The sequence below is a fragment of the Quercus robur genome, chromosome 1 (assembly GCF_932294415.1).
Source record: "Quercus robur chromosome 1, dhQueRobu3.1, whole genome shotgun sequence".
Lineage (NCBI taxonomy): Eukaryota > Viridiplantae > Streptophyta > Magnoliopsida > Fagales > Fagaceae > Quercus > Quercus robur.
This window is the reverse complement of record NC_065534.1, coordinates 24,950,497-25,086,493: the sequence shown is the minus strand read 5'-3', so window position 1 is coordinate 25,086,493 and position 135,997 is coordinate 24,950,497. Positions and strand designations below refer to the sequence as shown.

At 34.4% G+C, this 135,997-nt stretch overlaps 9 protein-coding genes, 2 long non-coding RNA genes and 1 other non-coding gene across 20 annotated transcripts; 6 read left to right on the top strand and 6 right to left on the bottom strand.

Moving 5' to 3' along the window:
* Window positions 1-1,656: 1,656 nt before the first annotated feature.
* On the bottom strand, window positions 1,657-4,111 carry LOC126727047 (uncharacterized). The gene is made up of 3 exons (XR_007656128.1): window positions 3,904-4,111; window positions 2,904-2,970; window positions 1,657-1,980 (listed from the first exon to the last, which is right to left on the bottom strand). It is a non-coding gene; the product is annotated as an uncharacterized LOC126727047 (long non-coding RNA).
* An 11,890-nt stretch (window positions 4,112-16,001) lies between these two features.
* LOC126727039 (non-specific lipid-transfer protein 1-like) lies at window positions 16,002-16,763 on the top strand. Its single transcript, XM_050432500.1, has 2 exons — window positions 16,002-16,451; window positions 16,547-16,763. Exons 1-2 carry the CDS (start codon window positions 16,003-16,005, stop codon window positions 16,554-16,556), a joined length of 459 nt encoding a protein of 152 aa, XP_050288457.1. The 5' UTR covers window position 16,002; the 3' UTR covers window positions 16,557-16,763.
* Window positions 16,764-18,736: 1,973 nt separating this feature from the next.
* On the bottom strand, window positions 18,737-23,663 carry LOC126727030 (transcription factor RF2b-like). Its single transcript, XM_050432491.1, has 4 exons — window positions 22,787-23,663; window positions 20,419-20,551; window positions 19,655-19,739; window positions 18,737-19,489 (listed from the first exon to the last, which is right to left on the bottom strand). Exons 1-4 carry the CDS (start codon window positions 23,398-23,400, stop codon window positions 19,125-19,127), a joined length of 1,197 nt encoding a protein of 398 aa, XP_050288448.1. The 5' UTR covers window positions 23,401-23,663; the 3' UTR covers window positions 18,737-19,124.
* A 27,912-nt stretch (window positions 23,664-51,575) lies between these two features.
* On the top strand, window positions 51,576-51,947 carry LOC126691544 (taxoid 7-beta-hydroxylase-like). Its single transcript, XM_050386590.1, has one exon. The coding sequence runs from the start codon at window positions 51,576-51,578 to the stop codon at window positions 51,945-51,947; it is 372 nt and encodes a 123-aa protein (XP_050242547.1).
* A 13,064-nt stretch (window positions 51,948-65,011) lies between these two features.
* Window positions 65,012-72,824, bottom strand: LOC126727011 (B3 domain-containing transcription repressor VAL1). Of its 3 annotated transcripts, none has more exons than XM_050432462.1 (14): window positions 72,629-72,823; window positions 72,436-72,497; window positions 72,076-72,205; window positions 70,945-71,026; window positions 70,708-70,809; window positions 69,592-70,196; window positions 69,337-69,433; window positions 69,026-69,200; window positions 68,023-68,099; window positions 67,478-67,900; window positions 67,290-67,339; window positions 66,511-66,624; window positions 66,337-66,404; window positions 65,012-65,931 (listed from the first exon to the last, which is right to left on the bottom strand). In XM_050432462.1, exons 2-14 carry the CDS (start codon window positions 72,473-72,475, stop codon window positions 65,159-65,161), a joined length of 2,736 nt encoding a protein of 911 aa, XP_050288419.1. In that variant the 5' UTR covers window positions 72,476-72,497; window positions 72,629-72,823; the 3' UTR covers window positions 65,012-65,158. The 3 variants fall into 3 exon arrangements, with proteins under 3 accessions (XP_050288419.1, XP_050288428.1, XP_050288436.1); XM_050432471.1 differs by having other exon boundaries at window positions 65,012-65,910; window positions 72,629-72,820; XM_050432479.1 differs by lacking the exon at window positions 72,436-72,497 and having other exon boundaries at window positions 72,629-72,824.
* A 2,864-nt stretch (window positions 72,825-75,688) lies between these two features.
* On the top strand, window positions 75,689-76,623 carry LOC126713872 (uncharacterized). The gene is made up of 3 exons (XR_007651470.1): window positions 75,689-75,713; window positions 75,818-75,938; window positions 76,057-76,623. It is a non-coding gene; the product is annotated as an uncharacterized LOC126713872 (long non-coding RNA).
* A 6,341-nt stretch (window positions 76,624-82,964) lies between these two features.
* LOC126726992 (uncharacterized) lies at window positions 82,965-87,582 on the top strand. 3 transcript variants are annotated; one of them, XM_050432452.1, is made up of 6 exons: window positions 82,965-83,103; window positions 83,784-84,740; window positions 85,638-85,700; window positions 85,794-86,002; window positions 86,483-86,582; window positions 87,221-87,582. In XM_050432452.1, the coding sequence occupies exons 2-5, from the start codon at window positions 83,948-83,950 to the stop codon at window positions 86,555-86,557; spliced, it is 1,140 nt and encodes a 379-aa protein (XP_050288409.1). In that variant the 5' UTR covers window positions 82,965-83,103; window positions 83,784-83,947; the 3' UTR covers window positions 86,558-86,582; window positions 87,221-87,582. The 3 variants fall into 3 exon arrangements, with proteins under 3 accessions (XP_050288409.1, XP_050288404.1, XP_050288396.1); XM_050432447.1 differs by having other exon boundaries at window positions 87,156-87,582; XM_050432439.1 differs by having other exon boundaries at window positions 87,150-87,582.
* An 8,761-nt stretch (window positions 87,583-96,343) lies between these two features.
* Window positions 96,344-99,231, top strand: LOC126726975 (two-component response regulator ARR17-like). 2 transcript variants are annotated; one of them, XM_050432420.1, is made up of 5 exons: window positions 96,345-96,620; window positions 97,852-97,928; window positions 98,417-98,494; window positions 98,702-98,772; window positions 98,891-99,231. In XM_050432420.1, the coding sequence occupies exons 1-5, from the start codon at window positions 96,482-96,484 to the stop codon at window positions 99,015-99,017; spliced, it is 492 nt and encodes a 163-aa protein (XP_050288377.1). In that variant the 5' UTR covers window positions 96,345-96,481; the 3' UTR covers window positions 99,018-99,231. The 2 variants fall into 2 exon arrangements, with proteins under 2 accessions (XP_050288385.1, XP_050288377.1); XM_050432428.1 differs by lacking the exon at window positions 98,417-98,494 and having other exon boundaries at window positions 96,344-96,620.
* Window positions 99,232-99,269: 38 nt separating this feature from the next.
* On the bottom strand, window positions 99,270-108,489 carry LOC126726955 (uncharacterized). Of its 4 annotated transcripts, none has more exons than XM_050432393.1 (20): window positions 108,314-108,489; window positions 108,155-108,232; window positions 107,939-108,044; window positions 107,704-107,726; window positions 107,107-107,288; window positions 106,333-106,449; window positions 106,168-106,210; window positions 105,763-105,851; window positions 103,904-103,999; window positions 103,708-103,762; window positions 102,661-102,757; window positions 102,254-102,467; window positions 101,896-102,061; window positions 101,769-101,806; window positions 101,154-101,226; window positions 100,976-101,080; window positions 100,850-100,875; window positions 99,799-100,729; window positions 99,657-99,706; window positions 99,270-99,516 (listed from the first exon to the last, which is right to left on the bottom strand). In XM_050432393.1, exons 3-20 carry the CDS (start codon window positions 107,978-107,980, stop codon window positions 99,347-99,349), a joined length of 2,517 nt encoding a protein of 838 aa, XP_050288350.1. In that variant the 5' UTR covers window positions 107,981-108,044; window positions 108,155-108,232; window positions 108,314-108,489; the 3' UTR covers window positions 99,270-99,346. The 4 variants fall into 4 exon arrangements, with proteins under 4 accessions (XP_050288350.1, XP_050288359.1, XP_050288341.1 ...); XM_050432402.1 differs by having other exon boundaries at window positions 107,939-108,011; XM_050432384.1 differs by having other exon boundaries at window positions 107,939-108,004.
* On the bottom strand, window positions 108,005-116,577 carry LOC126691393 (uncharacterized). The gene is made up of 6 exons (XM_050386466.1): window positions 115,000-116,577; window positions 113,358-114,890; window positions 109,804-109,865; window positions 108,314-108,406; window positions 108,155-108,232; window positions 108,005-108,044 (listed from the first exon to the last, which is right to left on the bottom strand). Exons 1-6 carry the CDS (start codon window positions 116,575-116,577, stop codon window positions 108,005-108,007), a joined length of 3,384 nt encoding a protein of 1,127 aa, XP_050242423.1.
* On the top strand, window positions 111,390-111,498 carry LOC126692816 (small nucleolar RNA snoR100). The gene has a single exon (XR_007645098.1). It is a non-coding gene; the product is annotated as a small nucleolar RNA snoR100 (small nucleolar RNA).
* Window positions 116,578-119,208: 2,631 nt separating the features above from the next.
* LOC126726948 (trans-cinnamate 4-monooxygenase) lies at window positions 119,209-124,712 on the bottom strand. Its single transcript, XM_050432372.1, has 3 exons — window positions 123,809-124,712; window positions 122,441-122,574; window positions 119,209-119,965 (listed from the first exon to the last, which is right to left on the bottom strand). Exons 1-3 carry the CDS (start codon window positions 124,591-124,593, stop codon window positions 119,367-119,369), a joined length of 1,518 nt encoding a protein of 505 aa, XP_050288329.1. The 5' UTR covers window positions 124,594-124,712; the 3' UTR covers window positions 119,209-119,366.
* Window positions 124,713-135,997: the final 11,285 nt, after the last annotated feature.

Sequence of the window (135,997 nt, the reverse complement as noted above, 5' to 3'; positions counted from 1 at the left end):
GCCAGGTATCAAAATGCCTTGTTTTACATGTTTAGGAACAAGATATAGGGTTGGTGAACTTTGAAGTATTGTTGTCTAATGTGTTACCTACTTGTTTTTTGGCTGTTGTAGGTGGTGTGGCAGCCGTATGAAGCTGATTTAGATGACCTTCCGACGTGGTGCGTTGCAGGGAGGGCAGTGTGGACGGCTACGGTGCCGTTTGTATGTTTCCACCTAGTAGAGAAACATACACCAGATCATATCGTTCGTCAATTTGGGATGATCCAAGAAATTCGCCGTGCTGCTAACACTGATACAATGCTTCACCAAATTGATTTGAGGGGGAAGGTCAGTGTCAATTAGACGCGGAGACATGCTGGGTATAACATCGAGTGGGGTAATCGCCTTCAACGGCGTTGTGAAGCAGTGCTTGGTGATATGCCTCCACAGCATGAGTACTTCGACTGGTTCCATAAGATAACTCGGAGGTTCATCGATCCCTACGGCGCGAAATTGATTCTAATGGTAAAAACTTTATTTCAGCAAGTCATATATTGTAGTTGTTGTGGATTGCTGTTGGATGTTAAATTATAAATGCTGTGATGGATTTGGAAATTTGTTGTTTTTACTTTAGATCATAAATTAGAGGATGCTTACATCAATTTAATCCTAGAATGAGTTTTTTAAGAAACTTAAGATACCTTGAGTATAGTTTGTTCAAAATTGGTAGGTAGAGATTCTAAGAGTACATTGAAGGGAAGCATTTCATCAACTGATTTGTTCTGGATAAATATTTTAGAATGCCCACTTTATGTGTAAGCTTGATCATTTATACAAATACATAGTTTGTGGCTATTGGATATTGTAAGATAGAGAATCATTTTATTTTGATTTATAGCACTTAGAAGTTGGACAGAATAAAAGATTACTTCAAATTCAGCACTATACTCCAACTATATGAAACAAGTTGACTTCCAAACACAATTGTAATTTCACATTTTTCATTTGTTGATTTGATATTGCATTACTAATATGATTGTTTTTCCATGTGTAGATTAAAGGATACATCCGTTTGTTGAGGCGTCACCCAGTGGGCACGTAGGACTATAAGGACATTACTGATGTCCTGAAGGCAGTTCAGGATATTGGTCATGTACAACCTCCTATCCCTGAGCCCCCGAATGAGGAGGCAGCTACTCTTGCGGCATCGACTATTGAGAGGCCAAGCACGAGCATAGCTCCTGCCGGACGTGGCTCTTGTTTGCCTATTGCTACCCCTCGGGTTGTCCCTACCCCTAATCCCTCTCCATCCACCCCACATCCATCCCTTAGCCCCACCATCCCTTCACCCACCCCACATCCATCTCTTAGCCCACCATCCCTCCATCCACCCCACATCCATGTCCTAGGTCTGACATCCATCCACCCACCTCACAGTCATTTCTTGAGCTATCACCCATTCCAACTATTGAGTGGGGTCGGCAAGGAAAAACACTAGAAATGGACATGCGTTGTCACGGCCCAAACCTGTACTTTAGAGTTTAGAGCATGACCGACATGTTAATATCAAGTTTACCTCAATATTAACACGAACCAACCCTAACTAAAGGTACTTATCAAGAATTGTTTCTTGAATTCCTGCTTAATTTCTTGCATAAAAGCCATTATATACAAAAATGATGGCAACCCTGAAATTTCATTTCCTTCGAACTTGGAAAAATACCACCTGGCTGAAACTTAAGGTATTCATGTAAATATTACATAGCTAAAAGTTTAGCAAAACTCTTATTACAAACCTAACCCCAAAGACATACAACTGGGGTTCAGAACAACTAAGGTACCAAATTACATCTGTGCTCAAAGGATCAAGTACATCTTGATTCCTTCTATACAACAAAAGAGCTAACTGCTATACAACAAAACTCTACATTCTAACAACGAGAAAACACAGAATCCTTGCCACCTCTAATACTCTCGTTGCTTCCAGGAAGAACCTGTTCACTGAAATATAATATGGTGAGCTGTGAAGCCCAATAAGGTTTTAAAGCTCCATGGGCCTTTAATAAAAATGCATGTAAATCAAATAGTTTATGGATATGCCAAATTTGATAATATAGCCTTCATACTGTTCATATTGTTCTTAAAAATAACTTAAGAACTTTCAGATGAGAATACTTCATTTTTCTTTCATATAATAAATAAAATGACATAATAAGGAACTTGAATATAATTCAGTAATCTTATATTTGAACAGACTATCAAATACTTTATCATAACTTCTCATCAGATTTATAACACATTCAATATACCTTTCTTATCATCTTACTTTTCTTATAATTTCCAAATAGCTTTATACCTCATTTATAATACATATTAGTTAATCCAATTGTAAGTCTGTCACTACTTTGGGAGGCTTCCCGCACAGAGTGCCAAGCATCCAACATTCCCCACAATGCCAGGTAATTCCGGAATCATATCATAATACATACTTTCAACCATGGGAGTAGGTTGACATCCTCCACAAGTTGGCTGTTACCAACAAGGGCGGGTACAACAGAGTCAGTCCCGCTTTTAATGGCCAATCAGAATTTCCATGGAAATGCCAGTACTATAACCCCTACTAGCTGAGTTCAGATTATAACAATGGAATAACCCGGACATTATATTTTTCTAATAGCTATGCTTTTACATAATTATTTCATAATAGTAGCATATCCACTTCATTCTGAAATATTATGTTCGTGATATAGGTACTAGCATTAATATGCTAAAATTATCATATATATAAGATTGAACAACTCACGAACATATATTTTACTTAAATCATGCTTATATGTAATATCTCTAATCAACAAGTTTTAATGCATAATAGTTTTTGAGATAATTTTTATACTTATTAAAAGCACACGTCACAAGTCCCTTACTTGATAACAGAAGGCGCGAGAGATTGTACATGAGGAGCTCAAGTGTTCGTGTTCTCGTTCTCGCCACCTAAACGAAAAAAAAAAATTTATTACTGACAAACTCTTCCTAATATATAAACTTATACCTCAATCACAACCTAACTCTCAAACTCAAGAAAATCTTAATTCCCATCACATAAAGTTCCCCAAAACATATGATACAATCATCAAACACATTTTGCAGCCAAACCATAGAGAAACCAATCCATAAAATTTATATATGCTTCAAACATACCAAAGGATAAGTGTATTAAATTATAGCTCAAAACATACACCCTAACTTGAGAATTAAATCCACAAAGTCGGGTGTAGCATATGTTGTTCACTGCTCATTCCAGCAGCATATGCTCCATTTTTAAAATACAAATGGGCTGTCCAAACACCTCCAATTGTCATGAAATTTTACAGAACTACTCCCCTGTATGTCCAGTATAAACCATAAAAATTTTGGAGTCAAATAACTAACCCATGATTTATTAAAAATCACAAAAGACAGTATACTCAAATCTGTCCTGACAGAATTTCTTGCAACTTACAAATTAAACCATTATTTTTATGTTCATCCAAATGCTGTGAGACCACTTCTATAACAACCATGTGTATCTTAGAATTCATAAAAACTACTCCTAGCATCCTAATTCACAGAATATGATTTAATACATATTTTCTTGTTGTAAACATAAAATCTGTCACAGAGACAGCTTCAGTACATATTCTTACAAAATCATCAACAAATAACAATAGGTCTTAATTTCATTTGGATATTTTTATACTTATAGTATACCAATTAAAATACCCTAATAAGCATTCAATAGACCACAATATCATCAATATTTCAAGTAACTAAAACAGAATCACAAGTTTAGCTTCTAAAATCAGAATAGAGGATAAAGAAGTAGAATCACACAAAACAATTATACTATTAACATACCCAAAATCAAATGAGGTTTAATTTACTTACCCACACACTTTGAAGATGAAATCTTAGTGTTAGGCTCTTAATTGCTTCTTAAAGAGAGTTGTCTATGATTTTGGTGAGAGGGTGAAAGAGAGGTGCTGCCAGGTAGAGCAAAGGAAGAAGAAAAGAAAAAGTAAAGGAAGATGAGCGAGTGTTTTCTGGTGCAGCAAAGAAGATAAGGGAATTTGACTTTAGGGGTGGGGTATGTGGGATGCTAGGGAAGAAAATATCCCACCCACTTTTCAACTTTTTTTTTTTCTTTGCATTCACACTTTTTTTTTTCTTTGCATTCACACTTTTCTACAAAGAATAATATTATTTTACACACACACATATATATATCCTTACCTTTATAAAGTTATACCCATCACATTAAAAGGGCATAAATGTTCTATAATATCACAATATCAAAGGTTCATGCACTTAAAAGTAATTAAAATAACGACATGCATATAAACCCATAAAGTTAATTATGAAATTAGGTTGGGGTGTTACATGCGTGCTATTTATAACAAATATAGGACAAATTGATACTTCTAGTAGTCCAAGATGAACTAGCCATCTATTTATAAAATTTGGTAAATTTATAGTAGCTGACTCCTTTTTTTTTTATAAAATTTTGTAAACTTAATTATTTTGCAACAAAAGACATAAAAGTTTAGTGAGGTGAGCTTGCTGGAGTGTAACATTTTTCCAAGGTTTGAAAGCAATGCCATTAGATAAATGCTTTCAACTTGTGTATACTTTTATTAATGATATGTCTATTACACATCCCTCCTTATGTTCTGATCTCATGTGTTGGGGCCTCAGTGTTTCTTTATGTACAATATGTGCCGTTATTTGTAATTGTTATTCTAGTTTCTAAGCTTGTGTGATCTATCAAGTAATAAATGCATGTCCCAATTGTCTAGGTAGTTTGGTTGGTTTTATTTTTAATAAATTGTATTTTAAATCCTATGATTTAAGGTTGTTTGGTTTCAAAATAAATCTTACAATTTTAAAATCTTTCACTTCTATTTAATTCTAGAAGTTTCAAATTAAACATTGAAGTTTAAGATAGATAGGTACATGTTAAATTTCATAGTTTTGTTAGTTTCAAATAGAGTTCTGAAATTGGGAAAAAAAAAAAAAATCCAATGGAACTTGAGTATTAGACACTCGATTTCCATTAGTACTCAAGTTCACTAGCAACGAGTACGCTAGGCCAAGAGTTTAAAATTATTTACAGCCAACTACCACTAGAAAAATTCCCAGTGGAAATTGAGTCTCAAACACTCGATTTACATTACAGTGGCTTACTCGTAAATAATCCAGTATAAATCGAGCCTTTGAAACTCGACTTATATTGACAGTTATTTACCATCATGCCACCCAAATAGAAATCGAGTTTAAGAGACTCAATTTCCACTAGGAATTTTTTTTTCTTCCCCCCAACTGCAGTAGTAATCCAGATTCACAACACATAGCACTGGGAATTTTATTTTTTCTTCTCCCACCTGCAACAGTAAACCAGTAGTAAAAAACTAGATACGAGCATAATATATATATATATATATATATATATATATATATATATATATTTGATACCAGTCAAAGGGAGAGTGCATCAGATGAAAAAAACTAGATTAAACCAGTTACTGTTCACAAATATTATAGTTGCACTCTTAGCTACGAACCAGATAGATTTAACCACTACATGAGGCACACAAAAAACATAAAAAAAAACAGACTATGAAGGATAAGAAAATTCAGATCAGCCACCCTGGTGATATCTAGCTAATCAATTGCAATAAAAAGATGCACAATGCAACTAATGTAACGAGTACAATGGATAGAGAATAGTTCAATTACAACAACTCAACAATAAACAAAATAACAACTGAGTCAATACAATATAGTCTACATATTCACCTAGCACTTGTCCATACCGAAGATAACCACAACTCCCACGTACAATGCCATTCCAAAATCGAGTCTCCACTCGCCTGATAAACATTAAAATATGGTCGTTAGTTCCCAAATGTGAAGAACAAAAAGCAAATGAAATTCTGAGCATATTATATAAAAACAGCGACAACACTTGCCTAGTTTGTAGTACTACCGCTTGTCGAAGCCCCATGGGAATTGGGACATTTTCTGTGGTTATGCCCCTCTTCATGACACACTCTGCATCACTGCCTTGGTTGAATCTCCCTCAAGTCCGAATCTTCTCTCCGGCTTCCCCGTTCTCGCCGTACCCCATCCATTTCATTCCTTATTCTTGACTTCACAGGACGACCTTTGGCCCACAACAGATCTGGGTCAGGCACCCATCGTGGTCCGCGAACGTCCCTCCACAATGACTCTGACTTTGGCACGACAAATTGATGTGCATGTGTATGAATGGTGTTGTCCAAACTGTAACATGGGTCAATATAGCTGGTCACATCGAGGTGCAGATGCTGAAGAACTTTAATTGCATGTGAACAAGGGATCTTAATGTTTTGCCTCTTTCCACAACCACATGTTCTAGCAACTACATGCACTTCATGACTGTGGTTTCCCCCTCCACCTCTATGGTCATTGTATGGGGTAACCACTTGATATACACTAGTTTCATGATTAAATGCCCTCAGAGTGTGTCCTAAAGTTCTTTGCAAATTTTTTGTATAGATCCCCGTTGCATAATCACTTCACACCTTACCTCAAGAGAGATCAAAAGTAATTTCTTTATATCGATCATGGAAATATGCAACAAATTTGCACTAAGTGAACTCAACCATTGTAGCAATGGGCAAACCACGGGCACCTTTAAGTACCCCATTAAAGCACTCAGAGATATTGGTTGTCATTGCCCTGTAACATCTTCCATCATCATGTGATTGGGTCCATTTGTCCAGATCCTCACTCATTAGATATGTGTATGGCATATAGCGATCAAGATAGTTTACCCTCCTCAGTGCATTAATCTCAACATCCTTATTGGTTTGCATTATGGACTCAAATTTAGCTTCATGAGTCGCATATCTAGCTTTCAAGGCCAATGCCTTTAGAGTCGGTTCATTAAAGTGTGTGTTGAAGTTGCTAGCAACATGTCGAAGGCAATATCGGTGAAATACTCGTAAGCTTCTATCATCACCTCTAGGCCACTCTGCAATGGTGCATTTGATACCTTTATGTTGGTCAGAAATAATGCAAATGCCCTCTTGAGGTATCACATGCCCTATCGAAATTCTGAGACACTCTAAAACCACCCCCAACTAGGCCCTGACTCCTTGTCCAAAACAGCAAAGGTGAGAGACAAAATCTTTTGGTTAGTATCGATTGCCATTGTAATCATCAACACCTCTCGCTATTTACCATACAAATGAGTCCCATCAATACTGATTATTGGCTTGCAATATCTGAATGCAGCAATGCATGAAGCGAATGCCCAAAATACATAGCGCAGTAATGTAGTACCAGGTACGCTCCTAGGTATGGTGTAATAGTTGTACTGAGTACCTGAATCCTGATCTAAGTATGCCAACAACAACTTTCGTAACCTTTGGTAAGACTCCTACCAATCCTCAAATATCTTAGCAATTGTCTTTTGTTTTGCGTCCCATACCTTATAGTAAGAAAGCTCATGATTATACTTAGTATGTATGATCTCCTAGAGCTGATCAATACGAGCAGTGTGATCCTGTCGCAATTTTCCCACAATTTCTGATGCAACAAAATTAGAATCCATCATTTTATCGTTTCTTCGTAGGCCAAAGGGTATACAATTGTGTGGACCCACATAAGACGTAACCATCCATAAACCATTAAATTTAGCCTTCATGAATGCCCTAACGTACCACCTACAGTTGGTGTTAATGCATGCGGTGCACAATTTGGATTTGGTCGACCTCCGAATTGTAAAATTTCTATTCTCCTTTGTGGCGTATATTATCAATGCACGCTTCACCGCCTCTTTATTTGCAAAAGTCAACCATTTACTAAAATACATCCCATCTTCCCAAGTAAAAACAAATGGTATTTGAAGACGTGAAGGATCAACCATATTTTCCTAAGTGTTTGCATAGAATGACTCGGCAGGAGGTGTGTAGGCAGTGGTCGTATGTGTATCATGCTGGACGCCAATATCATTGTCCGCATCACCTTCATCATGGTACTCCATATTTTCCTCTGCAAAATTGGGAACAAGTTCATGGTCATCCACATTCCTGTCAAAGTCGCCTCACTCAATCCTCTCTTCATACTCATCCATATCATCAAGATTTTCACCATCATTCGCAACATGATCTTCGTCTTCGTCTTCCTCCCTTAAATGTGTCTCTTAAGGTTGGAATGTTTCACCAGTATTGGCAACATGATCTTGAGATGGGAGTGTATAATCTTCCATTGTATAGCCTCCCATTGTAGTGCATCCATCATCTAGGGTTGTAAATTGTAAAGATGTAGTTGTTTTTTGCACCTCCTCGGCATCAACTTCTGCAAGCGGCTCCGAACTTACGTACAACTCAGCAGCATTTACTTTAGGCATTTTATGGATCCTATTAAACATGATCTTTACATGTTTGTCTTCTTTGATCGCCATATACCCTAATTTATCCGTTCATAAAGGACTTCTTGTGGGTAACGATAAATAATCTTTATGTCATAACAAGTAGGGTTCAAATTCAATTCTTCCATTATTTTCATCTTCAAATCATATAACGTCTTCAACTTACGACGTATCATCATGTAATAGCATTCGATACCCGGCCCTTTAAATGGGAATCCGTCAATCTCATCAAGATTGAGAAGCGGTCCACCGTAGAATACATTTATATCAATATTTTTCAGAGATTGTGAACCTATTAGAGTCAAGTGTAATATGTTAGTAACATATTTTATCTCTTTCATTTAATATCAATTACAAAACCATTTTATCTACTCAAAGTACAAAAATTACAACTTCTTACATCATATGCATCTACAAACACACCCCACATTTGCATATACTCACCCCACATCACATACAAACACACTCAATCATTATCATTTTGTACTCAAACAAATAAAAAAACTAAAGACAAAACTCACCCCCATTACAAAATTTCAACTCATTCTAACAAAAAAAAATTAAACCAAACAACAAAAATAGTCATGATAAAATCCCTAACAATACAAATATATATCTACAATATTTTTTACTTTTTATAAAAGCCTAGCAAATATATACACTAACTTGTTACATCATATGCATATACTCACCCTATCACATACAAACACACTCAATCATTATCATTTGTTTCTAAAAAAAAACCATTAATCATACTCAAACCAAAAAAAAAAAAAACTAAACACATAACTCACCACATTACAAACCTTCAAATCATTCTATCAAAAATATAAAGAACAATATCAAACCAAACAAAAAAAAAAGTCATGATATACGTACCCATAAAAAAACCTAACAATACATATATATGTAACTAACAACTAGAGAGAGTGAGAAACCTTACCTGACATGAGGATGTGAAAATATGGAGGGTGAGTTTGATTTGAAGTTTTGTAATGGGGGTGAGTTTTGTATGAGAGTGAGAGAGAGAGAGTGAGAGAGGAAGAGAGAGCTGCTGGGTTTTTTGGAGGAAAAAACAGAGAGACCCCAGACCCACATTATGAGGACTAAGGTCAGTAGTTGCCCTAACCACATGGAAGCTTGTGGACCAAAGATTAAAATCGAGTCTCTAAGACTCGATTACTCTTTTTAAAAACCAAGTCTCTAAGGCTCGATATCCAGCTGGAATCCACGTGGGATGTAGGTATGAACATAAATCGAGCATTTAAGGGTGAGATAGAAATCGAGTCTCTAAGACTCGATTCCAGGTAGACATCACGTGGAAAAGGGCCAACTCAGACCTGATTAGAACATGAAAACCGACCCTCAAAGACTCGATTTATAAGCCCTAAATCAAGCCTTTTAGACTCGAGATGTTAGTATGAAATATAGTTTGAAAACAGTGCCTACTAATTATATTATTTGGCAAACAGTGTTAATTCCCAATTTTGGCTCAATTATCAATGTGATTTGGATGTTTTGGTAAATGTATATGGCAGCTTGTGAATACTGTGGACACACTGCTGCATTGGTTGTGTTTTTCCATTGGTCTTGAATTGGGCTTGTTATGATATTTATGTGAAATTGGATGGTTTAACAAAAATTAAGCATGGTTGTATATACTGATTGTGTTAGAGATTATGATGTGTTGGTTGATAGCGTGTTTAATTGCTAAACTCAATTCCAAAAGTGATGTCCGTACAGAAGGAATCTTTCACATTGCAGATATACATTGGGTCAATAATCCAGATAGCACTCTCCACACACACATGGACACCTCTTGGGTATCTTGTTACCATGCTCTCACAATGACAAAATCCCTTAATAAAGGAATCTTATCTAAAATAGTACCAACTGATCTAGAAATCTATAGACAGTAGTGGCCACATGAAGATCATTGGGAAATGCTCAATCCTCTTATGGATATGATGACCTTTACTACCATAACCATGATCTAGATGTCGATGCTGACATTGATGAAGAATGGTTCCAAGGAAGTTCCCAGAAACGTCTTCAAGCATGTCACCTTATCTTCATCTGCCAGAGATGAAGATAATCAAGGAACCGGGCCCCCTACTCACTTTGACATTTGTCAACTAGGCCCCCTACTCTCTTAAACATTTGTCAACAAGGAACCAGACCCCTACCGTCCTCTGTAATGGCCATTGTAATCTGAATGTAAATTATTTCTGTGTTCCTTGTGGAGGTTGCATTGTTAAGGAAATTGCGACGTAGACGATTGCTTAGGGGACCTAATGTTAATCATACAGCTAAAAGAGAGCATTACATAAATAGTATTCAACATGAAGTGAGAGACATTGTGTAAGTCAAATTGGGATGAAGCCTATAGCTTTCCACTAGTTATGTGACATCCTCACTAAAGGGGACCACATACGGTCAACTGTTCACATGTCCGTTAGGGAGCAAGTGCTAATTTTCTTTCACATAATTGGTTATATAATATGAGGTTTTGCGTAATTGGTAGTTGGTTCCATAGATCGACTAAGACTGTTCATAGATATTTCAGGGTCGTCCTTAAGGCGATCCTGAAATTATATAGAGTTCTAATAAGACTGCCTAGCGAAGATACACCCCTAGAGATAAGGGATAGCAGAAGGTTATGTCTATATTTTAAGGTAAATATTGCGACTTTGTGTATTTTTGTAAATGTTGAAGATTTTGTGTATTTTTTAAATCATTATATCTGTCAAAAATTAGGATTGTGTTGGAGCAATAGATGGTACACATGTTCGTGCATTTGTGCCACCTAAAATACAAGGAAGGTTTCGTGGTCTCAAAAACTAGAACCACTCAAAATGTGTTGGCTGTCATTAGTTTTGACTTGAAGTTCACTTATGTATTCGTTGGATGGGAAGGCAGTGCACATGATTCGCGTGTGTTAAATGATGCATTCGCTAGGCCAAGGAGATTTTCAATTCCCGAAGGTATTATAGGATTACTTTACCTTTTGGGTTTATTAGTTTTAATAAATTTTGTTCGTTTTACTAAAGAATAGTAGTGATTTCATTCTATTTTTCAATATATGTAGGTAAATATTATCTTGGTGATGCGGGGTATGGTAATAAATGGAATTTTGTCACCTTATCGGAGTGTTCGATATCACTTGAAAGAGTTTAGTGATCGTCCTCCTGAGAATGAACATGAATTGTTCAACCTCCGTCATTCATCCTTGGAACTACCATTGAGCAAGGGTTTGGAGTGTTGAAGAAACGTTTTCGAGTATTGGATGGAGTACCATTTTGGTCTTTTGAAACCCAAGTGGAAGTAGTGTTAGCATGATGTGTGATTCATAATCACATTATAGGAGTTGATCCTACTGACTATATTATGGAAGCTACAATAAACCTAGTAGAGTCTAGCGGTGGAGAACTAGAAACACGTTCATGTCGAGACTCCACTAAAGAAAGTAAAGTGTGGAATATTAAGAGAGATGAGATATGCCAAGCCATGTGGTCTGATTATACCAGGATTGGAAAGTAGTACTTTAAATATGTGTGATTCAAACTTCTATAGTTGTAATATATAATGTATTTTTCTATGATTGATGACACTGAGAATTATAACTATCTGTTGTGTAAGGACAATGTATTTACTATAGACTTGTGGTGATGTAAGGATAATTATTTTCAGTATTACATTGTTATTTCTAATAGTTGTTTCGTTTTTTGAGCACATTTGTAGGTTCATTGAAGTTAATGCGTTTTTTCCTCAAATAAGCATGGTTGTATGTGTGTTTGATTTGTTATTCATATGCACAGTAATTATTAAATGTTACTCTCACTATATCTGCTCAGTTTGGGGTAGAGTGCTACTTTTCATTTGGGGAGAACTGGCTGCGTACGTTGAGGACTATGTGGAGCACCATCCAAACTCTTTAAAAAAATAGTGGATTTGGATGGGACGACAACCTCAAGATGATCACATGCGACGCCAAGACTTATCAGGAGGAAGTTATGGTATGGCTTCCAACAATATTTTGTTAATATAGTCTTGTTTCGATGCTCTGCAATGTATATTGAGTTATGTTAGTAAATATTGATTATATAAGTGAATATGGCATCTATATGAGTCAATTTTGATTATTGAAGTGAATATTAAATTTTCTTTTCTCCCTTACAGGCGCATTATAAGCATGTTGAGTTTTTGAACAAGAGGATAGAGATGTACGATAAGTTGGCCCTTATAGTGGGTAAGGATATGGCCACAGGCAACTTTGCTAAGTCATACGTTGATCTTGACACCCAGTAAGAGAATGGTAATGACAATGGGAATGTGGCCGACAATGGCAAGGAGGGTGTGGTGGATAAGGGGGACAAGGGGAAGAATGTGGTAGAATCATCCATTACCGAGTCCACGACTTCAAAGTCCCGTAAGAGAGGCCATGCACCTCCTAGTGATGATAGTGTTCTCACTAATGTCTGATCAACTTAAGGAAATTGTTATGGCCTTGAAAGAAATCAATCGAGGGCCTGTCAATTACACCAGTCTTTACTCTGAGGTGATAGCCATGGCGTCGGATGGGTATAGTGAAGATATGCTCGCAACTGCCTTTGACCATCTATGTGAAAATAAGAAGGCAGCTAGGGGATTTCTAGCCAAGAATGCTAAGTTAAGGAAGCTTTGGATGGATAGTTATTTGTTTACTCAGTTCTAACAACTCTGTTTGGTGTTGATTGTGATGGTAGTTTTTGTTGTTGGTAATATGCTGTAATATTAGTATTCACCTCTAATTATACCATATATGTGACAATATTGTATTATCTGTAAACATCAGCTAGTATAAGCAGGCTATATATGTATTTCTAACCTTGGACATACGATGATAGTACGTATATTTTGTGGACTGTTATGCTCCAAGGGATAACAGTTACGTACCTTGACTGTAGGATGTAGTATTTTGTGTGCTTAGGATGATACAATTACCCAAGTTATTTATGTTCAGTGTAAGCATGTAGGGCACATGTGTATTGTTCAGATACCACGTGTAGGTATCATTTTTATAGACCATAGAGGCTCACCTCCAATGGTGAATGCTACATTATGTGCTTATTGATATGAATATTATGAAAGTAATTATCGGATGCGCTTTGTTCTTGTTAAAGTGGACGAGTACAATATTTGTGTAGATTGTTACAGGAATGTAGGTTTTTATTTGCTGTTCATTTCATATTTTCCAAAAAATTTTGAACAAACCAAACATGGGAAAATGAATACAATAAAACTACCCCCTACAGCAGTCAAACACTGGAAATCATTTTCTGTCTTGTTTTCCATGGCACAACCAAACACATTGAATTTTCCTTATTGGAAAATATTTTCCCCTGAATCCATTTTACACTCGGAAATGAATTTATATAGAGCCAAACGCAGCCTTAATGTAATGATTAATTTCACGGCTACTATTATGGTTAATATTAGAATTATTTTAATCCATTGTTTGCATGTAACTTCATCTTTGTATGTAATTTCAAGGGGCTTGACCAAGGCGATGCAAAACCTCCTCCCCCACAAACCAAACATTATACGAGATAGCAGAAGCGTAAAAAATAATGGTATCAAACCTGTCGCTTTCAATCACGGTCATTGTGAACCTATTAGAGTCAAGTGTAATATATTAGTGACAAATTTATAACTCTCAATTAACATCAATAAAGAGTTAGATTTTTAATCTTCTTATGTGGCATAGAACCAAACTCACACGTAGCATAATTGCCGACTTATATGTATCATAATTTCCAATATTACACATGCTTATGCCAAATTATAATTATAATTATAATTATTTATTCTCTTGTTGATGAAGAAATCACTGTCTTGGTCTCGATATTATTATTGTTAGTCAATGCCTGGACTACAGACATCTCAATTTTGTTCTCAACACCACAGTATCTTAAGACCACATTTTAATTTTGACATTTAGATTAATTCGATATTATTTTTATGGTATAAATAGTTTCTCTTACTTAGACAGAGAAGATAAAGACAGCAAATAAGAAAGTATATAATATTTGCTGCAAGAGAGTTGAGAATTAGACTTTAGGAAGAAAAGTATCACTACAAAAAACGTGGTTATAGCTCCTAAAAACGTGGCTGTAGGTCCATTTGGTCTATATATAGCCACATTTTCAAACGTGGCCTATGCATCGTGACTATAGGTCCAAAAATCTATAGACCTTATTTTAGCTGTGGTTGTAACGGCTATAGGAGACCTACAGCCATGTTTCAAAAACATGGTTATAGATTTTTTTTTTTTTTTTTTTTTTTTAAAATTGGTTATAGCCACGTTTATAAAATGTGGCTATAGTTTTTTTTTTTTTTCTTCTTCTTCTTCTAGGCAAATCACAGTGCATATTGAAAATCCAAAGCCATGCAAACATAATATGAAAACCCACTTAAATACCAAAGCCATGCAATCAAATACCATCTAAAACCTGCTCGATCATTATTGTTTTTTTCATATTAAAAATACTATATAAACCTGCTGAAAAATACCACAATAACTAACATAAGCTTGTGATAGAACAAATAGACCTATTGATCATCAATATTCCACAATAACTAATGCCCAAACTAACACGTTAACCATAGATTCAAATATATATGTATATACCAATACATAACATATGTCTAAAGTATCATCTTGAATTTAACAAAACACTTGTCTACCTACACACAAAAAACAACCACCCAAACTATGACAATATTATAAACAAAGTACAATACTTCCAAAATAATGTGGCTGTTCAAAACAACTATACAATAGTCCATGAAGGTCCAAGATTTTTTCAGAAAATAATTGGCTTTGCATGGCATGTACTGCCAAATGCAGCTTGAGCAGCATAAATACGACTAGTCGGATTTGAAATTTTGAACCCTTTTTAGTTGGACTCGGTCAATTAATGTTAGTCTACAAGACTACAACCATAATGATTAATGACAAATATAAATGTTAGCAACATTGAAATAGAGCAATGCTACCATAGTACCAGCTGTAAGCTAAGAGCAGTGCTAATGCATTGGCTAGGAGTGACTTATTTTAAACAAAGTTTGGCTACAAATTTGATTGGCCATAAACACAATCTAAAAGATAGTTTTAAACTGGTTTGGAACTAAGTTTTGTTTTTTTTAAAATGAAATAAGATTATAAGAATCAGGATAGGAACAAAGGCCCAAGTCAAATTACCTTTTCAGGCATATATACTTTCATTCAAAGGGCCCATTTCTCATAAATCAAAGTCCCCCGCAAATCAAGGCTGCTTAATGATAGTTCATTCCTGCTACTCTTTGAATCTTCAGGACGTTGATTGCCTTGGCATCATCCACTTATAGTATAGATAATCAACTCACGGAACTGCTCCTTTTCCAACTAACTTTTCCTAACATTGGCTTCTTACCAAGAACATTCCTGATAAAGGAAATATCTTGTCTCAGCCATTGGACAAAACGATAGCAGACGAAGCCTCCAAGGTCCCACCCCCATTGTTGCCACTCTCTATATAAGGCCGAGAGCCATGTTGAATGTGCATCCAGACCCAAAAGTTGAACCCAGCAAGAAATTAGGACCATTGTTTGTGTGTGAGAGAGAGAGGCTAAACATTATTACCATGGCAAAGCTAGCAGTTTCTACTAAGTCCTTCACAACGGTACTACTACTAGCCTGCATGTTGGTATTTTCTGCTCATGTTGATGCAAGCATAACATGCGCTGAGGTGACAACCTTACTGACTCCATGTATCAGCTATGCCATTTTTGGTGGGACAGTCCCACAAGCTTGTTGTGAGGGAATTAAAGCTGTCCATGCTGGTTCCACTACCGTAGAAGATCACAGAGCCACATGCAGTTGCATCATGGATGGTATTTCAAGGATCCCAGGAATCAACTACGACTTAGTTGGAACACTACCTGAGACTTGTGGCACTACTTGTACCTACAAAATCACACCCACCACCGACTGTTCAAAGTAAATTTCTTATGCCCATCTTTCACTCTTTTTTCATCTAGTATGAGTATACTTGATTTAACATAAATTGATTTTATGAATTTTATGATTTGCAGGGTGGACTAATTCTATTGGATGCACTTCTATAAGGATGAAAATAAAGCTCCATGAAAGCTAGTGTCCACGTGTTTGAAGCACAATGCTATTGTGTTATTATTTATTAAGAAATCATGTCATATTGACATATTGATATTGTATACGGATTGCAGAGTTTAATACAACCAATTGAACTTACAAAAAGTATCAATATATGTAACTTATTTCTACGTTGCATTCTTTGTGTTACTTTGTGCTCCATGAGAATTAAGTTTTTTGGAATAACAATGCCCATGTCAACATGATTGAATCTCTGGAAATCTTTGTTAGAAGTGTGCACGCAAGAGAGCGAAGATTTGTTATCCAAAAGAGAGACAAAGAATCATTTTCAACCAATAAAATAATTGGCTGGCTTAAGGCTGCGTTTGGTAGCTCCGTTGTGGAAATCCATTCGGGTAGAGTGTATATTAAATATTAATAATACTTATGACTGCTCAATTTGTGTGGCAGGAAAATATTTTCCAAAAAACTTCTTTTTTTTTTATTATTTTCTAGTCAATAGAAACTTTTTTTGTGATCATGAAAAATAAGCCCAATCTATAAATTCCACACCACAGATGTTATTCAACTCATTTTGAAGGTTACAACCACAGGAAAATAAGTCAATTTTCCAGTTTTAAACAAATGTATATTTTTTTTCCAAAAAAATGAGTCATTTTTTCAAGAAAATATTTTATGTTAAAACAAGCAGATCGAGCAGAGAGCAGACATGTGCATTTTTAAAAAAAAATAATTGCATTTGATTATGCTAAAACTTTACTAAAAATTGATTATGTACGATTTTGTATAATTGCGTTGGGTTATGTAATTGAAGAATGCATTTTTATTATTAAATAATAATTTATTAATGAAATATTATATAATAAATATTTTTCTTTAAAAAAATAATTAATAAAATATAACCTTACCACCATGCACCCTTGGCGTAATGGTCACTCTACAAGTATAAGTGTTTATGGGGTGTGGGGGGCGAAAAATATTTTTTCGTGAGAGGTAAGGGCTGGGGTTTAAGTTTCCAAAAGCAGGAACGGAATTAGAACTTGAAGTTTAGGGGCCGGCTCTGACCGTTGGTTTTGCTGCTTCTTAGTTGCTGAGGTTTTTTTTTTTTTTTTTTTGATGCATGCTTTTTTTGCTAGGTAAAGACACAATTATTTTGTTTAAAAATTTTTAAAGGGCTGTTTGTTTGTTTTTTTTTTTTTTTTGAGTAAAATTGATTAATTATGCTTAATTATTTTTAATTTTACTATTGGTAATTTTTGTTATTGCGCTAATTTTTTTGAACTTGTATATTTTGTTTTAAATTTTAGATCTATAAATTTTTTAATGGCCTTTAAATGAGGAAAATGTTAGAACTACAAATAATCCTTTTCCTCAACCAAATAAAAAATAAAAAAAATAAAAAATAATAAAAAAAAGAAAAGACAATTGTCTCTATGAATTATATTATCTCCTCCGACAAATAAGAGATAACGAATAAATGATAGTAAAGCGGGCTTGTTCAACATAGGTGTTCCATTCTATGTTTTACTAAATACAGCCTGCCACACGCATTATTTCTTCTAAAATAAGTTTAATAACCAAAATTTAAGAGGTAAAAAATAAAATACATGACATACTACAGTTAGTAGGGTATAAACTATAAAGTGAGAAACTCAATGTGATAGAGGATTTTGTTTGTTAATTGTTCCCTTAATTGCAAGGAAGATATGCTCACTAAGATTAAAACGAATGTGAGAATAAATGTCGGATTTAAAGAGTCGATACAGAGAGAAACTTAGATCCTTGGCACAGTGTGCAAGGTGCTCCAAACATAAATTTTTTTTGATAGGTAGATAGTGGGGTATATCGAGATGTGAGGTTTGAACCGTAGGCATGAGACACCACAAAAAAATGCAACTATTACTAAGTTATCAAAGTCTAGGTCCAAATATAGTCTTGGCACCCACAAAAAATCGACTAACAGCCTGTAGAAGATCGAATTTATACTTATCAAAAAAAAGAAGATCGAATTTATAAATATCTATTTGGAAAAAGAACCACGCACCATGACTTCATAAAAATATTAATTGAAAGCATTACTAGAGAAAGCAGGGGAAAAACAGAGTATAAATTGAGAAAGAGCCAATTGTTGGAGACAATGCATGGAAGGGTGAAAAAAAAAACGATTAATCACAAAGTTTACATATACCAATTTAAACAAGATACAAAGGAGAAAGATACCATCATGGTAACATCCCATCCACCAATGGCAATGACCTTTCATTCCCATATGTTCTAGTACCCCAGCAAAACAAATCCCAGAGTGTATAAATGACTGATGAACATTGCAACGAACCTGAGGGTGATACCCCTTTTTGAGGAACAACCCGAAGAATAAACAATTAAGTATCATATAAATCCTTGACACAAATGAAATAAATAATAGAATAAATAGAGTACCTTCTCTAAATGACTAGATGTCAAAAGTCTATAAACAATCTACCAGAAGAGAGTGCCATAAACAAGTCAGCGGGTCAGCAGTTTAGCAGCCGATTTGTGTCAAAATGTGGAGCTACTTTCACTTGCAGAAAGTGTAGGGCCTTCAGACTTCACAAGAGATGATCCTTGGCTACTAATATCAAGCCCCTGCAATCGGCGAAGATGGTCGTTCTGCATCATTTCTGAGAGTGCATGAGAATTTGATTGATGCATTTGGTGAGTTGACATGCTAGATTGGGAATGACTGAATGGCAACTGCATGTTCTGGTGGCCAGCAGGTCCCTGTTGTTGCGGATGTGGGAAAAATGTTGATGGTGCAAATTGCATCTGGTGCATTCCCATGCTAAATGACTCAGAAGGGCTCATCATTTCTCCAGTTGCCATCTTGAGCCTCTCAACTTCCTTCTTCAGTGCTTCATTCAGAGCTATGATGTCACCGACAAATTTCATACAAAATTCTTAGAACCAAAAAAGACAAAAGAGAAGAAACAGGCACTGGAATAAACACATTTAATGATGATATCTAAAAGAAAGTATTAAACATTTTCTCAAGGATCAAAATGCAAAAAACAAGCAGGTACCACACTTACCGTCACGCAACTGAGCTTGTTGCTCCATGGCTTGTAATCGAAGCTTAAGCTCTGTGTTTTCAGTACTCAAACCAGTTGTGTCTCTCTATATAAGAAGAAAAGAAGTGAATAAGTAATAATCCTTGCCTAGGCAACACTAAGTATGCATGTGCTTGTGTCTGTAAATTAGAAAAAGAACTCTGAAAGAAACAACTAAAGGTATAACATTATATAGAAATAGCAGTGGAAAATTAATAAATGAAATAATGTAAGGAAAGACCAACATTTTTTTTCCTTTGGCTAAAAACTGACAATTTCTGAAGTAATCAAAGAATCTTTTTTTAGGAAGGAAGTAAATACAATAAGAATACACCAAAAAGTTTCATCCGATAAGTTATTAGTGTTGTCACCTGAAGGAAGCATGCTGCCTATCTTACTTTCAAACATGTTTCAAGTGAGGACATTTAGGTAGATTCAAAGCAAACATGAAAAACATAACTAATCATTATGCAGCAGCAGAAACAGACCTTTCTCTTGGGTAAGCGTGCATACTTTTTTTTTTTTCCAAGTAAAAGTGGAAGTTCTTTTACACTAGCTACAACCCCTTTTTAACATGCAAAAATATGCATGTCAGGCAATGAAACCAATCAGGTTCTGTTATACCACACATGACCACTAAAAATTGGTTTATACATCCACCCAATGTGTTTTGAACATACAACCTCACTCTCTACCGATTCTTGTGGGAGGAAGTGTCCTTTGAACTAGAAACTGCCAAGACTAACCTGGAATAGTGTAAGTTGGGCAGAAAGAGTGGTAGCTTCTGTCTGAAGAGTCTGAACCTTACGCTCAAGTTCTTGTATATAGCGTGCCTTCCTCTCTTTCGAGCGGGCAGCAGACTGGCGATTTGCCAATATCCTATATATAACAACTCAATCGTCAGCACAAGCTCCTAAAATGCCTCGAATATAGATAAAATAAAATGAATGTAACAAGTACAGACATATGTATCCTAGTATGTGTATGTGTACTTTGTTTAGGAGGGGAGTGTTTCAATTACACTATCCACAGTTCAGGTCAAGTTTGATTTTTCAACTTGAGGTTTAAAAATATGCACTTTATACACCTTAAATCACAACCTTTAATAATGTTTTCAGACTCAGATCATTAAAGTTCTCATGTGCACATCACGTGAATTCTAAATAGAGAGTAGAAACAAAGATGAAGACGTTATAAGACTTGATGGTCAAGAGATACCAAATAGCAAGTGCTTTTTATATCCTAGATTAATAGCTCATAAGGATGAAGAGAAAGAAGAAGAGATAAATCATAAGAAAATAATAGAGTGGAAAAAGTGGAAAAACACATCAGAAGTATTGTGTAATCATAGAATACCTTTTAGGTTTAACAGAAAATTTTACAAGAATGTTATAAGACCATTTGTGCTCAATGGTATTGAATGTTATCTTATTAAGAAGCAACATGTTCATGAAATGAGTGTAAGTGAAATGAGAATGTTAAGATGAATGAGTGGAAACAAGTAAAGATAGGATTTGGAATACAGAAATTTGCTTAAATATGAAGGAGCCACATTGATGAAAAGACGAGAGAAAATCGCTTGAGATGGTTTGTTCATGTGTAAAGGAGAGCAATTAATGGACCAGTGACAAAAAAAGAGTTGATTCACGACAAAGGAACAAAAAAGGCTAGAATAAGAGTAAGACCTAAAATAACATTCGTAGAAGTAAAGAGGACATGCCAACTAGGAAGGAGACAAAATATGATTTTTGATAGGACAGATTGGCGGAAAAGAAAACATATGGCCAACACTATTGTTGTTGTGTGTGTACATCATGTGCCTCAAAAAGAAAGCCTAGCAAACACTATAGCAACCTCATTATAATTGAATACATTTAACTCATGAACCAAAAATAAATATAATTATACCTAAGGTGGATAAGCGCAACTTTTATTTATCTATTTCTTTTTTTGTGACAAGTGAGTGCAACTTTTAAATTAAAGGTTAGTAATTCAAACTCAATCAAAACCACAAGTTGGTAAACTGTAATTTCCCATTCCTTCCCCACATATGCACACAACATAGAAAAGATACAACAGTAAGACAACTAGAATCCAGATGATACAAGCCAATTTGAATGCGTTTCCATATTCTTAATTTGCACAAGTTTGCATATACACACAAGAAGCTACATTCATATTCAAAACACAACACTAATGCACTAAACTTCCCAAAAGCAAATTTTTTTTGACAACCTCTAAAAAGAAGCCTGTGCTAGAACCTTGACCAACCAACTAGAAAATCTCCCCCCACCCCATCCCCTCTTTTGGTATAAGTAAACTAGAACATCTATGTGGCCAAAAGCCTTGTAACTCAACTGGCACCTCCTGATGTTTTCAACTGAGGTGTCTAGGCCAAAAATCCTCTCTCCCCCCAACTATAGAATTATCAAAAACTAGGACATCTATGTGTTACAGAAAGTGGAGTCTAATGGAGAAATCTAAACACTTCAGAAAATAAGAGTAAACTCCATGCTTACCACCTGTAAAACCTCTATCATTCATGTCAATCACTATCCCCTGTAGTAATGTACCAGTTAATGTCACTTTTTTTTTTAATTAGAAAAAATGGCTAATCTTAAGAAAGACAGTTCGCAAACACAATTTGATGAATTAATCACCATATCAAATAGCAGACAGATTTTATAAAAGAGACACTTTAAAACAGAGAAGAAAACATCGACCAAGCAGCAAAAAATCAGATGTAAATTATAAAATTACCAGCAGAGGAAAAAAAATTTATGAAGTAAATTTCAAATGATCATATCCAAAATGTGAGAACCTTCAAACCCAAGAGTTAAAATTACAAACCAATGGATCTACGAAACATAATTTATTTTAAAAACATTAAGTGTGTTCGTAAATATTAAGGTTTGGAAAGCAACAAGCAAAAAAAAAAAAAAAACCCTGGTGTTTGAGCATAAAATCAAAAGCAAATATCTGTTGCAACGACATTTAACTGTAGCTTAGAAAGAGAGAGATCTGACTTAACAAACGCAATCATAGAAATGCAGAGATCTTAAAATTGCACCACGTTTCATACCCAAAAAAAAACCAAAAAACAGAAAGCAAGACCTTTTGGCACGCTTGGGATCAATGCTCCAAAGCTCAGCAAGCTTATCAGGAGGCATGGCTTTCTTGGCATCCATAATCTCGCCAAACACACCTGTAGACGACGTCGTAGTGGAGGACCCATCAACGGAACTGCTATGCCTGTGCCTACCTCTGCCGCCACCGCCACCGCCGCCGCCATCACCACCACTCTTCTCTCCATTTCCATTACCGTTTCCTTCAACGCCACTCTGATCCGCGCCACCGAGTTTATCAACATCAATGTAGGTAGAGAAAAGGTCATCCTCGGATCCGATCTCGTCCAAACTAGCAGTGGATGACCCACCACCCCCGCCGCCGCCGCCGCCGCTGCCACCTCCGCCGTTAAAAGCATCAGACGGCGATAGATCCATCATCATATCATCGGACAGCCGGAAGCTGACCTCGGAGTGAGCCCTCCTGTGGTGTCCCCCACCTTTCATAAACGACGTCGTGGTGTTCGTGATTGCTGGTAATGGCTGAGATTTCTTGGGAGGCTGTGGCGGATGAGAGTGAGACGCATTGTTCGAATTGAGTTGATGATGATTGTTGTGGGAATTAGGGTTTGAAGGTGGTGGATCTTGCATTTGCGTGGACATCGATGATGTTTTTCTTTGTTGTCTTTGTGTTTTCGATTTTTTTCTTTGGTTGTGTTCTTCTTCTTTCTCTCTGTGTCTGTGTTTGTGTGTTTATTGTTGTTGTCTAAAACATGTGTAGTTTGTCTGAGACAACAAGCATTGTCTTTCTTTCCTTTCCTCTCCTTTTCTTTTCTTTTCTTCTCTCCTCTCGTTTCAACGAAGAGAGAAGAGAGGAGAGAAGAGAGAAAAGGTCTTGATCATCCAAAAAAAAAAAAAAAAACTGTTATTTGACTCTCCCTTCAATTCTTTTTATCCTATTTTAAAATCGTTTCCCCCTTCTTTTATTATTCTATTTTATTTCTAATTATTATTACTAATTAAGTTTCCTTCTTTTGTGGAGCAACAAAACTAAAATTAATATGTAAAAAGATAAACGACGTAGTTTTTCTCGCTGATTCTTTGTCAAAATGAAAATCCACCGACTCTTTGGCTCTTTATTTTTTTGACTATTTTGTGAGCAAGGGACTTGCATATCACTAATCACTAATAATAAATAGTAACTCCTAGAAAGGGAAATTCCAACTTGAATTGTCTTTGCCTTGTATTAGTCATATCATGCATTTTGTTATTCTATCTTCTAGAATATTTAGAATTTTATGAGATGCACTTCACTTAGAATATTTAGAAATTTAAGAGATGTGCTTCTCCTTTTTTATCTGCTACGCGTTTTATTTCCTTGACCCTTTTCTAAAAAGATAAAATTTGACTATAAACTTTATTATAGACAATGTCTACAATTTCACTCGATATTTTTTTATTGGATATGAATCTTGACAAATCCACCATTAGATAACATTTTCATCTTATATTCATCATACTTGCAAAATTAAAAAAAAAAAATCAAATATTAATAGTTATGTCATCAGTTAAATGTTTAAGTTTCAAGTTTTTGTAGTCTAAAATTATGCAAAAATAAAAATAAAAAAAGCTTATGGATTGAATAGTAAATTGTAAGGACACGATTTATAACGACCCATGAACGACGTTGGGCTCGTATGTAAAGGGCCCGAACAATATGATTTGTAAAGAGTGGGTTTGGAAAGGCCTGCCCTTGGGCACTGGACATCGGTTTGGTCCTGGTTTCATGAGAGCTCATACAAAGACAGGTTTTGACTGTATAGCTAAGCCTTACATCGATGTAGTTCGAAAGGTCTGACTCCTCGGAATTAGTCCGAGGAGCATTATATTCTCACCATTCTTCCTCCTTTTTCTCCTCCTTTTTCGGGGCCTCCCCCTTTTCTTTTTAGCTCTCTTTTCCCTTTTATACTAGTATTCACTTCCCCTTCTTCATCTACGTGTCAGTTTCTCCTTATTTGGGGTAATTACTCGTCCTGTCAATCCATACGTCAGAGTGGTCGGGAAAAGCTGCATAGCATGGTATGGAGTATGGGCTTGTCAGGCGCTAGGCTCCACATTATGGTGTTGGCAGCTTTCTCGTTTGTACTGCTCTTGTACTGAGTTTGTCCTTTTCTTCAGACGTTTTGTGAGGTGTTGAGCGTGAGATCGTCCTCGGCCACATTCTTGGGCCATTAAGGGGCTTTCGTCATACGTCCTCGGCAGTAGGCTCCTCGGCTTGGGCTTTGGGCCCTTAATGTGAAGTGGGCTGGGATTTCAAATTTCAGGCCTCACACAAATAATAGGATAAAATACTATTTTGATTCTAAACTTTACAAAAAATTTGTTTTTATCCCTAAATTTTAAGAAGTTTATTTTTTATTTCTAAACTATTGAAAAGTTTGTCTTTCATTCCTAAACTACTGAACATGTTTAATTTTTTTCCTTAAACTTTAAAAAAAAAAAAATTAATCTCTATACTATTGAAAAAAGTTCTTTTTTCATCCCTATTTTTGTCCCTAAAATATTGAAAAAACTATTTACAAAGTTTAAAGATGAAAAAAAAAAAAAAAAATTTAAAGTTTAAGGATGAAAAACAAACTTTTGGTAAAGTTTAAGGACCAAAATAGTATTTTACCATAATAATATTTGATTGACATAAAATTTGATATATATATTAAGAATATAAAAATATGCAATCCAATAATTAAATTTTCAAAATATGTAATCATGTTAATGTTTTTAATGGGAGTTATACCCAAACTGTCTTTTTTAGAATATAAATTTTCTTTTATTCAATTTTTATTGTTTCATTTTATGTTTCACTAACAATAGAATAGTATGTCATATATCAATTTTTCTTCCAAAAAAAAAAAAGAGTGGGATTAAGGACTACTATTTTTAATCCTTTTTTGTGCATCACATCCCGGATTGTGATTTGAGTATATATTCTTCAGTAACATGTGATGACATTATAGAATGTAAAGTGATTTAGGCTGATTTCAAATAGTCCTAATTTAATTAGTTTGATAAAGAAGTTGATTTGGATGTGGTAGCAGTATCTGCACGAGTTTTCACTGTTTAGAATACCACTAAGGTACTAGCCACTGGTCCTTTTAGAGAACCAATCCAGTTGGAGGGGACAACAGTTGAATCATGCGTGTTGATGTTTATTTTAAGGAATCCCAATATTAAATAAACGTAGTTGTCAAATTCTGTAATGAACTTTACAGGTTCTCCAAATGATTATGTTGCAATTTACACTTTCACTAGAATAGAATCACACTACAACGTATAAAAGCTACTTTTGTGCGCAACAAAGAGAGCTTAAAGATCCCAATTACTTTCATGGTTTATATATATATATATATATATATATTAGGAAATTTCTTTATTCAATTTATGAAATCTTTTCAAGCATTCATATCGATTCATTCTTTTAGAGCATTCATATTGGTTCATGCACAAATTTATATCTATTTTAATATAACAACCTATTTTTTCTATTTTACATAATTACTTTTCAAAAACACTCATTAAATTATTCATTCTACATTCTATTTTATTTAAATAATTATTTTTTATTCTTCGTTTATTATTATCTTCATAAAGAGAGAGAGAGAAAAAAAAAATTTGACAAGACAAAATGTGAGAGAAAAAATAATTAAAATAATAATATATAAAACTACATGTAGTAAACTATGTATATTTTCATGATTACGGTAATAACTTTACGAATTTGTACATTTTTAAATTAATTAATGTGGATGATTTTATAATTTAAAAATTGTAAATTTGACATATTTGTTTACCGTAAACATTGATACAAGTACAAATGCTATTAGTACCAGTACTGGTGGGTTGGTAATGGGTGCACCAGACAAGGGTCCAAACATATTAATGCATAAATGTGTCTTAGTACCGATTTTGACAACACTATTGGATTTGACATTGCATATTAGACTTGACAATTGGTTTCTCAAAAAAAAAAAAAAAAAAGACTTGACAATTGGCAACTTCATTGTAGCAGATGCCCACCCCTCCAACCCTATTGAGCGTTCAATAAATGTGTGGAAGTGATTATAAATTTGGAACCTAATTGCCTTGTTAACCTCAAAATCCACTCACTATGGTCACAGTCAAGAGTCTGAACCAGCTGAGCTGCTGGTTAGTAATGCACATCCAACGTGGGAATGTGCTGTGTCTCATTCCTACAGTCCTACTATTCTCGGTTCTTCAAGTGTCTCATTCCTAATATATTCATACTATTCTCAGTTCCCACTTCTTAAGGATAATGACCCGTATTAAGCGTATTTGATGACAGGAATGAAGTCAAGATATTGATTGAGGGGTCAAAGTATTAGAAGAAAAAAATCACGAAATACACGCAGAAGTATGTGTATAGTGTGCAAAAATGCATTAATTATAAATTTTCTAGTTCTCAATTTATAAATTATATGTGTGAAATGAAATTTTGCAATTAGGTAGAGATACTGCAAATTTTACCACAAAAAAATTACAAACTTAAGGGTCACTTTATGTTTTTATATTTTGTTTTGTTTTTGAAAAGGTTAAAAAATGGCTTGTTGTTTTTATCAAAAATAACATGACTTCTTGTTAGATTTGTAGTTGTCATTTGGGCTATTTAAGTTAATGTTTGACTTTATTTTTTTGTTATTTGGGCTATTTTATGGTTCAAGGGGCCAAGAGTTATGTTTGGGGGGCCAGGTTTAATTTGGTAAGGCTCAAATTCTAAATAAACCTTAAATATATTACATTATTATTATTATTTTAAACCTTATGAGGGCCATGGTCCTTTGGGCTAGTACTCGGGGTCGTCTTTGGTTGATTAGGGCATAACTAAAATAAGGCATTATTTGGTTTGAGGTTTTTTTTTTTTTTTTTTTTTTTTTTTTGGGAGGGTGGGGGGAGGACAGAAAAGAGGAGGGGAAAATAAGGGAGATTTTGAATAGTGATCTTGTTTAGTTAAAGGTGTGGAAAATAGTTAGGAAGGAAAACAAAACACCATTTTGGGATGTTTTGTTTTCTCCCTACATTGAGAAGAAAATGGAGGAGAAAGAGGGGCTTAGATGAGAATTTTCTCATTTCCCCCTCTTCTCCCTCCACGTTAATTTTTTTCCCCTCTTTATGTTTCAATGTTAATGTTTTGTTTTGTTTTTTCCTTTCTAAACATTTAGGTTTTTTTTTTTTTTCCTTATAATAAACTTTTTATTTTTTATGTGATAAGGGTATAATAAATTTGGGGTCGTCCTTGGCTGATTAAGACATAACTAAACTAGGGCATTGTTTGGTTTGAGTGATTTTGGGGGGATAGAAAAAGAGGAGAGGAAAATAATGGGGATTTTGAATAGTGCTCTTATTTAGTTAGGGTGTGGAAAATAGGGAGGAAGGAAAACAAAACACCCTAGATCCACCATGTTGGGATGTTTTGTTTTCTCCCTAAATTGAGAAGAAAATGGAGGAGAAAGAGGGGCTTGGATGAGAATTTACTCATTTTCCCCTCTTCTCCCTCCACGTTAATTTCCATTTTTTTTCCCTTTATGTTTCAATGTTAATGTTTTGTTTTGGTTTTTCCTTTCTAAACATTAGGTTTTTTTTTTTTTTTCTTATAATAAACTTTTTATTTTTTATGTAATAAGGGTATAAGAGTAAATTTATACAAACACCATTTTCTATCCTTTTTTTGCTTCTTAACCAAACAAATAAGTTTTACATATCTACATCTAAGAAAGGAGTGTCATCTGCATGAATTTGTACTTGTTCAAGAAGCTTTGCTGCTTTCTCCCTTTTTGGACAATTTTTTGCAAAATGGCCTAGTCTTCTGCACACAAAACAAACTTTTGAAGTCTTTTCTTTATATTGCTTCCTTTTGAGAAACTTCCATTTTTTCTTCCTAAAAAATTTCTTCCTTGGTCCTGCATGGTGTCTCCTTTTCAAAGGATATTTCCTGAAATGATCTCTTCTTTTTGTTGGACAGTCACAATTTTTCTCATAACACTTTATCTGCATATCTTTCCTTTTGCAACTATCTTTGAGTCTACTATGAACTTTGTCAATTTCTGAAGAAAAAAAATTTCTCTGGTTACAGAGCTTTTCTAGAGCAATGAGCACATGCTGGTAGATTTCTCCCAAAAAGGCTTGTTGCAGGGTTATTTTTTGGAGGTTCATCATGCGGAGAGTTTCATCTCTCAATGGTTCTAGGAGGGAGTTAAGGAACGTATGCTTGGAATTGACATCATCCATGCCATTGAAAGAGTAGAATCATCTTGACATTCTATCAAAATGCTTTTCCAGATCTTTTCTTTTAAATGAGCAACACTTCATAGCCAATAATTCTTCTCGTGCTACTTTTGTATGGTGGGTTGGTGAGCCAAGGAATTCATTATGAAGAATTGTGAAAAAGTCTTCCAATGTTTTGGATTGGACTACCTGTCTCTGCTGAAATTCTCCTAAATTAATCCACCATTCTCTTATTCTTCCTATAAGTCTCGCAACAAACTTGGCAATGACATGAGCAACAGAAGAATTTGGGGCTTGGAGTTCAGCTGTGCACCATGAATACATGTTAAAAATTTCATCATACCACTTGGAAGGAGGAGCATTATCAATAGTAAACAAATGTTTTGAATCTGTGGTTGATGGGTGGGTTAGACGTGTTTATTTAACAGGGACAAAAGGTGGTGGAGGAAAAAGCGGTGGCGGTGGAGGTGGAGGTGGAGGTGGTTTAGGATGGAGGACATCATCTTCTTCTACAGTTGGTTGATCATCCGTCATAAATACTTCTTCTAGACCGAGATTAGATAGGTCTAACTCAGTGATATCAATTACTAGAAGCACAAAAGGTTCTCTTGGATTTTCAAGGGTAAGGTTTTTCAAGAATGATGAAATTGGGTTTTGGGGGTCAGGATCCACAGCCAACATATTCATGTTTGGAGGTTTTGAAGAAGCACCAATGGTTGGATCTGGAGGTTGATATAATGGTTTCTTGTCCTTTTTCTTAGAAGAAGGTTCATTATGTGGCCTAGCTTGAGGTTCTAGTTTAAGTGGAGCTGGACATGTTATGGCTGGGAAAACTCCACGGCTTGAAAGGGTTATAATCAGTATGTGACATGGCTAATGGTTGGAGATTTTGTCCAGGAGAGGTTGATGAAAATGGAGAGGCTAAGCGTATGGACAAGTTTTTATATAATGATTGTCGAGGTTGGTAAGGAGTATAGACAAGCATCGGGGAAGGTTGGGTAACTTCTTTTTGTGATCCTTCTATGGATTGAAGTTGTGCTAGCAATTGTTTTCTTTATGCCCTATAAAAGGGAAAGAAACAGACATATCTTTAATTGTGGAAACAATTGTTGCAAGCTCTTATTCAACCATCTTGATTTTTTTTTCTTCAGATCATCGATAATGTCCAAGTCCAACCTCCAAAGTCCAAAGGCAAGATGTCATGCATTTGTAAGTGGACCTATTGTATCATATACACGAGCTTGGAATTTAAGGCTAATTTAAAATTTAAAGATTTTTTTTTTTTTGATACCATATTTTATGTTATATATGGTAGTACCCAAAAAAAAAAAAAATTAAACATATTTCAACATGCAGATGAAAATACTTTATAAACTAATTGATACATACACAAAAGATTAGTATGGGAATTAGCTCTTTTAAGAACCCCAAAGTTAGTTCTCTAGCGCCCTCGGCCTCCTGGATTACTGAAAATAAACTTTGGTGCAATAGTCTCTAATAACTTAATAATGCTTTTGTTCATCAAAAAAAAAAAAAAAAACCTTAATAATGCTTTTCGCTAAGTGCTGCAATCACAAAGCTGAAATTTTCTTTTTATGGCCTCATTCTCACTTCACTAATCCGAGTGATTCATTATGGGCGGAAGCTAAGGCGACTCTTTCTTTCTATTGCCTACTCTCTTTGATTATGCACAAAATCGGCAGTGAGTCGATTGTCTACACGAGTAACAATTGGAGGTACCTAAAAACCAAAAGGTGAAGAATCTATAGAGAGCACTAGTGGGGTGTCAGCCAAAGACCCTCTGAAGGTTAAGTCAGTGACAAAAAAATCGCCAATAACTCAAAAGTATGAGAGTTAGGAAATTTCACATACCTTGAAGAAGAGGAGGCTTCATGCTTATATAGTAGTATAGGGCTGACCAAGATCTCATGAACGTAGGATTTTCCCTTGTAGGGAAGATATTGAGTTAATGTTCCAAGATCTTTGGGCTTAATTTCCCATATTTGGAGAATTCGAATATGTAGAAGGATCTTTGGGTGTGGCATGCAAATTCTATCTATATGAGGGTGCAAGAGTGGAGGACACGCAAACGGAATGGAACTAAATATAAGGAGTCGTCAATATGGAGACGCTCGTCGGCACCACAGGGCGACTGACTAGTCATATCTACTATCTCATGTCCCTTGAGGCATGAGTGACATGATGATCCCTCGGGAGACCAACAATGCTTATGAGCTTGACAACTCAAACGGAGCCTAACTAGACAAACAAGGCGACATACTTCTTTGGTGACTAGAGGCTAAAGACTCTTTAGTGGCCGAAGACCCTTTAAAGGCCGAAGATTCTAGGGTGTTAGTTGAATTTTTAGGAGTTGAAAATATTCCTTTATCACTCTTAATCTTCCACATTGACCTGTTACTTCTATTATTGAAAATATTTGAAACAAACTATCTTCTACTTTTTTCTTCTTCTTTTTTGGGGGGGGGGGGGGGGGGGGGGCGTGGGTGGGGGTATGGTTTATCAAAGAAGCAAACTCTTTGACTCATGATATTGCCCAATGGACCATTGTATCTTTGTTATGGGGATTGATCTCCATCTCCTTGGTTCCATTTTCTTTGTTCAAGAGTCAGGATAGGGATGGACATGCCCCCTCTTACTCAGGTTTTTGTCTTCGCTTTTTGTTAACAGAAGAGACGTATACAAAAAGTTTCTATCGAAATCAAAGAGTCGTTTTCCAAATGGTATACAGCTTTTACCTCTCTCTCATAAATTATTATAACGGTACTAGGTAGATATAAAAATAAAAATACAAAAACTAAAATATCCTCAAAATTTTTTTTTTTTTGAGAATCAAATAAAAACTAACAGGTAATGCTACTACAGTCACAAACTATTTTATAATATTTTTACAAATTGTTATTATGACTAACTTCTTAATAGTTCTCATTTGAGTCCACCAATAACATTACTTTTTTTTTTCAATAATCACTCATCACATCAACAGTTCGTAAAAGATTTTGTAAAAAAATTTGTATCTCAAGCATTTTCCAAAACTAAATAGAGTAATTAATGCTACGACCACAAACTAGTTTACAACATTTTTACAAACTATTAATGTGGCAAATTTTTATTAATTCTAATATGAGTCCACCATTAATATCACATTTTTGCTTACTAATAATTATTTCAAAAATGCTAAAATCACATCAACAGTTTGTAAAAATGTTGTAATATAGTTTGTGTATGTAACATTACTCAACTAAATATCCTCAATTAAAGATGTAGCATACATTTTTTGAGAGAACTAAAATAATCAAGGGTAAATCATAAGTTTGGTCTCTAATATTTACACTATATTTCAATTTGGTCTCTAACCTTTCAAATGTGTCATTTTAGTCCTTAACATTTTGATATTGTGTCAAAATAGCCCATACCGTTAAGTGGTGGATGAAAAGAATTGACATAGCTAACTGATATTAAAATATTAATTTTAATACCATCTAGAATTCCATGTAAGATGCCAAGTGGCCTAAATTATAAAAATAAAAATTAAAACAAAACAAAACTCAAAACATTTGAGATCTAAAATCCAACTTAGGCATGGAAGTCCAGGTTAACTTAATCAATCCCTCCCAAATTAGACGGTGTCATAGCAATTAAGAAAATAATCAAAATCCCCCAATCCAAAGACCCAATGTTGAATTTTGGTCTATCTTAACAACATTGAAGAAATGTGATAGGCCAAGAATGTATTGACCCCTTATGATAAATTAACCAATTGATTTAGTCAAGTTAATTAATTAATTCAATTAACATGTAAAATATGTGGTAGCACAAACAAATTACCAATTAACTAAAGTGCAGCGGAAATTAAATTGACACGGTAATTTGTTTACGAATAGAGAAAACCTACACCGCAAAAACCTCACCGAGTGATTTTAAGGTCACCACTCCCGAGAACCCACTATTATCAAAACAAGCGGTTATAAGTAAAGGAATCCCAGTACCTTATACCAACCTACAGTTGAACCCTTACCCCACTACCCAATTGGACTTATTCTGTAGTAACAATCTCTCATTTTCAATGCACGGCTCCCAGTACATGATTAACCAATAAATGCGTGGATCCTAGTACGCGACTTAATCACCAACTTAAGAAAGATGTTGGCTACAAAGTTCTTCAGTTTATCACACGATGAAGATCGCGAAGCTCCTTGGTCACAAAACCCTAAGATGTATAAACACAACAGCTTCTTTAAGAGAAAGATGAACTAGGGCAAATTCTGTCTCCGGTTACAATTTGCATGAACACAACTTTGCTTCACACTCGCGCAACCTTTTACGGCCCTTAAAATAATCCTTATATATGTTTAGGGTTGTGAGAAAAGAAAGCTTAAACACATACACATTGATTGGAGTGAAATTAGCTTTGAAAAATTAAACTGAATTTCATAAACCTCAATAGATAGGGTATCTATCGAGCTAGCTATTGAGTTTCGGGTTTTAGCAGTTTTTTAAATCTCGATAGATGCTAGCTGTCGAGTTTTAAAAACCAACACTTTCTCACTTGTTTCTTGGACATATTTGCATGGCTTTAACACTTGAACTTGAAACCTTGTTCCTTGAAGTATTAAACACATCCTAGATCTACTCAATTACAAGTAAAGTGCGTTTTGTCAAAGAATTAGCCAATTCTAAATTTGATATATGTTCCTAACATCAAATCACATATATCCTAACAAAATGGACTTGCCTCAATATTGAGTTTGTGGAAAAGAAACTAAAAAGATTGCTAGGGAATGAGAGATTGTTGAAGAAATCCTTGGTCTTTACCATCAAGAACGTGAATTTTGTCATTAAACTCACTTCACTTGCTTTGATTTCCTCTTTTCTCTTACAAACTTCTTTTTGGCCAACCTAATATTTTCTATAACTAAAATGCTTTAGACAACAGGGAACCAAACCCCACCGAACACAAAATCAGTATAATTCTTTGTGTAACCAAACCACAGACAAAGAGCTCAAATAATAGCAACGACAAGGACTCTCACGCAGTCATGATGCCACACCTTTTGGCATCGACCTTAACGAACCCCCTCTTTCTTCTCCCTACGATACCCACCTCTTTCCCTCATCGCTGAGCAATGAATGTTGACGCTAAGCGACGCTTCTCGATATCAAATAAGTAGTTCTTTCTTTTGGCTAACTCTCCTCTTTATTCTCCACTTAGGGCCTGTTTGGATCGAGGGGGGAAGGAGGGGGAGTGGAAGGAAGTAGAGTAGACTAAAAATAAGTTAATTTTGTACTAAATTTACTTTACTCTACTCTACTCTCCCTCAATCCAAATGGACCATTAGTCAGCTCTAAGGATTATAGATCCAAATGTTTTTAGTTTGGCTAAGTTTTTTTTTTTTCTTTTTTTTTTTTCATATTTAAAGGCCACATGGCATCTAGATAGCATCAAAATTAATATTTTAATCATTGTTAGCCACATCAACCTTTTCTATCCATCACTTAACGATAGGGATAATTTTGACACAATATCAAAATGTTAGAGATTAAATTGACACATTTAAAAGGATAGAGATCAAATTGACACATTTAAAAGGATAGAGATCAAATTGACATATGGTAAAAAGGTCAGGGACCAAACTTGTAATTTACCCAATAATCAAATATCAAATATAAATTGAAGCTTTTAATATATATATATATATATATATATATATATATATACAGCCAAATTATATGAAAAAAAAAAAAAAAAAAAAAAACCTGATCACTGTAGATTCTTAGGACCCTCTTTGGGAATTGAAGTTTTAGTAACATAATCTAAAGGTGCATTACTTTCTATTTTTTCAACATCTTTTCTTTTAAAGATTGTATCGATGGTTCTTTATAAATGCCTTATTTAAAATTTTTAAATTACAATAAGGATCGATTAGTAATAAAACCATATTAGTTCTTGATGATGTAATTTGATCAATAGCTTGAACAATTCCATTAACACCTACAAAATCGAAACAAACAACAACGGAGATTTGCTAAGGTATGTTGGCAGGGAAGACTTTGATGCTTATAAGTTCATAGATGATGTATTAGAGAGGATTTTTGAATTGTAGAATTAGGGATGTTGTTCATATCTATTATAGGGATAAGGGCCCAGAATCATATATTGGGCCTTGGGTTCTGTCCGAGGACGTTGAATGGTTCGAGGAGGAACAAATTAGAAGTTCCAATTTAAAGTCTTATGAGTAAGGAACAAATGGAAGGCAGTCCGAGGAGGAACTCCTCCTCAGATATGATGAAAGTAGCTCAAGTATGTACTCCAGCAATTAGAGTGACCCTCTAAGAAACTCCAATAATAGGGACGTGCCTCATGAACATACGAGAATGAAGGAAACCCAAAAATATCTATGAGAAAGCTGCTACTACCACATTAAATGCACTGAATCTACTTTTAGGCCGCATTTATGTGGAGAAGACCTCTGAACATTGCTGCTTTGGCTACCGCAACTCACAGAAAGCCAAAGAGGGTATCCAATGGGACAGGTACTCAAGTAAGGACTCAGATGATCAATAAGTGTAGGATCAAGATGGTCCAAAAGAAAAAATAGAGAGAGAACACTGTAACAATCTAAATTATCTTTATATCCAATTGTGATCAATTTATACAAGTGTGACCTCCTCAGACTGAAAGTCCATTGATATCAGAACCTCTTATCTGTGTTTAATTGTCATTTAATTCAGTTCTAGTTGTTATCCAACTCATTAGGGCCTAATTCTTTGACCCACTCTCTACAAATTTATTGTACTGGGCTCATTGGGCTAAGATCCCATACATCTTGGATTTGAGCCGTAAATTGTGTCCTTACATCTATTATAATGAACTAGCTTGTAACCCCATGCATATATATAGATATACTTAATATATATATATATATATATATATATATATATATTAAGTATATTCATATATTAAGATGCATAGTATAATTCATATATATATAATTTAAATACTATTGATATATAGTCATTCTTATATTTTGTTAACTCTTTAAAAAATCAAGTAAGAATATTATTGAGTAGAAAATGTAAATTGTCCATATTTTTTTTAATTATGAATTCTTAATTTTTGATATTGTGAAGCTTTTTTTTTTCTTTTTTTTACAATTCATTAATTCTAGACTTTTTGGTTTTTGTACTCAATAACTTATTTTGATGAATATTTAAGATGTGATCTCACAATTGGCTCCAAAATTAAGAAACAAAACTCTTTAAAAATAAATAATTTAGGACACATGGCACAAAATTGGACTTCAATTGTAGAATCTAATTGGATTTTCTCTAAATTTTACCTATATATAGATATATAGATACATCCCCATATTTATGTTGCCTTTTGGGATTAGATTAAAAAAAATAAAAAAGGATATCAATAACATTATTCTGTGCAATCTATTTCCTCTAATTTTGGGAATTATCCCTCAAATAGTCAAATGTCAAAATTGGCATTGTTGATCACATAATTCAGATCTTCTTGATTTCCTAGAGTACTCCGCTAGTAGATTTCTTTAAATCCTAATCACTTTTTTATGATTTAAGGGTCTTGATTTTATCATGTCATGTCAGCATTCCACTCACAATACTTTTAATTGTTTTGTTTGCAACATTATTTTTTTATTTTAAGAGTTGCAATATTCTACTAACAATATTCTTAAAATAATAAAATAATGTTACAAACAAAACAATTAAAAGTATTGTTAGGAGAATGCTGACATGACAAAATCTAGACACTTAAATTATAAAAGAGTGGTTAGGATTAATTTAAAGAAATCTATTGGTGGAGTACCTTAGGAAATCTAGAGGATCTAAATTCTTGATTCCAACATTGGTAGGTGAGTATGAATGCATGGGAGAGGTTTAGGTCCAATGTTCAGTAACACTGAACCTGTTGAGATGGTGACATATGTCCATTTTTAAACATGTGTCATAATTCAACTAGGTCAGTACACTAGAAGTACTGGACCTAATCTGGACCCTGAATGCGTCCCTGTAAAAGAGAATGTTTAACTTAATTAGTTGGACTGCCATTGGCCTCAGTAGCCTATTGGCACCCAGGTACCCTTGTGTCCTGATGCTCGGGGGTTCTAGCTCCCGCAATCACCTAGCAAAAAAAAAAAAAAAAAAAAAACTTAATTAGTTGGACTATAAATGGGCTAAAAAGAACCCAAGCTAATTTACCACATCACTAGGCTAGGCTGCCACATTAGCAACCTCAAGTTGGACTGATTTGAGGTGACAAGTTATCATTCTCCTCATCAGTTCCTATAAATATTAGTTAGATCTAATAAAAATCATTAATATATATATATATGAATTTAGATAAGTATATTGAAGTAATAACATTAGAGAATTAAGAATCATACTATTTTGCCTTAAATAGTTAAAATGTGTAAGAGCGTTCATATCAGTCTCACCAATTTAATATTTCAACAAAAATTTATCTAAACTCAACCAAAACAAATGTGCATAAGCCTCACTAAATTAACTAAAATTTTTAAAGATGATAGTCTCATCTTTACATGTAGTGAGCCTCTATTCTCGTTACATTAAATTTCAACGTTGATAAAGTATTGAGACTGATGTATATGTATAAAAATAATAGATAACTAAACTAGCAAAGGTAGAGTTTTTTTAAATTAGTTTAGCTAAATATTTGAGGAGACTGAGACATATGAACTGGTCACACTCACATTGAAACACCAAATCACTAAGATTTACGATAGATCCGACTGTTTAATACTGAACTTAGCTTAACAAAGTGATGGGACAATATCAAGAACCCACTGCATTATGTTTGGACATTTCAGTTTAGTGGAATATCTAACTCACTATCACGACATCATTGGCCGGAGTAAAGGTTAAAATGATGTATATCATAACAACTCAATAAGCCAATTACTTAACTTGAAACTTGAAAGAAAGAACAAATAGATAAATGAATAAAACAATTTTTTTTTTCTTGAACTTTCCTACGGTAAAAGATCCTATATATATCGAAGCCGACTTAGACGTAATGATCAGTCTAGAAATAATTAAGGTGAGGTAAGAAAAGTAATCAAAATTTCTGTGTGTTGATGCCCATTTTTGCAAATCCATATCCAAAAGCCCACCAAGAAGACCAAAGAGCAAGAGAAGTCCAAAGAAAGAAATGCAAGGGAAAGCAATCTATAGCAAAACGCAAATCTGCCGCAGAATACAGATCTGCCGCATAATACAGTTCCCTGGCAGAATGGCTTCGGCAGATGAAGGTAAATTGAGCCCAAGACCCTTTTGATCCAGTCAACATTATTTGGCCCACAAAGGCCCAAATCCTTTTGTATAAAAGATAGGCGTGACAACTAAAATGAAAAAGCAGGATGAAAAGAAACAAGGAACAGCAAGAAGTGTCAGCAGCAGGAATTGCGTGAAGGAAGAGTCAAACTAAAGGAAATGACAAAACATAGCAGGAAATGCGTGAAGAAATAAGACAGCCACGCAGCAGAACAAAACAAAGCTAATCTGCTACGGCAGAAACGGCGTGGGAGACAAACATAGAAGGGCCGAAGCACCACTAACCTGTACCCAACCAATACAAGGGAAGTGGGCCCACGGTCAAAGGCATTCAAAGGGTGTGGTTTGGTGGTGGGGGGGAAAAGAGGTCTATATTTGGTTTCCTGCCGTGACTTCTTTTGGGAATATATCTTGCTGGGATGGTATCTTACCCAAAAGAAGTAATAAATGGTTGGGACCATTTGATGCATGCCATAGAGCTAGGTAGTGAGATAGCCCAATCCTTATTGGTTAGTCACCTAGAGGTAGAGGTATACAGCAAGAACAAACAAAAATGGAATTTTGTCGTGAAATAAGTAGTGATGCAGCAGATATGCACTGAACAATGGCAGTGGTATGGGCAACCAATGGGTGGGTGGGTAATCTTGAAGGGATGCCCACAACAAACCAAAAACAATTGGTGAAGCCCTAGGGGTAAAAGGAAGAAATCCCATTGAATCAGTTCGCTATAAAAAGGGAGGTAACCATGGCAGAAAAAGGGGGGCCGAATGGAGGAGGAAAAAATAGGGGAAGAGAGAAAAACACTGAAAGAGGGAGACCCAATGGAGGGAAGCACTTAAGGGGGAAAACCCATGGTAAGAGAGTAGTAAGCACCCATAGAGAGATACCCAGGAAAAGGAAAGACCAAAAAGGGGGAACAACCCACGGCAGGATAGTAATAAGAAACTAAGAGTAAAGAAAGAACGGAGAGAAAGAAAGAAAGTGGTAAAACAAAGAGAGAAAATACGGTAGGAATAGAGGCATGCATCAATAGACCATCTTTTCCCTCCCTCTTAGCAAAAACACTCTTTGATGTCCCCAAAAGTAATAGCTAGTAGTCATTTAGGCCTATTCTCCAAAATGCACAAGTTTGATGGCAAAAGCCTATGACAAGGTTGTTCAAGTTGGGGTTTGGGTTCTTTCTTGGTTTTACTTATCCTATAGAAAGATTCAATACTTGATTTTGATTGCAAATATATTTGATTTCTCTCGTTATAAATTATATCTGCCGTATTTAGTCATTCTGCCATAGCACTTTTTTATCACATTTGCTGCATTAGTTGTCCTGCTGTGGTATCTTTACTTTTTGTACTAGTTATTCTGCTGTAACACCTTTTCACTATATTTACCGTGTTAGCTATTATACTAGCTAAAACTTTTCTGCTGAAGCTTCTTCTTTATTTGTTATTACGTGTTTTACTTTTGACACAAACTAATCATTATCCTGCCATAAGTATATATATATATATATATATATATCTTGTTTCTCACGTTCTGCAAAATATATTTTATATATGTATATGTGAATACGTATAAGTATATATACTCATATATGTATGTATATATTTGAGAATATGCTAACCCATTTAAACTAACATTTGTTTGATGGGTATTTTCTTTAGGTTTTAAATTTGTTTATGTGCAGGAAGTAGAAAAGTATTTCTGCAGTAAAAACGAAGAGTAGTCATTCACATTGCAAAAGGCTTTACTGCACGACAGACAGCTTTAAAGCACCGCAGATAGCTTTAATGCACAGCAGACAGCTTTATTGCACAACAGAAGACTTTACAGCAGAAAGCTTTACTGCACGGCAAAAGGCTTTAATGCATAGCAAACAACTTCAATGTACAGCAAAAAGCTTTACTGCACAGTGTGAGAGTGCTTTTTCTCTAGCACTCAGGCCCAAGGATCCTAGGCCAAATAGTTGTAGTTTAGTGGACTGAGCTTTGATTCACCGCAGCTAAAGAGCTGTTTAAAAATCAAGTGGTGCACAGGGCATACTTCCTACAATACACATAAACTAGCAAACGAGGATATTTGTATTGAACAACAATCAAAACAGAAAAAGTAATGTAAAACAAATAGCAAATGTACAAAGTAATGGTTAGGGATCCTCAAATCATTAAGAAATGCTTCATTGAATTTTCTTTATTTTGATTACAGTGTACTCACTAAGACATGATACAAGGTTCAAGTAAGCTCAAAAATTACAGTCTTAGATGGCTATTCAAGCCTCTAAGACTTGCAAAGTTTGATTCTTTTTGAATCCGAGTATGTACTATAGTGGCTGTTTTTGGGATACCGGGAGATAATTTACTAATTTCTCTGAGTTTTCTTTTCGGCAGAACTTTCTCAATGATTCTGTTGTAAATTTTTCTCTCCCCCTCTTTGCAATCCTTCCCCCCTTTTTATAGTGTTATTCTGGAGTCCCGGGGAACTATTGATTCCCCTGTTTTGCCCCCGGGTACCAGAGCCTGTGTTGTGCCCATCGCCCAGAAGGTTCAGTTTTTCCTGTTCTTCATTCTTTCCTTCCCTTTAGTGTTGTTTCTTCGAAAGTCCATGGCTGACTCCCTTTTTTATACCCCTTCATTCTGGTTCCCCAAGGTACCGCCCACTTGCGCTATGAGAAGTCACTCCAGGTTTTCTTCTTTTCTTGCTGGATCATTCGGTACCTGAGAAGGATATGCCCATCCTCTGTTTCTTGTGTTCTTTTGACTTTTTCCTTTGAGCTGTCTTAATCCTTTCTTGACTGTGCTATACGCCTCGGGGATCCCGAGCCTTTTGGCAGCCTCTAATGATCTCGACTCAGCTTTCTTTTTATGCTGGTAATTCTTCAATCTTCTGATCTTGGCTTCTTTTCTTATTCTTTCTTCTTTTCTCATAAACTTCCGGGCTTGTCTTTTTTTCTTTATGTTTTTGGGCTTCAAGCTTTTTGGGCTTACCATTTCTTCTCTTTTTTCATGGCCCCTTGTGCTTATTTCTTTGGGCTTGGGTGCTGTGATTTTTTTGACCTCAACACACAGCAGAAAGCTTTATTGCATAATAGAAAAGCCAGTCCTGCGGCAAAAACTGAGAAAAGTTCCTTTTGCGGCAGAAATTGGAGAAAAGTTACTTCTGCGGCAAAAACAGAGGATAAGCACTACATTCTGCCCGCCGTAAGCGTGGTCTTGGCAGACGAGGCATAGTTTGCGCACAAGTCGGACCAAATTGAGTTGCAATTGGACCAGTCTCAACTCCCTTACTCAGAATATTTAGGCCCAATACCGCAGGAGACAGCCCAATCCAATTTAACCAAAAAGGCCCACTACACTGTGTTTCTTGAGGGATTCGTCTAATGGTTTTCAAGGGGTTACTTTATTTGAGCTTGAAAAAAAAATTTTGTTAACAGTGCTGAAAAGCTACTATTTTTAGAACTTGTTTGTTGATTTTAATAGAATTAATAAACTTTATTAAATCAACCAATTATAATGTTCTATGAAATCCAGTTAACTAGTCACTGTAAACATAACACTAAGTAAAGTGTTGTAAACTAAATGACACAAAAGTGAAAATCAACGAACGAATCCAAAGGAAAAAAACAGTCTAATGGTTATCATCAAGAGTCTATTAACAGGCACTCTTTGATAGATCAAGAGATTTTTTTGAGAAAGTAGAGGAATCCGAAACTACCTCAAACTTGAGCTGATCGAATCTTGGACTTAGTCTTGAACTCAAATATCAATGTCACAACTTAATCAAACTTGTGCAAGGTTTGATTAAGTTGTGACATTGATATTTGTAAGGTTTGATTAAGTTGTGAGTTGTGACATTGATATCTGAGTTCAAGACTAAGTCCAATATTCAGCTCACGTTGTCATGGATTTGCTAAAACTATTTCTAGTAAGTGTATAAGGAAAATTATTGGATATTCATGGAGTACTATAAATGTGTACTCTTTTCTCTTACATGAATTATGAATTTTACCCTAAATTTAGTTAATAGAATCCACTATTATGTGACAGGAAGGAATATGTATTTATAGTACTTTGAGAGCATTCTATAATTACTCAGTGCATAAAGAGCATAGGTTAAGGTGCATTTATACTCCATTAAATGATGCATGTTTTTAAAATTAAATAAAGTCAAAATATGCACACATATCAATAAACACACACATGGTCACGGTGAATTTGTTTGTGCTAACTAATGAATTGTTGACAAGTATATTTCTCTTTTTTTAAAATTTGCATTGGAGTTCATATAAATTATTCATAAATCTATGCTCTAGCTCCATTCATAATAATCTGCTAGCTTGCTCTTGGTTACGAATATTTTAGTGGAGCTTGCTAACGAATATCCGAATAGCACTAAATAATAAAAAATATTCTTCTAAAAAAACACAGTAAGCATCCAATTTAAAAACACCCATAAATTATATCATATTTTACATTAGTTCTCAGGTTTTCAAAGCCATAGCGTATTTCAATTTAAAGTTTCAGTCTATTTCCAGTATTTATCTCATTTATTTTGGACACTAGCGAAACAAAGAAAAACAATAAACCATTTATAAAAGTTTAATTTGTGCTTTACTTAATGCTTATTTGAAAATCAATTTGGCGATCATTAAACAAAGAGAATAGAAAGTGAAAACTTTGTTTAGAGAAATTTTTTTCACTTAGAGTGAAAAAGTGAAAATGAATCTTCTACACTAATTTTCCTAAAATTTTAAAAGTATTATTTAATTAAATATTAAATACAATCTTTAGAGATTACTACTGTTAACAAAGGTCTATCTCAGCAGCAAGCCTTTGGTATTTTAAGGGTTGTAATAGATGATATTTTCCATCTTTTTCAATGGCTTTCAATCCCGTCACCTTATTATTTTTTTATTGCCGGCCATACATGGTTGATATATTTAATTTAGTTGGGTTTTGTTTCTTTCATTTTGTTTTCTTCTTCTTCTTCTTCTTCTTTTGTCGGAGGGTCAAATTACACCATATAATTCAAGCCAAAGTAGCTTATACAAAACATACAAAGAACTTCTATACTCCCCCATGGAAAACTTATGGCCTGTTTGGAAGTTTAGAGAGGGAGGAGAGTAAAGGAGAGTAGAAGGGAGGAGAGTAGTGGGGAGGAGAATAGAGGGGAATGGTTCCCCTCCACCTTGTTTGGATGTTTTTAAAATTAGTAAGGGGGAAGAGAGTAATTAGCTCTTCCCCTTATTTGGATGTTTTAAAAATTAGGATGGAGATGAGAGGAAATGATTAAAATAGACAAATTTACCCCTATTTGAAAATGGACTTGCAACATTGGTCTATTATTAATTTAGAAATAGTAAATTGGGAAATTTATCTAGTCAATAATTTATCTACTCTACTCTCCCTCCAAATATCTCCAATTTGGGAAAATTAAAAATGAGATGTTAGAGGTGGTTGAAACCCCTCCAAACCCCTCCAAACTCCTCTCCCTCCTTCCTTAAAATACTTCCAAACAAGTAATTAAATTACTCTCACTCCCTCTACTCTACTCCCCCTCCTTTTTTAAACTTCCAAACAAGCCATTAGAGTCCGATGTTGCAGGAATCACTACATCAAAAAATGTTTATTACATCAAGTGTTAATACAACAAAATATGTATATAGTAGTTTTAGACAAAATATCACATCTACAAGTTAAAATGGTTGCAATAGTAACTTAAAAGTGTTAAATTATTACATCAACAATAATAAGTTGCAATAACTTATAATTTTCAACTGCAATAGAAGCTTTAATATAAGGAAAAATTGTTGCAATAACTTAAAATGAAAGAATCGTTGTAATAAATTGATACCAAATGTTTTTGCAATCTATTGCAACAAAAATTTCAAATTAATAGCTATTACATCGAAGTTACCATTATAATAATTTGATATTAATTCTTTTACAATTTATTGCAATGATAAACACATAACTGCAATGAGTATATCATTGCAATAACTTGGTATAAATTATTTAATAGTCAATTGCAACGACAAAATGAATTAATTATCTATTACAATGAAGATATCATTGCAGTAATTTAATCCGACTTATTTTGTTCAATTATTTGCAATCTATTACAATAAGTTTCGTGAAGTAATAGCCTATACTTACAAGATATTCGAAATAGTAAATTTTTTATTGCAACCATATATATAAATATATATAAATATATATATATATATATATATATATATAAATCATTGCATCAAAGTTATTATTAAAATATTTGAAATTTATTGCAACAAAATTTTTTGTTGCATAAACCTATTACCTCAAATTTTATTGCAACATCTTGTATCAACTATTGCAATGACTCTAATGTTATTGCAATGGTTTTTTTTTGTTGCAATAAACATTTTTTCTTGTAGTGTAAAGTCAAATATGGTTCAACATTAATTCATAAACTATCATCATGATCATCCTTGTGTCTTTGTTATGATCATCTTTTTGCTATATAAATTGTTGACATATTGCATGTAAATTCTAAGTCTTCTATTTTATTTTTATGGACCACTTGTGAGTCTGTGACATCATAGCTGACCAATTAATATGCCCACCTTACATCAGACTAAATTTGAGGTTTAAAATTTTATATAAAAAAAATAGTAGTATATATATTAAGGATAATGGCCTTTGGAGGGGCAGAAAATCATGGTCAACTGTGTATCATATTGTTGGCTAAAAATGTCAGATGAAAGAAAATTCACTACCAAGAAAATTAAAGCCATATCAATTCCAACATCAAATTAATAAAGTTTTTCTGGCATACCTTTGATGCTTACAACCTTAAGTTTCTTGCTCTTCTTTGCTGCAAAGTTGAAACAAATATCTGTCTTCCTGTCAATAACTACAACTGCAAGGTCCCCTCACAGAGACATCATAATGAATATCTATCCACCATTTATAGTAAGGCTTGGTTAAGGAATGACCACATTAGATCCAGGATTTACATGGGCTGCCATTGACATTAGAATAGACTAGATTCTATTGTCATCATCTTAGGGTGTGTTTGGTTCCTGTAAAATGTTTTCCGGAAAATACATATTTTCCGGAAATGCTAATTTCCGGAAAAGGAAAATGTATTCAGGCTGTTTGGCTGTCTCGGAAATCGTTTTACGGAAAATCAATTCCGGTGTTTTGTTCGTCCAAACATTTTACGGAAAATGCTTTACGGAAAATCAATTCCCATGTTTGGTTCGGTCAAACATTTTACGAAAAATGAAATTCATTTTTTACGGAAAATCAATTCCGGTGTTTGGTTTGTGGATCATTTTATAGAAAATATGAAATGTGTTACAAATTCAAGCACCTGCATTATCTAGACAAACCTGTAACAGTACAAAACTAATCATCCACTTCAACATAAAAAATAATCATTCAAATTCAAGAACCTGCATTGCCTAGACATATCTGTAACAGTACAAAAATAATCATCCACTTCAACATCAAAAATAATCATTTGAATATACCCATAATATTTATATAAAAACAGCCACATCAATCGTTCACCATTAGCATTACACCTCCATGATGTACAAAAATGATACCTATTCGTGGTATTTGAACAATACAAATACATAATTTGGGCAATTGTATCGTCCCAATAATACAAAAGACTACATATATAATATAATGGTAGGTCAATACTAGTACTACAACAAAAGTTAATTCCTAAATCTACCATCACAGTCAACATGAAATAAACAAATCAAATTTGTGCGAACAAAAAACCATCTAACCACAGCTTCCTCAACCTAGCATTCTTGGCTAGAAATCCACGAGCTGTCTTCTCATTTTCACAAAGATGGTCGAAGGCAGTTGCGAGCATATCTTTGCTATATCCATCCGCCATCATAGCCATTACCTCATTGTACAGAGCTGTGTAATCCACCGGGCCCCGATTGATTTCTTTCAGAGCCACAGCTATTTCCTTCAGCTGATCAGACAGATCAGTCAGCACACTATCATCAGCATTAGATGGTGCACGTCCTCTTTTGCGGGACTTGGAAATTCCCGACCCAGTGGTGGATGACTCGACTGCATTCTTCCCTTTCTCAACCACACCTTCCTCCACATTGTCTGCAACAAACTCCGCATTGTCCCCATTGTCTGGCTCATTCTCAATATCCACATAGGACTTAGAAAAGCCACCCGTGGTTGTGTCCTTCCCTACAACAATCGCTAATTCATCATACATGTCAATTTTTTTGTTTAGATAGTCCGCATGCTTTCGATGTGCCTGTAAGGGAGAAAGGAACATATATAACAATGCAATAATAACTTTACTCATAAATTCAATATAAAAGGCTATGAAATAACAATTAAAGCAAAGACTCCATACTTTTTCCTACATTTTCTCAGTAATCAAACAAGTAATGCAAGAAAACTCTCAAATAAGGATTGAACAAGTCAATACATTGTGTTACTATTATGCACACTTCACTGCTGAGAGAGCCCAATTAAAAAAAAAAAAAATTACAACAACAAGCACAAATCTTTTGGTCAAAAACTTTGTTTTCTTTCCTTCACTTTTTCCTGGCAACCAAATAGAAAGATCAAAGAAAACAGTGGGTCCTTAATTTCCTATTATTCCCAAGTCATTGTTGAGAAAAACCCATTACAAAAATAACCTTAAAAAGAAAGTATCAATCTTTTCTTTACTTTTCCAACATTTTATTAGCAACCAAACAGAGAACCAAAGAAAATTGTAGCTCAGACACATATACACATATAGATAGATGAAAACACATATAGGTATGTATAGATATAATACATAGCTAAGCCCAGATTTTACAATAGATCCACACATGAAAGTTATATTTGAAAAACCTTATAAAAGCAATGGAATCCTAAAAAGAATGACACTATAAATTTCATATAAAAGGCAAAAACATATATTATCATCTATATTAAGAAAATATAGTTGGAAGCCATACCATAACTTCTTCTTTGTATGTTTTAGCGTCGCAAGTTATCATTTTCAGATTATCGTCCCAACCAAATCCACTCTTCTTTCTAAGAGTTTGAATAGTGGACAACATGGTCTTTAGAGTTCGCATCCGGTTGTCAACATAGGACGGGTGGCACTCAACCCCGAATTGGGCCGTTATCTCCTTCGCTACAAGAGCAAAGGAGCCGGCCTTGAAAGTACTAGAGGGCTTATTGCCCTTTGCAGCCTCCTCTGTAAATATCCTAAGCATCATTTCATGCATGGGTGGCAACCACCTAAATTGCTTGCTGCTGCTAACTTTCTCTTTGCCCTTTGACATTACTACATATGAAAATAGTATAGTGAGAGTAGCATTTAAAAATGAGAGTAGCATTTAGTAATTAGCTCGGAACATGAACAACAAATCAAACACACATACAACCACGCTTATAAATGTACACAACAGAATGAAACATGCTAACACTAGAAATGACAATGTAATACCATCAAATAACAATGTAATGCTGAAAATACTTTTTCATTACACCACCAAAAGTCTATAGTAAATATATTGTCTTTACAAAAAACAGAAAGAAAAAACACATTACAGTCATAGAAATCTAAATAAAATACTACTCTCCACTCCTGATATAATCAGACCACATAGCTTGGCATATCTCATCTCTCTTAGCATTCCACGATCTACTGTCTTCAACGGACTCCCGACGTGATTGTGTTTCTTGTTGGTGGTCACTAAACTCTACTTGGTTCATTGCATCTTCCATAATATGGTCATTTAGTTCAACCCCTATAATGTGATTATGAACCACACAACATGCTAACACTACTTTCACTTGGGTTGGGAAAGACCAAAATGGTTCTGCATCCAACACTCGAAAACGTTTCTTCAACACTCCAAACCCTTGCTCAATGGTAGTTCTCAATGAAGAGTGTTGGAGGTTGAACAATTCTTGCTCATTCTCAGGAGGATGATCACTAAACTCTTTCAAGTGATATCGCACACTCCGATAAGGTGACAATATTCCATTTTTATTACCATACCCAACATCACCAAGATAATATTTACCTACATATATTAAAAAATAAAACTAAATCACTACTATGCTTAGGAAAATGCACAATATTTATTAAACTAATAAACCAAAAAGGTGAAGTAATCGTATAATACCATTGGGAATTGAAAATCCCCCTGGCCTAGCAAATGCATCATTTAACACACGTGAATCATGTGCACTACCTTCCCATCCAGCCAATACATAAGTGAACTTTAAGTCAAAACTAATGGCAGCTAACACATTTTGCATGGTTCCATCTTTGCGACCACGAAATCTTCCTTGTATTTCAGGTGGCACAGATGCACGAACATGTGTACCATCTATTGCTCCAACACAATCCTAATTTTCGACAAATATAATGGTTTAAAATTACACAAATCTTCACAATTTACAAAAATACACAAGTCACAATATTTACCTTAAAATATGAGTAAAACCTTCTGCTACTTATCTCTGGGGGTGTATCTTCGCTATGCAGTCTTATTAGAGCTCTATATAATTTCAAGACCCCCCTAAGGACGACCTTGAAGTATCTATGAACAGTCTTAATTGATCTATAGATCCGACTACCCATGACACGAAACCTCACATTATGTCCAATAATGTGTAAGGAAATGAACATTTGCTCCGTAACAGACATGTGAATAGTCGGGCGTACGTGCTCCCCCTCAATGAGGATGTGACATAAGTGGTGGAAAGCTATAGGCTTCATCTTAAGTTGATTCACACAATGTCTCTCAGTTCCATGCAGAACACTATTTATGTATTCCTCTCTCTCGGCGGCATGGTTAACATAAGGCGCCCTAGGCAGTTGTCTACGTCTACATCGCAATTTCCTTAACAATGCAACCCCCACAAGGAGGACAGATGCAACTGAGGCAAGAATTGCGGTTTTGGTTTTTTTCTTCATCTAACAAAATCACAAACACTATGGTCTAAGAGATATGTAAACAAGCATTCTATTGATTACACAGTAAATAAAAACAGCCACAAACAGAAAACATCCAAACCACATTGATAACGAGTACCAAATCACATTGCATTCTATTTACACTATCACAATACCATCACATTGATAACTGCACATTGATATATCACAATACCATCACATTGCATTCTATTTAGCATCAATATTTACACTATCACAATACCATCACATTGATAACTGCACATTGATATATCACAATACCATCACATTGCATTCTATTTACAATCACCTATATACCCAATGCACCTTCAATTAAGGTTTAAACACACACATATTCTACTACAAGAACATAATAACACCAAGCATGGGTCAAGCTCCAAAATTTCTACACATAACCCAACTAGCCAAATTAAAAAAAAAAAAAAAAAATCACAGCAAAAGTTCTACACATAACCCAACTAGCCAAATTCTAAAAAAAATCACAGCAAAAACCAATCATGAATAACCAGTCAAGCTCCAAAATTCTAAAAAAAAATCAAAGCAAAAACCAATCATGAATAATACACATGCATAATCAAAGCAAAAACCAGTCAAGCTCCAAAATTTCATATGCATAACCCATGAATAATACACAGTTTAATAAAAAATGGATAATTAAAAAAATTAATAAATAAAAAAGTAAATAATTATATAAATAAATATATAAATATTTATATAAATAAATAAATATATATATATATATATATAAAATGCAGAGATCGGATCCGGGAGGTGGGTCGGGAGGATGGGTTGTGGATTTTGGCATATCTGAGTTGGAGGGGATGTGGATCGGACTTGTGTGTGGATCGGAGGTGAGGTGAGTGTGTGGATCGGAGGTGTGTGGGTCGGAGGTGAGGTGAGTGTGTGGATCGGAGGTGTAAAACGGTCAACCGGTTCTGGAAAACTCACTGTGAGTCTGTGTTTGGCTCGGTGATCGAATTGGCTGGACCGGTGATCGACTGGCTGAGCTCGGCGTGACCCGGAGTGAACTGGATCGAGTGCGTTTGTCTGGATCGGTGTGAGTTTTAGCTCTCACTCACCGTGGGTCTGCGTCGTTTGGCTCGGTGATCGGACTACCGTGAGGGATCAGTGATCGTCTGGCTGAGCTCGGTGTGACCGACGTGAGGTGGATCGGTGTCGGTGGCTGGATCGGAAGGAGTGCTTGGCTGAGCTCTCTTTCTTTCTCACGCTCTCTCTCTCTCTCTTTAGCGCGTGACCCGGAAATGATTTGAAGTGAAAATGAAAGTGTAAAATCATTTCCGGGTCAAAGGAGTAAATTTTGGTCAACAGGAAATGATTTTCCGGAAAATAGAATTTTTCGTAGCTGCCAAACACGCGGGTCAGGGGGAAAATGATTTCCTGAAATCATTTTCCCCCAAAACAAACGCACCCTTAATAGGAAATCATTTTCCCCCAAAATAAACGCACCCTTAATAATCTCATTAAATTTTCACTTTCTACCTACTCAAAGACTAAAAAGACCCTTGATTCACTACTTTAATGCCTTTCCTTTTCTTAATTTCTTTCACTTTGGTTTCAGCTTTCCTCCTATCAAAATATCTTTCCAAATGTCAAACCAAAAATCTCCCTATAGGCTCTTTGGGGTATCCTTTAATTGGAGAGACATTGAGTTTTCTAAGAGCTCAAAAAGAAGATCGAGGCTGGTTAGAAGAAAGGATACTGAAACATGGTTCAGTGTTCAAAACCTCCTTAATGGGTTCACCAACTGTGGTTATAATTGGTCAAGCTGGTAACAAGTTTGTACTTGGTGCTGAAGAAGATGTTTTTGCAGCCAAACAACCAGCTACCATGCAAGGCATTCTCAGAAAGCAAAATATATTGGAACTCACTGGTTCCAGGTACTAAATCACTAACTATATACGTTGATAATTTGATATCTCAACTTATTTACTTATAAATCTTTTCAAAGTTGTAAGATTTTTGAGTTCCATTAATTTGATGGACCTATTCTCATTTGTCACATAGGTATAGACTGATAAAGGGAGCATTGGAGACCTTTTTAAAGCCTGAAAGCCTTCAAAATTACATCAAAGAGATGGATAGTTTAGCCAAGACCCTAATATTGAGAGAAACTAAAGAAAAAGACACAATTAAGGCTGTGTTTTTCATGAAGAAGCTTACATTTGCTATGGCATGCATGCAACATCCTTTTTGGCATTAGGGATGAGTACACAATGGAAGCACTATTCAAAGAATTCGCTTCAGCATCCAAAGCACTTTGGTCTCTTCCTATAAACTTCCCTGGCACTGTTTACTGGAAAGGCCTAAGAGCTCGGTCAAGTATTGCCAACCTGATCTTGCCTATCTTGAGGAAGAAAAGGGAGGAGCTATCAAGTGGGATTCTGAGCCCTACAAGCGACGTCATATCTTGCATGCTAGCATTGAGAGATGAAAATCAACAACCAATCGACGACGATGCCATTATAGACAATTGCATCACCCTAGTGATTGCTAGTCATGATACATCTACAATTCTTCTAAGTCTGATGATACGGCAGCTGGCTAGAGATCCTGAGATCTACAAGAAAGTTTTAGAAGGTAATTAGTCAATTTATGGCTGCATCTCAATGATTGTACGTATTATCCTATTGATTGCTCAAAGTATATTTGCCTTTGTGCTGAAAGTTGGTTAAAATATAATTGTACCTCAAAAATGGTGGCCAAAATGGCCAAATACCACTTTTTTGGAAATTTTTAGCAAAAAAACACTGTTTCAAAAATAAATGGCAAACTACCACTTTTTCCAAAACTCGAGTTTCAGAAACTCGAGTTCCTCATCAGTTCTACCACTGTGGCACTGCTGAGTTGGATTTGTGCAATTAAAAAAAATTATGTGGTACTCGAGCTTGGTAAACTCGAGTACCATACAACACAATACTCGAGTATACTAAGCTCGAGTACCTTTTATAAATAAAATGCAAAAAAAAAAAAAAAAAAAAATTCTACAGTACTCGAGTACCGTGTAAATTTTTTTTTTTTTTTTTTTTTTTGTTTGGGGATAAATAACAAATAAACATAAAGATAAAAATAAGTAGCTTTTTTTATGTTTTTATTTATTTAAATAGAAGCATTGTAAAATATAGAGATTTTAATTTTGAAATATGAATTTAATTTCTACATTAATTAAAATTGTTCATTGTTTTCTCATAAAAATTGTTCACTTTTTTCTGTATAAACAATTTCTACGATTTTGCATAAAATTATTTTCTGTTCAGCATTATTTAAAAAATTGTTCACTCTTTTTTCTGCGTAAATTATTCTTTGTTCACTGTTTAAAAAATTGTTCACTGTTTTCTCATAAAACACCTAGTGAAATCGTGTTTTCTAAATTTAAACGTCAAATCTGAATACTTTTTCATGTTTAAATTTCACAATAATCGAATTTGTTTTTCTGCAATGATAAAATCTGTTTCTACATTAATAAAATTTGCTCTCTACACATCATGTTTACTATATTTTCGAAGCTGCTTACCGCGTTCATAAAATCTGTTTTTTGCATTAATTAAAAATGTTCACTGTTTTCTCATAAAAATTGTTCACTCTTTTCTGCATAAATTGTTTTTAGCATTGGCGCAGTTATTGCACTTATATGGTTTTTGTGTTTTTTTTAAATATGTAACCATATGAATAATGGACAAACTCCATTAAAGAAAAATGAATGATTCGTATAAATCACCTAATGGTAAATGCCTCGAAAAATTCGAATTTGTAAAAAAGTTCGAATTAGTTGAATGTAGAACTGTTCACTAAGTAAAACTATTTTCTGCATTAAGTAAAACTGTTCACTGTTTTCTCATAAAAATTGTTCACTGTTTTCTGCATAAACTATTTCTAGCATTCTGCATAAAATTATTTTCTGTTCAGCATTATTTAAAAAAGTGTTCACTCTCTTTTCTGCGTAAATTATTCTCTGTTCACTATTTAAAAACTTGTTCGCTGTTTTCTCATAAAACACCTAGTGAAATCGTGTTTTCTAAATTTAAACGCCAAATCTAAATACTTTTTCATGTTTAAATTTCACAATAATCGAATCTATTTTTCTGCATTGATAAAATCTGTTTCTACATTAATAAAATTTGCTCTCTACACATCATGTTTACTGTATATTCGAATCTGCTTACTGCATTCATAAAATTTGTTTTTTGCATTAAGTAAAATTGTTCATTGTTTTCTCATAAAAATTGTTCACTATTTTCTACATAAACTGTTTTTAGCATTGGCGCAATTATTGCACTTAAATGGTTTTTGTGTTTTTTTAAATATGTAACCATATGAATAATGGACAAACTCCATGAAAGAAAAATGAATGATTCATATAAATCACCTAATGGTAAATGCCTCGAAAAATTCGAATTTGTAAAAAAGTTTGAATTAGTTGAATGTAGAAATTCTAGAAAAATCGATGGAAAATCAATGAACGTACCAAATCGTGAAGGTGTACATAAGATGTATAGATAGTCTAGACTTGTTGAGAAATTTGATTTCGTTGAAAGTACAAAATAATGAAAATTCAATGGAAAAGTATGTACGTTAGATGTATAGATCGTATGTATTTGTTTAAAAATTTGAATTCGTTGAATGTACAAAACTGTGAAAACTCAAGGAAAATTTGTGTACATTAGATGTACAAATCATCCAAATTTTTTTCCAAATTTGAAGTCATCAAATGTACAAAATCGTGAAAATTCAATTTAAAACTATGTACTAATCATCTTGATTTGATGAAAATTTCAAAATTGTTGAACATACAAAATCATGAAATCTTAATGGAAAATCGAAATTGTTGAACGTACCAAATCGTGAAAATTCAATGGAAAGTTGTGTACATTAGATGTACAAATATTCTAGACTTGTTCAGAAATTTGATTTCGTTGAAAGTACAAAATCGTGAAAATTCAAGAGAAAATTGTGTACATTAGATGTACAGATCATTCAAATTTGTAAAAAACAAAATTTAGATGTACAGATTGTTCGAATTTGTTGAGTGTATAAAATCTTGAAAGTACAAAATAAAATTGTGTAAATTAGATGTACAAATAGTCTGAATTCGTTGAAAAGTTTGAATTCGTTAAATGTACAAAATCGTGAAAATTAAATGGAAAACTGTGTACTAATGTACTGATCATCCAAATTTGTTGAAAAATTCGAAATCTAATTTACACAATTTTATTCTGTACTTTCAAGATTTTATACAATCAACAAATTTGAACGATCTGCACATCTAAATTTTGTTTTTTACAAATTCAAACAATCTGTACATCTAATGTACACAATTTTCTCTTGAATTTTCACGATTTTGTACTTTCAACGTGATAGGCCACAAACTGAATGACCCCTTGTGATAGAAATTAATTAATTAATTAGCCAAGTTATTAATTAATCAATTTAACATGCAAACGCATGGTAGCACAAACAAATCACCAACAAACTAAATATGCAGCGGAAAATAAATAACACGGTGATTTGTTTACGAATGGGGAAAACCTAACGGCAAAAATTCCACCCGGTGATTTTTAGGTCACCACTCCCGAAACTCCACTATTATCACAACAAGCGGTTTCAAGTAAAGGAATCCAAGTACCTTACCAACCTACAGTTGAACCCTTACTCCAATACCCAATTGGACTTGTTCTGTAATGATAGTTCCCCTTTCAGATGCACAACTCCCAGTACGTGACTAACCAATTGCGCGGATCCCAGTACGCGACTTCAATCACCAACTAAGAAGGTTGTTGGTTTGCAAAGTTCTTCAGTTCATCCACACGATGAAGATCAAGAAGATGTTTGGTCATAAAACCCTACGGTGCACATACACAGCAACTTCTTCAAGAGAAAAAGATGAACTAGGGCAAGAACTTCGTCTCTGGTCACAATTTGCTTGAACAGAGTTTGCTCAAAGCTTGTGCAACTTGTGAACACTTTGACGGCCCTTAAACTGATCCTTTTATATGTCTAGGGTTAGGAGAAAAGAAAGCTTAAAGACACATTCACGGATCCCAAGAAAATCATATTGGAATTCTGACAATCTTAAATCTCGACAGATAGCAGGTGTTGAGCAGGTGTCGAGAAGGTGTCAAGCACACTGAATGAAGAACAGCTTCCTTAAGCTCGATAGATGTAGCTTTTGAGCCAGCTGTCGAGTTTTAATGATTTTGCACTCTGAACTTGTTTTCTTGAACAGACTTGAAAGTTTCAATACTTGATCTTGAAACAAGGTTTTTTGAAGTATTTAAAGACATCCCAAATCTACCCAAATACAAGTAAAGTGCGTTTTGTCAAAGGATAAGCCAATTACATAAAATCATGACATATGTTCTTAACATGTGAAACACATATATCCTAACACAACGAAATCAAATTTCTCAACAAGTCCAGAATATTTGTACATCTAATGTACACAATTTTCCATTGAATTTTCACGATTTGGTACGTTCAACAATTTCAATTTTCCATTAAGATTTCACGATTTCACGATTTCCAGATTCCGCAATTCAGCCCGATTGCATTCACCAATGAATGGCTCCTTCCAATGTTTCCCAACAACACCAAATTCTCACTTTACACTCAAGATGGGTGTGGTAAATGTTTGGGCTATCAAACTCTCAAGGATATGGAGATGGAGATGGAGAGGTAGGAGTTGAGAAAAACCACAAGAAAATGTGTAGATGATTGTAGGTATAACAATCTCTAACTCTCAAGTGTATTTTCTAAGGTTTTCTCTCTGAAAAGCACTCCTTACAATTTGTGGGTAATGAGGGTATATATAGTGTGGATAAAGACTTGGTAAAGCAAAACATAACTTTTTGCCAAATAGAGAGTTTCGCGAGTACTTCGCAGGATGGTCTTTCACGCGAGACTCTCTCGAAAATCTCCAGCCTGGCATGACTCTTCATCTTCCAGTCATGTGCTCTACATGTGGCTCTTTCGCGGGTAAGTTTCTCACGAGACACTCATGAAATCCACTTGTTCATCCTTTAAGCTTGAATCTTCACACTCTCTCACACTTATCCCTTACAATTGAAAACCCACATACATACAGCGAAATATGATTGAAGAAATTACAATCAAATTTGGCATTGAATTAAAGCCAACACAAAATAATTGTAAATTACAACTTTACAGTTGATAAATTTCTTAGTTTCTTTCTTTTCTTTTTCTTCTACGTTTCTATTAGATTTAGACCCTATCAAATACAGTGATTAGTCAAATTTTAGACCGAGTTGTTAATTAGATCTATTATAAAAGCTTTAGGTTAATCAAACAAGCATCAATATCATATTAAGATTTTTTTTTGTTCAAATATTGTTTTGGTGATGCCCTACTTTTTATGACTCCAACGCTTTGTCACTGGAGCTTCACTCTTCTTTCCCCTTATATTTTGTTATTTGTGGACTAGATCCACAGAGGAAATGAATATGACACATGATATGATGACCTAGGAAATCTTATGAAACAACTTATTCCAAAGGAAAAACTTGGGAGACCAATCCCAAGATTGAGAAATCCACTATTAGACAGTGATTTACAGTTAGAATAATCATATTCGTGGTAAATCTAACTACAGTTTCCGAACTAATGAGAATTGAATCCCACAGACCTCCCTGATATAGATGTGTTCCAAAAGTAAACCTCCAATCCACTACTCCAAGACCACTCTTGAAGGTTTTCTCCAACATAGACCTCCAATCTACAACTCCAAGATCACAAAATGTATTTTTTGGTGACGAAAATTTTCGTCACCAAATGTCCTCATTTTGTCGCCTATAACATTTGGCGATGAAATCACTTTCATCACATATACCCTATTGCCAAAAGTCCTGGCAACAAAATGAATATAATAATTGTTGCGTACAATATGAATCACTTCCCGGCAAAATTGTTTGGTAGTAATTACTACTAAAAGTTTTAGTACTAATTAACCCAAATCAATATAACATTTGTTTAGTAGTAATCAATAAATATATATATATATATATATATATATATATAAATATAAGTAGAGACCTCATGCGAAGAGTATGAGGTTTTACCATGTGACGTTTTATATGAGTAGTTTTTCATTTAACCTTTCACCTTGCCTCATCTTCTTATCAATGACCAATTTAAGTCATAAATGCAAAAAATTAAGAGATTTGGTTCCACTCCCTTTTTCAACTTCTAGAACTTTTCCACTTTTAATTTCACAAATGAAAGGTTTTCTCCATTCAATGTTAGTTTTTCATGATATAACATCTATTATTTTATATATTTCAGTTTCACAAAATATCAAAGAGCCAAAATAAAAGTAGGGAGAGAGAGAGAGAGAGAAATTAGTTTTGGTTTTAGGTGCATATAATCTAAATTTCTTAACAACACTGTCAAAGCTTGATACAGTGCTTTAGTGGCATATGAGGTTTCTAAAAGGTATATTTAGGAAAGACATAAAGCTTTTATATGTGTTATTTGTGTTTATTTATATTTTTGAGAAGTGCTTAATCTTTGTAAGTGATTGAGGTAATAAGATGTATGTAAACTTAAGCTTGAGATATGAAATAGTATAATTTTATATTTCTTTGTTCAATTATTGTTATATTTTTAATCTCTTGACATGTATATTTAGTTTTGCAAATTAAAAATTATAAAGCTTAAATCTTAGATGTTCGGCTTCAAAAGTTTTTGTGTTTTTTTTTTTAATAAACACTCCTTAAGAAAAGAAATAATAAGAAGTTTTATATTGAAAATATCAAATGTAATAACCAAATATACATGTACACCTCATAAAAAGAAATCAATTGGCAAGTGGTGGTATTTTTAGGGTCTAATTAATTATGGTTACATATGGATATATTGTATATATTACAAATTTTTTTCTTCATTATTTTAGTGACATATAATACATAATCAAATTTAATCTTTCAAACATTATAACATATATGAATATTATAAAATAACTAATAACGAACATGTGCAACACGCGGGACATCCGCTAGTTACTACTAAAAGTTTTAGTAGTAATTATGTTGTATGCATGCATACAACATAATTTACACCTCCACCAAAATGAAAGAAGAAACAAATACAGAATGGCACAATAAATGTAACTTTTGCAAAAAATTTAGCAAAAATAAAATAAAATGTAACCTTTACCTTCACAATAAAATAATAGGACAAAGAATAATTTGACTAAGCAATAATTTTTTTTAATTATAAAATTTTAAAATATATATATATTTAAAAAAAAAAAAAAAAAAAAAAAAAAAAAAAAAAAAAAGCAGCTTAAAATAAGGCATTTGAAGAAACTTTCACAAATGATTGGCAAATGAAATTCCTCAAAATGCGAGGTGGTGGGGATGTGTTGGAGTATAAGGGGAATATGGTGAGCCCATGACAAAAGAAGATTGGTCCGGGTTACTGCCAACATGGGCCCTTGGGGTCATTGGGCTTCTTAGTCTAGATGACTCCACGCCATTGTGACCAGACCCTCTTTCGCCACTCCTCCTGGGCCCCTTCTCAGCCGACATAAGCTCTGCCTGCTTCACCATACTAGGGTACCCTACCTTCCCTGCTCCTTGTATGTACCTATCAACAATCACAAAAAACCAATGGCCACAAATAGCATTATTATTCATAAAATAAGCAATTAAGGCATTCAATATTGGTATAATGTTATAGACACAGTATTTTATCTCGGAACATGTCAAATTAATAAATTATAATTAGAATAATATCATTTTTATATGAACCCACTATTGATACCACTTTTATTATGCATTGAACATAACAAAGTTATATTTGCAATTGCCGAAAAAGTTGTGTTTTTAAACTTGATGATATGCTATATTGATGGACGACAATCACATTTGACTATGTCATTCGCAAAGCTTTTACTCTAATATTTTTGAGATAAATGTCTTGTGGTACTTCTATATCTGGTTTAATATACTTTAAAGAGGTGATCATGTTTACCAACACAATTGGATAGCTTTTATATGTGTGTGAGAGAAGCTACCCATGGACACAGTAATATGTAGCTTATATATGTAAAAGCTTTTCAAGTTTGATACACGTACCAGGCATCAATTCCGGAGTATATAGACGTAGTTAGAGCAGATGGTACAGATATTAGAGTGAGGAATCCCAGGCCTCCTTCGTCCAGCTCTCTCTGGGTACATGGAAGCCCTGCTCATGACACTGGCATCATCATAAGCTATACTACCCTCCACTGCATGCCCAAACCCCGAGTGGCCATTTGGATTCACATGGTTCCGATGGCCATGATGATGATGGCTTTGGCTTTCAACACCAAGGCTGTGGTGATGATGAACGCTATACAAATCACCGCTGTCCCTCTGGACGTGGTCAAGATGATGATTATGATGGTTGTGGTTGTGATTATTGGATGCTTGCAATGCTTGGCTGGAATCAAGGCTGGGAATTGGGAATTCTGTGTAAAGGGGTTCCTTCTTTTGAGGTTTTGATGACTTCGGGATTTAGTTCCTTTGAGTTGGATTTTTTCTTGTCTGTTGCATTTTGTGTCGCAACTGCAAGGTCTTGAAAAGTAAGGTTGACAGAATCATCTGGGATTCCCAGATACATTTCCTCAAGCTCTTTCCTCGCCTTTGCCAACGTTGACAAATCCCCCATGTTAGTGTTCTGATGATCCTGATCACAAAGAGAGAGAGATAAAGATTTGGGTGAATATTGTTGAAACTAAGGTAGTGGGTGAATTGTTAAAAGGAGGCAAAAATTTAAGGTGTTATATTAAGGGTGAGTTTTGCGCGTTTTGGATGCTATTTTTGCCTGAGTCCAAAACGCAGCTTTTATCAAAAAGTTGTGTTTTGGGCTGAGCCAAACGCAATTTTTCTACAGCTTTTTCTAATATGCGCGTTTTCGGCTCTTAAAAGTGCAAACAAACGCACGCTAAGTTACCATGGAAATAAAGACGATGATAAAACGACAAGTTATGAGGCCGGTCTTGGACATGTACAAGATTCTCTGCCAACTGCTACGAAACACTAACATGTGTCAAGATTAATACACAAAGTTGAAATGGGTGTTGATTGTTAATTGACAATCTATAATTCCTCTTGCCAAACGACCATAGTTTTTCACGGTCACTGAGCAAATGGAATTTTGGCACCTGGCTACTATTACAGCTTCATTTTGAGACTCGTTATATCCGAGTAATAAGTTCATGGAAAATGTTTGCAAGTTCATTTGGCTAGTACTAGCTTTGATCACTACTTAGGGACATTAATGTGCATTGTCTCCAAGTATAGAAATTATACGTACGGAACACACAAATATCAAGAACAATTCGGAGAATGTAACTATGTAAGAATGAATTTGTAAGATCGGAAGCCAAAATATTCTATATGTCCGAACATTCTGGTTAGTTAATGAAGGCTAGCTATTTCTTGGCTTACTCTAAGATCCTAACTACATAAGTAAGAATGGTTGGTATCCGATTGTCTGTATTGTGACTAACCCCTTGCTATTTCCAATATACGGTTCACCTCATGCATAGATAAAAGTAGGAACAGAATTACCAGGCAACTATAGGAAGCAAATTAATGTGGATGTAGTTAAAGAACTACCTCAGTTGTGTGTGAGAGTATTTTTGTTAACACCAAAACACAAAATAAAAATTAGGATGCTCAAAGTCAAAAAGGTGAACTTAATTTGCAAAGTAACCCTTAACATTAGTAACATGATGTTTTCATGATTAAACCGAAATTAGTCCAGTTCAAAAAAAAAAAAACTGAAATTAGTCATCTCAACCAAGGGCACTTGCCCCCCTAGCCCACCAAAAAAAAAATTAGGCACTTAAGAGATATTCTAATTTTTCCTTATAATGGCTTTATTTTCTTGTTTTCTTCAGTCCTAAACGTATAGAGTACATGAAGAAAACTTGATCTAAATTCCAAAAATGGGACGAATACTATTGTGACTACTAGATATAAGTCCTTTGAAAATTGGGCTATATTCTCCCAGCGTTAGGCGTCTTTTTTTTCCCTTTAGTGCAATGTATCTTAGTCTCTTAGGGTACGGTTAGCAAGTAAGCTTTGATATAATGTTCTATAGTATACTCTATTTTTTTAGAAGTAATAGTATTATTCTATTCTTTTATTTTAAATTATGTAGGTCTTATTACATTAAAATATCACTAAAATATATGTGTATTGCTTTTTTATATCAAGTAATATACATATACATGTCCGAATATTGGTAGTGTATATAAATTTTGTCTCCTAGAGTCAAATCCTGAGTCTGTGTTCTTAACCCATTAAATGTAGAGCTGTACAGATAAAGATAATGATGCCATATTAAAGGTTGATGGTTTCAACTTTCAACTGCATGCACCTACAAGAAAACAAATGCTTGGTCAAACCTTTTGAAAACTAGTAATAGATTTCCTGCATGTGTCCGCTCCTCAAAGCGTGTCTGGCTAACTAGCTTTCATGCTTTGTAAATGAAATCAATGCATGTATGCATAGTAAAAGTGTAAAATAAATATGTCCAATTCAACTACAAAAGAAAAAGACCTATTTACATGTAATAGCTATATATCTTTGTTTATTGATGAAAAGAATGATTGGTGTAAGTGTAATCCTAATGTTGAAGAAGGAAGGGTGTTTATTTGATGTGCCATGTAACTTATCTTTATTGGTAGATGACATGAAAGTCCTACATTAGATTGATGACAACCAAAACCTTAACTCTTCGCCAACATTAGACGAAAAAGAATATCATAACCGAACGGAGGAATGAGAAAGACATGCAAGAAGTATTGTGAGCCTTTGCAAATTGTAAAGAAACAACTCATATTCCCATGTCATAGAAAAAACAAAATAAAAAATATATGTTTCTCTATGTAAATTGTTGGGATACCTTTTATCCTTTTTTTTTTTTTTTAGTTCTTCCATGATATCCAGACATCTATTTATACACTGTGATTTATTTTAACTTGTCATTTTCCTTTTTGTTCTTTTTATATATAGATTGTAATTCTTTTGTAATTAGCTAACGAATACACTAAAACAAAAAACAAAAACTTGAGGCTACCAATTGTGTAATTGGTTGGAAAACAAGTCATAGTGTCGTATATACTCAGTGGCGACTCCAGGAATTTTGTCCAGGGTGTTCCTATTTCACTTTGAAAAAATTTCGGGTCATTTCGGGTGTTTCGGGACGTTTTGGTAAATACCGGCCGAAATTCAAGATTTTGCCTTAAAAAAAAAAATTTTCTTAAAACCAAAACAAATTTGCATTCTGTACATCGAAAAACCTCAAAAGGAAAAAAAATGAAAAGAAAAGAAATGAACAAAGGTACCTGTACTAAAAACTATGAGTTCATTTGAAATATTAATAAAATTATTAATTATTATTGTTTAGTTGTTTCATAAATTTGTTTGTCTTTTATAAACTATAATTTGTTGTATTGTTGTTTCATTAATTATTAAATTATTAATTATTGTTTAGCCTAACATAATTTAATTTGTTTGTCTTTTATAATGTATTAGTTAATTAAATTATTAATTATTGGTATTTAGTTGCTTTGTTAATTTTTTTTTTTTTACTAACTACTAGCAGTCTAGTTAGCACACACCCCACTATGCATTAGCACACACTAGCACACACATTATTGTTGTTTCATTAATTATAAAATTATTAATTGTTGTTTAGCCTAACATAATTTAATTGATTTGTCTTTTATAATGTATTGATTTATTATACTGCTTTGATTATTGTTGTTTAGTCTAACAATAAACTATATTGCTTTAATTTGTTTGTCATTAATTATACTGTTTTAATTTTTTATATTGTTTAGCCCCATGTGTTAATGTGCACATTACACTAAAAAAGCCCCTGATGACTGATATGCACATTATTTATGTGTAGCACAATAATTAAAGCAGTGTGTAACCCAGCCCCATGTGCCCATCTCACCCCCACCTCATTCATCAGACAAGCACGCTTAATGATGCCTAATACCCCCTGCCAATCAGAAAATTTCACAATCATAAATTACACTAGTCTAAAAGATAATTAATATCAACACCAACACACTACACATACCAACCCAAAAAAAGTAAAAAACAGACAAAAAAATTAATAAAGGTGAAGTCTGGTTTGGCCAATGAGAGACACAGTTCAAATTTCAAAAGACTAAAAGGGAGAGTTAGTCTTATTAAAGAATAAAGAGAGAGAGTTTCATTCATTTTGTAATTTTCATTTCATTCAATAGAGAGAGAGAGAGAGAGAGAGAGAGAGAGAGAGAGAGAGAGAGAGAGAGAGAGAGAGAGAGACTGAGAGACTTAGAGAGAGTCAGAGAGAAAAAGAGAGAGGAAAATGAAATACCTTGAGGGAGGGAGCTGACTGGCGACGGGCAAGCGACGACGGCGGAACAGCTGAGACGGTGAGACCGTTCTGATCTGCGACGACGGGCAAGCGACGAGGGGCCAGCGACGAGCGACGACGGCGGGCGACGAGCGACGACGACTAGACGAGGAGCGGCGGAGGTCACGGAGCGAGCTGCGCCTGCGAGCAGTGGCGGCGCCACCGTGGGTTTGGTTTGCTCTGGGTTTGGGGTTTCTTTTTTGCTCTGTATTTTGTTTCTCTTTTGCTCTGTATTTGGTTTTTTTTTTTTTTTGATAAACGCCTCTGTATTGCAGTGTTGGGTAATGGGGTTTGATTTGTTTTTGCTTTGTATAGTGTATAGACTGTCTTGATCTCTGCCAACGACGTGACCGTGGTTTGATTTCTGATTTGCTCTGTTTTTTTTTTTTTTTTTTTTTTTTTTTTTTTTTTTTTTTTTTTTTTTCTTTTGGGTGAGAATTCATGGGTTTTGATTATGTTGGGCTTTCCGGGTTTGCCGTGGGCTTGGCTTGCCGTGGGCAGTGGGCTTGGTTCTGTTAACAAATTTTTTTTTTTTTTCAGATTTTAGTTCAAAATTTTTTTTTGGGTTTTTTTTTTTTTTTTGGCTTGAAAGTAGGACAGATAATTTTTTTTTTTAATTATTTAATTTGAGGGTATTCCTAATTTTTTGATTCAGGGTGTTCCTAATTTTGGGATGAGGGTGTTCCTAGCATTAGATTAAATATAAATTTTTTTTTTTTTTTTTTAATTTTTTTCAGGTCAGGGTGTTCCTGGGAACACCCTGACCTGTACGTGGCGCCGCCACTGTTACTACTATAGCGTAGACGACTGTAGTTTGACTGAGACAAGAAGCCCTAAAAAGCAGAAACCTGGCTTAACCTTCTTGGACACATTGGTTAAGGCAATACCCCAGGTGCTAGTTGCCACGGATGGTGTTTAATTACCATCGTGACATGTTGTGGATCAACCCCTGAAGGGCCTCTCTACTGCCTGATGGATGATTTATGGTGCAGAATTTGGACTAATGATCCCATGATGTGCACCAGATGGAGTCTACAAAGGGCAGTCAATGTAACTATTTGGAACATACTGGGCAACATGTACTAGTCTATTAATATTATGCCAGAAATGGCAAGCCTATTTGTTTCAACTAGTCGTTTGCTACCCGAATAGGCTGAGTATGGACTGTAATGTGCAAACATGCTTGCTGGCAGAAAGAGAGAGATGAACAACTAATTATAAAGACAATTAGTAAAAAAAAAAAGAGATTACATTTGTAAATTGTAGAGAGAAAGATTTGTAACACCGCCTCATTAATATTAGAAAACAAACAAAACTATACTTTCAAAGAGAGAGAGAGAGAGGAGGAAAAAAAAAAACTCTTTCATTAAAGATGGTTTCAATCTAAATTGGACTCATGATAACTTCCTCCATCACCTCTACTCTCATGCTCCCAAACCCCAGATGCAAGGCTCCCTTCATCAGACAAGCGTTTCTTGTTCTCTCCAGAAACTTGTGGGTGTATACCGGAACCTAGACTACCCTGTTGATCACATGTAAAGCTTGTCATCCTTTGCTCTATATAATCCTCTAATGGAATGCTGGCTGCTTGAACAAGGCTAAACAGGCTCATTCCTGGTACATCCAGATCCAGTTGCATGTCTTCACGATTGGGATGAGAATTCAGGTCTATTTGTCCATTGCTAGTCCCAGCCACCTCAGCTTTAATTCTACTCTGACTTGCTTCATGCTCCAGATGATTCGTTGGCAACTGTGCATCTTTGGGTTTGCCATTCATTTCTGATTTATTCCTAGGGTGCTTATGATCCTTCTGGGCAGTCTCTGCTTCACGTTCTGATTGGCGTTTCTTCTTGCGCAGCATAAGGGTTTTAAACCTGCGCTTTACAGTCATGCATACATTGCATGTGCAGGTGGGGGGGTGCTTACCCTTCCCGCTTGGGGGCTGGATGCACACAATACAACTGCAACCAGGGCGGTGTCGGGGATGCTTGGTGGTGGCTCCAACCGATGGTTCACCTGAATCCCCCACATTGTCTCCCAGAACTGCAGCACTAGCCAGAGCATCCAAGCCAGAAGGCTCACGTTCTTGAGCTGACTTATGGCTTCCCACAATTCTTCGCTTCTTGAAATCTGGGGAAGATATAGAGGGGGCTGAAATGAATCAGGTAATATTTTGAAACTCTGTTGAGGATAAGGATCATAAATTTTGAATGATGTTAACACGTTCTTGAGCTGACTTCATCACTTGCAACAAACATCTGTGTCTTTGTATGGACTAAAAGAATATTGTCCACCTATTTATCTCAACATTTATCTAAAACACATATAGATGAAGTCTGGTCCTTTACAAATTTTCAAATCCATATATCCACATAGAGTCAAAACTGAAACACCTGTCTTAATAGAAACATCAAGACACTGTACATGTGTGCACCATTCAATGTATTACGTCTTAAGAATTTTATTATATATAGTTTTATTACTAAAACCATTTTGTAAAGTACTGCAACACAGAAATTTCATTATTAAGAAGAAAAATAAAGGCCAATGTCATACCTTTGCTTGCTCTCAAAAGATTCTCCAATTCCTTTTGACTGATCTCCTCCAGAACAGAACAGGAACACCTATAAGAACATCACAAACCATAAGAGTATAAATTATACAAGACCAACTTTCGTCTCAAGAAAGATCTTCAAAGGGAGAAAACAGAATCCTTGAATAATGTTAGACCTGCTTGAATCCCATTCATTTTCTGAACATGTCCATTTTGGAGGGAGAAGAACTTCCACAGGCAACCTTCGCCATTTGGAGCAGTCATCACACTGAGCCCATTGTTCCTGGCCCCTAGATGAAAGTACTCAGTATATTCAGCATAAGATACAAATATCTAACACTTGATTAAATGCACATATTCTTTGGTATGCATGCAGTGATCTGAAAATGAATTAGAGGTTGGATCTTCTGGTCTCTACAGTATATTGTCCACTGTGAGTTCTAAATTCATCATATTTCTGCAAATTCTAATATAATATCGAAGGATAAGGGTCAGGAAAAAAAAAGACCGGGGGGGGGGGGGGGGGGGTGGTTCTCGGACTCCCCCCTTGTAAATCTGTCCCTGAATGAGGGCTTATTTGCCTGCATGGCAAGTTTCTACTCCATTGCATCACTTATTCAATGATTTTTTGGTAAGTTAATGCATTGAGTCACACCTTTGCCGTTCAACATTTTGGAAATATAATAATATTTATTTGGAGAAGATGCAGCCCAAAAAATTAGTTTAGACAATGAACTCCAGGAAACATACAAAATCGGTGCAAATAACATTTCAAACAAAGCATTTATCAAAAACAAACTGAAAAGAAAGAATGAAATAGCTGGTAGAAAACTATCCCCCAAAAAAATGCAACTATCCCCTCAGAGCTGGGTTATTTCACCAATACAAAATGATAACTAATAAGATATTACCTATCAAAAAAAAAACTAATAAGATATATTACACATGCCCTTACCTAGATGGCCGAGCAGTGAATAAAGTCCTTTTTCCAAAAACAGGAGGTTCCTGAACAAGATGAACAAGAAGGAATCAACGCTTATATCAATTACACCCAGAGAATATGCTGGACCTGAGGTCCCATGCTTTAAACCCATTAGATATTCATTACTGAGTCAATAGTAACGACAATCATGATATACTTACATCATATTCCTCAAATTCATGGTCCTCAATAGTAACAACGCTAGGCTTGACACCTGGAGGTGGACGAAGCAAGTCCTGTGCTTCTTCCCATGTAAGTCTCAGCTCCAAAGCCTCTTCACTATTCATTAGCAGTCTCTTACTTTTAGCACCAATATTTCGAGTCCTCTTCTTCTCTGAAATTGGCAATGGTTGCTGCAGAGAATCTTCATTTGTCCCAAGTCCATGGTTATCACTTGTATGCAACCTGATATCCCCATCCCCGGAATGCAAATTTTCAGATAAGATTAGGTGAGTTTCTGTGCTTCCTTTCATTGTTTGAAAAAGCCCAGAGTAACCGTTTCCTGAAGGCAGATTCTCAATAACACCAGAGAAGGAGGTTTCCCCAGATGGTGTGCCATTAGGAAGGGCAGATGTGTGGGCATCCTGTGAATTTAACAATTGTATAGAAGTAATTATATCAGTTTCCAAGACACAAAGAATTAAGATTTGATCTGAAAGCAAGAAGATGAAAGATGGTGGAGTGAAATACGCCAAAAAAGCTATACCTGTGTATCAACAGTGTTTGATGCCCTTCGAAACCCCATTACAAGTTTGCCTCCGGGATCTATCCGACTAAATGTTACTGCATTAAAACAGAGAAAAATGGTGAAACAAAACATAACATATTATACATTAACTTCCAATTTTTCGATTAAAAGAAGTACAAAAATGTGATAAAACTAGTACAAGAACTTCTACAAATGCACCAAAATCTCTTGATCATCAAGCCAAGAGCTGAGACATGAATGTGAAGACATACTTAGTCCTGAAAGAAATCACATTACATATCTCACCAAATACCATTGTACAGAGCCATATACCAATGACAGGAGGCTATATAGATACATTTGAATTCCCTTCAAAAATAATTTAAAGGTGTACAACTAAGAAAAAATCTAGATTCCCATAATTCCACAATAAATAATCACTAGGGGCAGAGCTAGGTTAAGCTGGTCCATGGCCCCTTAAAACATTAAACTTGTTTTGCTGCCTTAGCAAATTATGTAAAATCTTTAAAATTTTGGATCCCCCCACCGTCCTTCTAACAACTTTTAGGGATATGTTGGAACTACATGGAAACAGTGACATACATGACACTAACCACTGAAATATCACAAAAGGGGAGCATTAACAAGCAATATTCCAATGGATACGATATCAACAAAGCTGACTGAAGAACACACTAGTCAGACTCTAATAATAAAAAAAACAAGAGAAGTAACAACTACACAGTATCAATAGATGGGATTGTAAATATAAATCAAAATAGTAATAACATTCCATGAGAAGGATTACAAATACTAAATTGTATATGAATACTAGCATGGCTCAAAAATTTTCTTCTTCATGCCAAACAATGTTCAGAAGGTTTTCCATAACATACTGCTATGGAGCATCTCACAAATCAGTCCATGACTTAAAATACAGAATACAATTAATCACAACATACATATATAGAAAATCCATGAATAAATATGAACCTTTATACCAGAATATAATGAAGCATACCAGTGTCACCCGCTCGTAATTGCATAGACTGTATGCAAGGGGTTACACCCTCTAAAACATACATCCTGCTGTTGTTATTGGGCCAAAATCTGAACTGAAATGTCCACTCATTCCCCTTCACATCTTGAATCCTTAAAGGCAAGCCTTCTGATTGAGAAATAGGAGGAAAATATGCCTGCATTGACTTTCAGCTTACACATGCCCCGGGAAAAGAAAGAAAAAAATGCAAGAAAAAGAAAAGGAAAAAAGAGAGAGAAGAGAGTACCAAACAACCAATTCGACCATATTAGAAAATGAACTTCTAAACTTACCTCAGCACATGCTTTTGGGAGAACCAAACGACCAATTCGACCAGCATCACTGGCACTCAGCACTTTCTCAAACAATGGCACAATAGTGGAATTCAAACTTTAAAAAATAACAAAGTTAAGGGAAGCACTGTGTGTGAATCACTGGATAAACAATACTATATATAACATTATTAACAAAGTTATTAATTGATCATGGAGTAAAAATAATAAAAAATAAAACCCAAGAAAACGGAAATGTGACAAAATCAGGGATACTCTCCAGATAATTTCTCCAGCTCTTGGTCAGTAATCCTTGGCCAGTATCGAGGAAGTAATTGATTCTTCCCCCGTCCTTCAGCAGGTGGCCTAGCAATTCGCATCTGAATCACCCCCTTATTTGTCTCTGAACTTGCACTGAGGCCACTTTTTAGGGGTTTGGGCAATATAGGGCGAGATCTTTGCCCTTTTTGTAAGGGAGAATGTGTTTTGCTCTGCTCATCTAAAGCTCCACCAGAAAATGGTATCATGAAATTTGGAGTTCCCAAGGTCATACTCAAAGACGGCTGAGTTAACGATTCATGCATATCTTTACCCTCTAACAATTGTCTACTACTTTCTGACTTGGCAAATGTTACTGATCCGACGGATGGTTGAGTCACATTAGAAAAGACTGTACCAACTTGAGATGCATTTGCTTCTCCTGTCTGAGATTGAGGCAAAAGGTTTGGTGCATTATCCTCTGCAATTCTGCACAATTGCATAAGTTTTCCCTCATTGACACTCTCACTGACCAAATTTTTCTCAAAAGGACTGGATAATGAATCACCAGCATTATTCAATGTAAATGAACCAAATCCATTAGGAATTTCACCCCTCCAGATCTGCATCAAAAGAATAATAAAAGTCTGTGTCAAGCATGTAGTCTGACAGTCATATAATCTACTTCTATTCTATTGACACTGAAAGCATTGCATGTGACCACCCCATACATCCAAAATGTTGGTCAAAAGAGAAGGTGGATAGCATCCTCAACAAATAATACATTTAGCCAAACATCAATTCAAAAATAAGTTCTAAAAAGGAAGTAAAAAGCCCTTCCCATGATCATTTTAAGCACATCATTTATGACTGATGAGATCCTGCATACATTTCTGTAAAAGGGAGGAAGAGAAAGTGGGGGGCAAGAATGAAGAGTAGTCTGACCAAATTACAAACATTGTCAGACTTCCAACAATGTACATACATACACAAACACCCCAAAAAGCATGACCAGGGATGAATTAGACTGCAAACAAATGCTTAACCCATATATAACATAACTGAATGAGCTAAAATACAGTGATTGCAACATTTCAAGACAATTATATAACCTAATATATTGGTAAATCTTACCGAATAAAGTCCAGAGCTCTTTGCACAGCTGATACACTCTACACCCCCAAAATCCAGGTACTCATACAAAGGCTTAGACATTATGCATCCACAGTGGATACGCTGTCATTTAAAAAGCTCAATTAAAAAGAAGAAGAAGAAGGAAATAAAGAAAGAAGGAAGGAAAATCTTGAAACAGGGGGAGGAAAAAGGAAGAAAATAAGAAGGGGAAAAAAAAACACACCACTTTAAGTTTACCTTGTTGCATAAACTGCATTCCCTCCAACCAGTTTCCTCCGGGTGGAATTTATCACAGAAAAGCAGATCCTCAAAGAAAGATCTAAGTAAAGACATTGCCACATCAAGAATAAGCCAAACAGGACATTGTGAATCCAAAATGATGAAAGTAAATAAACAAATAGAATGATATGACATGCTTTATCAATTATCTATATGGCATAAACGAGAAATTGTTGTAGAGACCATCTGAAGTTCTGTTATCATGAAAATTAGTGGATGAATTTTCAAAGCATAATTTAAAATTTCTAGCTCATACCATGAACAAAGAGAAAGTATTTATATTTCTTACAAGCAGAAGTGGAAGCAACATAACAAAAGTTGAACAAAAATCAAATAGGATAACCGATAACTTGAACATATAAATGCATGAGTTTGCCCATGCCCAGGGACATTTGAATCACTTGATAGCTATTAATGTATTACATTAAACAGAGGATAATTGTGTTAATTAGATAAATAATCCGGATAAGAGCAATTTTTAAAAGGTCTTCAAGAATCCAGTACACAGAAAATCCAGTCCCCTATAATGCAGTTGATATCGTTAACTAAATTCGGTACCTAGTCGTATCAGAACATATAAATTGCATAACATGATAGCCATTGTGAACCATGCATACGTTCAATAGGCTGTGATTTCAGATTTCTCTTTTTATTTCCAATTTCCCCGTTCACAAATTTATAATTTCAGGGATAAAAATGAAAATTTGAGCGTCAACTATAGTCTATGGTAGCAGAGATACTTAGTTTAGTTAATATTATCGTAAGAATAGTTTCTCTTATCTAATTATAGCTTTTCTAACAGCAATGCCACCAATTTTTGCGTTAAAGAAATTCACATTCTAAGCTAGACAATTCAACAAACACAAAAATCTCAACTTTAACACAAATAAAATAGCTTCTAAAGCAGCCCATTAAGTCAAACCCCCAATACAAGGGGTGGGAAAAAAAACCCAATAACAAAAATTCAATTCAACACCTTTCTTAAACCCAAACTACCCTTTGCAAAATCAAATCAAGCCCAATAAAGTGTGATAAATGAAATTGCATTGGATTCCCAGAGCAAAAGGCTATGAATAAAAGGAAAATTACCCGCACTTGTGGCAAAGATCGGCGAATCCACCGGATCGTAAAGGCCAGCCTCTCTTCCATTCGTGCGTATTGGTCGCTTTACACGAAGCATTCATGCAAATCTTGGACCCCATTAACCCAAAATCGAAGTCTGCCAAGCAAAGCAAGACACAAATCGAAATCAAAACCCTAAAACCCCTTTTGATAAAAATCGAAAATTTAATCACAAAATCATCTTTAGAGACAGCACACACATAACACACACGTACGGAGACAGACAAGACACAGAAACACACATACACATACGTTTGAGATTCGACAATGATTAAGGAAATCTTTACTAACAACTATAAAAATAAATAAAAGATTAAAAGAACCAACCTTGTCCAAAATCTTTAGGCCCCAATCTAGAATTGGTCATTCAAACAAACAAACAAACAAACCTAAGAAAAAAAAAAAAAACATGTTTGTTATAGACTTTAATTTTAGAACCCAAATAGTACTAAATAAAAAAATATTTGTTTTTTTTTTTACTAATAATCAAAACTAGTTGAAGAAGAAGCAGAAGAAGAACCAGAGTGAAGTGGATTGAGATTGGCGGTGGTTCATGGAGGGTGAGAGAGAGCGTTACGGCGGTAGTGGGGCTGTGCGTGTGGGTAAGACCAAGAAAGCGTGTGTTTTTAGAGAGAGAGAGAGAAAAAAAAAGAGGAGAGAGAGTGCATGCAAAGCAACAGATGCATAAAATGCATGCACGACACTTGAAGACACGCCGCTTAACAAAGTCGTCGCTCTCTCTCTCTCTCCTACTCTACTACTTAAGAAAAATCTTTCCAATAACTATACAATACTCCTAAAATACAGTAAACACGTATAATATCACGTAATAATAAGTCTTATTAATTGAAAATTTTCAATTTATGTCAAATGCTCCTGATTAGTATTCTTTATCACCAAACCAAAATACTAATTAGATTTTTTTATATAAGTGAAAATCAAACTCGAATCTTTTTTTCGACAATAACAAATTTATCGATTGAACTTAACTGGAACCCACCACACTAATTGTACATAGTGTATGATATTGAAAGCTTTCGTTGTTGTTTTTGTAAGAGGGAGGAGTACAAGAGTACGACGTTATTGTGTAGCGTATATAGTATTTGTGTGGAGTAATTTTTGTAGACTCTCTCTATGGTCCATTTAATTGTTATTAGGACAGTTGATACGATGACCTGGTGGTTTTGTGGGGGTGCGTGACCTGTCAATTGGATTTTAGGGGGAGGGGGGTCCACTGTGGTGGCCTGCGGTCCAATTGAGTTCGCATGAGCTTTGTCTCCATTGGGACACGTGTACTGTGTAACGTGGGGGAAAAGGCAAAAAAAAAATTGTGATATGGGTCTATTTAAATCCTTAGAGATTAGAGAGAGAGAGAGAGAGAAGATGAGAAGATACAGTGAACTGTGGGTGGGTCTGTTACAATAATACAACGTGAAATTTAATGCTGTTACAGTTGCATATAAATCCTCTCTCAGCGAAAAAAAAAAAAAAAAAATTGCATATAATTCCTCACCTTTCCTTTTTCTTTTTTTCTTTTATGGCTGAATATACCTCTCCTTTCCCTTGTCTCTTACGTTAAATTCCAATGAATTGATTTCTTGTTATTTTCCTAGTGGGTGTTGTAGGCATGCTTCATATTTCACCTTGTTATATGACATGATTTGTTGTTATTATGATTATGGTTCAATTATTCTATACATATACTTTGTAAAGGAATGATTTTGATTATTTTACAATTAAATAAAGGATTATTTTTATATTATTTGTGTGATTATAATATATATAAAGAGAGTATAACTCTGGGAAAATTTATACTTTTTTTTCTTTTTTATAGTACAATAGTTAAGGGAAGAGAGATCTCTATTAAAAATTGGCATGGTTGATTTTTGAGTTATAAACCATAATCAGTGGGCTAATCATAACTGGTCAGCACAAATGTATCGTCATTGTTGTCATGATGATTATAACCATTGTTGTAGTAGCTATCGGTATTGTCATCTTCTCTTCCTCTCTCACTCTCACCATCCTTGTCATCCTCTCATCATCTTTTTCTCTATTCTCCTTTCCCTCCTTCAGTGTTGTTGCTTCTGTCCTCCTCATCATCATCTCACTATACCAAAATAAGTATATATTATCAAATGCTAATGCAACAAAAATCTAAGTATTAGACATATTCATCATGTATTATTGGCATATTCATTTGACCCTACAAACAACAAACCTATCAACTCATTTATAGGGTCAAATGAATATGAATGCGATTTTTTTTTTTTTTTTTAATTCAACAGCCTATTAACTTATTTATAGGGTCAAATATTTATATGAATAGGATTGACTCTGTAAATTGAATATGAAACTTTTTTCTAGTATAATACATAATCAATTATTGATTATTTTCAGGATTTAAAACGCTAAATTCCAATTTCTATAAATGATTGATTTAAATTGTATTAAGAAAGAAATTTTGTGTGCCTTTTATTTTGTTAACATTAAATGAATGCCAATTTTATTTGTCAAATCATATTTAGCATTTTTTTTTGAGCCCAAAAGGTGCCTCACATTCACCTAACAAAATAGACTTGCATTGCTCTTTAAGGTAGCTTATACCAGCCCTCTAAAGGTTCATTAGGCTTATGCCTTCAATCAAGAAGCTCATTGGGTTGCTCCAACAGAATCCTCGAGCCAACTTCGATCTCTATAAGCTCGCCCCACACAGCGGATCATATACAAACTCAAGGAGGAAGAGGATGCGATGTAGACGATGGTTGGTCGCAATCTAAGAATTTGAGAGAGAATTTTGGGTTTATTTTATTTTTTTTCTTTAATTTTTTTTTTTAGTTTTATGGAAATTTAAAATTCAAAAAATCAAAACAACATTGTTTTTGAGACATTACTGGCACAATTTTGATGGATACCAACGAAACGAATGAATTGAACAAAGTTTAAAATAAAATGACTAAATTGAACGAAATTAAAGTTATGTAATTAATTGGAGTTTTGGGCAGATTTAGAGGATGTAATTCGTAATTTAGGCTTATCTATATATATATATAAAAAACCGAAACCTCTGCTGGCACCACAATTTTCCACATCAGCACAATATTTAAAAAATAAAAAATAACCATAATTTTCCACATCAGCACAATATTTAAAAAATAAAAATAAAAATATTATAACACCTCAAAACCCTAGCAACCTTACCCCTCTCTCAAGTTATTCTATATAAGTAGGTGACCGAAAGCAAGAACCCTAACAGAAACCAAATTCTCAAAGACAAGCTAGCTATAGCCACCAGATCATCACTCTAAGACGTTAAGGTGATTTTCTTTGCACTTATATTTTCTATATTCTCTATATAAACGAAGGATAATCTTCAGGAATGAAAAAGCACATGAAGCTCAATAATCAATTTTAACATGGCTTTTACATCGTATTAAGCGTGTTCTAGGAATCAATATATGTTTCATTTTGCATTCCTATATTTTTCAACGATAGGTAATGGACCAACTATACATATGGCATATGTGCAATTATTTTCATTGTATAATGTATTGCACGTACTCAATTCAAAAAAAAAATTCTGCAAACTCTCTCTCTCTCCAAATGTAAATATCAAATTCAACCCCTTTAATTTCTCTTTATATTTTTGAGGCTTCTATAGAGTTATAGTGAGTTATGCTGATTTTGTTTTTTTTGTATGTGTGTATAGATGGTCATAATACTCCGGTATTCCAAGAAAAGTTTGTGTTTTCGTTAATTGAAGGCTTTAGAGAGATAAGTGTTGCAGTTTGGAACAGCAATACAAAAGACGATTTCATTGGCAGCGGAAAGTAATTACTTTGTCTCATATTTTTGTTTTTTGAATTGATTTTGTGTGCTTTTTAGACCCTTTTGGATCAATTTTGTTAATTGGGTGTTTTTTTTTTTTTTTTTTTTTTTTTTTTATAGGGTCCAATTGGGGAAGGTTCTTTCAAAGGGTTACGACGACCGCACTTGGTATCTGTATACTAATAGTGGGGGGTAAGTGCTATAAATTACTAACCCTTTTAAGTGTATAATCTGTTTCTAAAATTATCTATAATATTTTGTCCTCCGAAAATTTTATCTCTTTAATTTTATTATATTGTGTTTCTTAAGTTATAGACAAATTTTCTTTGTTTCTTATTTTCAATAATAAATCATTTTATTGCAATACCGGTAATTGTTTGAGAAATCCAATATGTTCATATCTCTATAGAATAGAGAATAGTAGAAGTCAATTTTATTACAACTACTTAAATTGAGTTGACTTAATTCCGTACAATTACAAAGTATAGCATGAAAGATAATGGAATTAATTGTTGTAATTTTTATTTTATTTCCATGTTTTGAATTTCCATGTTTTTATTGTTGATGAGAAATTAAGGCTCAGTTGCACAATATGTGTAAATTCTTCAGAAGGCTACTTTAAATAGTAAGTCAATGTGTCTCTTACATTTGGGTATTAGTTAGAATTATTTTCAAATGATTGTACCAATAAAAGTAAATGTGTATAAATTTTGTTTAACTATCTCGTGCATCGCACGGGTTAGCGACTAGTTACATTAAAGGTATCATTGCAATATCTAAAATTTACTGCAACTTAATTTTTTGTTGCATGAGCCTATTACCTTAGACTCAACATCCCGCATTGACTATTTAATAATTGTAATAGCAACTTTTTGTAATGACAATTTTTTTTTTTTACTAATATTTTGGTAACAAGTTTACATTGCCCAATGGAGAAGTCTTCTTAACTATATGGATAAAAGTGGAGACAAAATCACAAGCTTGCCCAAAAAAAAACCCTTATAGTGAACAAAACTCATACATGTCAGTAGGGGTGCCGGGTGTGCATGAGTCGGGTTGAGGGTTTTTTCAACCCAACCCACCATGGTGGGTGAAAAAAAAAAATTCAACCCAGCCACGTGGATCAAGTTGGACCCATGGGTTGGATAGTTTTTTTAAATTACTATTATTATTATTATAAAATTAAGCATTAGAAAAACATCACCACAAATTAATAAGAAAAAATTTAAAGCCAAATAATCTTAAGCATAACATCAAATTAACACAAACTATATAAGGAGAACTTAGGGTTTGGAATTTATTTAGGAAGATGGGCAAAAAACTAATTAACAAAATGGTATAATATATTTTTAAAAATATATTAAATATAGGTGGGTTGGATCGGATTAGGCAGGATTTGTGAATCTTATGACCCGAATTCAACCTAACCCACTATAAAAATAAAATAAAAAAATTCACAACCCAACTCAACCCACCAATCCTTAAAACCTAACTCAACTTGGCGGATTGAGTTGGATGAGGTCGATTTTGGTAGGTTGATTGCACACCCCTACATGTTAGAGTCATGCCCTGAGTTGGAATCGATAGGCTGATCATAACCAACCAGCCCAAAGCCATCACCATTGGTGTCATCATTGTCCTTGCTTTCATCATCATAATCTTCTCCTCCTTCCTCATACTCACCACCATCATCATCCTCTCCTCCTCCTCCTTCTTCACCATCGTTGTAGTCTTTATCATCATCATCTAGATATTAAATATATTTTATTATATTATTATATAAATATAGTATTACTATACTATAAGATAATCCAAGAATATTGTAGTTGAATTGGTATCTCTTGATATTTCTACATAAAACGCAGAAGGTAAGTAAATTTACACGTAAGTTAGAATTTTTCTTCTAGCATGGTTAATGGAAAATTTTGAAAGGCAAAGGGGAAATGGCTCTCTAGCTCCACCTCTGTCTAAGGTTCATTATGTTTCACAATGGTAAGAGAATGAAAAGGTAAAGTTTCTTCTCCTTAAATGTATGAAGAAGCATTTTAATATTATGAATTGTTTCAAAACATATAAAAAATCACAAATAAAGCATTACATAAGTATATCAATTACATTACATAATTAAAATGATTATACTTAAGGTATTTTTTATAATTCGATAGTTACAACAGTGAGGAAGGATTTAAATCTTGAATGTCTTTATTAAAAACACTAAAATATGTCAACCAATTAAACTATAAAACTTTTGATTTATTTAGAATCAATCTAAACCACACTTACAATTACAAAGGTTATTATAATTAATGATGCTCAAATCGTCATCCAAGGATGATCGTCCAAATTGATGTCGTCCTCAACCAACCCGATCTCCAAGAACGAGTGAAGGGAAGAATGGATGTAAGTCACCAGCGTAGTGCCTGCCAAAAAGCCTCTGATGCCAAAGTCAGAAAGATTGACAAAAGAGAAGCTGTGAAAATAATATGCTAGAGTTTTTTCATTCCCTCCTCCCCTTTTGGGGTTATGTATTTATATGCATGCACTCACAAGTGGTTTCTTCTAGCCATTGGTGGAGCCTTGATGGAGACTTTATTCTTCCCTGGTAACGCCCCCTGCGGGGTGTTAATAATGAGCTGCCCCTCCCAACGGTCTGGAAGCTGATTAATGTTTTATAACGGTTTCTCGAGGAGTGGAGGTGGATTCACTCGTCCTTGAATGACGGTCATTGCTTCCAGGACGAGCTTGGATAGGTCGTCCGTCCCTAGTTGTGAACGAATGGACGTTGATGATATGATCGAGCCTATCAATAATAATAATAATAATTATTATTATTATTATTCAAATATCCATTTCTCCCCTCATCAACCCAAACTCATTAAAATGTGGATATAATTTATTGTAAATCATTCCCAATGCGTTCCTTGGCTTTGTTACTACGCTCTGTTTGTTTCAGTAATGACGTTTTCTAGAAAACGAGTCACTTTCTAAGAAGTATTTTCTATAAAACTATCTCATTTTCCAATGTTTGGTAGCAACTTTAAATGAGTTGAAAAACAACCTCCTAACTTCCCTTATTTAGCTTGCTATGAGATATTCCAAAAAAATTTAATGGAAAACAATCTCTAAAAATAAACCTTACTTATTATGTTGACCAAAGATAGTTTTCCTTTGACTCATATTTTTTTATGCTACCAAACACTGGAAAACATGGAAAACTATCTTTACACAAGATTTTCCATTGAAACAAACGGAGCGTAATGGCAAACAAATTGTAACCAGGTTCAGTAGCTTTTGATTCTTCTTACTATTTTTTAGATAAACTTTGATTCTTCTTTCTAACCAATGAAAATACCGAGCATATTAATATCAATCGAGAGAGATAAGAGGTTACTATTTTACTTTTGGGTTGTGAATAACTAATACGAACATTGACATTTTGTTCCTCTTTAATTTTTCGGCATTTGAACCTACAAACAAGTGTGTGTGACATTTGCATTATCTTATTATTATGTTGACTTTCTCGAGCAAGATGCAAAAATAAAGTAATCGTGCGATGTATACTTGATGGTATATCTTTATAATAAAATTTTCAGCCAAAAAAAATTTCAAAGTCAATATTTTGCATCTACTCCTTATTGCAAAAAAATATAAATCAATCTGCAACTATTTTTAATGATATCATGGACCATTCTATTTATCTCGGAAACTTGCACATTTGTCAAGAACCACGAGATTCAAATTGAACTACAATATTCTTGATTTTCAAAGAACGAATTTAGAAGCACTCATTTAAGAGTTTGACTTACCTCTAATACTTTTTAATTTGACATATTCTTTTGTTTTAAATATACAAGGGTTTAGCTTATCTTTGTTATTTTTTTAATTGAGGTCTCGTTTTATTTTAAATGCACAATAACAAGTGGTCATTTTGTTTTAAATAACCACGAGATTCAAATTGAACTACAATATTCTTGATTTTCAAAGAACGAATTTAGAAGCACTAATTTAGAGGTTTGACTTACCTCTAATACTTTTTTAATTGGACATATTCTTTTGTTTTAAATATATAAGGGTTTAGCTTACCTTCGATATTTTTTTAATTGAGGTCTCATTTTGTTTTAAATGCACAATAACAAATGGTAGTGAGTTTTAATCTTCATATTTTATTTAGTTAATAGGTGATGTGGCAATTTCTCATTAAAACAAAAAATTCCAGTTGAAAAAACACTGGAGGTAAGCCAAACCCAATATACAATAACAAGTGGTAATGATTTTTAATCTCCACATTTTATTTAGTTAGTAGGTGATGTGGCAGTTTCTCATTAAAATAAAATGAGATTCCAATTAAAAAAGTATTAGAAGTAAGTCAAACCCCTAATTTAGTAATTTCATTTTTTTATACGAAGTAATATTCAATAAGTCAATATGAATTTCACTAGGAATGAAACCAAATATCCATACAAGTAATTTCTCTGTCTTCGTGATATTTCTAAGATGAAATCACGATATAATTTGCTTTAAATAAGTTATGTGGGGGTGCGAGGATCCAAAGCAGTAATAAAGTGGGCAAGGTTGTTTCCGAGGAGGGGAATTTCATGAGGAGTCTTTGGAGAAGAACTATTTTTCTAATAAAGGAGTTCAGGATATTGTTGTTGAGAAAAAATACCAAGAACCGAGGACTCCATATTAACCTCGGAAGGTCGAGAATCAGGCGTGTAGGAAGCATGGTGCAATCCCAGGGGAGACAAAGGTAAATTGATATAAAACAAGGAAGAGAAGAAAAAGGAAGGACAAGACAGCCATCCCCTCCACATTAAATGCACCACAACCACTTAATTGGACGCATTAATGGAAAATGACCCTGAACAGTGTCCTACACAACTCATATTATGGTGTAAAAACCTTCTAGCAAGGCCTTGATGAGACATTTTATTTAGTTAGTAGGTGATGTGACAGTTTCTCATTAAAATAAAATGAGATTCTAATTAAAAAAGTATTAGAAGTAAGCCAAACCCCTAATTTAGTAATTTCATTTTTTTATACGAAGTAATATTCAATAAGTCAATATGAATTTCACTAGGAATGAAACCAAATATCCATACAAGTAATTTCTCTGTCTTCGTGATATTTCTAAGATGAAATCACGATATAATTTGCTTTAAATAAGTTATGTGGGGGTGCGAGGATCCAAAGCAATAATAAAGTGGGCAAGGTTGTTTCCGAGGAGGGGAATTTCATGAGGAGTCTTTGGAGAAGAACTATTTTTCTAATAAAGGAGTTCGGGATATTGTTGTCGAGAAAAAATACCAAGAACCGAGGACTCCATATTAACCTCGGACGGTCGAGAATCAGGCATGTAGGAAGCATGGTGCAATCCCAGGGGAGACAAAGGTAAATTGATATAAAACATGGAAGAGAAGAAAAAGGAAGGACAAGACAATCATCCCCTCCACATTAAATGCACCACAACCACTTAACTGGACGCATTAATGGAAAATGACCCTGAACAGTGTCCTACACAACTCATATTATGGTGTAAAAACCTTCTAGCAAGGCCTTGATGAGACAATTGTTAGGAGAGTTTAATCATAGCCCTCTAAATGTAAGATTTAGATGCATTCTTGTTGAGTTATATAAAGCCAAGAAGCGCCTAGATCAAAATGGTAGTGAGATTTTAGTAGAAGAAAAAAAAAAAAGTGAAAATGAAAACAGCCATTGTACCTTCTTCCTCGGACAAAATTCGAGGACAAACACTTAGTCAATTCTCAATCTATTTCGTTAATTGTTAAGCTCCAAGATTGTCATATTTTGTTATAAAAGGGGTATTTAATGTTGACCTTGCATTCCATCTTTAAAAATTTATTGTGTGGGTAACATAGTTTCCATCTTTTCTTTTTCTGCCCGCCACAAGTTACATTTGCTGGGACTTGCGGTTTTTTTTTTTTTTTAATGAAAAAAAGGATTTTTGCTGGGACACACAATTGAACCCACACAACGTACTCCTATTCTAATACCTGCCGTTATTGAAATGTACAAGTTATTCATACAGTTCTTTATTTGAATTAAATTTTTTAAAAAAAAATATATTTTATATAATGTTATTTAAGTTAAAGTCGAAACAAGTCAGCCGTCCTGTTAAATTGGCCGAAATTATTAGTTTTAAATTTTTAATGTAACTATCATGGCTTTAGATTAAATTTAACACCCATACAAATATATAATTATTATATTTTAAAATCCACCATACTTTAAATGGTAAAGTGATGCACTTCTTTTGCGTAAGGTAAGGTCAGATTTGGACAAAAGAAAGCACATTGAACGGAATAACATCTACTATATAATATCAAATTCAGAAAAAACATGCATATAATATATTGTTATAAAAGTCTACACTTGGTTTTGCGGGTGAATCATGCATGCATTCTAACAATCATGAAAAAAAAAAGATGAAAAAAGCAATTTTATAGACATGATAGGATTGAAGCCTATGGATTGATCCTTATTATCAGATATACATTTGATTCCAAATTCCTTATTTGACCACAAAAAGTTGTACTAATATATTGTACCAATTAAGCTAATTAAAACCTACTCATTCATTATTATTATTAATACAATTATTGACTCAGAAGAACAGATGGTAACATGTTAGCAAATACCTGGATAATAAAAAATATGCCTGAAAAACATCAATTTATCATTTTTGGTCTAAGACTCTAAAGGTAGAGACAGATATTGAGAATCTGAGATAACTGGATAAGAATGATCCAACCAAAAAAGAAAAAACACAGAGGTAAGAATGAGGTTATAGTGTGTGATGAGGCCTGGTTAGGATTTTGGGCCCAAGGTCATCATCTCATTTGGGCCCAAACTAGGTCAATCCGAAGCCCATGAATCAGCATATTCTATTCTTTGTCAACAAAAAACGTAAAAAAATATAATAATAAAAAAAAAAAAACCGGGAAAATGAAAAAGCATTGGCGGGAATCTCATACAAACATAGTATAAAAAAAACAGGTACATGGCTGGTCTGTGCATCAGATTTGAATTCTTAAAAGTCGAAGACCAAACAACTCTCCCACCAAACCAAATACTATAACTCTTCATTACCTTAATTTCTTCGCAAATCTCTGCTCCTTATCCACCATTGTGTTATATCTTCATCAGGTCAGTCAGGGTTTTTTTTTTTTTTTTTTTTTTTTGGGTTTTTTGTTTGGTTTTGTTTTTTTGTTTTTAGGGTTACTCAGCTAATGTTGTTTGCGGTTAAGAGCTTAATATACATGGGAAATTATCAAAATGTTTTATTTTTATTTTTACCAGTATTTGTTTGTTTATTTTTTGATTTAATGTGCATGGAGTTTATATAATGGTTGATTAGTGTGAACTATGTTGTACATCTTAGATTTGGTGGTTAATAACTGGGTGTGAATTCTGTTTAAGTGGAACATTGGTTCAATATATGCTTTTCTAATTGCAACTTTCTTTACTTCATTGGTCATTTAGAAAGCTTCTTAATGTGTGTGTTTGTTGAAAAGGAAGCCAAAAATTTTAAGGGTTTTCTTTTCTTTATCTTGTGATTAAGTGTGAAGTGATTAAAGAAATCTGTTAAAATTATGGTTAAATGATTAAATTCATTTTTTCCCCCAAGTTTAAATTTTTAAGACAATCAGTAATTTATCAAAGACCTATTAAAAAATGTCACTATGTTAGTAAGCTATATAACTTGGGAAATTTGGATCCTGGTTTTTGTAGTATCATATGCTCCTTCATAGTTTGTTTGCATTTGTTAATTTGAGTACTCCTGTTTTTGCTAGTTGGGTGTAGTTTGAGACTGTGAGGTGTTGCAGGTATTGGGTGCTGTCATTTCAAACCTTCATAGTGCAGAAAAGTCACACACAACAAGTTTGCCTTGGTGAACAAGACAAGAAGCCTCAGATTAGTGAGGGCTTATAAGCAACTTCTGGTGTGCAATTTCAAGAAGGAACATAGAGGAAATTGTTGCTAATTGTGTATGGATTGTAAATTTGAAACCCGGCTCAGTGACAATGCAGGGTTTGGAAATTGTAATGCTCTTTTGGAGAAAAAGGACCCTATGAAATTGTGGCAAGAGATGAAACAGAATGGTTTCCTCTCGCCACCTGCTTTCACACCAACACCAAACAAGCGTGCTAGCAAACACAAAAATGAAATGCCCAGTAGAAAAATGAAGTTTGCCAAGATAGAACAGACTAACAGGTTTACTGAGGTTACAACACGAAATAGGTTGCTTGATGAACTGAATCCTGGGATTATGAACCACTTAAGAAACAGCAAGGTTGCAAAGGTTAAAAAGGTAGACAAGTTCAGTATGGTTGCTGCACCAAGTGGATTGCTCGATGAACTGAATCCTGGGATCATTAGCCGCTTAAGAAACAGTGAACAGGTCTATTCAATAATTTGGGCCTTGGTTAGAAGTGAGATGTTAGAAAATACTCAAAGCAAGCAGGAAAGCCGATTTAAAGAGGAAATCAGGGATAATGATGTGAATGAAGGTTCAAATACAGTATCAGTAGGCAGACAAGTCAGTGGATGCTCCATGGTTCTGACTAGGCATATGCATATGAATTCAGAACACGGGGGAGGGGTTGATGATATGAGTGTAGCAGTGAGAAAAGATGAAGATGGGTTTGACAAACATGAAGTAAAGTCATGGTCATCTGTAACCACGGCCTCAGAAAACGCAAACTCTAATGATGAAATCGTGTCATCAGAGAATACAAGCTCTCAGGAAGAATCGGCAATGGTTCCTCCTTTTGATCGCACAGGTAAGGTGTGACCAAAATTAATAGAGTGATTCTCATGCTTATTACTTTTCATTAGTCATATATCATTATCTTAGTGAAGGCTGGTTGGAAATGGAAAAATCTATGTAAAAGTAAATACCAAACACCTATGGCCATACAAATTGCCACTGTCAACATAAGTCATCGTTTGTTATTTCAAGTATTGCAATTGCTTAGAGTCAGGTTGCCTTGTCAACTGAAGCCTTAATCTATACTAAAAGCTTCTACCGGGCTAGCTGGAAAAACAAAAACAGTTAGTGTCAGATTCTTTTTAAGAATGGAATACTTGCATTTCCAAGCTAGGCATCCAGAAAGGGGTCATTCAATGGATCTGGCATGATCTTAGCAAGCATATCAACAGGGTTGCTTATTCCTTTCCAATCCACAGTATTACATTTTAGAGATTATGCAAACTTGGGGTAGGTTTCTGGATTGCCCTCCGCCATTTTGTCCTGTTTCCTTCTTAACAAGGTTTTAATTTGTAAATTTAGGACAACCCCCAAGCGTGGAACAATCGGCTGGGGACCAAATCTCATGAAGCGGAGGCTATTAGTTTAAATCTCTCCTTTCTCCTCCCCTTGGGGGCCAAAACCTATATAAAGAATGTAAAATAGGACTCAAATGAATCATTGCTCTTAAGCTGCAGTTTTCTCTCTTTTTCACACCCTATAATCATTGCTCTATTCAATGATTGTTGACTGATTGTACTCCAAGTCCATTCCCACTCTCTCTCTATGCTTATATTACTTGGTAAATAAAGTCCAAATAAAGTGCCAATATCAGATGATTTTCTTCAGATTATGATTTTTTTTTCTAATACTGACTATCAGAAAGCATATGACATCTTAAACTGATTTGGATTTCATCCTTGCTTCCCAGTTGCAAATCTAGCTTCTCAATGGTTGGTTCTCCTTTGCCAGAATATCAAAGGGCGCCTTGCAGGTGCATATCACTCTCTTGAAGCTTCTATGAACGTTAGTGAAAATTGTTAAACTTAATATTTATGTTTATATAACTTCCCGTTTGTTTGTGCAGCACTAAAGCGTAGTAGGATGAGAGTCAAGGATGTAATCCAGGTAGAACTGCCTTTTCTGATATCAAAAGAGTCCTCACCTGTCAAAGACAATGACCAATTATCTTCTGTGGAATGTCCCATGAGTACAATTCCTTACATGCATCAAGCAAAGTGGGCTGCACTGTTTGATCAGATGGATAAAGCACTTTCTGAGGAAATGAATGATCTAGTAAGTTCAATAGGACTTAATATTATTGTCCGGTGTATCATCTTAGTTCCTAGGTGATTCTGAACTGTGAAATGTATGCTTATTTGGTTGACATGATTTACTTCCATGGTCAGAACTTGAAATGTGCACTGCCTGAAATGAAAAGAAATGGGGGTTGAATGTAGATTTATAATGGCTTTGGCTTAAAATATTTCTTTATGAGTTTCACTTCCACTACTTATTAAATCACATTATAAAGTGTCATCTGTGTATTTCTAGATACATAACAAAGTCCCATACAAGCATATTAGTGCTGAAGGTAAAAAGGTTTGTGGCTTTTGCTTTTGGTGCTTTTGGATAACATTTTCTAATAACAATTTATGCTTCACATTTTCTTCTTGAAGAATGCTTTATGGATATACTAGAATTGAAGGATTATTTTTCATGCAAATATTAATTTTGAGAGGGTATTTATAGTTGGTAAGCTGGACTTTATTTCAGGAAATCTGGTTGAACCAAATTGAAGAAATGCAATTACATGTGGGTCAATTGGAATGCAAGACAGATATCAGCTGACAGGCATAAAAGAGTGCAAAACTAGGTATTGCCTTTTAACCATCAACAAGTGCCTCCCCCCCCCCCCCCCCCCCCCCCCCTTCCTTCTCTCTCTAAAGAGAAAACAATAATAGTTAGATTTTTTATTCAAATACTCAAAGAGTTAAAGTTCTCAAATATTGTGTGATAATTTTTCATTGAGCTGCTTAACACAATTTTACATGAAAGGATGATATCTAATTATAACTTAGAATGTTAAGAAGTCTAAAAGAGCAATTGAATCAAGAATCTTTTCTATGGTGTTCATGTAATCCTTTCTCAGAAAACATGGAATTTTCTAAACCATTTACGAAGACTCATGTGCAACTCTGCACGTCTGTATGAACTATGAACTGCCAAGTCTTTCATTAATTTTCCAAAAGTTCACATTCCATAAGTTCTTTAATTTGAATATTATACTCATCTAGATCCTGTTTAGTATAGATCATGGGTTTAACTCTAATAATGACATTGGGATCTTTTAAGAACTTGTTCACTTGTGGAGTGGAAAGTTTAGTTTGACCAATATTATATGCTATACTTTTCAACTTATTGGGCTAATTTATTTCATCAGTTTCAGAGATTTCAGAAGATTGTGTGAATTTTCATCACATACAAGACGAATAATCTGGGTCTTGTCGGCAGTGGTTGGAGATGAATCTATACAGCTGAATCACTGATCGAGATCATACAAGCATAATTCATTGTTGCCCTTTGTAAAGTCCCGGAGATTATGCACTAGGCTGGGTATTACTTCAACTTAAAGCCATGAGTTTCCCATTCACTAATTGCCATGTTCTGGGTAGACCTACAATGTTTTCCCATTCTGGCTTCAATAAGTTCTTAGAGACCACGAGACTGGCTTCATATCATCTCTCTCTAGTATGTACAGTTGCAGCTCATTGATCTGTTTTTCAAATCTTTTTTAAATGTAATAATAATGATTTGGTCAGATTTTCTGAAACGAAATATAATCAAGGAATCCTGTACAATGGTTTGGGTTGGTCTCTTTTTTTTTTATTGACACATCCTTTGGAACCATAAATAGCTGGTTGTGAACAAATTGCTAGGTTAACTTTTGCCCAGGGTACCTTTTGCCCTTCTTTCAAGCCAAATGTGTTGCATAGCCAAATGTATCCGGTATCAAAAATTCAGTCTCTAATAAATTATTTAATTATTCAAGAGATAAATTGTTTACTTCTGCTATTTACACTCAGTAATGAACAAAGTTTGGTCATTAATTGTTTAGGTTTGACTTTATAAAAATCTTGTTTGTGTTCGGTTTGCTTATAATTGAGTTAAACTTGCACTTAATTTTGAAACTTGATTAACAAAATAGTCAAGTTTAAGAAGTTTTTTTTTAGTGAACAAGCTTGTGAACACAGGTTTTAAGGTTAAATTAGTGGAGGCTTGAGTTAAGCTTTTTAATAAAATTTTGTCATGGGTTTGATAAAAAAAAAACTAAAAATATCTGAACATATGATTCTCTCATTTGCAATCATATCGTGCCTATTCAAGGCCTAGGCTTTAGGCCCCCACGTGTCCCAAATTTTTTTTAAAAGGTTTCAAGTTTCAACGCCCCCATTAAACAAACAAAAGGTCCCAAAATTGCAAAAAAAAAAAAAAAAAAAAAAAAAAGATCCAAAATTTGTAGAATGATAGCTATTTTTTTAAAAGAAAAAAAAAGTGAGTTTGACATTTCTTTCCCTCATTTTCAAGATATCATCATGAGACGCTCTTTCATTTGATGCTAAGCAGAGTGGACTAATAAATAAGTTCCCATAGTGAGAGTTAAATGAAGGTGCTGTTCCAGGGGGGAAAAACAGACGGTTTAGCACCAATGTATCTTGCATCTTTAAGAATGTTCAACATATATATATATATATATATATATATATATGTCCATTGTTGAAGATTGCTTTAGTTTGTAATTAGCTTTGCAATTGTGTACATAAACTACATGTAGTAGTTGTAAATAGAACGACCTGTAGCTTAGTAGTATTCATATTTGGTTAGTTTGTTAATATTGGAGCTTAGTTTGTTAATACTGTAGCTGCCACGTGTATAGAAGCTATAGTTTGTATAGTTAGTTTTTTTGTTACAGTTTTCCCGCCTCTGTATCTAGTATATAAAGAACATAGCAAGCTAATTATCAATACAAGAAATTCATTTCACAATTCTTGCTTCTTGCTCTGCATCTCTCTTTTCTGTGTGTTGAGCAATCCTCCAATGTAGAAGCTTAGGTTCGTGGATGAATTTCAACATGGAATCAGAGCTCAGAGAATCAATTCCCTCTGGTATTCTCTGAATTTTCTTCGTTCATTTCCTTTAGTACTTTCTTGCGAATCAAACAGATTTTCCATCTGTGTTCTTTCTTGATTCTTGCACTATTGGTTCTCTTCTAAATCTTGATCTAGGGTTTTCAATTGCTTAATTGAAAATTCCATAATTGGTTCCTGATTTAGGGTTCTTCAACTGCTTAATTGTAGTCTCTGTTTTCTTGGATTTGTTTGACTGATATAGTTCTGAGATTGATCCTCTGTGATCAAGAAGGTTCTTTGATTGACTAGTAATTTGAGGCTATTGTTTTTGGATTTCCTTTGTGTTGAAAATGGCTGATGCTGCTTCTAGCACCTTTGTACCCTTTGCTCACCATGTTGCTCAACCTTGGGAAAATCCTTCTAGTCCTTATTTCTTGACTAGCAGTGATAACCCTAGTGTGTCCCTTGTTGAGAAACGTCTCACTGAAGAAAATTATAATACTTGGAGTAGGGTTGTACTGATTTCATTGGATGCCAAAACTAAAATTGGGTTCATTGATGGTTTAATACCAAAACCTCATTCACTTGATCATCCATGCTATACAGCTTAGTGTAAGTGCAATAGCACGGTTTTAGCCTGGTTATTCAATTTAATCTCAAAGGATTTACAACCCAGTGTAGTTTACTTCAAGACAGCAAGGGAGGTTTGGTTGATTTGCAATATAGGTATTCTTAAGGTAATGGACCTAGGATCTTTGAGCTAAGAAAAGAGGTCAGTTCTTTGGCTCAAGAAGATATGTCTATCAATGCCTACTACACCAACTTCAGGGGTACTTAGGACAAATTCACTACCTACAGAAATTGCACCTGTGGTCATCAAGTGGAAGATTGTACAATGTCCTTTCTAATGGGGCTGAATGATACCTATTCTGCAGTAAGGGGACAGATTCTACTCATAAACCCTATCCCTCCTTTGAGCAAGCTTTTCTCTCTTTTGCTTCAAGATGAAAAGCAAAGAAAGGTTGGAGCTAGTAAGAAGTTTCAGGTTGACACAATTGAAGTCTTTGTAGCATTGGGAAACAAGAACAATGCCAAGAATTTTAACAAAAACAAGGCTGGGAGACCTCAGTGTACTCATTGTGGTGCCATGGGACATGTGGTAGATAAGTGTTACAAACTACATGGCTACCCACCTAGCTATAAGTTTAAGAATAAGGCTGGTTCAACTACTTTTGCCAACAATGTCATTGCTATTGAAGAAGGTTCAAATGAAGGTGTGTCTCTGACCAAGGTAGAATACCAACAATTGATAGGATTGCTGAATTCTTAGTGTCAATTTGGTACTCAAGCTCCACCAAAAGCTGTTGTAGAGACTCCTCAAGTTGCCAATATCATTGCATAACCTTCCATTAGACTTCAAGGTCATGAGCTCTCAGGTATTTGGTCTTTTCCTTCTTTAGAGTATTTTGTGTTTTCTTCTATTGTTGATATTTCTCATCTCAATCCTACTAATTGGATTCTTGATAGTGGGGCCACAGATCACATGGTCCATTCAATCACTTTCTTTAAAACCATCACTTCTTCTGTCCAAATTTCAGTTAGGTTGCCTAATGGAGACATGGCTAAGGTTACTCACATAAGAACTGTGCAAGTTTCAGTTTTTCTGATTCTTGAAAATGTTCTTTGCATTCTATCTTTTTCTTTTAACCTTGTCTCTATCAGTAAATTGACTCAAAATCCTTCATGTTGTTGCATTTTTCTTTCCCATTATTGTTTTATACAGGACTTGCAGCTTTGGAGGATAATTGGGTTGGGTAAGAAGCAAGGTGGTCTCTACACTTTGCAGACTTTTACACAGATTGCTTAGCCAAAGTCTGTTTCTGATGTTTTGTCCAAGTTTTCCTCTCATTTTTCTGTAAACAATGTCCATTCTTGTACTTCTGTTTCTTCAAATGATGTTTTTAGGCTATGGCATTGCAAGTTAGACCATCCTTCTTCACAAAGATTAGCTTTGATGAAATCCATTGTACCTAACTACAATTCTTGCAATGATAATAAAGTTTTTGAATGCAATGTGTGTCCTTTGGCTAAACAAAAGAGACTTCCCTTTCCTCATTCTATAACTGCATCCCTTTCTTGTTTTGTTTTGATATTTGGGGGCCCTATTCCACTCCTACTTTGTCTTGTTCTAAGTATTTTCTTACCTTGGTAGATGATTGCAGCAGGTGCACTTAGGTTTACTTAATGAAAATAAATATGATGCATCCTTGCTTGTTCAGCCTTTCTTTAACATGATCTTGATTGAATTTAAAACTTCTATCAAGGTTTTGAGAACTGACAATGATCCTAAGTTTGCCATTGACTCCTTTTATGCTTCTAAAGGTGTTGTACACCAATTATCTTGTGTTGAAACACCATAACAAAATGTAGTGGTTGAGAGAAAACACCAACATTTGTTGAATGTAGCTTGAGCATTAAGGTTTCAAGCAAACTTACCATTAAAATTTTGGGGGGATTGTGTTTTGACTGCCACTTACCTTATCAATCAAATACCTAGTCCATTTCTTCATGGTTTAACACCTTATGAAAAGTTGCTAGGTCATCCTCTTGCTTATGATCATCTTAGGGTCTTTGGCTATTTATGCTTTGCTTCCACCTTGCATAGGAATATGACCAAATTTAACCCTAGAGCCAAAGCTTGCATTTTCCTTGGCTATCCTTTTGGTTCTAAAGGTTACAAATTATATGATTTTTCCACTAAATCTTGTTTCATTTCTAGGGATGTTGTTTTTAGAGAGTCTGTTTTTCCTTTTAAGCATTGGACATCCAAATGTGGGTCATCTTTTCTTCCTATCAATCATTCTATGTTTCCTTCTCAACCATTAGTTCCTGACAGTTTCCAGGTTCAAGTCCCTTTAGTTTCTACAGAATTTTCCCCTCCTTTGTCTTCTGTTGATGTTGCTATTCCACCTGATGAGTTTCTAGATTTGGTTCATCCTAATCAGGTTGCTTCTCACACTGATCATCACAATTATCATATTGTTTCTTCTCCTAATTTTCTTCCTGATGCTCCTATTCTTGCATCTAAACTTCTTGCCCTTAATACCACTGCTCCTGCACCTGTTAGAAGGTCTAATAGACCTCATAATCCCCCTTTATACCTTCATGACTACCACTACAATCTTGTTTCTGCACATGTATTAGCTTTAGCTTCACTAACTCAGTCATATGAATCCACTGCTGCTAGCAACTCAGACATTCTTTATCCTTTCTTCCACTCTTTCATGTAGTAAATTGTCCACTCCACATAGAATCTTTTCTGTTGCCTTGTCTGTTGCTAAAGAACCAGATTCCTATGCTCAAGCCTTGAAAGATCCTTTGTGGAGAGCCGTAATGTAGGCTGAGATTGATGCACTTGAGGCCAATCGTATCTAGTTGATGACTCAATTGCCTCCTGGTAAAGTTCCCATTGGATGTAAGTGGGTGTACAAGGTGAAACTCAAAGCAGATGGTTCTCTTGAGAGGTACAAGGCAAGATTAGTTGCTAAAGGCTTCACACAGACTGAAGGGGTTGATTTTTATGAAACTTTCTCACCTATAATGAAGTTTGTGACTATCAGAACTTTGTTGGCCTTGGCTACAGTCTATGGTTGGCATCTCACTCAACTAGATGTCAACAATGCATTTCTCAAGGGGGATTTGGATGAAGAGATATATATGCTTACTCCACCAGGTTTTAGCAGCAAGGAGGAGGTGTGTAGGTTAACAAAGTCCTTATATGGACTTAAGCAAGCCAACAGGCAATGGTTTGCTAAATTGTCATCCACTATTATTGATCTTGGTTTTCTTTAATCAAAATCAGATTATTCTATTTTTCATAGGGTCAATAAAGGTTCAATCATCATTCTTTTGATCTATGTGGATGGTATACTAATTGCTAGTAATGATGCAGATGCAGTCAATGTCTTCAAGCAATTCCTAGACAATAAGTTCAAGCTCAAAGATTTAGGCACTTTGAAGTATTTTCTAGGTCTTGTAGTTGCTAGAACCACCAAAGGACTATCATTATGCCAAAGAAAGTATACATTAGAGCTTCTATCTGAGATTGGTTTACTGGCAAGCAAACCTGCCAACATTCCAATGGAGCAGTCTGCCAAGTTCAGCAATTCTATTGGTGAAGATGCTCCTGATCCTGCTCTCTATAGAAGATTAATAGGAAAGCTGCTGTACTTGACACTCACAAGGCTTGACATTTGTTATGCAATTCATAAATTAAGCCAATTCATGGCTGCCCCTAAAGTGTCTCATTTGCAAGCTGCTTACAGAATTCTTAAGTATTTGAAAAGGAGTCCAGGCCAAGGTTTATTTCTCTCTGTAGAATCAAAATTGAGGCTTAAATCATATTGTGATGCTGACTGGGCAGCATGCCTTGACACTAGGAGATTTGTTTCTAGATTTTTTATTTTCCTTGGTGATTCCTTGATCTCTTGGAAGTGTAAAAAACAGCACGTAGCATCTAGATCTTATGCAAAATCCGAGTATAGGGCTATGGCCACAATAACAAGTGAGATAGTATGGCTCATATCATTGCTCAAGACTTTTGGATTAGAGCATAAACAGGCAGCTTCCTTTTACTGTGACAGCAGGGCAGCTTTATATATAACAGCCAATCCAATGTATCATGAAAGAACAAAACACATTGAAGTTGATTGCCATTTTATTCGAGAGAAGATTCAAGATGGTACAATTAAAACATTCCATGTTCCCTCAAGACATCAAGTTGCAAACTTCTTCACTAAAGCAATTGGGCACAAGCAATTTCATTATCTTTTGTTCAAGATGAACCTAATAAATATATATAGTTCATCTTAAGGGGGAATGTTGAAGATTGCTTTAGTTTGTAATTAGCTTTGCAATTGTGTACATAAACTACATGTAATAGTTGTAAATAGAACGACCTGTAGCTTAGTAGTATTCATATTTGGTTAGTTTGTTAATACTGTAGCTTAGTTTATTAATACTGTAGCTGCCATGTGTATAGAAGCTATAGGTTCTATAGTTAGTTTTTCTGTTACAGTTTTCCCACCTCTGTATCTAGTATATAAAGAACAGAGCAAGCTAATTATCAATACAAGAAATTCATTTCACAATTCTTGCTTCTTGCTCTGCATCTCTCTTTTCTGTGTGTTGAGCAATCCTCCATTGTAGAAGCTTAGGTTCGTGGATGAATTTCAACATGCATTGACACAAGATGTCTCATTGTGAACATGTAATCTCAATGCTATGGAAGTACTTCAAGAAATTCTTTGCAAGGAAGTGTTTTTAGTTTTTGAATTGCATAGAAACAGTACTAGGGACAATGAAATCGTTAACATACACCACGATAAAAGTGGAGAATTTCCCTATGATCTTAGCGAATAACAATAGAGAATTTTTATGTCCACAACAAATTATAAGTGTCAAATTGTTACTGACTATTACTAGTGAGTTAGAATCAGTAACAACTTATCACTTAAAATTTGTTATAAAAGTATTATATGACATTGTGGACAAAGCAATTCTCTAAAGAATAACATGTCAGTGACTAGGAGAAGCGAACATTGAGAAACTTTGCAAAATATTGGTAAGAAGCTTGTGTTTTATTGGACCCCTCATTATCGGTCATTGATATGAATATAGTGTAATGTAATCGAGCCGGGTCAAATTTAGAAACAATGACCGATAATGAAAGGTCTAGTCACTAGTGTTGACCCTTGCATGGTATCAGAGTTGTGAAAGATAGGAACAACAACCAATAATGAAGGCTCTCTCTCTCTCTCTCTCTCTCTATATATATATATATATATATATATATTTTTTTTTTTTTTTTTTTTTGGGGTGTGTAGAGACTAAAGAGAGCCTTTACATTGATATGAATATATAAAATATTGTTACCATGAACTTGGACAAAATATTGATAGCTTTCAAATCCCAAAATTACAATTAACAATGTAATTTTCTGTATTACTAACCAAGCCGAGTTGGAAATTTGTCCCACTTCAATTACAACCCTACACTTTATTTCTCAACACCTTTGTTTGAACAATTAAAATGATTATGCAATCCCTATAAAATAAGATAAAATGATTATGCAATCCATTTTTGTCTTTGTAATGATTTCAGAGTATAAAATCAATAGAAATCTTCAGATTCTTCTGCACAAGAAGATTATGCAAAAAAGGTAATATTTTCTTGCACAAGCAAATGAGATCATGAAAAAAAGTCAAAAACCCATCCAAATGATTTATTCTGATCTCTCACACACACATGCTGGTCATACAAGAATTATGTTATATATCAATTATACGATTTACCTACCTTTTATAAGAGCATTTGCATTTTCATTGACTTTTCAATATGTTTGAAGAAATTTGGATTACGAAAATAGTTTATTTTTTCTCCTTTTAACAAAAGGATTATTATTATTATTATTATTTTAAATTTCAATATCAAAATGGTATGAATCTGTAGATTGGTTTAAGCCTAAACTTCCACATTTACATAAAAAAGAAATACGCTTCTCAAAAAAAAAAAAAAAAAAAAAAAACACTGCAAGGTTATATTACTTAAAATCATTCAATTAACCTTCACCATGCTTTATGTACGCACGCCTACATATAAACATTTGAGTTCAATTGCTAATTTAGGCATATCATTAAGTATAGTTATCTGTTTCTTTCTCTTGTGTTTTAAATGTAGTATAACTTATCACACATTCTCTTAAAAGTTACATAACTATTAGTAGATTTTGTGATGTAACTTTGCCTTTGAACATAATTTTTTTTTTTTTTTTTGGTTTAATTACTAATTAGTTGGCCAACCGGAAGAATAAAATCCAAAATCTGATCGCTCCTAGCCATTGGTATCCTTTGGTTTTTCTTAAAACCATGCTAGGAGTCTTAGCTTAGCTTTTTAGGTCCCATTGTCCATTGATAACGTTTGGTAACGTGTAGATTGTGTAGATACCATTATTGTAATTTGTAAAACGAATCCCTTCATCCACATAGAATAAGAATAAACTCTAACATTTAATATAAACAAGATTCTAATACAATATTTTGTCCAGAGAATAAAATAGGGGCTCCTCTCCTTCCTAGCCTAAAAAAGGAAGAGTATAAATAGAAGAAGATACTAATTGAAATAGTTTTGGTGAGCTGTAGTGTAGGATCTCTCTCTGGCTCTGGGGATCTGAATTTGGATTATGAAGCCGAGGTGGTGACACTGTTGTTGTTTGTGTATCCCAAATGCCAAAAAGGATCACGAAATATCTGTGACACCTTGATTTTGTCACTCATTTCCTTTTCTTTTTCCAGTGCTACTATTCTTAATACTCAGACCCTCTGTGTTTTTTTTTTGTTTTTGTTTTTTTTTTTTTAACCTACAAGAGCAGAAGGAGGGCCCCCCACTGTAATTGCCCCACCCCCAACACAATATATTGTTTTCACATAGCTAGGTTCGTACCCTTTTAGGCCGAGTTTGTCAGAGAAACGTTTTTTTCTTCCCCCTTTTTGCTGTCTTGTTTGTTAAAGCGGTCTCTTTTCTTGTCTTCCTTTAAAGGGTTTTGTGTGCATAAAGCTTTGGGGCTCTCATTGCAACCTACAGGCATATGAGAATGGCTTCTTCTTCTTCTTTTTCTTCAGCATCAATGGCATTGGGGGATGAGAAACCACATGTTTTAGCTGTTGATGACAGCTTGTTGGACCGCAAACTCATTGAAAAGCTACTTACCAACTCTTCATGTAAAGGTATATATATGATGCCCCCTCTCTCCTTTTCTCTTTCTTGGTTTTCTTGATTTTCTTTTCCTTTCTCTTTTTTTTTTTTTTTTTTTTTTTTTCATAGTAAGCAGACAGATGCTATAGAACGTTATGTCTTCATGTCAGTTTGTAACTGAACAGTCATTCTCTCATAATTATTTTCAATCTCAGTTCTACTATTTCAAGAGGCAGTTTTTAGCGGTTTATAGGATGATTTAAACAGTAGTAGAAGTAGAAGCTGGTTAAAATGGTAGTCTTAAATTCCTACTTAAGTCTTAACACAAAAGAAGAAAAAAAAAAGAAAAAGGAGTGGAAGTTGTTGTCTTGTCTGAGCGAGGAGAGACCATCCATGGTTCACATCTTAGGGGTGCATCTTACTGATCTTGGTCACCATCACTCAATATCCTTTGAGGTATGTGGATCCCATATATAATGTGTGTGTATTTTCACTGGCACTCATAATAGAAACACCAAGGGAGACACGTCCTTAAAAAGCAACTGCACAATGTCCAGGTGTCTTACCGTAGACTTGACCAGTTGTCACCTAGTGGGCCGAAGCCCAGCAAGTTCTGAAAACTTTTTCTTCTTGTTTTTTCAGAGAACAACTTTCTCTTGATGGTAGGGTAACAGGGGAATCAAAAATGGGAAAATTTTGTCCATTCATTATTGCACGTCTCATATATACTCTATTTAAAATGTATTTTGAAAATATATGGTCTATTTGTTATCATTATTTAAACAACAATTTTTAATGTTTAAACAATATTATATTTTTTTTTTATCCACACATATTTTCAAAAATTACAAACAACGTTATTAAAACAATATTACCAAACAGGCTCATAATTTTAGTTAAAATTTTGAAATTATGTTTTCAAAACAAAATTTTAACCCATGAGACCATGTGTGTACAGTAAATATGTAATCACAAGTTTGTAATAACCATTACTCATAAAATTTCATGCATTGAGAGATGGTTTTTAACTTTTTTATTTTTCTTGGGAAAAAAAAAAAAAAAGACGTTCTGGGTTAAGCTACAGACCCAAAGCTTGACACATCCATACACTAATTATATGACCCAGATAATTTATTTTTTAGGGCCAGAAGGGCCACTTCCTGATTTTTTAATGCATCTCACTATAACCCTTCAACTTTAGAGGCTTTACTTACGTTATGATGTACTGATGCCTAATATGTAATTTGGGTTCCTTTCTTTTAGTGACTACAGCAGAAAACGGGCAAAAGGCACTGGAGTTGTTGGGCCTGGGTGATGGGCAACACACCCTCAATAGCGTTGTAAGTAGCCTTTAAACTCGAGGAAGAAGAGTAATTTTATTATCATTTTAAATAACCATTTACCTAATGAGGCACTGCGTATTATTGCTCTGTTGTTCATAGGTGTTTCATTTATTTATTTATTTATTTTGTGAAGAGATTTGTGCTATTTGGGTGGTTTTTGAGAGTAAAAGCATTGCTTATCCCAAGCAGTTTAGCTTCTCACATTATTAAAAGTTGTAACCCTCCCAAACTGGCTCAAAAAAGTGGCAACCAACCCAATGGATTAACCCAGTCAGATGGGCTCCCTCAACTACTCAATGGTTACATAAAGAATGTAGATCAATAATTGCACTGACTTAGCTACTCCAATGGCTACATAAAGAATGTAGATCAATAATTGCATTAAAACTTTTTTTTTATATGCAATAATTGCATTAAAACTCATCAATAATTGGACTTATTACCTTTACCTTTCACTGTATAACTCATAAGGTATCTCTTTGCAGGCTTCGAAGGTAAACTTGATAATCACTGATTATTGTATGCCAGGGATGACAGGGTATGAACTATTAAAAAAAATTAAGGTAACAAAACTCTGTTTATAAGTCTTTTATTGCATTATTGCATCAATCCCAGTCTCTAAAGATATACATCATTGATCACTTATTTAATCATTACTTAACATACCATGAAAGCATCATAGTATATAAGATGTATTAGAGGGCCTCCTATTGATATATATGTATCTATAGCACTTAATGACAACTCTAACCAGAAATCTCTGTAAGCAGGAATCCCCTACCATGAAGGATATACCAGTGGTGATAGTGTCATCTGAGAATGTCCCAACTCGAATTAAGAAGTAACCACTAGCACTAAAAACTACATTTAATTTTTCTACTCTTATTTTCTTTTTCTTTTCTTTTTTCCCCAACGTTATTTAATTTTTATTATGTCTTCTGTTTTCTTTACTTGATCAGGTGCATGGATGAAGGAGCTGAGGAATTCATGTTGAAGCCGCTCCAGAAATCAGATGTTAATAGGTTAAGATGTCAGTTAACAAAGTTCAGCAATCCTCACAAAGGGATGCTTTGCATGGGAAGATAAGTGCCTCCTTTAGGAAAGAAGAATATGCACCAAAAAAATCCATAAGAAAAGGAAAATGAAGACTGACCTAAGTGCATATGTTGTCGTCTAGAAACGGTGTTAGTTTAGTTTATCTTTCTATAGTTAATCTAAAAGTTTTGCTATGTATATAGCAGCACATTATGTGGCTTTTGCTCTTTCTAATTGGCATTAATGCAAATATTTTGTGGGGCTATGGCAATAGTGCAAATATTTTGTGGGGCTATGGCAAAATAACAGTAAAAGTTTCTTTATGATCTTTTTATCCATGAGTTTCAAAAGAATCCCCAATTCTATTACAAGTGAAGGTGTTATACCTTCTTAACGGTGTCCTGTGCAGATGCATCCTTCAGTACATTTTGCACACAAAGAAGCTGAAGAACATAGCTTTCAAGCATCATCACCTGACAAGATGAGTTGTCACAGTTACTCTCTGTTTTCCTTACTACCCCTTTTTCCTGAGGTCCAATATCTTGTATTTCTGCAGCAACATACAAGTAAAACAGATTAATTCCCTAGAAAGAAAATGATGAAAAAATTTTGAACTTAAAAAATACTATAAGAATTTTGTGAATGCAACTTAAAGAGTAGTTCATGAGAAAAAGTCCAACAAATACACACCTTTATTCTCATTTTGACATGGAAGAGTAGCTTCATCGCCATCATAATGTCTGGCCACAAACATAACCATTTTAGCCTAGTTTAACATATGAACTCTTAGGCAAGGGAACTAAAAACAATAACAAGAAGACATATAACGTACTCTTGTTCTTCTACGATGCTTTGAAGTTTTTCAGAGATTGACAAAGACGATGACACCTGCTCTGCATGGTCTGGAGAAGATGTTTCTAAATTTTGCATTACTTCTTGAGATTCACCTCTCTCTTCCTCGCATCCACAACCATTGTTGCCTGAGCTCGAACCATCTATTGCCTTTTTATTCTCTGAAAAAAGGTCATTACCCATGCAAATTTCTTCAATGAGCCCCAATTTTTTGAAGGGGGCTGGCTGGATTTTTGCTGTATTTTCCACTTCTCTACTAGCACTTTCCTCTGCTGATATATCAGGAAAGGGTGTCTCACCATGAGAGCCAGCCAGATGCAAGAGACCCAGAGGCGTGCCTTCCAATTTAGAACCAGGAGATAAATCTGGCATGGTTGAGCCAAACTTAACCTTGGAGGATATAGGGGAATCATGAAATGCAAACTTTTCAGCGATAAAACTGCCAGAAGGTGAGCATGGTAAACGTTCCCCATACTTAGATCTATCAAAAGAAGATTTGGCATCAATATCTGATCTAGGGACAGGCAACTCAGTGGAAGGATCTTCCATCCAAATCTTGGAGCCTGAGAATGGAAGTTTTGTCTCTGAATTTCGAGTGAAAGAACTGAAACCTGAATTCATTTTAACTGAATTATATCCATCCTCATAAAACCAACTGTCGTTTTGTCCTAATTTTCCTTGAGAGTGATGGGATGGTTTTGACTTTGATGGATTTGACATATTTGTACATTTTCCTGAACCACACAAATCATTTCCTTGTCCAATTTCATCTGTGTCTTTGTACCATGTCTCTTTGGCAAAAATTTTCTTCACATCATATTTTTTTTGAGGGCTAGCAAAAGCATTGCTATGTCTCCTTCTCTGTCTTGCTGCAGCATTTGATTCTAAATGATTGGTTGCTTCACCCCACACTATCATAATTTATGGGAAAAAGATCACTTCAGTAAACCATAAGAATGTATTCAGAGTGAATATAGAAACAGACTAATATTGAGTAGTTAATAAAGTTCTTTGTAATCGAAGAATATAACCTGCACTGGATGAGCAGGACTCTTCGCTGCCAAAAGTATACAATAGGTAATGAAGCATTTATGTCAAAGTTGGAAAAAATAACAAAAAAAACCATGTGAAATGAATTTGAAACAACTTGCAATTACCTCTGGATGCTCAAATTATCTTTTGCATCTTCTGTTGTAAAGCAAAACCAATCTGATTGATTGGTTACATCTCTAAAATCAAACTTTCTTCCCAAAGTTGGTCGTCTATCATCAAACAAAGACAGAATCTTGAGACTATGCAAGTTACTTATAAAACCGTCCTAAAAAATTGGCCTACCTTGCTCTACTGGAAATCATGAAGTCAATGTCACTTTCTGATGCTTGGTGCTTGTAAAATGAAGCAGGTGACTCTGATTACCAAAATGAAGTGAGCAAAGCACAATACTAATAAATAAATAAAATATATATATATATATATTTTTTTTTTAAATCCCTAAAACAAATGAACCTACATTCTCTGTATTCCAAAACCATACCCCCAACCCCCTCACCAAAAAAAAAAAAACTTGTCTAAATAGGATAGATCTGTAGCAAAACACGATCTCTGAAAAAGTTACAAGGTTAATCCTACCTTCTAATACTAAGGGACCAAAATTTTAGGATAATAATATATACTGTTATACAAATGATTTCCCTAAGTTCCAGAAGAAACCACTACAGTAAAAAGTACTTTACCATGCTACATACACAATCTGAAGGGACCAGGGTAAGGTTTCCAAAGAACCAAAGCACTATTACCAATAATGATACTAGGCAAGTGCAGTTGGCAATTTTTCTTTTTAAAAAATGTACAGAGCAATGACAGAATATTTCCACTCCACTATAGTTTCATTAACTTGATTACAATATGTGAATAGAGGTACTATTTCATGGTTCAGCTGAGACAGAGCACCTAAGATGTTGAATCTGTCCATTGCTGTTGCAGCATCCCTGCACAGATATAACAATTTCATGAATAAGCTATACAGTGTCATTTCTTGAAAATGAGAATACAAAAGATCGGTCTCTTATTAGAACACCTTTTCTTCAGTAGATGGGATTCTTCAAAAGCATAATCTGACATCTCCGAGTGTCCATATTTTAAAAAATCCATAGAATTACTCTCAGTTTCAGGTGGCCAATTTTTCCAAGATACTTTATGCTCCCTCTCATCAAGGAAGTTGTCATCTAGGAAGCAAGACCTAGCTGATGGACATTGAAAAAAAGAGAGAGCAAATTAACAGAATGATCACACCAGTTTTTATTTTTAGTAGAAAATAGAAGAATGGAGATGCAGATCAACTTATAAGCTTATAACTAACAATGATATGGGGAAATATACCAAAATTTCTTAAAGATAAAAATAATTTTAAAAAAAGAAGAAAAATAGTAAACTACCATCCCATATATCCTCATTGTTGTTTTCGCGGTCATAAAAGATTCTTCTGTCACCAAACAAACTATTTGTTTTACTATCATGACTGTCATGTTGCATCCAAGTTCTGGCAGAGACTGATTTCTGCTTGGGATTGCTATATGAATGCATTATGCCTGATGAAAACTCCAGAGAACTGCCACATAGGGGCATATTGATATCTTGCATCATTGTATCCTGCATTCAGCATGTCGAAATAATTAATCAATTTTTTTCATTGCAGGGCTAGTCTCAGAATATAATAAAAACAACAAAAGAAAAGCTAACTATGGCATTAAGAAAAGCTTTATAGCTATGGCACATGAACTATAGAAATTAGAGCGATGCAACAATTTAATTTGTATAAGAATGCATTCAATAATGCTCTCACCATTTCAATTTCAAGGTCACCCAGCAATGAGTTACGGTTCTTTGACATAGCTACTTGCCTTGCAGCCTTCAAAGGTGAGCAACCAAATGAGAGGTACCTATAATCAAACAAGCATTAAGAGTTAAAATGGGAAAGTGAAACAATAAGGTCATGAAGGATGATTCAGTACTGGAAAGTCAAACATGCAAGCTTTAACAAGAAGAGCAATGTGACCCTTTCTTTCAACAGAAGTAGACATCAAAAGAGAACTGAATCAAAGAACCAGATTTTTTTAATGGTTTAGTATTTTCAATCATGAGCAGATCACTTGCAGCAAAATCAACAGTAAGTCTAAAGCAGATACAAGGAAAACTGAAGAATATACTGGGATCGCAATCCAATAGGCACCCCTTAGCACATAAACAAAAGAACATGGACTGGATGTTTTTGCATAGAATTTTCTTTTAGCACTTAGCACTAGTAACTTGAACACTGGTAGAAGCATTTAAATAGGCAATGCTTTTAGATCTAGAAAAACAAACTAAATAGTTCAAACAAATTTCTCAGCATTAGCATTGGACACACCTTGAAGCAAATTTCACCAACTAGACAAAGACAAATCAGCTATTTTTAAAAATGTGTAATTTTCAGCTCCTAACTATGAGAATACTCTTGCTTGTTTTCCAAAACTTTTTCATCTATACAAGCAAATACTCACTAAGTAGGAGGGGATTTTGACTTTCCAATGGCATATCAATTTATAAATATCTAGTCCTAGCGTTCCATAATTTTTTTCAAAAAAATAAGTATATCATTTCAGTTGGAGAAATATCCTACTGATATCATTTTATTAAAGAAAGACTACTTCATGTACAAAGACACAAAGAAGCCTTAAGAATTACAACATCGTACTGATCACTATGATCATGATATGGTGTACAAACCAAATTACGATGATGGTATTAGAATAATATGGATGGAAGATAGCAGCAAATACGTTACATGTCAATAGAATATCAGAAAAAGCTAATCCAGAATGATGATTTGGAAATGTCATATCTGAATTACCTGCCAGGTTGTTGTGGTGAATGGACTGGTGTCTCCATTCCCACTTTACCCAAACCTGATGAGTAAGAAACGCAGTAATAAATTATAGTTTATGTTGTTTAACAAATAATCTACCAATATATTGTGTTTGCTAATATTGAACACTATGAGTTGAAAAATATAAAACCTGGCTTCATATACAAAACCAACACCATACCTTCAACCGAAAATGCAACATGATCTTCATGCATCGGATGGACTTCTTCATTGCCGTTCAGTTCATCATCACCAAGCAAATCAAGAACAGATAGCTCTAAGAGAGAGATGAAGGGAAAAAAGTTATGAAAATTCAACTTTTTTAGTCACACATATAACAAAGCACTTTCAAGGGAGGTTAGACAAGGGGATCCATTGTCCCCATTGCTGTTTATACTGGATATGGAAGAGTTAAGTTGGATGTTGAAGAGAACAGAGGTAGGGGTACAACAACTAGGCTCTCTATCTCCCATCTTTCAATTGCAGATGATATAATTTTATTGTGATGCAGATACTGAACATATTCTTTGTTTCTGAAGGATGTTGACTTGTTTCAAGGTTGTTACAAGCCTGAAAGTAAATATGGATAAGAGTGAGATGGTCCCTATAGGAAATGTGGGCAACATGGAAGTCCTAACCAATATACGTTGTTGTAAAGTTGGGAGTTTGCCGATGACATACCTAGGGATGTCATTGGAGGCTTCCTTGAAAGCTATATTTGTGTGGAACCCTATCCTAGAGAAAGTGGAATGTCGATTGTCACTGTTAAAAAGCACACTTTCAATCTTACCTACATACTATCTTTCTCTTTTTACCGTTCCCACCTGCATGGTCAACAGGTTGGAGATATTCTATAGGAATGTTTTGTTGGGTGCCTCAAAAGTTCAATTTCTCATTGGTGGGATGGGATACAATCTACTTTCCTCTTGCAAAGGGTGGATTGGGGGTAAGGAAGTTAGAAATCTTTGACAAAGCACTATTGGGGAAATGGCTTTGGTGCTTTGGGAACAAAGACACTTTTTATGACGACAGGTGATAGCTGCTAGGCACGGAGACAACTGGGGTGAGTGGACTTCAAAGTCAATTAGAAAGCCATGGGTGTAGTTTATGGAAAGAAATTAGGGCAAGATGGGACAAATTTATTCTACATTTGCATCCACTGTGGGGGATGGCAAGCACGTAAGGTTTTGGCATGACCATTGGTGTGGGAACCATTCTTTGAAGAATTTGTACCTTGCTCTGTATGCTTGCTTAGTAGTTAAAGATGCTTCACTTCACTTCATTTGGGTTAGCCTGGTGGATGGGGTGGGAGGAGTTGGAACGTCAAGTTCCACAGGTTTTTTGGTTTTAATGACTAGGAATTAGAGCCTGTGAATTCTCTCCTTGATCTTTTATACAAAAATGTCCATTTTCAAGGGTGAGGTGGGTGATAAGCTAAGATGGAGACTAAACAGGAGTGGTAGGTTTGACGTTCGTTTGTATTAGGAGGCCATCTGAGATACCATTACTACTCATTTTTCCTTGGAAGAGTATTTGGTGTGTCAAGGCTCCAAAGAGGGTTTATTTCTTTGTTTGGAAAATAGACAAGGGGAATTCTTATTTGTGAGAATCTCATCAAGAAAGGTTTCTATTTGATTGGTTGGTGCTATATGGGTCTGTGTAGTGGGAATGGAACAAAAGCATGTTTCAAGATGTAAAGCTTGTTGACTCAATTGAAATATTTGATTATTAGAGATCTGTTTGATTGGTCCCGTGTGTGAGATCTTACCGATAGCAATTCCCTACTAGATTTTAAAGAATCACTTTACTTTTGTGCATAATTTTTTGAATTATTTTTAAAAATCTTATTAGGCTACTTTGTTTTCATTTTGTGTGCATAAAGTAACCTATTTTCTTAATAAAATACCATTACATTACACACACACACACATATATATGAATATATATCAATAACCTTATTTTTGAAAGCCAGAGCCTAGCAGGGAATGCATGGAAGCAAGAGAGTTCAAAGGTTATTGCCAATGAATGTTTGCTACTTACGCTGATCGGTAGCTGTCTTCCATTGATCATGTTTTGAATCAGTTCCCTTGAAAACAGTGTTGTTATCATTATGGGCACCAATTCCAACCCTGTAATAAATACATCAACTCTTCATGAGAAAAACATGCACTCTTCAAGCAAACAATTTGCAGATAAAATCATGTTATGATATGAAAATAAGCAGATTTGGTTTCCAGAAGTCGCAACAAATTCAAGTACAACCACACAACATATGTGGAAAATACATCCTTGCTCTATTGGAAGCATTGTAATTATAATAGTACTGAGAACCACATCTCTTTAGTTGTTAATAAGTTAAAATAATGCTCTGTTGAGGGGAGTTTAGAGAGATGTTCTGAATAGGTATCAAGATGTATAACATGTGGACATACACTTGTCACTCACTTCTTTGGAGATACAGTCTCCACTCGGCAATGTGAAGGGCTTCCTGTTTACGAACACAACCATCATATGTTAAACATCTCATATCCACTTATAAAAGTCCAGAGAACAGTGGTCAGAAAACATGCCTAAGTTCACACAGTAGTGGAGATCCATTAGAGAACATACTTGCTTCCTTGAACTCGACAGAATCAGGATGTGTAACTGTGTGGGAAAGGATTGTCGGTGGACCCTTTGAGATATTATACTTCACTGTTGAAGCATTAACCTCTAGATCTTCTTTTCCTTATATATTTGTACAGTTGGACATAGAAGAACAGATAAGAAAGCATATATATTCTGAATAGCAAGAATAAAAACAAGCATATAAAACACATCAACTACAACACATCTTATACGGCAAGGCATCCAAGATCTCTGGTGAATCTATATTCGTATTGCTAACACATTACTGCCCTTCCAGATATTTCATTAGCAGATTTAATCAAACTGACTCATTCACCAAAATTAGAAGCCCTAAGCCAATGGCCATTAAAACAATACAGTATAAATGTTACTAAAGATTTTTTTTTTTTTTAATAAATTACCAACCGAAGTTTCAGAAAGAAAACAAAAAACTGGAAAGTGAAAAAATAGTCAGCTAATTGGTTTATTATGAAGAGTTAAGCTAGTGCTTGGAGCCCAATAATTGACTCCAGGGGCATGGAGACAGTCCTGTCACCAGCCTCTGACAGTCAAAGATGGCTCAATGTGCATGTGTGTTTGCTAGATAGGTTCCATCTCCATCTGTCTAATTTCAACAATTAAATATCCGATCCAATTACAAAATATAATTATGAAATTTTAGCATCACATCATTAGTCTTAATTCTCAATTTATTTAAACAAACTCAAGAAAATCTGCCAGTAACTTTTGGTAGTGATAGAATATTAATATACTTACCACTAGGGCAAGCAGAGTAGCATTCCTGAGAAACTGTTGACAAGTTAAGCAAACTAAGAATATCTAGTGATCGCTGTTCTTTGTGATGTTCGCCACATGCGTTCATTCCATCAGCATAGCTCTCTGACCCAGCTGTCTGCTGCTGTTGCTGTTGTTTCCTTTGCTCAAAGTATTGCTTTTGCCTTCAAAGATTAATAAGAGTCACAACGTACATATTTTCTGTATCTAACAATATACTATAAGTAGGAAGAACGGACATGGACACAGGAACGGATAAAAGTATGACACGAGCAATTTTTGAAAAATTATAACATAAAACGGCCAATACGACACCTTAAATGAAGTGTCCATGCTTCCTAGCCTATAACACCCATCAAACAGAAATTATTTTCCCACCCTTGAAATAATTATTCATTAAAAAAAAAAAAAAAAAAAAACCCAAAAATAAATATCATCCAACAACAAAATGCATTCACAAATATAACCCTATAACTTCATTTTTCAGCTTCTGCTAAAGAATTTCCATGCAGTTGATAAGAAAATTGTATCGAAAATTTTAAATTAAAAAAAGAACAAATGTAACACATATCTATATACCTCTTCTGAGTAGACTTCCTTGACTGGATTTTTAGCCATTCCAGCAACAATTCAATGAACACCATGCACAAAATCAGAAATTCACACATATCAGAACTCAAATTCACCATCATTTCACAAAACTCTGAAGTTGCTTTCAAACAATTTGATGTTAAAAACAGAAATAAACTTCATGATCATACAATGAATTTGAAAAACTAACTGAACTCTTTGACTCCGAAACAGCCACACTTACATTCGCCACTTTCCGCCTCGACCCTCCCATCCATTGCAACATTGTCAGAGACTCAAAATCTGAACCCTAACCGCTAACAAAACCAGAGTCAAAATTCACCGAAAACCTAACATAATGCAACAATTTTTACCAAAAAAAAAAACAAAATTACGCAAATAATACCAGAAATTGAAGAAATGTAAATCGCATGGTGTTCGATTATAGAAGAAAAATTACCGAGTCTGAAAAGTTTCAAGAACTGAAGCAAAATGCTCCTGAACACGAAGCTTGAGCTCGTTCTTACACTTGAAAACCCTAAATTTTTTTCACAAAAATCAAAGTTGGTTTAGATTAAAAATGAATTATAGGTAGGTTGATTATCAAACAAAAACTTACGAAGCAAGCAAAGCAACACAGAGAGGAACTGATTTGAGAGATTCGTCTGCAATTAACGAATTGATTGCGCTTCTCTGTTGCAATGCCCAATATCTGATTATCACACAACAGTAGAAATTTAAAAAGCAACGAAGGTTCAAAATATTTCAAACTATTTGTATTTGTGACTGTAAAGGACTCTGTGGCGCCTTTGTTAGTTCGTTACATAAATATATATAAATAAATAAATAAGACTTCTTTATTTTTTTTCGGTAAATACAAAATAAGACAATTTATTATTGAATAATCATTTGCATTTGTTTTTATATATGAATAATAATCTCTATATATTAAGAAGATCCATAAAGTTAATTATGATTTTAAAAAATCTCAAAAACACCTCTAATCTAATTAGATAATTCTTATTCTTAAAAATAAAAAATAAGGTTAAAATTGTAATTCAAAATAAAAACTACTGTAGAAACTTTTTTCCTAAAAATTAAAAGTAGCACACATCCTCTATTTAAATATATCTACACACATTTGATACATTATTTGAAAATGGAATTTTTGAAGTACTTGCACATAGTGTGTTTGTTAAACTTCAAATTACAATCAAAGTAGCATAAAAAAAAAAATTTAATTAAAAAAAAATAAAGTTAACATATGATGGGTTGTTAGTAGCGGATTTAGAAGAGAACCAATGAAAATTTGTAAACTCAACAAATGTTAAAAAAAGTTGTCAAATTTTTTGGATATGTAGCATTAATCTAAAATAAATAATGAAACCATGAAAATTAAAATTAAATGGTCTTATGAGAAGGTACGTCGTTGCCATAAGCGCTCCACAACATTTAATTGGAGTTAAGATTGAATTTCTTTGTCTCTAAATGAAATTTGTAAGCTTAGTTGAATGCTTGTGTTACACTGTTGCATGGATGTTTTTAGACACTATTCATAACCGGAGTCTTTTGCTCCATCTTTAATAATCATGTTATGCAGTATTATGTATGCTTTCATAATGTTTTCATGAGTTATATGATTCCAAAAATGTGTAGGTCAATTCACAATTATAAATAATGTTATATCAAAGTGTTCCCCCCAATAGGCATTTTTGTAGTGATACTTTGGGTTAAGTAATGAGTTTGAACTTAGTGGGGTTAAGTAATGAGTTTGAACTTAGTAATAGAATGTAATTAAAGTGTGTGTGTGTTTAGCAGTAAGTTTGTTCCTAAAAAAAAAAAAAGTTTTATCTTATTACTTTATGGAATTGTGATTGTTTTACAAAGGTTGACTAGTATTGCTATATATCATTAGTAGAATAGTATCTCATTGTATAATTATGACCGTTGATTTAGTCATCAAATAAACTCACCCAAAAAATGATCGAACACAGTAATATCATTTAAAAGCCCATGTAACCCTCAAAAAATGCTTGTCATATCCAAATATCTTATGATGCTACCACATCCAAATAATTGCTGGTTTATTATAATATCTAGAATACTGACCTTCCACTACTATCAGCCAATTTTAGATTCCTAATGTATGCAATCAATGTTCCCTTACATCCCTAGATATCCACACATTTGGACAACTACAAGCAACCTAACCATGTCGTTATTATGTGGTAACCTCAAATATTCGTAAGATGAAAATTACCAGCCACCACTTTAACAAATTTTTTAAACTTTTTATTGCGGTGAGTTGTTTCTAAAGGGAAGATGAATTGACTTTTTTTTTTTTTTTTTTAATTTTATAAGGAAGACGAATTGAGCATTCTGACATAATTTATATTTTTTTAATGATATATGGATCTTGCACTTCTAGTGTAGGTTGAATATAGAGAAAAAAGAAGACGATTCATCCAAAACCTTCTCCAAAATACATAAGGATGATATACAAGTGATTCAACAAAATAGTCGAAAAAAGTCTTTACTGGCCTCGTAAAGATTCATGTTAGATGAATGTGTGGACTCGAACATAACCATGACGTGATGTTGATGCTCTCTCCCTTTCCAGTAGTTCTTCTTTCCATTGCAAGAAGTGAAATTAACTCAAATCCATCATTCAAGAGTTAATGAGAAGCATATGCATATATAACTAGGAGCCATATAAACGCAAGTGAACATTTTCTCTAAAATGTAGTGAGAAAATAGAGATATTATTGGAGTTCCTCTAGGTTATTTTGAAAACTTGAATTTGGATTTGGATTTAGATTTTAAATTAATGTATTCGATTTCAAATCCATTGAATTTTGTTGTTATTTCAAATCTATTGATTTTAAAGGTTTTAAATCATAGATGGATTTGTCAAATCCAAATCCTTGATATTTTTTAAACTATCCAAACAAGTTATTTGAATTTTAATCAATCAAATTCAAATTCAAATGCCAAAATCATGCCATCCAAACGGACCACTAAGGAAATCGTGTTTTATTTGTTTTAACTCAAATTCATCGTTCAAGAGTCAATGAAAAATAGAAAGATGAATATTTTCTCTAAATGTAGTGAGAAAGTAGAGATGTTAATGGAGTTCCCTAAGGAAATCATGTTTTATTTGTTTTAATTTTTATTATTTCCCATAAATAAATAAATAACTATTATTATTATTACATCAAAGAGCTAATAAGGCAATTGAATAACCCATAAAACGGTTCCTATTGGGTTGCTAGGGTCAGTGTGTTATGTGTTTGCAACTTGAGAGTATTGGGCCTCGGCCCCATTAGCAACCCACAATGTCAAAAACCCAAAAAGCCACAGCCCATTTAATTTATTTAGTAGAATCGGTCTTTTCGTAATTTAAGGAATCTATAGAGACTTAGAAAACCCTAGCTGACTCTTCCTTCACCTATAAATGCAGGTTAAAGAGAATGAATCGTTGCGCCTCACAAATCTGTATGATAACAGCATCCATGCTATCTGCATCTCATATTCAAATCTGGGTTTTCATTTTTTTTCTTGCTTATATCTTCCAAATCAAAGTTTTTCATATCTAAAAGCTCTGCATCCATGGAATTTTGTAGCATTAGTAGTGTCTTTTTAATCATATTGTTGTTAGAGCCGTGTACAATAAGCCGATGCTCTGGATTACAAAAGAATGAAGGAAGCATGGTAGTGTACACGGAAATTGAATTCATGGGTCAACATGTCTGCTCTCTCTGATGCCTTATCTTGATTTGAGGGCCTGGTTTAAGACCCACATCTTTTCAATAAATAAATAAATATTTTTCTTTCATTTTTTTCAATCAATGTTTTGATTTTTTTTTTGTTTGTTGTACATCTCAGATGTAGGTTAATTTTTAAATTCTTTATAATATATATATATATATATATATATATATATATTATTTGGACCTTTTTGAAGTAGAGAGTTTTTACTTGGTCTTGGAGATGAATACAATGACGAAGGAGTATACTGTGGATGTTAACTTTTATCATTTCTAAAATGAAGTAGTCAATTGTGGATGAGGAATGAGGTTAAACTCGGCATGGGTCATGTTTAACCATGACAAGTTTTAAATATCGAAAATATACAGTCATTTTGGAATCGGTCAATTTTATTTTGGTGATAATTGATAATTTTAATTTTTTTATATTATATTTAGTCGATAGTTTAACTTTATTTTCATTTTCATTAATAAAAAAATCATTCTTTACAATTTGATAGTTGGAAGAGTGTAGACTTGAACTTGGATGCCTGCCTCCCTTGGATGGAGCCAAAGGCCCATGACTATACATGGATAATATCGATCATCTAGGATTATCTTACAAGTAAAAAAATATTGGATATCATTTGCATTTTTCAATTTTTTATTTGTTTATAGAGTTCCAACCTATGCTCTGCCATTGTGATTTTTGCTCTTGTTATCATATCAAAACATCCATTGTTTATTGTTTTTTAGTGTAGGTGGAGATTGAACCTTTAATTAACCATTTGAGACTATCAATTGAGCTAACTGAAAGTCATTTCAAAATTTTATTATCATCACAATGAAATTTCAATATAGAAAACCAACAAAATCTAAATAACAAACAACAACCACAACATCGTGAATTCCAGTTAGCTCAATTGATAAAGTCTCTAATGATTAAATAAAATATCTGGGTTCAATTCCTACCTATAATAAAAACTGATTATGGCCATAAGCATCAACCCCATCTACTAATCACAAGCTGTTTATCATTCAATTGCAAGTTTGGATTCTTAGCAAGAGACGTTTTAAAAGATGCTCGACGAAATTCTCTTTGAAAATGAACATTCAAAAAACAAAAGATCTCTGTTTTCAATTCTTCCTCTACATAGCTAACCATATCCTGTTATTAAGGCATGCTTTGGGAATGGTCTTACAAAATCATCTCAAGCTACTCTCGTACAATTTTTTTTATCAATCAATAACTCTAGACACATTGAAAACTTCACATACTTTTTCAGAGCAAGTCTTTTTCTTTGAGCTGTAGTAGATCAATAGGGGTCACACTATCTATAAGCGATTTTTCTTATTTAGAAATGTATATCCATTAATTTATTTTAACATTCTCATTTTAAATAGAGTCAATTAGCGAATATATTGTTTCTTAACAACCCAACATTTATAATCAAAGTATAACGGTATAAACGGTTGTACACCAGTTTTGTAAAACTTTCTCTAGTTCCATGTACAATGTAGAGAAATTTTGAACCCAAAATCATCAGCTATTTAAAAGGTTTCATTGAGCCCGTACTACTCAAGTTATAAACAAAAATAAGATTTTATGAGAACTCATGGAGATTTAAAGCCATTGTTAAGAGAGAAAAGTACCCACTGCCCATTAAATCAATATGATCAAATTTGGTATCAGAGCAGGATGCAAACTAACACAGCATTGGAGGACAAGCAGCTATGCTGCAAACAACTTTAACAATTTAAACAACCAATATTCTTCACAAATGCTGTACACAGTTACTTTAAAACAAACAACAAAATTGCAACACTAAACAGGACCAACTGGGAACAAACAGTAGTTTCTCTGACCTTCTTTTTTTTTGGTAAATAGACGTTGTATTAAACAAACTAAACACTTACAGCAGTAACAGAACACATCCTATTACAATAAACACCATTCAAGTCATCCTCAAAGGCATTGCAAATGTCCACAGGTGGACTTACAAAGGAAATAAAATCAAGCTCCTGAGCAGCACCCATTTTAGCAAGCAAATCCGCACAACGGTTGACTTGACGGTAACAGTGCTTAAACTGAATCTGATGAAACCGAGCTGCCAAGAGTCTACAATCATCCAAAATGGGAGAAACAACATTATTCTCATAGGCATTGTTCTTCAAAACATCCACCACAGCTTGAGCATCCAATTCAACCATAAGGGATTCAATGTTTAAATTGCAGCAAAGTAAAAGACCCTCTCTCAGCCCCCATAATTCAGCTATGAAGCTACTCGTAGAGCCAATGTGTCTTGTGAAGCCCGCAACCCATTCTCCATGCTCATCCCTTACTAGGCCACCACATCCAGCTCTATCCGACCCTCCCAAGCGAGATCCATCTGTGTTAAGCTTCTTCCAGCCCGTTGGAGGCCTTTCCCAGCGAAGATTTCTACTGATTTTGTGATTTGGACTCCTGGGAGACTGCACACAGTAGATAAACTCTAATACTTGGTCCATTATCTCTTTAGGCAGATTTTGGTTCACCCTTTTCCCATGAAAGACAACCATGTTCCGGTTTTTCCATAAGCACCACATAGCAAAAGAAAAAGTAATTTTCCAAGGGGGTTTCTCTTGGGCACGGCTACAATTGGTTCTCCCATTAAGGTTGATCCAATCTTGAAGATTACTCATCCAAAAATCCCGGTTAGAAGCACTCACACCAAGCTGCATCCAGATTCCCTTAACCCACTCACAATCTCTAGTGGCATGAATAATTGATTCCGGAACCCTTTTGCAGATTGGACATAAGTCTTCAATTGTCACCCCTCTCTTAGCAAGGCAGCTCCTAACACCTATGCTATTATGATGGCACATCCAAAGGAAAGTTTTGATCTTAGGCAGCGTTTCAAGCTTCCAAATCCAGCCAGAACTGAACAGAGGAGTATCTACATCAGCCGTGGCAATTGAATAGGCACTCCGAAGATCGAAAGTGCCCCTTGGATTTCCTGCCCAAGCAAGCCTATCTTGACCTCTACTCGCAATAGGGATGGGAATGGCTTGGATTATGGCCTTTACCTTGGCAGGGAGATCAAAAGGAATCCGCCCCCAATCCCAACTAAAATCTGCAAGTAAATCACATACCTTCCATTGATTAGCTCCTTGGGTTAGAGGACCTTGTATCATACAGCGGAGGGGTCCCTTACCCGTCCAATTGTCCCACCAAAAACTGAGATTGCTATCCCTTCCAACCGTCCACATGCTACCCTCATTGAAAGTACTCCTCCCTATCTTAACAGCTTTCCAAATTTGCGAACATGGCAGTCTATCTGCATTAGCAGAGCTGGTCCTCCTCTGGTTGCAGTACTTTTTCCTAAGAACTTGGGCCCATAATGCTTCTTTTTCAACATGCAACCTCCAGTTAAGCTTGGCCAGTAAAGCAGTGTTTCTGCCCTTAGCAGACTGCAAGCCAAGACCCCCCCTTCTCCTTTGGTTTCGTAACCTTTTGCCACCCAACCCAATGAATTTTCTTTGACGACTCCGAAGACCCCCAAAGAAAATTTCTATTCACCCGATCAACTCCCTCTAATACTTTGTTCGGAATGTGAGTACATTGCATGACATATGCAGGGATAGCCGCTGAAGAAGCTTGAATAAGGACTGCCCTCCCAGCCAAGGATAGCAAGTTAGCTTTCCATCCCGCTAACTTATTTTTAACCCTATCAAGAATGAAGTTAAATTCTTGAGGGGAAGATCCGGGGTGCTTAATAGGAATTCCAAGGTACTTGCCAAGAGAAGGAGTTGAGGCGAACCCAAGAATATCACAAAAAGACTCCCTAGAATCCCTATCCACATTAGGCGAGAAATAGACTCTAGACTTAGCGGCACTCACTGATTGACCCGAAGCACTACAGAACTCATCAATGACGTCTCTCACAGCCGAGCAATTAATGTGATCAGCTTTGGCAAAGAGCACTAAATCGTCTGCAAAAAATAAATGAGAGAAAGCCGGCCCACCACACGAGGCCTTTACGGGCTGCCAAACCTTAGCAGTACATTTCTCTTCAATGAGATGCCCAAGAAACTCCATACAAAGAATGAATAAGTACGGAGATAGGGGATCTCCCTTCCTTATGCCTCTCGTAGGATAGATCGGATCCAGAGCTTCCCCATTAAACAAAATAGAAGTCGATACCGTGGATATGCAACTCATAATAATGTCAATTAGGTCAGCTGGAATATTTGCCCTAATGAGCATGTCCCTAATGAAGCTCCACTCAAGTTTATCATATGCCTTTTCAAGATCGATCTTAATAGTCATGTACCCCACATTCCCTTTCTTTCTACTGAGAGTATGAATGATTTCCTGCACTATAATCACATTATCAATGCCTTTCCTTCCCGGGACAAAAGCTGTTTGAAGAGGAGAGATAAGCTTGTCCAAATAGGGTCTAAGTCTAGCAACAATAATCTTAGTAATAATCTTATACACTGTGTTGCATAGACTAATAGGCCTATAGTTATTCAAAGTTTTAGGACTTTGAATCTTCGGAATCAAGGCAATAAGGGTTCTATTTAAGTATTCCGGGACAGCCCTTTCCGCAAAAACCTTCTTCACTACATCAATCACTGAATCACCCACAATCAGCCAAAATCTGTGAAAGAATCCTGCATGCAAACCATCCGGCCCAGGGGCTTTGAAGGCTTTCAAAGACCACAGGGCTGCTTTTATCTCTTCCACAGAAGCAGCCCCACCAATACTCTCCCTATCTTCATTAGATAGGCTAGCTTGCCACTGGGAGATGACAGGAGCAGCCCGAGAAGCTGAGTCAAAAGAGGAAGTATAAATACCATTGAACCCGCTTCTAACAACCGTCTTTACATCACTCTCCTCAAGAACCCATTCCCCCATAGAGTCCTTGATAGCTAAAATTTGATTCCTTTTTCTTCTAACAAGGGTGGAAACATGATAAAAGGTAGTGTTACGGTCACCTTGTATCATCCAATTAACCCGGGATTTTAAAGCCCACAACTCTTCTTCTTGACTCAACACATTATCTAGATCTTTGAGAAGCTCATTCTCCAGATTAACAAGGAATGTAGAAGGTCTCACAGATAAGGCCCGTTGAATCCCATTAATCCTAGCCATTATGTTCTTTTTCCTAGTAAAGATATTACCAAAATGGGAAGCATTCCACCTAATTGCTGCCTGAGTGAATCTGTTAACTGCATCTCCAAGAGTGGGAGAATCACTCCACGCTCGAGACACAATGGATGGAAAAGATGGTTCCGACAACCAACAGGTTTAAAATCTAAAAGGCCGCTTTCTCCCCAAATTAATTCGCATGAGGGGGAATGCACGCTCCCTTCCGGCGTCGTCTCCGCTCTTTCAACGGGTGGGTCTTGCCGGATAATGTGCGGGCAGCAGTCTTTGAAGTGCCCCACTCTGCCACACTCAAAGCAAAGTTTTGAAATGCCCTCGTAGCACACGGGTTGTTCGAACTTTCCTATCAGAATGGCCGTGATCAAGGGTTTATTGACGTCGATCTGCACACAAAGTCTGGCGAACTTTCCTCTAGCTTCAGTGGCTGTATGCGTGTCTACTCGGAGAACATTACCAATCGACTTGCCAATCTGATGCAAGGCTTTTGCATTGTAATACTCAATGGGCAACGCATTCAGTCTAATCCAGACCGCCACTAATGAAACATTGGCCGTTGCCGGATGGAAATCTGGCTCCCACGGTCGGATGGATAGAAAATGCTCTCCAATGAACCATGGTCCCTTCCTGAGAATATTTTCGCAATCCTCCTTGAGAGATAGCCGAGTAAGGAAGAACCCATGTCCTAAACCTACGCAATCTAATCTTCCAGCAGGTTTCCACATAGCAAGGAGCTTGTTTTGGATAAAATTAAAACCCACCGACCTACCATAAACCTTCACAATGAGAGCTCGTGTCCACGGGGTGCGAATCTCCTGTTTTAGGTCCTTAGAAAATTTCACTGCGACAAGCCCTTCTCGGAGATTTTCCATCTCATCATCAGATTCAATGTCAGCCTCCATGAAGTCCTCAAAACTGAAAGCTTGGGTGTAGGCACCAGGGACCTCACCCACCAATCTATCCTTAAAGGTCCCGGTCTGATTCCAATAACCACTGCTTTGCCCTGTTGACGAGGAGGGTATATCCAGCCCTTCTTTGAATCCTGCATGTCCAACATTTTTCACTTTTTTGTTGCTACGTGAGAGTTCGTCTTGCTCTTCCGCTAAGAGCATGAGAGAACGAGAGCTATCCATTCTTCGTTATGGTGGGAACACTGCTCTCTCTGACCTTCTTCATAGTGGTCACTCTCATTGATTCATTGAAGACACAAATTATGTGCCAGCAGAAGTAGTTAGCACTTCCTGCAATATTGCAAACTGGCAATAGAGTTTACAACCTCACTTTGTTCTGATCAGGCATTAAAGGGGATACCAGTCTACATGTGGAGAATGAAAAACCACAAAACATTGAGCCAAAATGTCAAATTATTTTATCCAAGAAAGAGACATCAATATTGTGAAATAAATGGTGAATGAATTGGTCCCTCTTCCAAGTTATTGGAGATTGGGTCATAGTCCTTTAAACTAGGCAGCGTGTGATGAAAAAATGTGAGTGTGACGTGTAACAAATCTGTTTTGAGACCCAGATGAGATTCATTTATAGATTAATTGAATACATATTAATTGCACTACCTGTTGAAAACAACCTAAAATCCTAAATTGAGCCGTGGAGTAGATTATACCAAAGGACACCCAATTTTACCAATGATTTGATTGGAAGTGTCAGCGTCACCCCATGGTAGTATAGTTTGAGTAATGTTGTTTGGGTGTTTTTGATATATGCGTCGGTGAAAAAGTGTGTTGAAATGTGTGTAAACAACTTTTAACAATTTAAACAGCCAACTTCACAAATACTGTACACAGTTACTTTAAAACAAACAACAAAATTGCAACACTAAACAGGACCAACTAGGAACAAACAGTAGTTTCTCTGACCTTCTTCATAGTGGCCACTCTCATTGATTCATTGAAGACACAATTTATGTGCCAGCAGAAGTAGTTAGCACTTCCTGCAATATTGCAAACTGGCAATAAAGTTTACAACCTCACTTTGTTCTGATCAGGCATTGAAGGGGATACCAGTCTACATGTGGAGAACGAAAAACCACAAAACATTGAGCCAAAATGCCAAATTATGTTATCCAAGAAAGAGACATCAATATTGTGAAATAAATGGTGAATGAATTGGACCCTCTTCCAAGTTATTGGAGATTGGGTCATAGTCCTTTAAACTAGGCAGCGTGTGATGAAAAAGATGTGAGTGTGACGTGTGACAAATCTGTTTTGAGACCCAGATGAGATTCATTTACAGATTAATTGAATACATTTTAATTGCACTACCTGTTGAAAGCAACCTAAATAGAGCCGTGGAGCAGATTATACCAAAGGAGACCCAGTTTTACCAATGATTTGATTGCAAGTGTCAGCGTCACCCCCATGGTGCATATGAAATTTCTAAAACATTACACATTTATTTCATGTTGATTACAAATTTCTAAAAGTTTTTAGCTATCAGGGAAATTCATGTAAAACTTTTTGCCTTATTTAGTACCAGCAATTACAAGTTTGGAGCTCTGTTGTGTAATGCTAGAGCACACTGTCTTTGGTTTTTGCACGCCTTTGTAGGTAGTGTAAGTTTGTCAACAAAAAAATTATATAAATATGAATTGAGAATATAGACTTATTGCAAATTCTTAAAACCATTCCAAGTTCATAGATTTACACTGTGACATCCCACATATATTGTTTTTTCAGACATAGTTCAGCTCAATCCAACATTCTAAGAGTTTAGTATTGTTCAACATCCAATACACCAAAAAGGAAGTCCCAAGCTGGAATTTAAAATACTCTGGGCTTTGCAACAATGGTAGAATGTTTCAAAATGTGCAAGCTGAATTGCCCACCTTTCTCTGAGGTATCAATCTTTGACTGTCCTGGAGGAGGCAGGAGCTCAAAATTCTGTACCAAACGTCCCAAAGTAATACCAAGAATTGGCAATGCAAGTATAATTCCAGGGCAGCTTCTTCTTCCAACACCAAAGGGAAGGTACCTGAAGTCATTGCCATTGGCCTCAACCTTAGACTCCTCTTCCAAGAACCTCTCCGGCCTGAACTCTTCCGGGTTTTTCCAGTTGGCCGGGTTGTTGGCAAGCCACCAAGCATTTACTAGGATTTTGCTCTCTGCTGGGATATCAAAACCACCAAGCTTTGCATCATGGAGGTTCATGTGTGGAACAAGCAGAGGAATTGCCATTCGGAGCCTGAGAGTCTCTTTGACCACAGCTTGAAGGTAAGGGAGCTTTAGGGTGTCAGGCTCGGTGACTTGGACACCAGGTCCAAGCACAGTATCGATCTCATGCCTCAGCTTCTTCTGGATTTCAGGGTGGTTCACCAGCTCCGCAATTCCCCACTCAACCGACCATAGTGTTGTTTCAATTGCTGTTCCACAACACAAGATTTTACTTATTAGCAAAGATTGTGAGGCTAATACAAGCAAAATTCTAAAAGAGAACTCAAAGAAAGAAAAGCAACCAATAAGAATAGAAATAAGGTATTAAGTATGACTCTTATTAGAGAAACGTTAGAGACAAAACAGTTTTTACTTTTTTTTTTTAACGATTGTTGACATAACTTGTTCATATCAATTCATTAGTGACACATTAATCAAGTCATGTCAATCATGACTTGTTTTTTTTGAGGGGGAAATCATGACTTGTTGGCAAATCCATTTTGCACGATCTGAGTTAGATTAAGAAAGTCTTTCTTAAGACATTAAAATACATTAAAAAAGAAAATAGAAAAAGGGTAAGGTATGGTTGAGTGCATTTTACCATAACTCAGGATTGAGGGTCGACCACACATTTTCATATATTTGACTATAATGGTTCACCTAAATACCTAAAAAAAGGTAAAACATATCATGAGGTGCCATTGCCACCCACCACAGCTGGTGGGGTTCAATCAACTTCGGTCTGCTAATCGTATTCATACCTACTACGAGGCACCGCTAATGCTGACTACAAGGAGATAGCATGTCATTTTTCGGCAGCAGTAAGAAAAGTTGTCCACAAACTCTGGCTCGCTTGGCCAAAAAGGCAAAATGGGCTAGAGCTTATCATTTCTAACTGTCTAAAGCTTCTACTTGGATCAAAATGAATAAAGTGAAAAGAAAAACAAAGAAAATTATTTATAAAACATGTTTTAAATTATCTATCATTGTAGGTTTTAATTAGTTCAATTGGTAAAAAAATTTAGGTTTCAATCTCCACCTATACCAAAACACTTATTAGTGTTTTAATCTAATAATAAAAAATTATTATTAGAAATGAATATTATAAGTTAAAACTATCTAAAAAAAATTCATCATTTATCATATGGTTTGTCTGCTCATTGATGAACATGACCATGGGGTCCAATATTGCATTTTATTGACACTTCGGCTCCACAATGTGCATCTATTCAAACTTCAGACCTTGCCAAAAGTTGACACGTTTTTTTTTGGTGCACTCAACAGCTTCAATCAGAGAGAGCTAATGAGATTTAAGAGTCAAGAGAGGTAGGAGAGAAAATGGATTAAGAAAAAGAAAAAAATTGGTGGTAGGTAAGGTTGGAAAGCTGGTAAGTAGTAACATCAGGGAATCAACTAGTCCATCAAAGTGTATCTAATTCAACCTAAACTCTGTCATGCCCATGCCCTTCTAATCATTATGCCGACACATCTGACTACTTATTGAGGATAATTTGTGTTTGGCTAGCTTTACTTTGACGGCTATATTATATTATATTATATAAGATTTGTTTTAGAGGAGCTCTATATATATGAGAGAAAAGTCATGTTATAAATTATTAGTTCAATAATTAAAGTTAGTATCACATACTTTACTAGACACGCATGTATTGATATGATTCATGATGAAGTATATGCTAAGGACTCGTTTGGTACATGTATTTAAAAAATAGTTTTTAATTTTTTTAAAAATACTTGTGAGTAAAAAAATGTATGGAAATATGTATAATGTTGTTTAAAAACTACAAAATATGTGTTTAAACTTGCATATCACACGGTGCCTAACTTTCCCTAAAAAAAAAAAAAAAAAAAAAAAAAGAGGAAGAAGAAGAAAGAGAGTATATACTTACTTATTTTGGGGGTCAAGGTTATAAGAAAATCATTACACAATCAAATATGCAAACAACTCAATTTTTATTATTGACATACCATTTTAAATAACTACTAGACGCAACTTTTCATTTTAACAAATTATGATTTTTGTGTAGCACCTTAACCGTCCTTGGGTTAAGACCTCAAACTGCCGATGAGGATGAGTTAAAGAACTTGAATCTATATTTTAAGGCATGTTAGTCCAAACCATTGTCACTAGACCAAACAACACGTGCGGTTGTCGAGGTTGATTGGACAGAAGAGGAACGGCACTAAGGGCAAGCGTTTTGCCTATTACTAGTTTCATGAAGAATATTCAATATCCCATACCCCAGCAATGAATAAGACTGACGCAACACCATCCATCTAAGTTCGTCGCGCAATTAATAGTGTCACAATCACTCCGTTGTGAAATTAATACAATTTCATTCATTTTATTAGGTTTTTTTTTTGATAAACTTCATTTTATTAGGTTTGTTGATAACATGTTGTCCCGCTGTAGAAATTAGTTGCTTTTAATTAAAGAACCCGTGTGTCCTAGTAAAAATGACAAAAAAGAAAAATTAAGCTACCCGTGAAAAAAAGAACTAGTAATAGCAATTAATAATAAATATCCCAATTGATTTTAAGACAAGAATACCCTTATGTATTGCAATATTACTAAAAATAAATAAGGGCATATATGGTAAAGCACAAAATATAATCATATTTTAGGAACCAGACAACTAGCCGGCAATAATGTGTGGGAAACTTACCAGCAACATTAATGTTCTCAACGATGTAGAGCACGTTATCTTCGTTGATCTCCCCCTTTTTCTGAGCATCCAAGATGTGATCTATGGCACATTTCAAACCTTCATGGTCAGTGGGCTTGGTGCTTGAAAGTTTCCTGCAATCAATTATAAATAATTTATTAAAAATTATATTCCTCTCAAAAAAAGTTAACAAATGCTATAAAAGGACGTTGGTCTAGGAAATATTTTTAAAACTTTTTATTGAAAAAAAAAAAAATTAATATTTTTGACATGAAAGTGAGTGTCAAATTTTTTTTTTAAACAATTTATTAATTATTTTCTTAAAGGCACCCATTAAAGTTACTCTTATTATTTTTTACAAAGATTCTTCTTACAAGATCGGCCATAACCTTTCATCAACAATATTAATTAAAGAAAACATTTGAAAAATCAACAATTCAAAATACATAAACCAATCCCTAAGCCGAAAGAGTAAGTATTTTATATTGATGCCAACTCTTAATCGGTGGGAGGGCAGAATGAACTGCACCGCTCAGTCATGACAATTATGTTGAGCATATTTTAATCTATCTGTTGAACCATTCAAGCTTGATACGGTAACCCATCTTTTATTTTATTTTTATATATGCTTTGTAGTACTAAATTTTGCAAGTATTTAAGTGGGTTATATCGTGGTGGAGCCCATACTCATGAATTCAGCATTATAATTTTAATCATTTTTACAGTCGAGTATCTTAATCGTAATAATAGTTCTCAAAAATAGTACTTTAATAATAATTATAGACTTTCGTATTAATGGTATCCATAATGACATTATTATAAACTTTAAAAATAAAAATAAAAATAAACCAACTTTTTTTTAAATAATAAATATTTTTAAAACACACAAAGAGAAGGTAGAATATTCGTCTTAAAAAAAAAAAAAAAAAAACCAACTAGTTAGTATTATCTACACGCAAAAAATTGTGGACTCACAATTTGAGTAAGACTAATGCTCAAGTTGCTACTATTTTCCAAATGATTTTTGTAATTATGTGAATTTGAAAAGAGATACCAAACAGGCCTTATTATGTCAGATTTTTAGTCACTCTCATCTTATGTGGGCCCATCATTTAATATTAATTTTGTTTACTTATTATATAAATTTATCATATAAATAAATAATAAAATAATTTGTAACATTAGCATTTTTTATAAAATAATTTTTTATGAAAAATATAAAAAAATTAATTTTTTTGTACGATATTTCCAAAAATTGGTTATACGAGGTGAACACCACACCAATAGTGCGGCCGTAAAAGTTGAATAATACCATAAGAAGAAGAAAATTTAAAAGAATAAGACAACATATATTTTGTTTTCACTTACTTCCTCTCATCGACGAAATAGTCCTTGAAGAGCTGCAATCTCCTCTCCTTGACTTCCTTACAGATCTTAAGGTACCCTCTCAAAAAGGGTCTCAAGATTGGAATAAAGTCACCATAGTTGTAATCAAAGCTCTGAGCCAACCTACTCCTCTCTCCATTCAAAGCCTTGAGCTTCATAAACAAAGGATCATCCTCTCTATCAAACCTCCTATCAAACATAATCCTGTACATGTTGTTGTACATCATCATCTGCAACCTCCTCCTTATAATAATCCCAGTGGTCGAAGCCTCAGGAGCTTTCTTCACATCCTCGACCACACTAGCCGCCTCAGCTTCCCACCCATGCCTGTATTGCTGAACCACCTTGTTTGTGAAAAAAGGCACGGTCATGATTCTCCGCATCTTTCTCCAATGCTCGCCGTAAACCGTGAACACCATGTCCTGACCTTTACCTGTGAAGATATCGAACACAACGTTCCTGGTTCTGGACCCGAACTCCACACCCTGCGTGTGCAAAACCTCTTTGGCTAGGTCGGGTGAGGAAACCACAACGAGGTTTCGTTGACCCATTCGGAGGAGGAATATGTCTCCGAATTTTTTGGCTAAGTCAGTGAGGTTACGGTGGTTCAAGTCATCGCCGACTTGGAGCCAGTTTCCGAATATGGGTACTGGTATAGGTCCTGGTGGGAGCTTAAAGCGTTTGCCACGGAGCTTGGAGATGGTGATGGCTACAATTACGGCTACGAATAAGGCTAAGAGGGTCTTCTCCAAAAGGAGGAGATCCATTTTCGTTAATTACTAGGACAAGTAAGAGAACAGAGAGAAAGAGTGAAAGAATGAAAGAAAGAACAAAAAAAAGTAAGAGAGTTTGTGTTTTGTTTGGCTGGGTGAGATAGTGAGTGAAGGAGTGGGAATTTATAAGGTTTTGGAGGGTATTGAAAGTTGAAGAGTAGCATTATGGTTTTTGTTTTGTGGTGTTGGGTTGGCGAGAGTTTGACGACGCCACACGTTAGGTGAGAAAGAATCATGTGTCAATATGCGCGGGGGTGGGTGGACTTTAACGGCGTTATTTTTTTATTTTAACGGCAGAGGCTTTATATTGCAAAATTTGGGATCAACCTTTTTTTTCTTACGTAGTAGGTAAGCGGGTTGGTGGGCAGAAAATGTCAAATGCGAAATGCAACTTATTATGTGGGATCCACAGGCTTCGTTTTCATTTTGTTTACATTAATATATATATGCATACGTTTCTTAATATATGGTTTACTGCTTCTTGTTTTGTTTTTAAAAAAATGTAGTCATGAATATCACGATTGTGTTAATAAGAATTCTACTAGTGATCGATCTGATCTATCTACTAATTTATGAAACTATATAGCTCAATTGGTGATGTAATGATGTTGGTGTTGCGGATCTTGCGGCTGTACTAAATGAAAGGTGGGTTCATACAGTCCACTATTGTGGGACAGAGGTTAGCGGTGGAAATTCTTGTATCGTTTTATACCATGCTTGGCATGTATTGTGCTTGAAATGGTAAATTTATACAAACTTAATAATATATGTGATATTACTTATTACTGTTATATGATGTGAAATTTATTTTGAAGGCCATTTTTTTAATTAAAAAAATAAATAAGTAAATAAATAAAAAGGTGGGTCCACCATCTGTGTTCTGCTCGGCCGTAGTACAATGGCATATGATTATTCACAGGAAAACTTTTTTAAAAAAATGGCACATGATTAACAGCCATCATAGAAGTGTGTGGAAATTGACCCATCAAAAAAACAAAATTGAGTTTTTGGGGAAAAATGAAAGTCTCATGCGATCAAAATATCAAATCAATTGCAAGAATGGCACTTTCGGGCTTCGGCCTCTAAGGCTCTAACTAGGGATGTCCATTGGGTTTCCTTGCATGGCAGAACTTTCAGGTTTACCCCGAACTGAACTATTTTTTTTAAATAATAATAATAATATATCAAATTTTAATTTAATTTATGCACTCAGATTTATAAAAATTATTTTAAATTATTTTAACGATCATTTAAGTGTATAAAAATGAAATCAATTTTATTTTTATTTATCGCACACTCGGTTTCACCTTACAAATTAGAATTCGAATATAGTGTCACTCAGTTTGTTTTGATAGAAAACTTTATATAAAGATAGTTTTTTGTATTTTCCGGTGTTTGATAGTATTAGGAAAAAAAAAAGTCAAAAGAAAACTATTTCTTGATTTTTCTTATTTAGCTTAGCGTAAAATAAAGTTGTTTTCTACTAAAATTTTATGGAAAACAATTATATCTCATGTTGAGCTAAATAATGGAAGTCAAGATATAGTTTTCCAACTCAGTTTAAAATTGTTATTATAGGAAAATGAAATAGTTTTCTAAAAAATAAGTTTTGGAAAATTATTCATTTTCCATAAATAAAATGTTAATGTATCAATTTTCCTTTCTTAATTTTAGGCCTTGTCATTTGAAAAACTTTCATTTATGAGTGCCTTAATTGATTATCATACTTTAATAGCCATATTACTAGAACAGATGTGATGAACAGTTACTTTAAATTCCTTTAATACATACCTTTAAATTCATTTATGAGTTACACACATATTAAATTTTGTAATATAGATACTAATTACTAATAAATTAGAAAAGCTATTTTATACAAATTTTCTAATTTTTATTTTAATAATTTTTTATAAATAATTTTAATAATTATTAATTGTGTTGGATTCAAGTTACAGTTAGTGTAACTCTAAGTAATGTTACATTACCTAATAACTTATTATTGAATTCATATTTTGAAAGTCTAACTGTTGAATTACATGTTCTATATGTTTTTAACATACATGAAAATATTCTTGCCAATTGGATGTAATTTACCATTCGATCCATAAACTCATCTTTTATGCATTATTTTAAACAACAAAAATTTAAATTTAAATAATGGATTGATGACATGACTATTAATCTTTTATTATTTCTAAATTTTGTAAGCATGGAGAATATATGAAGATAATTTAATCCAACGGTGGATTTATCAAAATTTACATCTAATTAATAAATATTCGGTGGTGTAACATTATTTAAAATTATATCAGTTGTCACTTGAACCCAACCCTAATTAATTATACATATATCACATATAATTTTTTTTTTTTAAATTTTTTGTGCATTGCTTGTGTTACCTACTGATGATAATATAAAATAAAAGCTATTGGTTTTTTGTTAACTTCTTTTAATGTTGCCACATAAGTTCTAGAAAGCTCTTTTAAAAAAAATTATTTTAAGAGTTATTGATAATTTTAAACTTTTTTTTTTTAGAATTTCATTCTATGACGTCTATTCTTAATGATAGCTCTTTATCGTCAAATCAAGGCACTAATCGATTTTTGGTGTAGGCGAAGATTGAATCTCAGATCTCTTATTCAACCATCAAATACTTTACCAGTTGAGCTAATTGAAACTCATAGATAATTTTAAACTATGTTAACTTAAACAATAATTATAACTTATCATTTTCTTATAAAGCAATCTAACACTAAACAAATTTTTTATTATATTAGTTTTGATATTTTTTAAACACATTCTAATTAAATTAAGTATTCTCTCCAAAAAAATTAAATTAAGTAGGTTCTTTTCAAAAGTTCTCTTATTTGCTAAAGGTCTTGTAACTAAATTGGCACCTCCCCATACATAAAGTGCTTGGGGGTCTAGGGGGAAAAAGTTTGAGCTGTGGGTTTACGAATAGTTACCATATTTTTCCCCTTTTTAAATACATTTATTTACAATTTATTACAGTGTTTAATATAGTATATTCCTCATAATAAAAACATAACTAGGATAATTTAATTATAATAATTATTACATTACAATGCTTATTATAATTTACTAAGCGTGCTCTAATTCTTTTCGCATTTTTTTTTAGTGATAAACACCTCTTGTATTTGATTAATAAAGCTAGACAATCAAGCAAATAGTTAAAAGAATTCGTTTGAGAACAACTTATTTAACTGAAAACTTTTTGCTGAAAGTACTGTAAATAAAATTAAAAGGTAGTTGAAATAGTATAGTAAGACTTATGAATAATACCAAAAGTGTAATGAGACTCATGAATAGTAACAAAAATAAGCTGAACAGTAGCAAAAATAAGCTAAATAATAATAAATAAATAAAATTTGGCTTTTTAAGCCAATGCCAAATGGAACATTCATATACTAAAACCAAAGACAGAGAGAGTTAAGCAAACAATTAAATTTAGTGTGCTCAAGCCAAGACTTATGAAGTTGTGCTAGTGCCACATAAAGTAACAAATCTTATGCCATAACTCGCCCATATAGCAAGTTATGAGTGATAAAGAAGTCATTGTGGGTTTATATGGGACACCTCTCTATCACTCATAACTTGACACATGGAAAAATTGTAACACAAATTGTGTCATTTTATACGGCGCTGGCATAACTCTTACTTATGATGCCCAAAAAAGATGTTGACAATTAATATAACCTCTTAAATGCTATTTTATTGTCCACTGGATGAGTTGATTATCAATTATATCTCCCTGTCAAACAGGAGAACTACACCCCTGAATTTTACCTCACTGCATACGTGAATCCCAATCCTAATTTTTGTAATGTGATGTAATAGGAACTGTTTGTTTATTATCAAAAAATAAAAATAAAAAAGGTCGGCCACATAAACAAGGTTAGTTGCTTGCTGCTAAATGTTTGTCACATCATGGAGTTGGAACATTAAGCTTAAGCAAAGTATTTATTTATTTATTTATTTTTTTGTGTACCAGTCAAGAATTTAAACTTGTTTTCATTCTTATCAAAGGAGACAAATTCTATTCCGTACATTAGTACACTAAACACGTTAGGATATAGACTGTGTTAAATCTGTATCCTAACGTGTCAATTACACTAATATATTGGAGAGCACTTGAAAAGACATTAGACATTTATGTTTTTTCACTTTTGAAAAGATGTTATTAGAAATATAATACTAAACATATTTTTTGCATAATGGGTACTTTAAATACATGTTTTTACAATACTTTTTACAGTTTTTACATTATTTTAAATAACAATACTCAAACACCTTTACCAAACAGGCCCACTATTGTTTGGTATGTAAGTTCAAACAACAATTTTTAGTATTTAAATAATGAAAACTGTGAGCTAAAAAAAAAAAAAATTGTATTTAGTAAGAGTGTTTAATTAAGGGTGTTTGAGTCATAGTTTTCAATTTTTGTTTTTTGTTTTTTGTTTTTTTTTTAGAAATAATTACAACATGCTGCTAACCTCGCAGTTCGAACCCTTTCCCCCTAGACCCCCGAGCACTTTATACATTGAGATGTGTCAATTCAACTACAAGGTCTTTGGCCAATTTTGGTTGTTTAAACACTAATTAGCTGCAATTGTACTTGCGCAGGACAGCAGCATGAAAACAAAGAGTGAATGTAGCTGAAGAAAACTATAGAAAATCCTAATTTGATGGGCTCCAACATCGCATGATTTGTCAAAGATTGTGGTTTGTTGATGATAACTTAATGGTGGAAAGGAACTCTATAAATAAAAATTACGTTATTCAGACAAAAAAAAAAAAATAATAATAATAATTGAAGGTCTGGTTAATTTTATATAATTGTAAGCTCATTCTGCTCTCCAATTTTTAAAGCAAGAATAGATCTAGATTCGTTCACTATAAATAAAAATTACATTATTTTATAAAAATCAAACAAAGAGTGATAAGTGGAAGACATAGTCCATTAATCTTAGAAAATCCCAGGTCAAATACACAAAATCTCATCTCTCCAGAACGTGTCACGCACGTTACTAAAATGGTACTAAATAAAAGCTCATAAATATTATTCAATTTCTTTGGCAAAATAATTATAAAAAAAAAAAAAACTCCTCTTCATTTTTTTTTTTTAATGTATATGGGAACTTCATTTCAGTTGAGTATATTTAAAGAGTGATGAATCGAAGACATTGTCCATTAATCTTAGAAAATCTCAAGTCAAAAACATAGAAGCTTATTGTGGGGGCCAGTTAACCAAAAGGTATTATTAAAACTGTATGAATTGGGCTTATGGCCCAATCCGAGGATATTAACTAATCCGAGGATGGTCAAATAAGGTTATAATAGGAATGGTATAAGAAGAAGAAATAAAGATCGTATATGATAGTCCAAAATATGTCCGATGAGAAAAGTCATATCGGAAACAGAAATCCGAAGTCAATAAGAATGTCTTATTATCCTGAACATCCTTCAAGGCTGCATCACGATTAGAAGTCGGACATTGGATAAGGGAGGAGTAAAGGGAGGCAACAAATATCTTCAAAAACTGCTACCTCCACATTAAATGCATCACAGCTAACTCTCTGGCCGCATTAATGTGGAGGTGATGCCTGAACAGTGGTTAAACAGCCTTACAGCTGCTAATTGAAGGTTTTGGGAGGTGTTGGATGGGACAAGAAGGAGTTCCTAAAAACTAACCTACACGTGTATGGTAGGGATAATACCAAAATTATAATATATAGCATGGAAAGGTGACCTAAAAGGGGGGGGGGATCGAGAAGTCAGAAGAAAATCTTTGTAATAATCTTTTGAACTCTTATAACATTGATCATCAACTGGATATTATAAAATAGCTTCTCGGACTATGCCGAGGACAAATTTTCTCATTTCACTTGTATTTGATTCTCTTAAATAACAAACTGTTATTGTCTTTCTTACCAAATAGAACTAGTTCTTTTACCCACGCTCTACAAATTCATTGTTTGGGCTTATCGGGCCAAAACCCAATCCTATATTGGGTCCAATCTGAATTCAGTCCTTACACTTATCTATTTAGAATGTGCTACTGTACTAAAATGGTACATATATGATGTACTAAAATGGTACATATTATACATGTAATTCCAAGTGGGAAACAAAAATAATGCTCATAATAATTCAATTTCTTATAAACCAAAAAAAATTCTAAACTTCAATTCAGTTGAGTATATTTAAACAGTGATGAATTGAAGATATTATCCATTAATCTTAGAAAATCCTAGGTCATAATACTCGGAAGCTTATCTCTTTAGAACGTGCCACGGTACTAAAATGGTATATATATATATAATCCCCCTTGAAAAAAAAAAATTCTCATAATTATTCAAATTCGTCAGGAAAAAAAAAATTTCTCAACTTCAATTCAGTTGAGTATATAATCCCCCTTGAAAAAAAAAATTCTCATAATTATTCAAATTCGTCAGGAAAAAAAAAATTTCTCAACTTCAATTCAGTTGAGTATATTTAATTACACAGGATGAATATATAGACTAATATATAATACCAAATCCTAGTAATTATTCTATGCATACCATTTCATCTATGGTTTTGCTCTTGCCTTTCGATTTTGAAAAACAGTAATGCTACACAACTTCTTTCACAACAAATTTCACAGTTGCTGAAATAATTGATTGTGAGTGATAAAAATATATAATTAATCAGTCATGGACTCTTCACTTTTTTCCTATTATTCACAATTGATCAATTCAAATATTGTGATATATGTTATCAAAAATGTTGTATCCATTGATCCAACCAATAAGTCTACAGGTATAACAAATTTCGCAGTTGTTTGAAATGACAAGTTATTAATGATGAATAAAAAAGTAGTCTCATTGGTGGATCCATACGAGAATAAATAATAATCTATCAATTCAATAATTGTGAAATTTGTTGTAAAAATTATTGTACTTGTAGCATTACATTAATCATGTGGGGTCATGGGCCCAGATCATACAATTGGGTTTTGGGCTTAAGGCCCAAGTCAAGGATAAGGGGTCGTCCGATGATGGGTAAATATAGCCAAGGAAACCCATGCTAGTGGATAAGGAAGACAATATTGAACGTAATGGCCTAGCAGTTTGTGCCGAGGATGAATTTGTCCTCGGTTAGCCAAGGCCGAGGTCCATAAAGGATGCCTGCCATCTAGAGGTGTGATCCATGAAGTTCTGGAAATATTGATAAGCATTGCAGGAACAAAAGACAGAGAAGAATCCCAAAATATCTTGGAAAAAGCTGTTATCATCGCATTGAATGCACCCCAGCTAACTCCCTGGCTGCATTGATAAGGAAGTGACCTCTGCACAGTATTATTGCAGCCTTACAACCACCCCATAAGACTTCTAGAGGGGGCTGATGGGACAAGTATCAGTATAAACCATCAACTATCCACGTGTAGGGTAGAGATGAAGGAAGATATGTAGTATAAATAAGGGTAGAGACCCTAGAGATCGGGGAGAAATGGAGAAGTGAAAGCACTGTAGCAATCTCAACAACTCCTGTAACCATTATCATCCAATATATACTGGAACAGAGCTCCACGGATTGTGCCGAGGACAAACTCTCTTGTACAAACTTGGTTCATTTCTGTTTGATTGTCTTGGAAACTCATTATAATTGTTATCACATTCACTAAAGCCTAGTTCTTCTACCCACTTTCTACAAATTTATTGTACTGGGTTCACTGGGCCAGTATCCCATACATTTTGGGCCTGGGCTGAAAATCATGTCCCTACAATGTGTATTTTTTAAATTTACATCAAATTTTTAACTAAATTGCGCCTCACACGGTATAATACTAATATATATAAAACTAGAGAAATTTTAATTTTAATTTAGTTTATAAAATTATGCCATATAACTTTTTGAGATCTTAAAGTTTTATACGTTATTATTTTAATAAATATTTTTAATTGATTTTAAATTATCTTTTATGTTTAAACCCTCCGTTGGAATTTTGACACATCATATTAATTTTCTTTAAATGGTAGAATAGAAAGTTAGGGTAATTATTGAATATTCCCGTAGTATCATAGATACGTACTCCTCCATCTCATATAATTGTGAGTCTCACTAATTAAATTTTTGGTAGGACCTACAATTCATGTGAAAAATGGGAGTATGTATTTATGGTACTCCCGGAATATTCAATAATTTTCAAAAAGTTATATATACAAACATAGTCATAATAAATATCTATTAATAATGACCATGATTATCAAATTTAATTTCCAGATAAAAATAAAATATCTTTTGTTAAACTATCCCTTGCATTATATGACATACTAACTAGTTTCATAGTTTCATTAATATAGTTAAAGGTACATATAATTTAGACTTTAGAGGTCACTCCACAAGTATAAGTGCTTGTGAGGTGTGAGGGGTAAGAGTCGGGATTCAAGTCTCCAGGAGGGAGTTTTACAAAATTATATTTAAAAAAAAAAATACCACAGTCTAAAAACCATTATAATTTGGACTATGGTATATTTAGAACATTAAAAACATGTGAATACATCCAATTAAAAAAAAAGTCATTTATGAGTTATATAGTTAGCTCAATTGGTAAAATCTCTAATGGTTGAATAAGAGATCTAGAGTTCAATCACCACTTTTACCAAAAACCGATTGATGTCTTAGTTTGATGTTTTAGACTGTGATATTTTTTTAAGTGACTGTTTTTCAACAGTAGTAAAACTTTTTTTTCCTTAAAGGGGATCAAGGTTATAACGTGATATATGAAAAATTTGAGAGTTATTAACTTATTTGAACAATATATTTTGACAATTCATGTTTTAAGGACAATGTAATGGGAGTCACAAATTGATTTAACGCAATAAAATTAATACTATTTTAATTTGTGTAACTCACTAAGTAGAATTAACATCCTGATCAAAGGAAAAAAATGGTAGAATTTTTTTTTTTTTTTGAGAGAGAAAAAGGGTAGAATTAAATTACCATCAGTTGCACTTGCATAAAATATAAGAAATACCATTGTCATAAATATTTTATTCACAAAGTTTAATGAATCCCAGTCTCATTTTTGTTGATATATTTACCATTTTTTTTCCTTTCATTTTCTTAAAAATAAAGGTGAAAAATGAGTTGTTAAAGGTATCTGAATACAAAATTTGTAATGATTTAACTAAATTAATAAGTCAGATGACTCATATAATGCCATAATATGAAAATATAATGGCATCTATATTCCTAAATAAAAAATCATTAACTATTATTTTTAAAAGAGAACTAAAAAATACAACTTAAAATAGAGATAATTTAAAAAAAAAAAAAAAAACTTTAGTTGTGCTATACCAATACAAAATATAACATATATCAGTAAACACTCAAATAAACCATTGAGAGAAAACATTGTCTCCCTTTCACTTTAGGGGTGACAATTTGTATTAGTGGGGTCGTGTTAATATTGTGTTTAGGTATGAGTATTCAAATATATAGCTTAACGTACCTGAATACATGGTTAACATAACATGACTTATTTCAACTTGTTTAACACACAATCTAAAAAAATAAATAAATAAAAAGAGTTTTTTTTTTTTTGGGGTAAAAGAGTTGGCAACTTTAGAATTTAAACAAAGGGTTAGTGTTGATTGGTTTTTGACACTAACCCACAAAAAGCTGTTGTTCGAATATTACCACATTTATAGTCATATACTACATAGAAAGGGGAAAAAAAATAATCAAACGTAACCCTAATTTTTTTTTTTTTAAATGTACTTTAATAAAGATAATATAAAATTAATTGAAAAAAAAAAAGAAAAAAAGAAAAGGAAAGATAATTTTTCAGTTACATGGTCGAGGTCGACCAATTCCGCATATCATGTCAAGGTCCCGGAAACATAATAAATAAAGAGATAATTTTAAAAATTATATGAATAGTTTAGCTTTATAGCTGGCTTGTACACTTGAACTGCAACTTGCCTAGACTGGGGTCTCTACTCTTATCTCTTCAATTCTCTCTGGGAATATATTTATTTTCTATGACGATAGCCTTCTTTTGATTCTATCTTTGTTTAATACACGAGGTTTGAAACATATATTTGAAAAATAAAATTATATATATATATTTTTAAAAAGTAGCTTTAGCTCCAAGTGCCGTTAAATTTGACGGCGTCTGCATCTAGGCTTGTCGAAGGCATGTTTAACTGCGTAACTCCCACATGCTATCTACCAGTAACCACCCTATCACACAATCTCTCATCTTACATTTTGGATTTCACCTTACACCTTTTGACCCTTTGGGAATTATTATATACTTAAATTTGTTAAGTAGGCCCCCTGCACTAGTATTCAATTTAATCAATATTTAACAATCCAGGAAAATGAAATAATTATTATTGTCAATTTCGTACAGTGACTATTTTTTGATTGTTACTATGTACTGCATAACATATTAAAAAGTTTAGGCCATACTCTTTATTACAACTTGCTCGACTTTTGTGGGTTTTAGTTAACTCAAATAGTAAATCATTTGATTGTTAAATAAAAGATCTAAAGTTCAATTTTAACCTATACTGAAAAAATTAATCAATACCTTAATATGATGATAAATAACACAATCATTAAAAGCGGTAGACATATATATATATATATATATATATGTAATCAAACAAGTTCTGACAAAACATATCTCCAAGTATACGAGGACCTAGAACAACCCACAACATATTTCATCGAATCTTTTTGGCCAGGTAGGATTATCTCAAAGATATAGAATGATCCGGAAGAAACCAGACCCCAGAAGTACTTGAAAGGCTATTTTAAAACTAGGCTATTGGAAGAGAAAAGTAGTAGCAAAAGAAAAGGGTAGCTAAAAAGAGAGACACGTACGTTGATAGTTGAAAACTTCATAAGGGCTCACCTTCACCTACCACCATGGAAAGGGACATAGGACATAACGGATGGCACTACCTACCACCATCCAACAAAACCACTACTACGATGTGCTCAACCTTAAGCCACCTCTACCACTCCTATGTTGCGACAACATTCGTCCACGTCACCTCTATGTCACTCAATTTTATGTTTTTATAACATCAGCCATTTGAAGCTGATAACGTAGGATTGAAATTCGGTGTAATTGTAATATGCAATTGCACCATACAATTAACTCTCCTCTCTTTCACAATTATTTTTTTATTAATTTTTCTTTTTCTTTTTCTTTTTTGTACTTTTCCTTATTTTTATATTCAATTGTTGATATTTAAAATTACAAAATTGTTGTAACTTTAAATTTCAACCATTCATAACAATTGCATCAGGTGCAATATCTGATCTCAATCCGATAATATAAATCATCTTCATAATTTTTGACGTTGGATATTAATTA

Excerpts from the sequence above, each read along its gene's own strand:
- LOC126727039 (XM_050432500.1), top strand. The coding sequence starts at position 16,003 with ATGTTGAATGTGCATCCAGACCCAAAAGTTGAACCCAGCAAGAAATTA.
- LOC126727030 (XM_050432491.1), bottom strand. The coding sequence starts at position 23,400 with ATGTCCACGCAAATGCAAGATCCACCACCTTCAAACCCTAATTCCCAC. Across the intron at positions 20,552-22,786 it reads GATCCCAAGCGTGCCAAAAG|GATATTGGCAAATCGCCAGT; the intron begins GTCTTGCTTTCT and ends TGTTATATATAG. Across the intron at positions 19,740-20,418 it reads CCCAACTTACACTATTCCAG|AGAGACACAACTGGTTTGAG; the intron begins GTTAGTCTTGGC and ends CTTCTTATATAG.
- LOC126691544 (XM_050386590.1), top strand. The coding sequence starts at position 51,576 with ATGGAAGCACTATTCAAAGAATTCGCTTCAGCATCCAAAGCACTTTGG.
- LOC126727011 (XM_050432462.1), bottom strand. The coding sequence starts at position 72,475 with ATGACCAATTCTAGATTGGGGCCTAAAGATTTTGGACAAG. Across the intron at positions 69,201-69,336 it reads TCCCAAAAGCATGTGCTGAG|GCATATTTTCCTCCTATTTC; the intron begins GTAAGTTTAGAA and ends AAGTCAATGCAG. Across the intron at positions 68,100-69,025 it reads ATTACGAGCGGGTGACACTG|TAACATTTAGTCGGATAGAT; the intron begins GTATGCTTCATT and ends GTTTTAATGCAG.
- LOC126726992 (XM_050432452.1), top strand. The coding sequence starts at position 83,948 with ATGGATTGTAAATTTGAAACCCGGCTCAGTGACAATGCAGGGTTTGGA. Across the intron at positions 84,741-85,637 it reads TCCTCCTTTTGATCGCACAG|TTGCAAATCTAGCTTCTCAA; the intron begins GTAAGGTGTGAC and ends CTTGCTTCCCAG. Across the intron at positions 86,003-86,482 it reads CTGAGGAAATGAATGATCTA|GAAATCTGGTTGAACCAAAT; the intron begins GTAAGTTCAATA and ends ACTTTATTTCAG.
- LOC126726975 (XM_050432420.1), top strand. The coding sequence starts at position 96,482 with ATGAGAATGGCTTCTTCTTCTTCTTTTTCTTCAGCATCAATGGCATTG. Across the intron at positions 96,621-97,851 it reads TACCAACTCTTCATGTAAAG|TGACTACAGCAGAAAACGGG; the intron begins GTATATATATGA and ends CCTTTCTTTTAG. Across the intron at positions 97,929-98,416 it reads AACACACCCTCAATAGCGTT|GCTTCGAAGGTAAACTTGAT; the intron begins GTAAGTAGCCTT and ends ATCTCTTTGCAG.
- LOC126726955 (XM_050432393.1), bottom strand. The coding sequence starts at position 107,980 with ATGTTGCAATGGATGGGAGGGTCGAGGCGGAAAGTGGCGAAT. Across the intron at positions 106,450-107,106 it reads CTACTCTGCTTGCCCTAGTG|GAAAAGAAGATCTAGAGGTT; the intron begins GTAAGTATATTA and ends CAAATATATAAG. Across the intron at positions 99,517-99,656 it reads ATGTCAAAATGAGAATAAAG|AAATACAAGATATTGGACCT; the intron begins GTGTGTATTTGT and ends ATGTTGCTGCAG.
- LOC126691393 (XM_050386466.1), bottom strand. The coding sequence starts at position 116,577 with ATGGCTAGGATTAATGGGATTCAACGGGCCTTATCTGTGAGACCTTCT. Across the intron at positions 114,891-114,999 it reads TATTAGAGGGAGTTGATCGG|TCTGCTAAGGGCAGAAACAC; the intron begins GTGAATAGAAAT and ends CTTGGCTTGCAG. Across the intron at positions 108,045-108,154 it reads CTTGAAACTTTTCAGACTCG|GTTTTCGGTGAATTTTGACT; the intron begins GTAATTTTTCTT and ends GCATTATGTTAG.
- LOC126726948 (XM_050432372.1), bottom strand. The coding sequence starts at position 124,593 with ATGGATCTCCTCCTTTTGGAGAAGACCCTCTTAGCCTTATTCGTAGCC. Across the intron at positions 122,575-123,808 it reads TATTTCGTCGATGAGAGGAA|GAAACTTTCAAGCACCAAGC; the intron begins GTAAGTGAAAAC and ends AATTGATTGCAG. Across the intron at positions 119,966-122,440 it reads TGAGAACATTAATGTTGCTG|CAATTGAAACAACACTATGG; the intron begins GTAAGTTTCCCA and ends GTTGTGGAACAG.